General features: G+C 56.4%; 11 protein-coding genes across 17 annotated transcripts in view; 6 read left to right on the top strand and 5 right to left on the bottom strand.

The window, feature by feature from the left end:
- The window catches only part of LOC117644719 (DNA-binding protein HU homolog), a 2214-nt gene extending 883 nt beyond the window's left edge, over positions 1 to 1331 (bottom strand). Inside the window, exon 1 of the mRNA XM_034384333.1 lies at positions 1266 to 1331. Coding sequence (XP_034240224.1) covers positions 1266 to 1331 — 66 coding nt within the window. The remainder of the gene's footprint in view (positions 1 to 1265) is intronic.
- A 12630-nt stretch (positions 1332 to 13961) lies between these two features.
- Positions 13962 to 41809, top strand: LOC117644870 (alpha-protein kinase 1-like). Its single transcript, XM_034384536.1, is given in 7 exon segments — positions 13962 to 14011; positions 34291 to 34472; positions 34692 to 34827; positions 37362 to 37623; positions 38509 to 39244; positions 39313 to 39594; positions 39597 to 41809. Coding segments are annotated over 7 exon segments (2535 nt in total). The 5' UTR covers positions 13962 to 13986; the 3' UTR covers positions 40509 to 41809.
- Positions 41810 to 41893: 84 nt separating this feature from the next.
- LOC117644871 (histone H4 transcription factor) lies at positions 41894 to 45718 on the bottom strand. 2 transcript variants are annotated; one of them, XM_034384539.1, is made up of 11 exons: positions 45494 to 45718; positions 44757 to 45057; positions 44410 to 44620; positions 44182 to 44321; positions 43913 to 44108; positions 43676 to 43828; positions 43393 to 43591; positions 43188 to 43317; positions 42976 to 43103; positions 42639 to 42898; positions 41894 to 42545 (listed from the first exon to the last, which is right to left on the bottom strand). In XM_034384539.1, the coding sequence occupies exons 2-11, from the start codon at positions 45036 to 45038 to the stop codon at positions 42361 to 42363; spliced, it is 1884 nt and encodes a 627-aa protein (XP_034240430.1). In that variant the 5' UTR covers positions 45039 to 45057; positions 45494 to 45718; the 3' UTR covers positions 41894 to 42360. The 2 variants fall into 2 exon arrangements, with proteins under 2 accessions (XP_034240430.1, XP_034240429.1); XM_034384538.1 differs by lacking the exon at positions 45494 to 45718 and adding an exon at positions 45377 to 45464.
- Positions 45719 to 45949: 231 nt separating this feature from the next.
- On the top strand, positions 45950 to 49687 carry LOC117645383 (protein deltex). Its single transcript, XM_034385532.1, has 10 exons — positions 45950 to 46590; positions 46779 to 46933; positions 47004 to 47199; positions 47304 to 47519; positions 47608 to 47864; positions 47946 to 48054; positions 48143 to 48333; positions 48449 to 48591; positions 48684 to 48792; positions 48880 to 49687. Exons 1-10 carry the CDS (start codon positions 46251 to 46253, stop codon positions 49120 to 49122), a joined length of 1959 nt encoding a protein of 652 aa, XP_034241423.1. The 5' UTR covers positions 45950 to 46250; the 3' UTR covers positions 49123 to 49687.
- Positions 49688 to 49757: 70 nt separating this feature from the next.
- LOC117645386 (cytochrome c oxidase subunit 6A, mitochondrial-like) lies at positions 49758 to 50881 on the bottom strand. The gene is made up of 3 exons (XM_034385539.1): positions 50720 to 50881; positions 50110 to 50264; positions 49758 to 50035 (listed from the first exon to the last, which is right to left on the bottom strand). The coding sequence occupies exons 1-3, from the start codon at positions 50817 to 50819 to the stop codon at positions 49943 to 49945; spliced, it is 348 nt and encodes a 115-aa protein (XP_034241430.1). The 5' UTR covers positions 50820 to 50881; the 3' UTR covers positions 49758 to 49942.
- Positions 50882 to 51104: 223 nt separating this feature from the next.
- Positions 51105 to 53000, top strand: LOC117645385 (tryptophan--tRNA ligase, mitochondrial). The gene is made up of 7 exons (XM_034385538.1): positions 51105 to 51300; positions 51489 to 51647; positions 51734 to 51832; positions 51914 to 52077; positions 52155 to 52276; positions 52364 to 52634; positions 52714 to 53000. Exons 1-7 carry the CDS (start codon positions 51217 to 51219, stop codon positions 52940 to 52942), a joined length of 1128 nt encoding a protein of 375 aa, XP_034241429.1. The 5' UTR covers positions 51105 to 51216; the 3' UTR covers positions 52943 to 53000.
- LOC117645387 lies at positions 52913 to 60858 on the bottom strand. 2 transcript variants are annotated; one of them, XM_034385540.1, is made up of 3 exons: positions 60784 to 60858; positions 53139 to 53315; positions 52913 to 53053 (listed from the first exon to the last, which is right to left on the bottom strand). In XM_034385540.1, exons 1-3 carry the CDS (start codon positions 60833 to 60835, stop codon positions 52998 to 53000), a joined length of 285 nt encoding a protein of 94 aa, XP_034241431.1. In that variant the 5' UTR covers positions 60836 to 60858; the 3' UTR covers positions 52913 to 52997. The 2 variants fall into 2 exon arrangements, with proteins under 2 accessions (XP_034241431.1, XP_034241432.1); XM_034385541.1 differs by lacking the exon at positions 60784 to 60858 and adding an exon at positions 53458 to 53814.
- LOC117645384 (putative inorganic phosphate cotransporter) lies at positions 55327 to 83763 on the top strand. 4 transcript variants are annotated; one of them, XM_034385536.1, is made up of 10 exons: positions 55327 to 55418; positions 70165 to 70286; positions 79091 to 79287; positions 80341 to 80580; positions 80663 to 80750; positions 80845 to 81071; positions 81154 to 81303; positions 81393 to 81522; positions 81608 to 81849; positions 81946 to 83763. In XM_034385536.1, the coding sequence occupies exons 2-10, from the start codon at positions 70193 to 70195 to the stop codon at positions 82162 to 82164; spliced, it is 1587 nt and encodes a 528-aa protein (XP_034241427.1). In that variant the 5' UTR covers positions 55327 to 55418; positions 70165 to 70192; the 3' UTR covers positions 82165 to 83763. The 4 variants fall into 4 exon arrangements, with proteins under 4 accessions (XP_034241427.1, XP_034241426.1, XP_034241428.1 ...); XM_034385535.1 differs by lacking the exon at positions 55327 to 55418 and adding an exon at positions 55964 to 56311; XM_034385537.1 differs by lacking the exon at positions 55327 to 55418 and adding an exon at positions 69255 to 69516.
- A 1470-nt stretch (positions 83764 to 85233) lies between these two features.
- LOC117645382 (ubiquitin conjugation factor E4 A) lies at positions 85234 to 90357 on the top strand. Its single transcript, XM_034385531.1, has 14 exons — positions 85234 to 85326; positions 85500 to 86313; positions 86396 to 86529; positions 86613 to 86945; positions 87026 to 87318; positions 87392 to 87704; positions 87782 to 87961; positions 88052 to 88197; positions 88286 to 88435; positions 88544 to 88627; positions 88710 to 88869; positions 88981 to 89143; positions 89238 to 89442; positions 89533 to 90357. Exons 2-14 carry the CDS (start codon positions 85503 to 85505, stop codon positions 89723 to 89725), a joined length of 3165 nt encoding a protein of 1054 aa, XP_034241422.1. The 5' UTR covers positions 85234 to 85326; positions 85500 to 85502; the 3' UTR covers positions 89726 to 90357.
- A 5658-nt stretch (positions 90358 to 96015) lies between these two features.
- LOC117645159 lies at positions 96016 to 99411 on the top strand. 2 transcript variants are annotated; one of them, XM_034385141.1, is made up of 4 exons: positions 96016 to 96139; positions 98303 to 98417; positions 98495 to 98695; positions 98792 to 99411. In XM_034385141.1, exons 2-4 carry the CDS (start codon positions 98304 to 98306, stop codon positions 98897 to 98899), a joined length of 423 nt encoding a protein of 140 aa, XP_034241032.1. In that variant the 5' UTR covers positions 96016 to 96139; position 98303; the 3' UTR covers positions 98900 to 99411. The 2 variants fall into 2 exon arrangements, with proteins under 2 accessions (XP_034241032.1, XP_034241033.1); XM_034385142.1 differs by having other exon boundaries at positions 96130 to 96151.
- A 1846-nt stretch (positions 99412 to 101257) lies between these two features.
- On the bottom strand, positions 101258 to 103266 carry LOC117644720. The gene is made up of 3 exons (XM_034384334.1): positions 103030 to 103266; positions 101655 to 101796; positions 101258 to 101490 (listed from the first exon to the last, which is right to left on the bottom strand). The coding sequence occupies exons 1-3, from the start codon at positions 103264 to 103266 to the stop codon at positions 101258 to 101260; spliced, it is 612 nt and encodes a 203-aa protein (XP_034240225.1).
- Between the last annotated feature and the right edge of the window lie 20807 nt (positions 103267 to 124073).

Consider the following 124073-nt stretch of genomic DNA (forward strand, 5'->3'; position numbering starts at 1 on the left):
GGAGGGGCAGGCAGTGCCTCTCCCTCGCACCCAAAGGGCACGGCCCACGAGTGCGAGAGAGACGGAGCGACGACTGTGTGCAGCTCCCCCAGCCTTTCGTCGCCGCAGGCGTCTAGGCGTCGGGTTTGCGTGTGTCCTGCGAAAGGCCAGAGCGGCGCCGGTCGGCCGTCAGGGGGCAAGCAGGCCGGGCAGGCCGGGCATCGTGCTGTGAGAAGAAGGCTAGGCGGAGAAAGCAAGAAAAAAATATTCACCGAAAAATGGGTCTAGCTTTTGCGTGCAGTCCACTAGTTGACAACTGCCCGATTTAATAAACCGACCGGCCGTCGGATCGGGGTCCAGGGTCCCACCGCCCCCTGGCCGCCCCCTGGCTACGCCCCTGGCGGTGGGAGGACGAGAGCGGAGCGGACTGGAACACCTTGGAGGCGTCTGGAGCTCCAGCGCAGTGGCAGTGATGGCATAAATCCCCGCGGAAAGTGGTCCGATTTTCAAGAAGATAGCGTTCGTCGGATCAAATACCGACAGGTATGTTTTTTTCTGCTTTGCGTACGGCCGACCGGGCCGCGGAGGAAACCAGCCTGTATGACCTAGAGCATCGCACCGCCCGGCAGATGCAATTTATCACTTCGTGGAACGACACGTAAGTGGGAGCTCCGTGAGTAGTGGTCCATGCAGTATTGAAAACCACGGCCGTTTCCTCTCATCGAACTGGCTCGCGAGACAGTGACTTGTGTCGGGATCGAACCCGAGCCGGGACCTTGCGGAGACAGACTGCCTCAGGTACAGCACAATGTCTCCGACGACGTCGACCAAGCCGTGTTGTCCTCTCTCGACTTCCCCTCCCCTCCAGCCAATAAACTAGGCCTTGTTGTCTGTCGGGACGTGGAGCACTGGAAAACCGAGGCAAGGGGTGGAAAAAAAATGTTTGGAATCATAATGAAATGAACGACGAAGCAGATGCAGCAGGCGGTACCACAGTAGACGCGAGGCGCTGGGAGACGCACAGACTCACACACAGACACACACGCGAATACACATTCGCATGTTTACGCAATGGCACCCGGTTCAGCGGTAGAAGCAGCCGCACATTTCTGCAATTCGTTTCCGTCAATGCGTCTGTCTGCTTGGTTCGCGCCCCCGCCGCCCCCGATCGGAGGGAGACATCGGCTACACCGTAACTCGAGTGACCTTGAGCCACTCCTCGCTGCCTGGCCGGCCTGGCGGATGTGGGTGACTTGGTACTCGCGTCCCGTTCCGGACGGGCTTACCGAGAACCGATCTCCCAATTCCGGGAAAACAGCTGTGTCTGGGCTCGGGGAAGCGGGCGGCGGCATAGCAGAGCCCATCCAAACAGTGCTCTGTCTACCTCGCACCCCACCGGCACGCCCCATGGGTGCGAGAGAGAGAGAGAGAGAGAGAGAGAGACAGAGCCTTCAGGCGGCGGCCTGTTTGGCCAAACGCCGCTATGCTGTAAATGTTTGCATGAATTCACTGCGCACTTGTCTCCACACTGTCGGGTTTGCGGCGGCGGTTTGACGTCAACAAAATGCTTGTCCGCCACGTGGGTGCAGTAAAAGAAAACTTAACTCTATCCAATGCCTGTACCAAAACGCGTGCGTACGACTGACCGATCTGATTGCTCTCTCTCTCTCTTCTATCTCTCTCTCTGCTTCGGTGCGCGCACGTGCTCGCGATGGGAGATAATGACTCAGGGACCTTAATGCGCACGCAAATACCTTCGCATCCTTGCGTTAAAACGTGTGTGCGGTTGCGTCGAGAAATCGATCGATCGACGCACAGTAGGCCGGACGGCTAATTTATGGGCGGACGGTTCGAGGTCTCGAAGGGCGGTCCACTGGGGTCCTATTCGCAGACCGTGCGGCGCACAGTGGGCCAGAAGACCGGTGGGGGCGGCCAAAATTCCAGACGCGTTTTGAGCTCGAGTCGCTAAATGGGACTCGAACCGAACGTGTGACCCCACCAATGGATTCCTTGTTCGGAGAGCAATCCATTGGTGGGGCCACACGTTCGGTTCGAGTCCCATTTAGCGACTCTGGAGCTCAAAACGCGTCTAGAGTATTGGCCGCCTCCACCGTTCTTCTGGCCCACTGTGCGGTGTGCGCGTCGCGCGCGTCGCGGCTGCGTTCGAGACAGCGCCACCTGCCGGCACGGCCCGGCACGCCGGCGTGCTGCCGCTGCCGCACCACGGCCTCGCATGGCCTCGCCCACACTCGGCCCGCCCCGGCCCGCCCCGGCCCGCCCCGGCCCGCCCCGGCCGCGCAACGCCGTGAGAACATCCTCCTTTCTCCGGCCGCGTACGAATCGCCCGGCCCACCCCGGTAACGTAACGGTTGCCTAGCAACGCCAAGCAACGCCAGGCAACGCCTAGCAAGTTTGGGAGCAGTATTGCCGCAAAGTTGATCGAAACGGTCACAAATGCCTTTGAAAAATCGTGTTTTGGGCCGACTTTAAACAGCCACTGCGTCTGATCCGAGGCGGTATTTCGTCCTCCCTCAACGGGCAATTGGTCTTTGGACCTTCCTTTAGCATGCCTTTGTTACGGAGTGCGATTATCTGCCTTAGTTTGGGAGCAGTTTTGCCGCAAAGTTGATCAATGCACGATTTTTCAGACATTTGTGACCGTTTTGATCTACTTTGCGGCAATACTGCTCCCAAATTAAGGCAGATAATCGCACTCCGTAACAAAGGCATGCTAAAGAAAGGTCTAAAGACCAATTGCCCGTTAATGGAGGACAAAATACCGCCTCGGAACAGACGCAGTGGATGCCTAAAGTCGGCCCAAAACACGATTTTTCAAAGACATTTGTGACCGTTTTGATCAACTCAAGAGTTGTTCCCGCCAGTGCTCGGCGTGTGGGCCAGCTGGGGAACCGCCGTCACCCCAAGCGACCCCAGTTACCTCGCTGCGACCCCTCGAAATTTTTTCGCAACCCCATTTGGGGTCGCGACCCCAAGGTTGAGTGAGAACCGCTGGGCTAGCGCCTGTGAGACGGCAGGTAGGCAGTCCCGCAACGCACGTCAGTTCGACGGCACTGCCTACAGGCGCTCGGTCTGCCAGCGGTCGCGGTGAGTCATCGGACAGGCTTTCCCCGTCCACGGCGACGACGACCGCCCGCACCTGACGCACTGCAAGTCCGCTGGCCGGCCAGGCGCACAGTGGGCTAGAAGATCGGTGGAGGCGGCCAAAACTCTAGACTCGTTTTCAGCTCCAGAGTCGCTAAATGGGACTCGAACCGAACGTGTGACCCCACCAATGGATTGCTTTCCGAACGAGCAATCCATTGGTGGGGTCACACGTTCGGTTTGAGGCCTGTTTAACAACTCTGGAGCTCAAAACGCGTCTAGAGTTTTGGCCGCCTCCACCGGTCTTCTGGCCCACTGTAAGGCGGGCCGCTTGGCCTGGCGAGCGACCCACTTTGTCCCGTGGATTATGGCGAATGGAACGCTCAGGGCTTCCGGAGGTGCGGGCCCCGCCACGCCACGCCACGCACCATCATGCCTCTTCATGAGCGTGTTTTGCGAACGCGCGCCCAGCGTGAGTCACACAGTGCGTTGTCTCGCCGCTTGCGTAGCTGGCTTGCGTGTGTTCCGGGAGCACGTCGACCACGTCGTCGTCCTCGTCTCACTCATTGTACTGGTGCACCAGCGGTAATTACAGCCGCACAGGGAAAATCAGAGTGATTGAGTCTCTGTCTTTTTTTTTTTTCACGGTTTCCATCACGCGGCCTGCATCGTCACGAGAGGAATGCCCCCGAGCGCCTCTGCAGCAGACTGACTCCGAGAGTCGTCGCTCTGTCTCTCTCGCACTCGTGGGGCGTGCCGCACGCAAGCGAGAGAGACAGAGCTCTCGGAATCAGTCCACAGCCTCCCGACTGAGATGTTCTGTTCTCTCCGTTTTGAACCGTCTTCTTCTGGATTCGGGCGCGCGTTGTTGCGTTGCATGCTGCGCTGTCAAAACATAATGTTGTACGGCGAGCGAGTGCGGTAACAAGGCAACGAGGCTCGCTAGAACCGGAACATCTCATTCTCTATACTCGTAATCGAGCCATCGTCTTCTTTCTCCCTCTCCTTCTCCTCCTCCGCGCGCTCCGCCTCGAAAAGTCCCTCCGAGTCGTCGCACTGACGTGGGTGGGGTCTGTCGTATAAAGTTTCGACCGCGCCCCGGAGCCATGGGCTGCATGGGCTCGCGGAGAAAGCCCGCACACTGTATTCCCGTCGTGTGTGTCATTTTCGGGGAGGGGGTGGGGGGAAAGGGCGACCGGGAAAGGGTTATATGGCGAGCGGGTCAGGGCGTCAACCACTGAGGGGGCCAGGGCACGAGCGCGCCGCGGGTGGGGCTCAGTGCGAGTGTCGGAGTGTGTGTGAGTGTGTCACAAAGAAAAATGGAGCGGCGTGAAATTGTCTGGCACGCGTGTCAGTCTCTGTCTTGCGCGCGCCCTGCCGCGCTGCAACCAATTAGTTCCCCTTCTCTTAAACTTGTTCTCCCTCTCTAAGTTCTTCTTCTTCTTCTCCTTCCTCTGCTCCAACTTCCGCCCCCCCCCTTTTCTTCTGCAAGTTCACTCCGTTGTCGTGGTGTAGTTATGCGGAGCGTGTGTGCCCCACGGTGCGTACACTGCAAGGGACTGCAGTGTGGGGCCGCGGGGAGGCGGGATTTAGAGCGCGGGGCCGGCGGGGGCCCCTCTTGCTACTCAAACGGCCGAACCGCAGTACCGCACGATGCGGTGAAGCGCGGCAACAAAAGACAATGGGCCACTCTCCCCATCTCCCTCCCCTCCGTCTCCTCTCTCTCTCTTTCTCTCTCACTCCCTTTTTTCGTCTGGTCCTGCATGAAGTCCTCCCGGTAGGCCAAGCTGCAGCGGATTGCCCCATCGGCCAAACTGCCGCGCCGGTGGTTCAAATACCGCGGAAATGGCTTTTGGGCTTGCGGGCGGTAGGGGCTACTCTCCGGCCATGAAAGAAATTTACAGAAAAAAAGGTACCCCCTAAAAAAAAGGTACTATTTCTGGATTCGAGCCCAGGCCGTTGCTAAAGTACCGTCATATACCTAACACTCGAACCGACGGAGCTACGCCGTTCCCTCCGTTGTCATTTCCACATTCACAGCGTCCCGAAATATTTTTTCCCCAACGCGACAGTCGTAATTAAAGTTGCCAGGTGTGTGGTGTTGTGTGTGTGTGTGTGTGTGTGTGTGTGTGTGTGTGTGTGTGTGTGTGTGTGTGTGTGTGTGTGTGTGTGTTCACCGGGTCAAGTTGAGGCTGCGCGGTTCCGCCATAACGCAACACCGCCCACGCCGTGTGGGTGCCGCCACCGGACTGGACCGAGAGGAAGGGGGAGGAGGGGGAAGACCGGGGGGGGGGGCGAGAATCCAATCACGCCAAAGTTGTCCAGTGGGTGATGGTGTAGGACCCGGCGGCATGCAGGGTCATCGCGGAGTCGCTCACGGAGGTGGCTCGGCTCGCGGGTCGCGGGGCACGCGCTAAACCTGCTCGGGTCGGCGAGGCCCGGCCCGGCTGCCGCCCAACGCACGCCGCGGCACGCCGGCAGCCGTGTAGTGTCGAAAAGGAAATATTAATATTTGGTTGCCACACGGGAGGGGCATTGGTTCGCGGTGGCGCCTCTGCCGTGCACGCGGACCCGTCGTGGACCCGAGGCAGAAGCAGCAGCCCGAACATGCCGTGCGCTTTAATCACCCGAGCGGCCGAATTGAGACCTGACGTGGAAAATCAGACTTCTCGCCCACCAGCCTCTATTCACCTAGTTTCCTCTCCTGTGTTGTTGTTGTTGTTGTTGTCGTCGTCGTCGTTGAAGTTGTTGTACTGTTGTTTACATGAGTATTGGTAGTGCCGACAAATTTTACACAACGACAACGAAGGGACCCTGCTGTATAGCACGCACGAAACCATAATGAAATATGGGCTGTCGGTCCATAGGGAGAAAAAAAAATCTGTTAGCTTCGACGTTGTCCGCATACTTTGGTCGTCGCGTGTTCCGGAGGCGGCCGGTCCGCGCAGCTCCTCGCTAGAGATGTGTCTGGCCGGCCGGCCAACAGAAGTCGCCCGGTGTGTCCTCTCTCTGTCATGAAACCAGATATGGCGCCGCCTGGTATGACAAATTGGTGTGCCGTCCCGCTGCCGCTCCGCGGCGCTGGTCTTTCGCTTTCCTGTTGGTGAATGTGTCTGTCTGTCTGTCCGTCTGTCCGTGTGCGTGTGTGCCCGCCACTGCAATACCTGATTTGGTTATCTATCGATAAGGCCGCCCACGCAAGGACCTCGGCAGGACGGCAGGCCGACGGCTGGACAGTGAGGCAACGCGTCAGTCCGGCGGGCCCTCGGCCCATTGACCACCAGCGGCGGGACGCGGTCCGGGAGGTGGCCGACCGGCCGCCCTGGTCCACTGCGCTGTCTCTGTCTCTCTCGCACTCCGGCGGAGCTCGCAGTGAGTGCGAGAGAGACAGAGCACTCCGTTCGGACTGCAGCGCGGCGGCGGCATGGCGCCCCGATCTCGGTGATGAAGTGTCAATCAGCTTTGCACAACCACGTCATCGTCACTCACTCCAGCCGTGCATTTTGTTATTACTTGATTTGTTTTGTTTCTTTTTGCGCGGGAGGCAAGACGGACACTGTCTGAAAAGCGAAAACAACGAACGACAGGAGTGCCATCATGAACTTGAAATAAGTTCGAAGCCCTGTCTGTGCGTGCGCTCTCTCGCTGCCGTTTCTTTGAAGAGTGGGGGGACCCGGGTTCGAGACCCACAGCAGCTACCCGGTTTTCGCTTCGCCGTTTCGGTTTTTGCCGGCCGCTTCGAAGCGAAACGAGCGAAACCCACAAACATCTCGGCGACGCGGTGCTGCCACTGTCCGGGCCGGCGGTGCGGTGCGGTGCAGAGCGCTGTCGCGTGCCTCATCGGCTGCTCGTCCATCATCCTCTGTCTCCCGGGGACGCCGCCACGCCGCGCCGTTGCAGCGCGGCACAGCGGTCGTACTTTTATTACTGCACGGAAGTGGCGCATAATGCTCTTCACGGAAAACGAGATGTCAGCCCGCGGCGACGCGCACCGCACCGCGCAGCACCGTGCCACACGGCCCAAAGTGGGGAGCGCGCTGCCGCCCGGCCGTCTGTGACGCCGCCACGCCGCTCCCGTCTGCTCCGTGTCCGCCCGAGCGTCTCCTGGCCGCGTCGGCCCGCCCCGGTCTGCTACCCATATGGTTTTGTGTCCCACAAAGTGTGAAGAAGACGTTTCAACACGGGCCGGGCATCGGGCGGCCACCATCTCCCTCACGGTGGCCGTTTTTACCGTCGCGCTCCTGCAACCGCTGCTGCTGCCTCCACCACCGCCGCCGCCTCTGCTGCTGCCTCCACCACCGCCGCCGTGGATATGGCTGGCGGCGGCTATCGTCGTGTTCCTTTATCACCGGCCATCTCATCACGAGAGTCGAAAACTGACGAAAGACGCGCGCTCTTTTTTTACTGCCGTTCGGTTGCAGCGCCGGCGAATATTCATCAATTCCCCCGATCCGTGTCTGGCGGGGCCCGCCGCGGCCCGCTGCGGCCCGCTGACCCACTGCGGGGCACCCCGAAACGACGAGTCGGAGCGGCCGAGCCGGAGCGAATGCGGTGTATGACAAGGAGCGTGTTAGTTTTGTCGAACTAATGGTTGTTTCCGAGATGGCCTGGAGAGGGTTCATCGTGGAGAGGGTTCATCCTGGATAGGGTTCATCCTGTAGAGGGTTCATCCTGTAGAGGGTTCATCCTGTAGAGGGTTCATCCTGTAGAGGGTTCATCCTGGAGAGGGTTCATCCTGGAGAAGCTCCATACTGCAGAGGCTTTGTCCTGAATGTGACCTGGAGAAGCTTCGCCCCGGCGATGACCCGGAGAAGGGTTAGGTCGTCGAGACGGCGGCGGCGACGCGGAAGCGTGGGCCGTCTCGCCGCAAGCCTTTTCCAGCCGACTCCAGCGACTCCAGCTGCCGCCGGGACTGCCTCCGAGGCGGCCCTTTTCTCCAGTTTAACGGGAGCAGCCCGCCCCGCCTCGGACTTGGAGACTCTCGGACGCAGCGGCCCGCCCGACACCATAAATCAGCGACGGCCGTTACGCCGCGTGAGTGACGGACACGCAAATCGGCCGGTAGTGCACCTCCACTATTAATTGTCCCGATGCACAGTAATGAGCCGCGAATTCGAAAACACGACCGCCATCCATCTGTCCGCGATGACACCCCGGGAAACGAACGGCGCAACGGAATCAATCGGCCGGGCGGAGGTGGTCCGGTCAGTAGTATGGGACGTCCATTGTTACTGGTGAAATTTTGGGGTCCCCCATTTCGGCATAAAGTGCTGGTAACTGCTTTAAACCTAAATGGCCACCATCTTGGGTGGGCCTAGGCCAAGCCCAGCCTGTGACGACAGCCATTAAGTTTAGGTTAATGCTCTGAAGGAAATGTTAGCATGGCACACGCGAAATGGCGGATGTAACAATGGGGGTACCTTACTACGTTCTGCGAACAGACTGCACGGGTTTGGTGGTGACGATAAACAGTCAGTTTGCGGCAAGGAGGGGCAGCCTTGGCAAGGGCGGAGGTACTAACTTCTCTGATCCTGCTGCAGTACGCGCCAAACCGCCTGGAAGGGAGACATCATGATATTTCAGCATCTCATTCCTCGCCTCGTTTAATTAGGGGCTCAGCGGGGCTTCCGAAAAGTGTCGCTCTGTCTCACTCGCACTCGTGGCGTTCTCGCAGAAGTGCGAGAGAGACAGAGCGATGAAGAGTCGCTCCGCGTGACCCGCGGATGAACGGGCTGTTAAAGGCGGCAGTTACAGTCGGGTAATTTCAGTGACTTGTTTGAGCCCCTGGTCCCTGGTTTGAGCGGCGCAAAACCACACAGCAGAACGGTCGCGTTTTGTGCCGGCCGGCCAGTTTCGACACAGGCCCGCGCAGCAGAGCAACTAGTGCAGTGCTGGGTATCTCGGATGGAAAATCTGGCTCGCGTCCATCATGCCGTTTGGAATAGCCGTAAATACAACGAGGTCGCCGTCAAAAGATTATTTTGCGCCTGGAAAGCGACTAACGAAATTCGTGCCCAAAAGATCGATCCGCCGTACCGCCGCGAAGCGAAAGACTCGCCGACACACAGGCTAGCCGCTAGAGTGTCCCTACACCAGCAAACAGACCTGATGATGCACATGTCACGGAAATTACTTACACCGCCGCACAAGCCAGCCATTGTCCATTGTATGGTGCCCACCCGGCCACCCGGCCATTGCTCATCAGCGAGTGTCAACGGGAGATGGGCCGTTGTGGTCGCCGGGGCCGCTGGCTGCCGCTGGCTGGCGTTGGCTCGCTGCTGGTGTTAAGCGACGTCATTCTCGTCTACCGCGCGTTTCAAAACAGTGCGACCAACTTTGCAATTTTCGCCAGCCTAGGTTCGTCTGTGCTGATCTTTTCGTTGCCGCCGTGCGCTTGGCTTTCAGCGCCTCCTCCACTGTGTCGTCGCGAGGCGGCCGATAACGTGTTTTTCTCACTCTAAGGCTTTTAGGCTGAGGGTATGTCGCAGCGCGTCGCCCCGCGCTGTAAATCAAGCCTCAGTCTCCGCCTCCCAGGCGACAGCGATGTCGTACTTTCGTCGCCATGTGACTTACCATAAAATAGGAGGAAAACGTCTTCCGCCGCTGGGTGACGGATATATTAAATTTTATCCTTTATCCAACAGGAGTACAAAAAACTGCCAGTAGTCCCACCAAACAATGCTAATTTTTCAAAACTGCTGATCATCTTGATGATGATAAATCTGAGAAAAAATAGTTTGCACGTTTCTTTCGTAAGTGTCCGGCAGGATCACGCATCCAAATGAGTCGTCATCGTTCACTGAATGGACTCGCGCTTTATAATTATTCCCAGACAATGCCGTGCGATTGGCAATCAATAAACCGGATCCTCGGACCCCACACAAACACGCACGCCGGCGTTTCCCAAGCGCGCCGCTGTTCGCACACTTGTCAACCGTTGTCGAAATGACGTAGAATCTCAGCGACGGCCCATCGTTTACCTCAAGTTCCTAGTCGGACCTGTTCCCTTCCCCCTCCCCCAGCCTTTCCACACCCATTCTTGGCCCCGCTCCAGCCAATGGGCGTGCGCGCATCCAGGGATGAGAGTCGCGTGTTGCAAGTGGCGCGGGCCAATTTCACGGCCGAAATAATGTGTGTTTACCGCATTTGTCACAGAAATTCGCTGACGGTGTGTCGGCGTGGCGTGCCAGTCGTTTGGCTTCCACACCTCCGAGGCCGCGTCGGACACAATAGGCGGAACAATATCATTAGACACAAAAATAAAATAACCATTTCGACGAGGAAAAACTTGTAGGGTGGCGTCAGAATGCGTCAGCGGCGAAAAGGAGAAAAAGTCGGTAGTGATCTAATGAGGCCTAAATGCCTCTGCAGTGTGCCCTACCTCAGTCTCCCTAGCCACACGTTTAGCAGCACCGGTCAACCTAACCTGAAATCCCGCGTTCAAGTCCAAGTCAGTTCCATAATCTTTTGAGCATACATGTATGTCCATCTGCTACACTTTACCTTACCAACACAAATAAGATCCTGGGCACGTTTTTCACGTACAATCACAGAGACTTTTCCAAAAATGTGTTGTATCCTTGTACTTAATTCTTTTCTGGGGACAAGCAGCGTAAATTTTTTTGCGAATCGTCGTTTCCGAGGCTCCAGACCTCAAGGACCACCGTTTTGACAAACGACCTCTGCTCATGCAGTGGCGGGCTGGCGGGCTGCGGTCGGATGAGTCGGATGTCGGTCTGCAATGAGCCATCAGCGATCAGCGGCACTTTCTCCGCAAAATCGGCCCTCTCCCTCTCCCACTCGCCTTTTGTTCGTCATTGTCTCTCTCTCTACGTCGCGTCACCCGGGGAGGAGGAGGAGGAGGAGAAGAGAGAGAGGAAGGTTTGGCGGTGCTCTGGCTATGAGTGCGCTTCGAGTGAGATGAATGGGAGAGGCAGTCGGTCGCGATGATCTATCATCAGGCCGATGCAGCAGGAACCGGCAGGAACGCACAATGCAACCTTTCTTCCCCGTCTCCTCTCCCTTCTTCTTCTTCTTCTTCTTCTTCTTCTTCTTCTTCTTCTTCTTCTTCTTCTTCTTCTTCTTCTTCTTCTTCTTCTTCTTCTTCTTCTCCTTCTTCTTCTTGCTCCTCCTTCTGCTCTTCTTCTTTTGGAAACGCATTTAGGCTTGCGACCCAGCAGCAGGTCTCAATGTAATACGAGGATTATTATGTTCTCGGCTTGAGAGGGTTACTGGTTCTGCAGGTGCCCCCCGCACACGCGGTCGGGTCACCCTCTTTATTTTCGTTATATTTTTTTTGTTTTCTCGGCCCCCTTGTACGAAATTCGAATTTACTACTGCCTGGCTCACGCCGTTCCAAAGCTGCCGTCCCCTTTTTATCGTCTTTCCTCTTTGTCGGGTGTCGTCCCGGGACTCCAGCTCGGCCGCGTCCGAGGCGAGCGAGACTTTCCACGCAGCCTCGCGCGGAGTCCCGCGGAGGAGGAGGAGGCTCTCTGAGGGGCAGGGGAGGGGGGTTACGTCAGGATGCCGCGCGAAGACGCCGCACGAGGCGTGAAGGGCGGCGGGGAGGGGGGAGGGGGGCTTGTGACCTTTGCGGCGCCGGGGCCCCGGTTGGGCAGGACGGGCCCTGCACCGTACCGGCACGGGGGCGTGGCGGGGCGTGGTGAGGCGCGGCGGGGCGGGGCGGCATGCATTCATAGAGCATTCCGATCCGAACTCGCGACTCGTTGCAGCCCGGCCGTTTATTATATTTCACGGCGACAGCTTTTTATAGGACTCACTCATATTTCCGCGCCGCGGCGGTGAAAGCCGTGCGCTTGCGTTTCGGCCGCCGGCGGCGGGGATCGAACCCGGGCCTCGGCCGCCGCCGACACCTGCATGCCGCGGATGCCTTGCCGGTTACGAGAGAGGCGGGCGGGCCGCGGGGTCGGCTTACCGCCGCGCTTACCGCCGCGCTTAGCCGCCATTCCCTTTCCGTCACACCGTCGCACCGTCTCACCTAAACGCGGCGTAACCCGGGCGCTAAGCGTAACAGGGCGTCGGCCGGCGTCGCCGCGATGATCGGGAGGGCGGTGGAAAGGTCGCGCCACTGCGAGGAGATCGGCAGGGACCGGCGCTGCGATTCGGACCGCCGCTCGGACCGCCCCGGGCCGCAGGGCGCCAGGCGGCTTGCCAGGCGGCGCCAGGGCGGGAAGGCACCTGTTGTTGTCATTGTAGCGAATAAGGGTTATGAAGGCGGTGTCGCAAGTCCGTCCACCCGTCGGTCAGCGGGGCGGCAGCACACGTCGAGGTGGCTACACTGCACAGTTACAGTCGGCGGCGAAGTCCGGCAAAAGCGCTTTGCCGAGTCGAGGGCCCACTCTGGACGGACGCGATGAAAAAAAAACTTGCAAGCGCACGCCTGCAGCTCGGTTGGGTCAACACCTTTGTAGCGCTTCGGACCGGCCAAGCATGTGGACGCGTCTCCCGTTACAGTGCACAAGACAGCTTGGCGACCATCAAGTCACTGCACTGAGAAAAAAGTCTGGTTAAAAGTACCAGACCAATCCTAGTTAAATGAATACTAGTTACTCATACGAGAATCCTAGTAACTCTCACCAGATGATCAGTTGCAGTAACCAGATCGGGTGTTGTGACATTTACCAGGTGTCTGGTTAAATCCTGTAAATTTTACCGCTGTTCCACTGGCACCTACGAAAAACTCGGATATTCGTTCAATGAAAGTTCAGGGTGTCGAAGAATGCAACCGTGTTATTTTCGGGGTTTAAACCAAAGAACTGGGGTATTTCCCGAGCAGACGCGTGGACCTGGGGCCGCTCGGCCGCGCGCGCGGGCGAGGGGCGCAGGACGCTTCGTCAAAAGGCGGCGCCAGGGTGGAAGGCACTGTTGTTGTCATTGTAGCGAATAAGGTATGAAGGCGGTGTCGCAAGTCGTCCACCGTCGGTTCAGCGGGGCGGCAGCACACGTCGAGGTGGCTTCACTGCACAGTTACAGTCGGCGGCGAAGTCCGGCAAAAGCGCTCCGCGAGTCGAGGGCCCACTCTGGACGGACGCGATAAAAAAAACTTGCAAGCGCACGCCTCAGCTCGTGGTCAACACCTTTGTAGCGCTTCGACCGGCCAAGCATGTGGACGAGTCTCCCGTTACAGTGCACAAGACAGCTTGGCGACCATCAAGTCATGTTCTGCGTGCTTCCATGTGTTACAGCTCGGCAAGCATGCAGCGGTTGTGACACTGCAGAAAGCATGCACCTGTGTCCACCGAGCACGCACTCGCGACAAAGTGCGAAGTTCGAGACGCGCGGCGAAGTGGATTCCGGGTCCAAAAGCAAAACGACAGAAGTTCCCTTTTCTGGGTAGAAAAGGAAGAGGACTCCGGGCGTCCCAGTTATCGGGGGATTCCTCAATGCAACCGGCGGGCCGCGCGGGTGTGTCAGAGCGGTGAGCAGTGGAGTGGCATCGTGAATAGTGGTAAAGCAACACGCACACACACACATACACACAGGCTGACCAGCCGCGGCGCCGCCGGGTGGCAACTCTAGCAGAGGGGCCCGCGGGCTGCCGGGGGCAGAGTGGCCTGGCTAGCAGCATGCTGGCAGGCAGGCGGGATGATGTCAGCGGGGTCACCGGAGTGGTCCCGTCGCTGCAGGCCCCGCCGGCCCCGCCGGCCCTGCCCCCTCTCGGCTGCATCCCCGACAAGTGTGTCAGTGCGACCATCTCCCTCCCTCTCCAACGCCAGTCCGGCCCGGCGCGGCCCGGCGCCCGGTGGAGGGGGCGGCGCGTCTTCTCGCCGCCCCCACCCCGCCCCCACCCCGCCCCCGTGGCGGTGCCCCCAGCCCGGGCTGGGACAATGCGGCGACTTGGACCTCGCATTCACCACACAGCTCCCAGGGAGTGAACACTACGCCATGAGGAATACCATCTACTTTATCGGTGAGTCAGGATGCACTGTGTGTGTTGTGTGTGTGTGTGCGTCCGCCCGTGAGTCCTGCGCGACGGGGACGCTGCTTGCTCAGGGCCCTCTCGTGCGTGCAAGTCCCCACGCTCTGCGGCCACTCGCGCGTTAAAGTCACTCAGGACAACTCGCTCACTTTGGGAAAAGTTCGACTTTGTCGCTGGCGAGCTTATTTTCAAGAGTTTTCGAAAAATGGAGCTGACGGTGGACGGAGCGCCCTTACCGCGAAAGTAGAGTCAGTAAAGCGAGTCCCCTTCCCGCATTAGAAAGAGCGCTCCCCAAGGTCTCGCCTGGCCGCGCCGTCTCCGATCAAGGCGGCGACTCCGCTACCCTTTTCGCACATCGACCGTCATCTTCCAGTCTTCCCCCTCATTTCAAAAAATGACTGTCATGACGAGTCACTGGCCACCGTGCGTGCCCTTTCGGCCGCCCGTGACGCAACGCGACGCAACGCGACCGAAGCCACTTAAAACGAAACTAAAAATAATGCGACTTTATCTCCTGAGGACACAACGTTTACATAATAGGACTGAGCATCTCCTGCCTGCCCTTGTGTGTATGCCTGCATCTGTAAGTGTGTGACTGTGTGTGTGACTGTGTGTGTGACTGTGTGTGTGTGTGTGTGTGTGCGTGTGTGTGGATCGTGACACGGGTGCTTCGTCCTCCTTACGTGCTTCGCGGCGGTCGTCACCTGAAGCCACACGCCACCAGACGGGACCCCAAATGGATTACGCCTCAAGACCAAAGTGCAAGTCAAGTGCCGTGCGACCAACACCACCACCACAGTGCATCAAGCCAGTGCTACGTACCGCCGTGACAGTGACTAGTGCCGCATCTGGATTACGTGTGCGTGCGACATCGTGTGTGTGTGTGTGTGTGTGTGTGTGAGCATTGCATGTGTGTGTGCGCGCCCTCCCCGCGCCTTCCCCCGCGGAGTACTCGGCGAAGAAGACGCTCGCGGACACGATGATTGCCCCGCTGGAGTCCAGCGGCTGGAGGACGCCGAGGCGACGAACGGACGGACGAGCGGCGCTGCGGCGCTGCGGCGCGCTGACGAAACCGATCGGCTAGTTGGGGCTGCACTCTGCTGGACTCGCCGGACCCTCGGGATGCCTCCGGCGTGCCTCTGGCGTGCCGCGCGGCCAACACTCGACAGGCCCCTCCGAGTCCTTGCGGAGTTTAGGCGCCACTCTTTAGAAAAGAAAATCAGTTAAAATGAGAAAAAAATTTACTAAAATTTAAGGAACGTAAAGAAAAAGTCTTGGTTTTTAAAAGCGATTCCTTCTCTGTTAAATCCGAGCAAAAATAAGTTATACTTTGCCGAAATAATCGTTCAGGCCCGGGTGCGCCGAACCAAACAGCAAAAAATCCGGATCGAAAATCGCGACTGGGAAGCTGGTATTTGAACCCGGGACCTTTTGCTCGCGGCGCTATGGCTCTATTGGCATTGTGGATGGTCATGGCTGGTCGATTGCGGCGATACGATACGGGTCGCCTCGCCCCGACCGCCCCGACCGCCCCGACCGCCCCGTCCGCGGCGTCCCACGGTCTGATGGTGTGCCAGCAAGCACCCACAGCGCCACCGGCCAATTGAGACCTGCAAAACTACACTGCTCTTGTTATTTTCTGTCGTTTTTCTTGTTTTTTTTTTTTCGAAAAATTCCCTGCGATTTTGACGAAATTAGTAATACGGTGTTCGAAAAAAGTCAGGTTTTTTTCTGCGAGTGATAGTTCCCGACGAACCGAGGGCAACGGTGTAGAGGCAGTCTTTCTCGGAGAACGATCTGATTATTAATATTATTGTTGTTGTTGTTGTTGTTATATCACGGTTCGTCCCACTGAGCGGCGCCCGATTTTCTCTCTTTCTTCCTCCCTCGGGGATTACGCGAGAGGAACTGTCTCATCCCGGCCCACGCTCTCTCTGTCTCTGTCGGGGCCGTCGGGTGGCATATCGGAAAGCGCCGTGTCGTCATGTGGGGAGAGAGAGAGAGAGAGAGAGAGAGAGAGAGAGAGAGAGAGAGAGAGAGAGAGAGAGAGAGAGAGAGAGAGAGAGAGAGAGAGAGAGAGAGAGATCTGCGTGGGAGGGAGAGGGAGCGGCGAGCAGGCCGTTAAGACGTTTTTGGGGAAGCGCGTAAGCGGCGCCGCGCCGCGGTTTACGAAATTTTGGGCCGTCCTCTCCTTTTCCAACGAAACCCGCAAAGCGCAAAGCAAGGCTCAGCGCAGCGCGAAGCGTAAACCACTCCGATTCCCTTTTGGCCGCCCACAGTGTGGGATCGCGTTGCCGCCTTTGCCGACGGGGTGGTGCGGCTGAGCCAGGCTGCGGTCTGCGGCGGCGAGGCGTTACGCGTGTCCAGCCCCAGTATGGGCATTGCGATGCTTCCGCCACAGGAAATGGGATGAATCCGTCTCCCCGTTTTTCGAAACAAAAAGACTTTTTTAACGCTGTAACACTCAGTGGCAAGGCTATTTAGGCTTGGCGGTATTTCATCTCTCGAGATAATAACTATCATCAATAATTAAGCCGCTGCTTGATGGGTGCGAAGGAAATGAGCAAGAGTGAGAAAGAAAAAACTCGAAGCGAAGAGGCTTTTGGGGGACGAATGCGCGTATTTCGTGGTCCCTTGGCGTCCACAGTCCCCGCCGAGTGACGAGTCTCGCAACGAAACACACAATCGAACTGACCACGTTTTGTTGCGACAGGCGGCGACAAACCGCCGGAGCTCTCTGATTGGTCACGTCGCGTCGGCCCGTTCTTGACCCTATCCGAGCCCATCTTTACCTCATTGCAGTGTGCCTCGCCTCGCAGTGCCTCGCAGTGCCTCGCAGTGCAGGGCCCCAGGTTAACAGTGCGGCAATTTGCTCCGTCGTCCGATTTGTTCTCCGGCGATACGGCCTTAGTGGAGTGCGCGCTGCGGTCGGCGAGATGCTCCCGTTCAGAACCGCTAATCCTCCAATCGCCCCTTCCTCGGCCAGCTTGCCCTCTGCCACCGTCCTTCTCTATCCTTGTCCAGAGATCACCACATCAGCTACCATTCCCCCTCGCCCCACCTTCCCAGCTGTTATATTCTTCTCCAAACACTCCTCCTACTGCTGGCTATTTTCTCCAAACTTAACCACGCCCCAGACGATCCTCTCCAGGCAACCCTCCTTTTCCAGTGGCCGCCCATCCGTCTCTTTCCAGCAGCACCTAAACCCAGCCTGGAGATGATCCTCCAGTGTACTCACTCCAGCGGTCACTGCAACCTGATCATGTGCGCGGACGGACCGCGCTGCTGGGGCCGCGCCGGGCCGGCCACACCGTGTCAGTCATCATTACCCACCTTTCCCCTTCTTTGGCTGCACACACACACACACACACACACACACACACACACACACACACACACACACACACACACACACACACACGCAGCCGTTACGTGTCCGCGTCACGCACGTGCATCCTCATTACTTGTAAAGTGGCCGCGAGGATTAAACGGCTTTAAATTTCCAGGAAAGCGGCGCCGTCTAGCTAGCCGTTCTTAAAACAACCCATTTAGGTGTCACGAAAAACAAAATAGGGTTTTTTTTTACCCCGTTCTGTTCTCTGATTAGATTTGAATGTTTTTAAAATAGACCTTGATTTTTTTTTAGAAAATTGCAAGTATTTGAATTTTTTTTCTGCTTTTATTCCGGCTGCTGTTCCTCCTCGCGTCCGGGCGCAGTCTTGGCCAACGATTCGGTGTGGGGAACCAAGCAGTAGACCGACTCCGAGAGAGTCTTCGTTTGGTCGCTCCGTCCCGCTCGCGCCTGCACGGGACGCCTCGCGAGTGCGAGAGAGAGCGACGAAAACGACGACTCTCGGCATCAGCCCGCGGGGGAACCCTTCGCCCTGTGTGCTCCAGTTTGTGGGAACGGCCGCGGGGGTTCCCTGAGGTTCCCCGAGGTTCCCTCGGGACGAGGAACAAGCGGCAAGGCAGCGCGTATGTGCGGCGGGACGCAGGGAGACGCAGGGGGCGCACACGGGCGTGATGCAACCGGAGCGCACCTGCCCGGGGATGGACATCTTGTCATTCCTGCATTCCTCACTCGCGCTCCTCCACGGGAAAGTAGTTGTTTGTCGTTCAAATACTAAGTGCCGCGTCTCCCTTTCGGGTTGCTGTATAGCATGTTCCCAAACTTTTTTTTTTGCTTTCCTTGTGTTGTGCTAGAACTTTTTAGTCCTGCTCTGCTCAGTGTTTATGATCTGTGTGCCCCAAGGGTGACAAGTTCGCAGCTTTTTTTTTTAAGCGCCTGCAGAGTCTTGGGTAGGCCGCTCCGCCGAACCGGGGTGCTGCGGTGTTGCCTATCCCTTGTTTCGCAGGCGCTTGCCAGAAAAAAAAAATTTGTCGTGAAGACACTAGGCCTCTGTGTGAGAATTTCTTTGTCTATCTGTCTATCTGTATGTCTGTCTGTCTGTCTGTCTGTCTGTCTGTCCGTCTGTCTGTCTGTCTGTCTGTCTGTCTGTCTATCTGTCTGCCCGTCCGTCCGTCCGACTGGCTCACGACATGGTAACGAGAGGCCTGGGCGCGCTGGCGCACGCATCCCCGGCAGACGACGCGGGTAGTTGCTGACCGCGCGGTGCAGGCTCGTCGCGTGATTGACCAATTTGGAGCGATGCTCGTGTGGCGGCCAGCACGCCAAGCACGCCAAGTAGCCGCAGAATACATCCCAACCTATTTCCCAACAACACAAAATCACTCGATTGTCGTCTCAAAAGTCTTTCAACAGTTATTTTTTCTTTCCGTAAATTTCCCGCCTTTTTTCATCGGTTTGCGCTTTTACTGTGATTACTCCCCCCTCCCCCCGCGGGTGCCCTCCGGGCATGGCCAATAATACAGGGCGGCGGCGTCACGACCGCGGTTCGATGTTCGATAGTGAAAGTGCCCGTCGCGTAATAACTCCGCTGATAAAGCTATAAGCAGATGCCTCGTCGTCCCGAGCGACGTTTTAGTTTTCGGTCGCCGACCTCGTCTGCTGGCCTTTCTACTTCACGCTGAATTGAAGTGGCTGTGAATGTGTTGTGTGATTGTGGCTGGTAATGACGGTCTGCTGATACTAGTGATACCCCGCTGCTTAAGCGCACCTTCCCCCCCCCCCTCCCCCCTCTCCCCGTGACCGTCGTGTGGGTCAGTGGGCGAGTTCTCGCGTCTCATGGGAACGAGCCAATGCCTCTGTCTAGGGTTACTCAACCATTCATGTCTCTCTCTCTCTCTCACTCCCGCTACAACAGTGGGGCTCTAATTGAGCAGTGACTATGCGCGAGGCGTTTCGCGGAACGGAGCCGCCGGGAATTTCGATTTATCGAATTGGCAGTGGGCCGTGCCGCCGCGCTGCCCGGCGTCGCTGGCGTCGCTTTGCTTTGGACCAATAAGGAAGGGCTTCCCTCGGCAGCCCTTCGGCCCGGCTTGCCTGTCTTGCCTGTGCTCGCCCGGCCCGGCCCGCCTGTGGAAGGCGATGGCGGAAGTCCGGGGCACACGCAGCGATGTTCGATATCCACCTCGACAGGTGGTACGGAGGCATCGATTGTGTTTCGATTGTACAGTCGCGCGATGTAGCGCGGCGCGGCGGGGGCCCTGCCGTGCCCTGCCCTGCCCTGCCGGAGATGGTATCGACTCGCACCCAATAAAGTGGAGCACCGCGGGGGACTCCATCCGATTGGTTGACAATCACGCCCCGTTTGGCTTAACGCGCGGTTTCTCGGGACGGCTCGCCGAAACAGAAATACTTAGATTCTTACAAAAGGAGATTCCGCTTCTCGCTAAACAGTTGCACGTTTTCAAAAGAAACCACAAAGCATCGACCACCAAAAATATTCCTCTCGTTCGTTTCTTTTTGTTGCTTTTTTTTTGGAGGGGGGTCCCGCTATCGCGAATGTCTGGCGAGGGTGTAAATCTCAGCGCCCACACTCCTTTCCACCGTGAGTCTCGCCTCCGGTCGCACGATATCTTCCCTATCACCTGCAAGGCAACAGAATGGGTGCTCAGAGCGCACCACCTATAACCCTCTGTGGCTTTCTCCGTGCCCGTGTGAGTGAGTGTGTGTGTGTGTGTGTGCGCGCGTGCGAGGCGACGTTTTTCGCGCCCGCTTTTGTTCGGCGTTATGACCGAGGGTGCATTCGTGCATCACGCGATGCGGGATGCGCCGCCTCGAAGCGATATATCGAACGATGTATCGAAGAGAGAAAAAAAAGGCGCGACTCAAATTTGTTTTGGTTTCTCTCACCATCTCGTTTCGACGCGGTTATTCAATAGTTCCATCCGGGGGGAGGGGGAGGGGGAGGGGGGGGGTGTTCTACGAACATGATACTGCGATTCGGGACGGCAGATGGCCGTGCTGCGCGGTGCCGAGAAAGACACTACAAGGATCGCTCCGTAATTACGAACTCATATCTCTCTCTCCTCGTGAAAGGAAAGGTGTCTGTCTGGCCTTACCGCTGTCGGGTCGGGATGAGTCTTGCAGTCTTTCGCGGCAACCAGCCTGCCAACCCCGCCTGCCCCGCCAGGGCCGCTGCCACCTGATTCACATTCGGATCGGGATTGGGCAACGGCCGGGCCAATGGGAGAAGGGAAAACAAGTGCCGGCCTACTTATTGCAAGTGTGAATGTGAGTGTGTGATGAGCAAGGACTCTTCTCTCCCCTCCCCCCCCCCTCTCTCTCTCTCTCTCTGATCCGCGGCATCGCTAAGCCCGGCTGGAATCTGGGAATCCAAAGGCAGGGCATCCAATGCGCCAGTCAAAGGTTGAACCAAAGGTGAATCTCATTGATGCCTTTTTCTTTTTCCTGGACGGCTTAGCAAGTTGTGCCACTTTGACGCCCCAGCGCGCCACAGCACGCGCGCGCGGTCGAGTGCCAGTCTCACTCCCGGCGGGGGGTCGAGAGAGAGAGAGAGAGAGAGAGAGAGAGAGAGAGAGAGAGAGAGAGAGAGAGAGAGAGAGAGAGAGAGAGAGAGAAGATGCGGCCGTGCGTGGACGCGGCAGTGCCCGACATGGCTCAATGCGCCGTGCTGCGTGCGTTACGTGAACCGGGCCGTGGTGCCTAGAGCCTAGCCGCCTTGGGTCAGGTCAGGGAAACGGAGGACGAGCCGCCGGCGTGGCGACAGCCAAGCCCAGCCAAGCCCAGCCAAGCCTCGGCAGCGCTGATTAGTGGCTCGCTAACGAGGGCCGCCCCGCCCCGCCACGCCCCGCGAGCATCGCACGTCTCATTTGGCGGGGCATTAACTTCGGCATGCGCTTCACGGCGTGCATGGTGGTCTTTCCGCTTCATTTTGCGTACAGTGTAGAAGGCTACCTTAGTGCACCAAGTCCCTCACGCGAGCAGGTGGACCAGGTGACTTCTTGAAGTAATCTGTCCGACTGTCTGAAACTATTTTGTCCCGAAAGTGGACTCTTCTAGCCTTGCAAGCTGCGCTCTGTCGCTCTGTCTCTCTCGCACGCACTGCGCGGCGGGCGGCCCGGCCCGTCGTGCCGGCGGTGAAGACGACGACGGTGAAGACACCCTTCATTTCGTGTCGTTTCGTGCGGCGCGTGGCGGGCAGAGTCGCTCTGTCTCTCTCGCACCCGTACGCGACGCCGGGACGCCCCGCGAGTGCGAGAGAGACGGAAAGCGGAGCGGAATGAGCCTGCCTCGCGGCGGGGGAGTGTCGTGCCTCAATTATGTCAACCTAGCGGGCCCGCCCAGCTGGCGGCTGCTAATTCGAGTGGCTGCACTGTAAGTGCCTTGTTTTTTCCAGTGTAGGAGAGAGCGTTTAAGTGATTAGTTTGCACCTGAGCGCAAAAGCGCCGTGCGGGCAGACGCGGCACGACGCACCCACGCCGTTAAGCGGTTGTCATGTCAAAACGGCTTAAAAACTTTAATCGACGCCCTGTAAAAATATAAACCGACTTTTTACTCGAACAAATTCGTTTCATTTTTGAGGTCGCGTTGACTTTTCGGTTCTCCCTGGGAACTCCTTCCCCGCCGACAGAAGACCCCCTTTGCTTTCTCGGGGAGCGTTAGCCTCGTTTAACAATGCCGGAAAGCACTCTCTGTCTCTCTCTGTCTCTCTCTCTCTACCTGTCGGCGGCGCGATCTGTCAATGAATTGAAGACGTCGTTTGCGTTTGTACTTTACGGCTGGCCAAGGCGGAATGGCTGACTATCGTATTTCCCGCCGCGGACGTCCTCGCCCCGCCTGTCTGTCTGTCTGTCTGTCTGTCTGTCTGTCTGTCTGTCTGTCTGTCTGTCTGTCTGTCTGTCTGTCTGTCTGTCTGTCTGTCTGTCTGTCTGTCTGTCTGCCTGTCTGCCTGCCTGTCTGTCTGTCTGTCTGTCTGTCTGTCTGTCTGTCTGTCCGTCTGTCCGTCCGTTCGATAGGATCGCTTCCCGCCGAACTCGAGCCCCGCGTCTGCCTGAGAGGCGAGACGAGACGAGGCGGCTGCCAGGGCTGCCAAGGTGACGGGGAAGGGCGGCCGGCCGAGCAAACCTGGAAACTATTAATTTGTCATCCGCCGGTCTCAATGTCAGTGATCAATCACCACTCCAGCGACGTCTTCCAGGGAAACGGGGAAAGAAGGAGACAGAAAAAACAGAAAGGGAAACCGCCGAGGACGAGCGCGAAACAAATTCCACGGCATTTGGCGCGCCAGGGTCGCGAACTCCGCGTCCCTACGCAGGAAATCATTATTCGCAGAGGCCCGTCGTTGACTGCGAATAGCGCTGGTTTCCGAACACGTTGCTCTGTCCCTCTCGCACGCATGGGGCTTACCGGTATGGTGCGAGAGAGAGGGAGAGAGGGAGGGACACTGTTCGGAAGCGACCCGCGGGGCTCCCCGCCGAGACCAAGTGTAAACTACATGACCGTTGTGGCGGCGCAACATCGTCGGGGGTCCCGTAATGGCAGTTACGTGTGTGCGTGTGTTGATTGTGTGCGGCTGCTGCGTGTGTGCGTGTGTGTGTGTGTGTGCGAGTGTGTGTGTGCATTTCTCGGGGGAGAACGACCTTCCTATTGTGCCTTGTTTGTCTTGATCTCCGGATGATCTTCCTCCAGTGTGGTGTCTGGATGACCATTGTGGACGCCCCTTACCTAGAGGACAGAGGATGGGGGTGAGGACGACGACGGCGTCGCGGTCTAGGAGCGAGAGAGAGAGAGAGAGAGAGAGAGAGAGAGAGAGAGAGAGAGAGAGAGAGAGAGAGAGACGATCGAAAGAAGGCAAAAAGGGGAGAGAGGGAGAGAGAGGGGAGAGGCGTGTTTTCCGCGTGCGATAAATCAGGCGCCACTCTTCCAGGAGATTTCTTCGTAACCCGCACCGGAACAAAAGAATGGATAAGCGGCGGTCGCGGCGAGGCGAGGCGCCGCTTTCGGAACCGGGCCGAACCGGGCGGCCCGCGAGTGCGAGCGAGAGAGAGAGAGAGTGCGACGCTGTTTGCGGAACTCGCCGCTGAAAAGAGCAGAGGGCGCCCGGCTGGCGGCCCGCCCCGCCCCACCCCGCCCCACCCCGCCCCGCCCCGCCCCACCCCGCCCCCCGGGGGGCGAATCCCAATGACGATCTGAATCTGGTTATGCCGGCGATAAGCCCAGGCGGCAAGCCAGCCCGCCTCGGGACAGGAAAGAAAGAGCCAGGCTCACCTAGACGTTATGTGTCAGCCGAACCGAAGGCCAAAAATGTACGACGCTCCGACGGCGCGCTTTCGCGTCGGGCTGGGCACGCTTCCCCGGCATTACCATCGCAAGCAGCAGGCAGTTATTTTATCTGACCGTCGCCGTCCCGCAGTGAAACAGCGCGTCCACAAAAACGCGAGGACGGCGTCGACGGCCTGCCTCGCCGCTCCGTGCCGTTGGCCGCGGCGTTGCGACGTGTCCCTCTTGCGCTTTGAGGCTTTGAGGCTCCGAGGCCCATGTGCTAATTGCGCCGGCCAGACATTCTCTCACGAGAAACAGTTGCAAGTAGATGGCGGCGGGGCGAGGCCCACTAGGGCACGCCGGGCGGCCGCGCGGCGCGCACCATGGCCTGGCCGCCTGGCCGCGTGGCCGCGTCCGCGCGGCGGCGGCGCCAATGTCCCCGAAAATGCGGTGGTCCTCGGTGCACGGGGTCTTGGCGTGCTCCGCGGTGGCCGGCGCGCGCGCGCTTCCTCCTGGTGACGACGGCGACGTTGTGCAACGCGGCGGTGGCGTGCCGATGGCTGACACGCCGACACCCCGGCAGGCTGGCTGACGGGCAGCCCCGCGACGCCATGGTTGGGGGGCAGTAAACCCAGTTCACGCGGGGCTGTCGCCGCTGTCGCTGTCACCGCGGCCGTCGCCGAGGTCCGTCCCCGCCCCCTTCCACGGCCTCTCGATCGTCGGCGACCTCATCCTCACGGCAGCCTCCTCGCACCCACCCCCGTCCGCGTCCTCGGCCTTCCCGGTTCGGTAGCCGCGCTCGTGCTGCCCCTAGACCTGCGCCGCCACACCCGCGACGCGCCCGCCCCGCCCCGCCCGCCCCGCCCCGCCCCGCCCCACCCCGCCGCGGCGGCAGCGGTAGCGGCAGTGCTGCTGGTGCCGCGCTCCGTTCCCACGCTCTCGGACGGGGCAGGCGGCAGGCGGAGATACCGGCCGGGGACTGCGGGCTGACTCCGAGCGACGCCGCTCGTCGCGCTGTCTCTCTCGCGCCCGCGCGGACCGCGCCGCGAGTGCGAGAGAGGCGGAGCGACGAAGCGCGGTTCGGAATGGTCCTGTGCTGCTGGCGGTGCTGCTGCGCTGCTAGTCCCGCACACTGCATCAGTGACGTCACCGCCTTGCTCAATCTGGCGGAGGTTATGTTGCGATCGAAGACCCCGCGTGGCTGCGGCTTGGTGCGGCTTGGTGCGCCTTGCTCCGCGTGGAAGGGGGTCTCCTTAACCTTTCTCACAGGCTCCGTGGCTGCGCTATCCATACAGTGCCGTGCCGCGCCGTGCCGCCTACAAGTCGCGCTGCCCAATTTGCTAACCCCTTTTTGTTGTTTGTCTGCAGGTGAGTGCCGCCGCCGCTGCAGGCTGCGAGTCCGCGGCGTCCGCGCCGACGGCCGGGTCGGCGGACCGGTACCGTACACGCCAACACCGTCTCACAGCGGTCACATTTTTAAAAACTCATTTTTTTAAATTTTGATTTTTTTTAAAATTGGGTTTATGGTTACATTCTGACATCTCTATCCATTTCTATTTCATCCGCATTCATCCATTTCATCTATTTGATGAGGAAAAATAGGCAAGAGTGGGTAGTATTCGAACCCAGTACCTTGAGGTTACCAGGCGACGACAATACCGATGCGGCCACGCCGTCAAACGCCTTATGCCGCGGGTTTCCGGTCCAGAGTTACCTCTCCGTGCACGCACGCCACGCCCCGCCCGGGCCTCCACGTCGTGTCCCGTCGCGGCCCGTCACGTCGCGTCACCGCCCCCAACTACCGCCGAGGGTTTTTCCTCCTGATGCTCGTTTGCGCCCACTGCACTGCCACGGCGGCGTGGGCGTGCAATTGTCTCCGAAACTGGACCGCCGCGTTCCGTGGGTTGATTCCGGACGGCGTGCCGTCTCTCTCTCGCACCCTTGCAGGACCCGCCGCGAGCGCGAGAGAGACAGACAGGGTGACGAAAAGTTCGTAGCCAGCCCGGCGCCCCGTCAGCCAGCACTCGGACTGCTCCTTTCACGCTCTTTTTTCTCGCTAGTTTGCGTTGGCCGCGGCGACGCGGCGTCGTCGTGTGGCGGCCAGCGTCCCGGTGAAATCCTTTCAAGTGCGGCGCACGGCGGGCAGGAACAAACCACGTGGATAAACAGGGAAGGCGGCACAGGCGGCCCTTGCACTGCTCGGCGTGCTCGGCTTGTCGGAGGAATGCGACGGGAATTTTAAAGCGATGGACTTTACCGCCGGACGCGCGGGACGCTCTAATGTTCGTGTTCGTCGGGATGCAAAGGGAACGCGTGCAGGTGCGGTCCGTCGACGGGAGGCCGGCGTGGCGTCCGGGAGCTGCCCGCCTGCCTTTCGATGCGCAGCGGGACCCGGGACGTGCCCGCCCGGACTTACAACCGCAGACACGTGTTCAGAATGTCCTCAAATGCGGCCCGGATGAAGCGCACGATGGTATCCATAGACTACTTGCTCGTACAGCGATTGTTGGTGTGTTCGATCCGACTCCTCTCTGTCTCCTCCCTGCGGAGAGCACCGCGGGTGCGAGAGAGACAGAGCGACGGAAGGGAGCCGTAAACGGCGCTCGGCCGCATCGCGTTGTCTCCTCCGCCGCTCCCCCTCCACCCCGGGTGTTACATCCTCCGGGATGGCTGCGGCTTGGAGCCAAGAGACACAAGTGCTTCTTCTTAATTGTCTTTTCCTGCTCCTCTCGATTTAAATAACGTTGTTGTCGAGACGCGTCGCCCCCCGCGCACGCTGTACTGGTGGCGGTCCACAGTGGGCCAGAAGACCGGTGGAGGCGGCCAAAACAGTCGCGTTTTGAGCTCCAGAGTCGCCCCTAGAGTTTTGGCCGCCTCCGCCGGTCTTCTGGCCCACTGTGCGGTCATGCGCGCGTTTCCTGGCCGACCCATCTGCCTGTCAACGTGATGAACGGCGAGGTGGTCCTCGGGACCGGACCCGCAGACCTCGCGGACCTCGCGGACCTCGCGGAGCGGGTCGGAGCCAAATCCAGCGTTAGATTAGCGTTTGCCCAAGGTCTTGCGCACCTCTGCCCGCGGCCCGGCCCGGCGCGGCGCCCTTCCCTGACCCCTGCCGGCCTCCGCCATGCCTCCGCCTTGCGACATGGAATGGATACACATGTCGCATTCGACACATATCAATGAGGTGACGCAAACGTGGAGCCGGCCGGGTACGCGTGTACGCGTGTTCGCGTTGCGTGTGCCATTCGAACAAGGAGGCGCCGCTCAGTGAATCCCTCGGCCCGTTATGAGTCTCGGGCCGAGTCACCGAGCCGGGAACTGGGAATAAAAGTAGCGACTAGGTCGGACTTGAACCCGCGACCACAGCGCCAGGGTGCACGCCCTAGACCACGCGGCCACCGATCCTTGCTTATCGCGCCCATCTGCCCCAGGCCGTGCCACTGGGCCGCTTTTGCCGCGGAATCCGAACGAGACGCGCGCTTCAGCGCTTTAGTCCTTTAGCTGGCGCACTGTTTCCACACCCCGTGAATACACATGTGACCCATTTCACGTGCTGGAGCTGTGCGACCGGTCCCCCCTCCCCTCCCCTCCTTCTCGGATCGTCTTCCCCCTCCCCTCCCCTCCTCTCATCCTTTCCCCTTCATTCAAGCCGCTCACCTCGCGTCGACGCGCGCGCCGCCGACTGTCTCTGTCTCTCTCGCACTCGCAGACTCGCACGGCGCGATTCGTAGGTTCAACGCGTTAGCGGCGGCACTGGGTAATTGCAGTGTCGTTGGCCGTGCTGGCGCTGCTGGCGTCGAGGGGGTTCATCTTCCAAACAAGCGGGGCGGGGCGGGGCTGGGCGGGGCGGGGCGGGGCGGGGCGGGGCGGGGCGGGTGCCGATGATGCTCTCGGTGGCGCCCCCACGCGGCGGCCAATGGCGGCTCGCGCCCCGATTACAGGAGACCAACTAGATTGAGTAACGTTACGTTGAGGTCAAGTTGAGTACCGCGCCGCCGCCGGGCCCTCTTCTGTCCGTCCGTCCGTCCGTCCGTCTGCTAATAACAGGCCGAAAAAATAAAGGCATATAGGACGGCGTGCTTAGTCGAAGGTGGCTGCCGCTGCTGCCGCGCGAGTGGGCGCGACGCGGCGCGACGCGGCGCGACGCTTCAAAGAGAAGTAAGAGGCTTCTGCCCGCCGCCTTGAAGCACCGCGTCAGCGCCCTAGGCGTCGGGCCGCGTCGGCCCGCCTTGACGGGGACCTGTCAGGCCGGCCCGGCCCCCCGCCGGCCCCCGACTGTCCGTCACACTACGAGAACGCCGTTCAAGCGGTCTTAAATTTTCAATCATGTCTTCTCCTCGCGTTGCATAAACGAATCTATAAGCAAGTCTTTCGACTTGAACCAAAGAAAGTTTCCCTCAATGCACCTGTTGATAAATTTAACATGCTAAAGTCGACTGTCCGCGTTCTATTTTGGGGCCCGCGGTTCAAACACCGCCTCGGCGACAACCCTTTTTTTTCCAGCGTGCCGCCCGCTTTGGACCTTTAGGCGCGCGAGACGGCGAGACGCGAGCGATGCCCGGCGATGCCGCAAAGACGCGACGCCGAGGAGACTGGCGAGGCTGGCTGTCCAATGCCCTTGGCCAGCGATAGAGTAAGGGAGAGGCGGGCGGCCGCGGCCCGGGACCAGCCGTGCCACACTGCACGCAACATTCAGATTCGGATTGGAGGCGGCCAAGTGGAGCGAACCGAACCGCAATCGGAGCCCCGAAAGGCAACCGAAGGCAACCGGAGGGGCGCTAATGATGCGACAAACTGCCGGGACAAACCGCAGCCGAGCGAAGCCGAGCAGCTACTCTGGAAGCACGCGGCTCTTGCGTGTGGCGGGGCGTGGCGTGGCGTACGTGCAGCCGTGGACCCACCGTGTCGACACTGAAGATTCCTCGGCACGTATGAGCGCTTGTTTTTTTGTCCGCGTGTTTTATCACCCTGTTGTCGCGGACGCCGCGGACGTCCCTCGGTGTGTTCCTTTACCTTTCCTTCCCCGCCCCGGGCTTCCCCTTTGTTCGCCGCCTTTTCCTGCCCCCCCCCCCTCCCTGACCGCTGATAACGAGCGGCTGGACGCTCGGACGCTTGGCGGCGCTCGGCGAAGATCGCTCGCTGCAAAGGTCGAGCCACAAGAAGCGCCCCGCCGGAATGCGCCAAGGACGCGGCCACCACGATTGTCTTCCCCTCCCTCTCCTCCTCCTCCTCCTCCTCCTTTTGCCGATATTCGCCCCCGCCCCCTCCGTCCCGAAAATGCCGAGTGCAGCACACAGATGGCCGACTTGCTAATGCGTCCGCAGATGGCCGCTCTGTGACCCCTAATGAAGCGTGCAGCGATTATTGCATCGGCCTTTTTGTCCGGGGCGCGCGCACCCTGCATCGCACAGTGGGCCAGACGACCGGTGGAGGCGGCCAAAACTCTGGACGCGTTTTGAGCTCCAGAGTCGCTGAATGGGACTCGAACCGAGCGTGTGACCCCACCTATGGACTGCTCTTCGCACGAGGAATCCATTGGTGGGGTCACACGTTCGGTTCGAGGCCTGTTTAGCGACTCTGGAGCTCAAAACGCGTCTAGAGTTTCGGCCGCCTACGCCGGTCGTCTGGCCCACTGTGCATCGCGTGCATCGTGAGGCCCCTCGCCTTTCACAATCCGGTGGGGCTGGGCTCGGTCATCTCCGCGTCGCCGTGTGCGTTTTCTGTTCGTCCGTCCGTCCGTCCCTCCGTCCCTCCGTCTGTCTCACGACGGTCCGGGAAGCCAGACTCCGCCGTCGTGTTTCTCGAAAACAAAAAAAAACGACCAAGGGGGAAGAAAACGACACGCAAATTTGTCATCCGCGCACCTTGCTATTGTTCCGTGGAGCGCTACCTTTTATTTCCAGAAACAAAAACAACAAAATAGTCGAGCAGGCCGCGCTCGGCCGCGTTGGATAGAAAGTTCATTCATTTTCCATCCCTTTTTTATACACCTATTTTGGTCGCGGGGCGGAGCAGTAATCCGTGCGGCCTGGTTTTTCTTTTTCCTGCGGAGCGGCAAGCGGGCAGCGCGTACGCATAATCTGCGAATTCCCTCCGCCACCTGCAATTTTCCCCTCGCCTCGCTCGAGGCCCATTCCGAAGTAGTGCGCGCCCCGTCGCTCTTGCACTGGCACGCGGCGTCCTCCCACCAGTGCGAGAGAGACGCCAGCGCGCCGGAGTTGGGCCGCTGCTGTGTGCACTACCTCCCCGAAGGCCTGCTCATAATAACGCATCAGGCAGTAAGGCTCTGAGGCACACCGTAAGGATGCGCTGGGAATGCCGTTGTGCAACTCGCTTCAAACTGCGGGCCGCGGGTCGGGTCATCTCCGACACGGGGCGAAGCGGGGCGAAGCGACGCGAAGCGCATGCGCGGCCAGAGCGTCGTAAAACGCGACACGTCACAGACAGCAAAGCCCACTCCGAGGGGTCGCTCCGACGCCGTCCGACCCTGTCGCACTCGTGGGGCGTCCCGTAGGGGTGCGACAGAGACGGAGCGACGGGCCGAGCCTTCGGACCGCGCAGCACAGCGCAGCACAGCGCGGCATGCGAACAACCCCATCCCGTCACGGCAGAGTAATGCCCACCCGATCGCTTGTACCTCAAACAGTGCGCAGCGAGTAGGCGGCGGTGGCTTGGCTCGCGGGAAAGGCGGGAAAATGTTTGGAGTGCGGGGTGCGCTACGGCGTATACCGCCAGAGAAAAATTCAAAACATATGAAACAATTTTACTTATTTAAAAATTACTTTAGTCACATTGTTTCTAAACTCTTTTTCCTCTGTACTGAATAACATGATGTGTGCTCTGGAAGGCGGCAGGGGGTGGTCGTTCTCATGCGACCGGTGTGCGGTGGCCGAGGCGGCGGCAGCGCGTTCGAGTCCGTTCGAGGACGCGCTGGTAACGAGCGGCTGACCTCCAAGTGGCGGTAGTAGTCGTATGGAAGGCGGTATGGCACCGATCGAAGATGAGTCCCGCGTGCCCGTCGTGCTTCCTAGTGTCCGTCTGTCTGTCCGTCCGTCCGTCCGTCCGGCGGTAACCTTTCTCAACGACGGCCTGGGTGTCGAGCGCGCGGCCATATACAGGGTGGCCACACGTAACGGGCTCCACAGTAATGCACGAGTCCCGGGCAGACCGCCCTGCCTACCTCCCAGGCGGCGTGAGTAGTAAGGTGCCCCCACGGTCACGCGACGCCATTCCGGGGTCCCCCATGGTGGCCTGGGATGGCGGCGAGTGGCAATGGGGGCACCTTACTACTGCCACAGTGCAGTAGACCAGAAGTCGCACTCAGGTGGACACGAACCTGCACACGCGGTCGATTTAGCTGAAAAAAAAAGTAAAATGAAAGGACGCAGGTGACGGACTTGGTGACTGTACCTGCACGTCGTGCCGTTTGGTACGCGGTGACCCTCGCTGGATGATGAGGGCACTGCCGACAGCGAGGTGGCGCCGAGGCGGTAGAAAGGGTAGTTGCATGACACTCTCCGTCTCTCTCTAATAAGGCTCGTTGTAATTGGCCGAGCGACCTTCTCGTCGTGTCATCGGCGTGCTGCCATTGGCCAACGCGACAACAAGAAGAGTCCGCTGCCGGCGCGCGGCGTACATACGTCTCGAAGAAGAAGCCGCACGGGTCGCAGCACGGTCCGAACCGTCGGTCTGTCTCACTTGGAGCGAGAGAGACAGCGTACTAGGCCGACGACTGGTTGGCCTGCCCGATCGCGCACGCGTCTTTCAAAACTAGGGCCCCATTTGACACGCACGCCACGGTCGCCCAGTTCGGCGGCGAGGAGATGGGTCGTGTGGGCGTGGACGCGCCGGACGTGTCCGCGACGTGCCCGGGACGGACCACGCCGCCGGCGGAACGCCCCAAAAACGGGAAGGCCGCGCGGTCGCTTCCTCCACCATTAGCCGACACGGTGTCGGCGGCGTGGGCGCGGGCACGCCGGCCGCCGCCGGTAATGTGCGAAGTCCCCCACAAACCACTAAAAACTTACTCAACCGAGCTCCACCGCGAGAAAGAAAAAAAGGTAATTGAAGAGACTGCATTCGTACTTCAATGGCATTGCTTTAAAAAGCTGGGACTTGTTTAATTTTTTTTCGCTGGCTAGGAACATCTCGCGAAGGATATTGCAGCGTTTCCAGTATAACTATAGTACAGTACAACTATAACTGCATTTAAAAAATAAACAAACTGTTGAAGTTTGTCGGTGGTTGTCGCAAGCTGCCCTGTCGCGCCACTGAACTGGAGCAAGTCCACCACACTGCGCTGGTGGCGTGTGAGTCGGCGGGGACGCGGGTCGCTGTGGGTCGCGCTCTCGGACGCCGCTCTCTGGAGCCGCATCGCTCACCTTGGCATTTCGGAGCGGAGCGCCTCTGCAGTCCCATGCGGCATCCCGGGGAACCCCACAGGCAGGGAACCGCAGGGAACCCCAGGGAACCTACAGGAGGGACCGTAAAAAGGACCAGCGTTGAAAAATTTAAAAATTTGGAGTGGTGAAGCGCCTGCGAAGCGCGGTTAGGCAAGCCCGCCGAACTCGGCAGTCTCGCAGTGTTGCCTACCCTGCCTTCTGCGGGCGTCCCAGCTCCCCATTACCATTAAGGGCTAGACCACACGCCGGTTCACCAAAGTGCGTGATAGGGTTCCCCAGTGTCACTGTCGACCGCCAGGATCCCTCCCCCCCTTTAGATCCCTCCCCCCCTTTAGATCCGCCCGCCCCGCCGCGGTGCCTGCCACGCAACGCGACCACAAGGGCCGAGGAGAGGGCCGAGGGGGGCCCAAGGGCTTAATGGTCGGCGGGAGCTCAAAGTGCCCTCTCACGCCAGTTGACTAGTGGACAGCGCGTCGCGGCGCGTCGCCGAGTCAAGCGGCGTCCAGTCCGTCAGCAGCAAAGGACAGCGCGGCGGCAACAGCGGTGTCGGATTGGAGACGCCCCGCTGGCGAAACCGGCCGCTGCGCCAAATCCAAAAAATTATCTTCTTTTTTTTGCTGATTATTTTTTAAGGTCAGCTTTTTTGGAGCGCGCTTTTTGACTGCGTTGTTATGAGCGCCGGGCGCTGGATCAAGACCGAGTCCTGTTGTTGTTGTTGTTCCCTACGGTTCCCTAGGGACCCCGCCGGGCGGCATATCCTTGTCCGAATATGGGAAAGCTGTTGTTGTTGTTGCTTTTGAGCGCAATCCGCATGCAGTGTGGCCGCGGTGCGTGCGGCGTGGTGGTACCGCTGTGCCGCCAAGGCCCAAGGCCGTGGAGCGCCGAAGCTGGCTGCTTTTGGTGAGAAAGGTCGGGAAATGCCAGGCCGGTCGAGCCAGCCGAGCCAGCCAGGCGACCAATTAGGTTTGAAGGATGCCGCTGGGATAATCTGGCGTGGGTGCAAGGTGCACTGCCAACACAACGCCGCGTTTGCGAGTGCTTTCGCGTTAAAGGGCCCGAACACATTCCCTCCCCTTTAAAAAAAATAGTAATTTTTCAAACTGCTCACGTGAAGTGTCGAAATAAGAGTGTGTCTAATATTGTAAAATTTGATATGCCATTTTTTGATCGAACGATTCCCCCGAAAAACGACGTTGGTGGACGCGAGCCCCTCTCTCGGATGTGACCGCCGTGCATCGCATCGCCTGACCTTTTTATGGGCTTATTACATCACGGCCTGGCCTGGCGGCATGGCGGCGCGGCGGCGCGGTTTGGCGCGCCGATTCGGATCGCAAATATCGCCAATGTTCCACTCGGAGGGCTGGCAGCCCTGCACAGCCCTGTGCTGCTGTGGGGGGCGGCCCGCGGACTGTTCTCCGTCTCTCTCGCGTCCCTGGAGGGCCGCGAGGGTGCGAGAGAGACAGAGTCCGTGGAATCGGCCCGGCGGAGGCCTGGAGTCCCAGAGGGCGCGCGGCTCGCGCGGCGCATCGTGAGTTTCTCTGTCTGTGTCGTGCACGAGCGGCAGATGCTGTGGTGCCCACTTTCCCAATGGCGGGCCGATTCTATGAGAATGTTGTTGCTCCGCTCCTGGCCCGCCCGGCCCGCCCGCAAAAACTATCTGACATTCTAATGGGCGCATCGGAGCCAACACATTTCCCACAGCGCGGCCGGGGCACTCCATGGCTTGCATCAATCGGGGGAGCGGCCCAGGCCAGCCCCGGCCGCTCGCGCGCGCAGAGACCGCCAGATCTGCGTGCAAAACTGTCTCGCCGCTTACAAACAATCGTTTCCCCACCACTGCGCTTTTTTGCTTCGCGGCCGGCCGCAGTTACCCCCCCCCCCCCCCCCCCCTCTCTCCGGCTCATTAGGGCAGTGGGACAGGTTCGGCGCGTCTCCACTCCTCCAACGGGCCTAAATGTCACGGAACTGGCCCAGCGCGTGCCCACGAGTGTGTGTTTGTGTGTGTGTGTGCGCGCGCGGCGTGCGTGTGTTTGTGTGCGTGCGTGCAGCAATACTGGCCCAACCAGGGCGGTCTAGGCTGCTTGCAGCAGCTTAGGTTGTTAATATGGGTGGTTAGCGTCGCGACTGAGCACGTGAGCCGTCATCCGTTCATTCATTCATTCATTCATTCATTCATTCATTCATCATTCATTCATTCATTAACATTTTCATTTTTAACCTTATTCAATTTTTGTTGTCAGGCGTTGCGCTGGCCGTGGCCCTGATGGGGGTCGCAGCACAGAAGCGGCCACCAAACTACAACCCGGCGAAGATGCCCGACACAGACTTCGACTGCAGCGACAAGATCATCGGCGGTTACTACGGCGACGCGGAGACCGAGTGCCAGATGTTCCACGTGTGCGTCAAAGTGCCCGGCATCGGGGTAAGACCACCACCACCACCTCTCGAGTGGCATTTTTTTTAAAAAGATGCTAATCTCCTGTTACTGTTTCTGCCCCTAAACGGGCGAAATTGGCACTCTCTCTGATGTTTTGGGCCACTGCAATTCGTTTCTTGAATCTAATCGAAGCATCCCAGATTCGAATCGATTCAATCTCGAACGATCCGTTCATTTAACCCGCCGGCTGCTCGACCCCCACAGGTACAGGACTTCCGGTTCCTCTGCCCGAACGACACGGCGTTCGACCAGGAGAACCAGGTCTGCGACGACTGGTACAACATCGACTGTGAGTCCTCATCCCTTTACCTCGGAGACAACTTCGATTTGTTCCGGATCGGTGAGTGGCCCGGAGTTCTGCTGCCGCCCGCACGGCGCTCGCGTCGCCGGGGTCGCCTTCCCGCCGAAAAGCGGCCTTTCCCGTTTCCCTTTTCAAATTTGCGCGCGAAAAGGCGCCGTTCGGTGGGGGCGGCCCTGGCCGGCACGAACGCGGCGCGGGTCAACCGCTCTTCACTTTTGTTCCATCTTTCGAGCAAATCCGTCCTTCCTTCACTTTTCATCCGATGATCATGTCACTTTAGTCCCCCTCCCCGCTACACCCACCACTGGAGGAGGCCTGTCTCACCCTCTGTTGCCCCTTCCACTCACAAAAGGCTTCCCCGCCCGAGAGCGAATCACATGGCACGGTTGCACTCTAAAGCAGAGACAGTGTAGGGCGTTGCACTGTACGTATTTCACGGGGAAGACTGTGTTTCTCTTCTGAGATTGTCAGATTGTGTATGACCTTGTTAGACGGAGCCATCTCTTATCTCTTTATTTATTTTTGATTTTTGAGAAGTATTGTGTCAGGAAGATCCTGCAACCTGGACGGAGACGTAGTGCATAGGTCTGAAATGAACATGATTACTGAATCGGTGAACGGATTTCGGAGCACGATGGACGGATGGAGTGATGGGAAGGCGAGTCTTTCGAATCGGCCAAGACGGTTGGACAAGACATTTCTTTCCAGACGTGCGCCAATTTGAAATGTTTGCTTTTGACGAGCGGAGGCGGCAGAACGAAAGCGCCCTCCACGTACACTGTCGGGAACATTTACTTTTCTGAGTGGTATTTAATTCTCACCTAAATTTTAAATTCATAAAAAAATTAAAATTAAATAATAATTAACATCTTTGACATTTTAACGAGACGCCTTGTGAGAAAACGCTAGTACGTCCCACTGTCGATCGGTGACGTGGCTCACGCGCAGAGCGCGCAGATGTGGGCGGAAGACGTATTGTTTGGAAATGAATAGTAGCCACCTTCCCGGCAGTGTCAACATTCGTTTGTGTGCTTGGTGAGGGCGCTGTGGGTACACTGTCATTTTTTTCTGACTTCGGCTCGAATTGGATCATCAATCGTGCCTTGGTGAGAATAAATGCATGCGTAGCCCCCGGTTTCCGCGATTTTTCAAAGGTTTGAATTTTTGAATTGTGTTGTACCTGCATTGTCCTGAACGCATGACAAGGACAATCCGTTCACAGACTAACGGACAGTGGTGCGACTGAAAAAAATATAGTTTGTGTGCTTTTTGTGTGTAGTGGTAGAACGGATAGTGACAGACAGAGGGGAAAAAGAGAAAAATGTGTTGTGGTGGCACTTCTGTAGCTTTGTGCATGATTTCCGTATCGTTATGTTTTCACCTGATCGGTTCCCGCCATTTTACTCTGTACATAGAATTGGGTTTGGCGATGCGGGAGGTACACTGTAAACTTGAGCGCGCGGTCACGGGTGCATGCTTTGCCCGTTGCATTTCCATTTGTTTTATTTTGTTGAATATTTGTATCGACCCGAACCTGCATTCTGCATTTACCTGTCGAAGCGCTTCGCCCAATTCGTTCCCGCGGCCGAACTCGCCTTCACGCCTCGCGGGCACACTGCAGGGGTTGAGCCACGAACACTCTTTACGTTTTGACGTCTGTCTGTCTGTCTGTCCGTCCGTTCGCCTCTCCCGAGTCGCGTGGGCGTGGGACCCTCTCACCGCGTTAGCATGACCCGCGGCCAGCCGGCGCAGCCAGCGCAGCCAGCCCCACATGCAGCGCGCCTGCACGCCCGCACCGCACCGCTCCAAGGGCAGGACCGTCATAAGCCAGAACCGACGCCCCTTTCTTTGCGAAAAAATGCAAAAAAAAAAAAAAAACGAACGCAGTTTTTCTTTTTGTTTTCAGAACTCGAGGCATTTAACCATTAAAATTAGTAACTTAAAAAAATACAATCTTACAAAATGTTATTTTTTCTCCTAAATTTGTGTTATTAAGTGTGGTTTTTTTTGCTGAAAATTGACGAACTTTTAGTCTTTTTGGAAAAGCTCGTCATTGAAAACGACGAGGCGCCGCGGTAAGGCGGATAATGTTCTCACGGCTATTCGCAATGACTCGAAGCGACTCACACTTGCGCCATGCTGCGCCATGCTCCGCCGTGCCGCGCCTTGCCGCATTGTGTAGCATTACGCCGGTGTGACATTACGCAGCACGCTGTGAGGTCTTGGAGGAAATCAAGTGTCAGTTAATTCAACAATTGAATTGACGGCGAGGCGCATGTACCGCGTACTCCATTCGCTTTTTGTTGGTTTTCCTTTTTTTTCGGGCCAAGGTCCTTGACGAAATCCTTGGACCGCTGGTGTTTGAACCAGGGACCTTCATTTTCCCTCCAACACATTTCTCATACAACTTGGTCGTGGTGGTGGGCGCTTTTGTTTCCAACGCGTTGCCGCGGTGGTGTGGTTGAGGGACTCGGCGGCGGGGGTCCGCGGCTTCGGCGGCGTCCTGGTGGACACCGTTGGGCCGCGCCGCCCGCGAGACGCCTTGGAGCCGAGTGACGCGCGGGTGTCCACAGGTGCAGGCCAGGTGTCGTCGCCGAGGAACGCCGGGTCGCGGCCGTCGCCCACCCCCATCGCGCTGGGCCCGTCCACCACCAGGCCCGCCGTGCAGCAGGCCAGCCAGGGCCCGCAGGCCGTGCCCCAGGGCCTGCCGCCCGCGCCGCGCACCAAGCCCATCGCCTCCAACCACGCCGGCGAGGAGGACGACGACTTCTTCCTGCAGCGCGCCGACACCGGTGACCGCCGTCTGCACCACGGCACCAGCCGCGACCTCTTCAAGTAAGTCATCCCTACGGGCAGCCTGGGCCCCAGGCCCTGGCGAGCTCCCCGCACTTTTGGAACAAGCACGACATCACGTCGACGGCGTTCTTTTCGAATGGAGGGAGCGCTTCCGGCGGATGCATGCGGCCACGCAGACAGACTCGACGCTCTCCCTCGCACTCGCCGCCAATCGCATTGTAGTGCCGCCGCGTTGCCTCAGCGTCGTGGCCTCCGCGACGACGCGGGCGTGGGCCAGCCAGCCAGCGGCTGTCTCTCTCGCACTCGCGGGCCGTTCCGCGCGTTCCGCAGGGGTGCGAGTCAGCCTAGTCAGCCCACTGCAAGCGGCGGCAGTCGAGCAAACGGATGAGGATATCATTCGTAGATTGGGCGGCGTTCGAAGCGAAGCGAGTCCTTTCCCCGTGGCGCAAGGCGAAGGCAGCCTGCGCTGTGCGGCCTGCGCGGCCGGCCTGACTCATTCTCAGAGTCGGCGGGGACGCCGGGCCGGGCCGTCTGACTGCGCCTCGCGCCTCGCGCCTCGCGCCGCCTTGCCGGCAGTGCGGTGTTGCTTTCCACGCTTGTTGTAACAGACTCATTGTCCGCGGTGCTCGGGGCCGCGCCGTGCCGCGCCGTGCCGCGCCGTGCCGCGGGTCGCATGGGACCTTGCGGCAACCACTTTGGGTGGGCGTAACGCCGTAACGCCGTAACGCCGAGCCCTAAAGTAGGGCGACGACCAGCTCGTCTACCAGTGCAGGGCCAAATTAATGTCCTGGAGAAAAACGCCCTGTCTCTCTCGCACCCGCACGGGCCGCCCCACGAGTGCGAGAGAGACAGGGCGACGGAACCAGGGAGGAGAGGCGACAGCGTCCCGTTCGAACTCGAAAGTAACCCTTGTTTGTGGCGCAGGGGCTCGCAGAGCGGCAACTTCTTCAACAGCAAGAACGGTGGCAAGGACGACGACGACGACTACGAGCCCGACACCAGGCCCAACGCCTTCCGCCACAGCCAGAAGGCCAAGAACCCCGGGCCGCTGCCACCCTTCGTGCAGCAGTACCAGCAGCAGCACCTGCAGCAGCAGCGACCCGTCAACCAGGTGCAGCCTCAGCAGCGGCCTGCCAACAACAACAACCAGCAGCAGCAGCCGGCTCAGCAACAACCCCGTCCTAACAACAACAACAACTTCCAGCAGCAGCCCCAGCAGCAGCGCAACAACAATGTCCAGCAGACGACGCAGCCGCCCCAGCGGACCTTCCCCACCACTCAGCAGCCCCGTCAGACCTTCCCCACCACACTGCCGCCGCGACAGAACTTCCAGCAGCAGCAGAACTTCCAGCAGCAGCAACAACAACAGAACTTCCAGCAGCAGGACGCCTTCGCCCAGAACAACCAGCAGCGCAAGAAGAAGGTGACCGTCCGGAGGAAGCTGGTCCAGAAGGGCGACCAGGACCAGGAGCAGAACTTCCAGCAGAAGCAGCAGTTCCAGCAGCAGCAGCCCCAGTTCCAGCAGCAGCCGAGGCGCTTCGAGGAGGACGAGGAGTACTTCAGGACGTACACGCTGGACCAGCACAGCAACGTGGACAGCCCCAACCAGGCGTTCGGGCAGCGCGGCAACTTCCCCGCCATCCGCACCACCATCGCGCCGGTAAGTAGGACTTCCTCTCCTTGCCCCGTGTCTTGAGCTGTCGCTGCTACATGTCGCTCTGCCCGCAGATCACCCACGGACCCACCGCGGCCTCCCAGACGCAGGGCTTCACGACGTTCACGTCGGGCGCGCCGACGACGGCGTACACCGCGGCCGCCACCACCACGACCGTCGTGGACGCGGCGCGCAACCACAACTACCAGACCAAGGCGCGCTACAACACGATCCAGCGGTCGCGCGGCGAGCTGCCCACCACCGCCACCGAGTACTTCACCTCGCCGTCGACGCCCGCGCCCACCACCACCACCCAGCAGAAGCAGTACTCGCTGTTCTACGCCAAGCAGCAGCAGCAGCACAACAGCAGCAGCAGACGACCTTCCCGACCACCCCGCAGCCCTTCCAGCAGCGAGGATCCTCCCCGGCCGCCACCACCACCACGGCCAACAACAACAACCGCTTCAACTACAACACCTACAAGCTCAACAACAACGGCGAGACCACGGCTGACGACTACGAGCACCCCGAGGAGCAGGAGTTCCTGAAGACGGCGCACTCCAACAACTACCGCGCCAGCGACTTCAACTCGTTCAACCGTGCCACCACGTACAACAAGGACAACGGCAACAGCGCGTACAACACCAAGGCCTCGACCAGCTCGGCCGCCGCCAACCAGACCACCGCGGCCACCAAGCCCAGCTCCGCCTTCCCCGTGTACTTCCCCACCAGCCCTCGGCCCGCGCCCTTCAGCCCCCCGCAGACCACCCCGCAGCCCCAGCGACAGGCCACGTCCTCGGCAGGCACCGCCGGCACCACCCAGCAGCAGACCAGCGCCGCCTACAACAACAACAATAACAACAACTTCTACAGCCCGCAGAACGCCCCCAGGCCGTTCTCGCCGTCGCCCGCACCCCAGAGCTACTCGCCGACCAGCGCGCCCAGCACGGTGGCGGCCTTCAACAACCAGTTCAACAGCAACAGCAGGCCGTCGTCGCCCAGCAGAGCATCCGCCGCCGCCGTCACCACGGCCGCGCCGCCGCCGCCCAAGAAGTACACCGCCAAGGTGGTGCAGAACCAGCAGGCCAGCCCCACCGCCGCCGCGCCGCTCAAGTCCACGGCCGCCGCCGTGGCGCCCAAGAACGACTACGACTACGCGTACTACGACGACAGCGACGCGGGGGCATACGAGTACGGCCTCGACCCCATCAGCGACTCGCACTTCGCCAAGACGCGCACGGACAGCGTCAAGATCAAGAAGGACCAGTGAAGCAAGTGCAAGGCCATATTATTGGGTAGGACAAAAAAGAAGCAAGAACTGAGGACGTGCCTCCAGGACGCTGAGGACGAGGACGGCGTCATGACGTCATGACCGCGATAGACGCGCTAACGTCGACGCCGCCACGGCACGCGTCAGTCTGAGTGGGCTGTGTGTTAAAGTTTGTTGTTATTGTGTTTTGAAAGATAACGAAAATGTCACAAAAAAGAGTCGGCTGGGCCGGATGAGTAGGGAAAAATTAGCTTGGGTTCCGACATCAAAATTATGAACCGCCCTGGCATAGGTGTATCACAAACAATATTTTGCGAGAAACAAAAATAGTGTTGATCCCAAGCAGTGTGAGTGCTGTTGCACAGAGTCACTGGTGGCAAAGTAGGCATCCCTCCGCCGAAAACAATTTGACACAATTTGATGTGATTTACTTTGTACAGAACATTATTCTGCCTTCTGCCCTTCAAATTGTGTCATAGTATTTTCAAATTTTGGCTGGAAGAGCAATCTTTTTCTGCATGAGTCCTTGGTGGCTGCAATTACAAAATGTACCTTTGTACGAAAGGCAATGCCTTCCAACATCTTCGTTTATGACCGTGTTTGCGAACTAGTTTGCAGCTCAATGTGTTCCTTATTTAATTTTTTATGTACGATTTTCTTGTAATCCACTTGGATATTCTCTTTTAATGTGTGTGAGTGTGTGTGTTTGTGTGTGTATATGTGTGTGTGAGTGAGAATGATGGGTTGAGGATGTCTGCCATATTGGTTGTAACCCAAAATGTTGAAATTCGAAACAGTGCAAAATGAATGCTGTAAAAAACCAGCAAATGAGCTTTGGAATTTTTTGAAGTGCGCCATCAAATTATGCATGCAGTCTAGCGAAGGAAAAGTTACCAAACAAACGACAACCGATGTGAGATCTGAAGTCATAACTTCCTGTTCAAATAAGGGCATTAGTACACAGACTAATAATGTAAGCGCATGTAAGCTGAGGCAGAATCGACATGTTTTTAAAACAGTGTTTCTTACAGGCTGCAAACAGCTAGTGGACAGAAGACAGGACAAAAATTAATTATACTTGCCTTGTGACATAGAAGAGTCATTGAGGGCATCATGAAAGTTCAGCTTTGTACAGGACTTCGACATCTTTAGACTGAGATAGTATCTACATTAAAAACTGCATCAGAAAGTTACCAGAAATAAAATGTAGTGATAAAAAAAGGAAACATAGTGTTGCCAACATTGTAAATACTTAATATTACCTGGAGACTGTTAATAAATCTCTCTTTTATAAAAATTGACCACACTTAATCATTCAGTCTAAAACCAAGCTTCCCTCACATACAGTATATCCTTTTGTTGGAAAATCTTTTAAGAAACAAAAGTGCATGAGTAACTTAAGATTTATTTAAAGTCAGAAAAAACTAAAAACAACAAGAATAAAATGAAAATTAAATCACAAAGTTGACATGTAAAATCAATGTCTGTACGAAGACTGTCTGGAAATAAAACAATTGCTCACTCAAATGTTCCAAGTGAAATGGATGCTAAGAAAGAAAAGAAAAAAAGGATGGGCAAAAATGTAAGAGACAATGATATAAGGAAAAAGTGAATACTACACATTCTCAAAGCTAAAAAAAAATAAAAGGAACATAGTTTTTACTAAACATACATGGATTTTTAAACTAAAAGAAAAACCAAAATATACCTTTTAATTTATAAGGTATCCTACCCTACTGTAATTCACTCTAGATAGGCAAAAAGAGGATGAAGAAGAGTTTATCACATGTTTGAATTTGTAGTTTGTCAGGAGGCACAAAGATTTTTTTATACTACTCCTAATATTAGTTACTTATAAAAAGAAACCATCAGTAACAATTTGAGCATTCTCGAGTTCATCTCCATCACTAAGTTCTTCTGCTTCTAAAGTTTTTGAACTAATGACATTTCCATCGCAATCCACTTCATCAATAGAAATATAAACTGTCTTGTGTTTAGTTGGGCTGTCAAAGTCCAGACTGGGCATGTTCAAAGGAACTGAAACAACAGAATTAGTTCGAATTATCAAGGAAACCATAGCGCTGAGACTGAAACCCAGCAGTTTTTCCAAACCAAGAGACAGAAAGTTACCTCTACAAGGGGAATCCCCACTGTCAGTACAGATGGCATCAGGATCATCTGGATCCTCATTGTCATCATTGACATTGACAATGAAATTTGCAGCAACATCCTTTGTAGTACCAGATGCTTTAGATATGTTGAACTTACAGTCCTGATCTAGGACAGATGTTGGCTCTCCTTCTCTTCTATTTATGTCTTCGACAACATCAAGACTTTCATAGCGCACGGTTTGAAGGCGAAATAGACCATCTTCATGATTTTTGTAAAACCTGGAAATTCAGAAGATTGTGCTTTAAGAACGCTAGTGTGAGACAATTTTTCACACCAACCAAGAAAAGAAGAATACCTAAATCGAGTGTGACCAGAAGGCCAACGAAAATTGTGTTTCTTCATTAAATGTCTTGTGAGATATGCACCACGAGCAAACCTCATATCACACATGTGACAGCAATACACAGCACGCGACTCATGTTTCTGTAAATTTAAGGGCACATAATAACTAAATTAAATATTAAACTATAAATATAGGCATATAAACCTACAACAACACTATATTACCTTACGGTAGTGCCAATTTAGAATACTAAGTGTCCGGCAAGAAAAGCTACAATCCTCCTCATCACAAACAAAATTGTCTGCTCCTGAGTGTGTAGCCATATGTCTCCTTACATTGTACTGAGTTTTAGCTCTAGAAACGCAACAAAAATTAAGGTTTGTGCAAATTGTTTTGACAAAGTCACAAATAAATTTTGAAGATACTTGCCTATAATCACAATATTCACATGCGAAAGGTTTCTCATCTATGTGCCTATGACGTATATGGTTACTAAGAGAGTGTGGGGTGGGGCATGTCATATCACAGAACTGACATTTATAGTGATTCACATGATGGCGCATATGGTCTCTTAATATTCTCTCTGATGGGTAAGCACGTGAGCAATGAGTGCACTGGTAAGTTAAATCTGTAAATTCAAACAAATGTGATTTTTTTTAAATTTCATATTAACACAAAATAAGTCAGTTTTAATCAAGAAATACAATCTTACTTTCTTCTGCTGCCTGTCTTTTAATGTGATCTATGAGCCTCATTCGACTGGAGTAAAGGGCCCCGCAAGTTGGACAAGCAGCTTGTCTCTCTTTTGAATGCCCTCTCAAATGTTCCTGCATTCGCTTCCTAGATGGCATTTCAGACCTGCAACCTATTCATGAAAAAGAATACAGAGTGAGCCACTATAAAGAACACAAGACATTAATACCCTACGGTATTTGCCTAAAAATATTACCTTTCCACAAACACTTGAACTTTTTGATATTTTTATCCCCGCGGCCATAGTGGGGTATTTCCTGAGAGTGCATGGCCACATGGGCATAGAATATATTAGGGTTATTAGAAGTTAGGGGACATTCATTCCATAGACATTGCAAAGGTTCAGGTAAATCGGGAACAAGATTGACACCTGCAGCATCGTTAGTGCATTCCTGCAAGTTAGAAAGAAAATTTATTAGGAGTCAATCTGAAGGGTAAGTTAAAACTACATCAACTAGAACATACTGGGAGTTTCCAAGAACGGCATATAAGAGCTCCGATGTATTTAACTTTGGTGTGGTATGAGTGGAAATTGACATGGCGCGTCACCTCATCACCATTGGGAGTCTCAAACTCACAACGTTCCCAAAGACATGTGTAGACCTCTGGAATCAGAATTGGGCATTGCTCTCTTAAGATCAAACAAAAAAGATTATGTGTGAGAATCATGATAATGTCAATAAAGAGCCAGACCTTCATCATCATCTTCATTACGCTTTATTCCTAACTGAGGTATGTGGGATGAAACATGATTGACAAACGCTTCTGCCTCTGATGTCACATAGCTACAATTCTTCCACCCACAGTCAAGTTGGAGGACTTCAGCTTTTATGGTCAGAGGTTTCTTAAATGCCATGTCTGACATCTCGTCACTAGCCACTGAAGTGTCCCCTTCAGCATCGTCCTGCAGTACACGAGAACAGATAACTAACATTGATACTGGTTTAATGATGACACTAGGATAAGAATTAACCAATTCTAATATGATATAATAGTTAAAACACCAAATTATGGAGATGAAACACAATCATTCTACTTACATAAACCTTTTTAGGACGACCATGTTTGGGCTGGTCTTGAGACACTTCGCTGAGTTCAGAGAGCTCCTCTTCTCGAAATGGATTTCTTTTGCGTTTCTTTTCAGGTTGACTGTAATTTGATACTTCCTCATCAGCCGAGTAAGTGACAGTATCTTGAAGTGGATCGGAGAGAGGGTCTGTGTCATCTAGGGCAAGATCTTCATTATCTGAATGATGAGCCTCCAGCCAAGAAGTGCAGCGTTGTCTGGCCTGGTTGACATCATACCGCCTTTCTCCTTTCATGATATTCAAACTGTAATACCTGAAAACAGAAAATCAGAATGAAATAAGGACTTTTCTTATCATAAATAGGACATCCTAGTCCAAACATAGGTTAGATGAAGAGAGCAGTCTTCAGTTTTCAAAATAGATGCACTAGAGCTGATTTCTTTTTCAAAGGAATTGGAGGTGTGACACTGAGGTCAGTATGTCCAATAAATTCAAAAGGTATATTGATATCACTTTTAGATCAAAAAACTTTGTTCAGAAGAAAAAGAAATGTCCCATCATATCTCTTTAGTAGTGGTAAAAATATGTAAACAAATAAATTTTGAAAGGAAACACTCTAAATTTCACACAACCATTGAGGAAGATACAGGGATGGCATCATCGTAATTATTTCCCCAACTGAAAGCTGTCACACACAATGTTTTGTGTATAATTTTATAAAAATTTGACACACAAAATTCTGAGGTTACCTCAACAAAACAGTTCAGACAAGCAGCCTAGATATCATTCAGCTTTGTCATAAAGTAAAAAACTGTTTCAAAGGATATCTCAAGGTCTAGTCATTTTGAATAAGATCGAAAAACTAGCCAGATAACCATGACAACCGAGTTAAAAAATCATTGCTTAAATGATAAAATGACAGTGTTCAAAAGTTCCTTGTCCAAATCCCGCTCGCCAATCAGATGGCGTTGACAAGAAAAAACAAAAGAAGGTGCCATTGCCAACAAGCCTGAACAAAACTTAGATCTACAGCAAGTCGATGCATTGATTTCGAACGTAAATCGATATGTGTATTTATTTTAAAACATTACTATGTAAGTTTTAATTTAGTTTTGGGCATAAATGATCCAAATGGTTGTATTATATCCTTGAGCACTGCCAGAAAATTTCCAATGTCCTGGGGTTGGCTGCAGGAACCTGCCACTTGTTGGAAACTCACTTGTTTTTGTTTGTTTTGTGTGATTGTTTGGATCTGCTCTCCGGTCCCAAATTCCGTGGTTTAACCCCTTCGCTCCCCGTCTGACGTTTCCCGGCCGTCTTTTTATTGATCGGGTAGCCCCGGCGCCATGATTTCGCCCCACGAAAGCTGCGCCGCAGTGACCTGAGGCCCGCACTGCACCTGCACTGTAGGCCGAGTTCCGGGTCTGGAGCTGGAGGCTGGAGGGCTGGAAGAGCAAGAGGCCGCCCCGTCCCCGTCCCGATGATGTGAGACAAGACGGTGGAGTGATGTCCGCTTCTCCGGCCGGTGGGGCCGGGGCAACCCTCGGCCTCGGCGCAGGACCCGGTGGCGGTCCTGGAGGGCACGGTGGTCCCGGAGGCTCCAGTGGACCGAGCGGAGGCCCGGGCCACCCTGGCCCCAGCCAACCCCATGCAGTGCATGCCGTGGGGGTCTGGGAGTGGGAGAACAGGCAGGGGCGCTGGCGGCCCTACAGCCCCGAGGTGTCCCAGCTCCTGGAGAGGGCCCACGCCAAGAGGCTGACCAGAGTGATTCTCAGCGATGCTGATCCGCTCCTGGAGAGGTACTACGTTAACCTCAGGACAAAGACCCAGTGCAGCGATGACCTAGGTGAGCAGCTGGCATCCACCAATGAATTTCCTTTATGAATAAATGAGACTGCTTTGATGATGGAGAGGTGCAGCAATTGCATTGATGATGCACATTGGTGTATGGGTACTTTCCCTGGAAGTGACCTTTGGCCTTTGGTCGATGACCCCTTTATTGCATGATTACTGACACCTGTTTTTATTTTGCAGCTGTCAGTACGTCTCACAGTGTCAGACGGCAATGTTACCCTGTGGATTCACCAGCTGGTAAAGGTGCCAAATGGGAGTGGGCAGGAGACTCAATTGGAGAATGGCATACATATGATATGGACATTCAGTGTCTCATTGAAGAAGCTTGGGCCAAAGTAAGTAGCATTGAAAGAAGTCTCATGCCTTATCAGTGAAGCAATAACTAATTTAAATTATGTTTCCTAGGGAGAAAAGACTATAGATGTCAGTAAGTCACACCATCTAGGATTCCCATATATTATCAATTTTTGCAACCTCACTCAAGTACGCAACAACACTGGCTACGTTAGAAGTATCAGAAGAGTCCAGCAGGCCCCTTACCCGTTGTTGAAAGTCCTACCACAGGATCTTGTCACAAGTCCAAGCCCTCCTCCGTTTCAAAGTGAGAAAACAAACTGTACATAAATCTGTTCATGAATACTCTACTAATTAGAACCTGAAACAAAGTAATAATTTTTTTAATGTGATTGTTACTACTTGAATCAGACACTAGGAGAACCAATCAGCCACGTCAGTTAACACCCACTGGGTCGATTGCAAGTAATGGCAGTGGAGGAAGCTCATGGAGTGGTACCAGTTGTGGTGGAAAAAAACAGCCCACAGCACTAGCAAATGGTAATGCCAAGAAGACAAGTAAAAAGGTTAAGAACCCCAGTGAAGGAGCTGGAAACATAGCACGCACAATATTAAGTAACATATTTGGTAAGTTTTGGGGCAGCATTTAATCATGATTGACTTGAATCGATTTGTCATCTGAACCTTACTGATTTGAACTATTTTTGGTTTCCAGGAAATAAAGGAGGGGTCCATAACGGTACCTCTGGTGCCTTAACGATAAGCCCCGCCTACCGAGCACCCACCGTCCAGAAGCACCCACCCTCTTATCGGCCGAGCAGCAGTGCTAGTTGTATGTTGAGGCCAGACCGGCCCGATTCAGTCCTGGATGCCGATTCCAGCAGTACTAAAAGTGGACGTCGACCGTCTGTCGATACCGTGTCCACCTATCTGAGTCAAGAATCAAAGGACAGTGAACTGAGAGCGTCAAGGGTGAGGGATTTCATATGCCAATCAAGTTAATCTTGGTTACGTGTTGTGTGCATTCTGTAACACACTTGTCACATTTTCCAGAACACTGTGTCTGACTTACTGGATTGTGGTGGCAGTAGCTGTGATGAGGTGTTTGACTCAGCTCCTCCTCAGAGACCTCCACATCATCGCGCCAAAGGGGTCATTGTTGGTAAGAGAATACTTCATGTCAGTTGTGAAAATGAAATGATATTGAGAGTAAAGTGTAGAGAAATTAAAAGCGACATCTTACTTAACAGGAGTTGATGCTGCAAGCGAAGTAATTTCCCAGTATGTACAAGTTGTTGATAATCCTTGCTGGGGGTCCACATGCCCTATTTGTCTCTGTGATCTTCAAGATGATATGACAGTGGCATTGTCCCGTTGCTCACACATGCTCCACCTAAATTGCCTGAATAGCATGTTAACTGGATTACCATGTGCAGATAAGGTTGGTTCAATGAATCTTCAAACCCCTTGCTCTTGCTAAGTTTTTTTTTTTTTTTCCTATTTTGGGTGTGTGTGTGCAATTTTAAGTGAAATATTTTTCATTTTGCTTTTTATAGTGGCTTTACATCCAATGTCCCGTGTGTAAAACAATCTATGGTGAGAAACGTGGTAATCAGCCACCCGGTTCAATGGATTGGACTATTCTTCATTACTCCTTGCCTGGCCACCCTGGAACAAGGACTTTCCAAATAACATACAAGTAAGTTGACCATATAGTTATCCGTATCATTACCTCCTAATACTTACTAGGAATATCCTCTTTAATGCCTCACCCCGTTTTAATTTTTTTAGCATAGCATCTGGGATTCAAGGAATGGAGCATCCTAACCCTGGACGACCATATTATGCTGTTGGCTTCCCTCGAGTTTGTTACATTCCTGACACAGAAAAGGGGAGGAAGGTAAGAGAGTCTCATTAATTTTCCGGCTCCTGAAGCCATTATTTCTTGTTGTGTGGAGTAAGAACAATTTTGATTTGATTTTGTCAGGTTCTGAAACTGCTGCGAATGGCTTTTGAGCGCCGCCTGGTTTTTACAGTGGGACGATCAGTTACCACAGGGAGGGAGGATGTTGTAACATGGAATGAGATTCATCATAAAACAGAACCTGGTATCAGTCACAGTGGACACGGATACCCTGACCCTGAATACCTGGATCACTGTCTGGAAGAACTTGCTGCTCATGGTGTTACAGACCCAGAAGATTCAAATTTGTACCAAGAGTTACACTGATATTTTAACTGTAAGCTTTGAGTTGTCTCCTTTTTTATCTTCTGTTCTCATCTTCAAGACTTTATGGTGAAGGTATTTCTCCTGTGCCATTTTTTACCCTAAATACTCTGTTTTAAATGATATTATATTTTCATCAAGTTTTAATTGATGTTACAAAGTTGTCCTAATTATTATACCTTGAAAATACTTGTTACTGCAATAACCTTTTTGTTAAATAGATTATATAATATTTTTATAAGTTTTACAAATTATAAAATTTTTATGTATCTTATACCCCACTTTGTAAGTGAGTTTATGTTATTCTAGTAAAAGATTTACCTTGAATTTTTGAACCAAATCCTTCTTAAATGAATTAGTTGAAGAAGGTGAAGTAAGTTTGTCAAGACTGATAAGTGCCCCAGTCTCATTGGGCTTGCCAATCATTGATGCTGTGGATTTTGTCTGATTTACCAGAATTGAATGTGCCAAACTCCTAACTGAATTGGTGATTCTTGTTCCTGAAGAAAATGTGTTATAGAAGCCGCTTGTCTATCAATGTTATGTAAATTAAAATTTGATTCCCTTAGATCAACTTAATTTTTGCAAACATCCAGCACCCCTATACACGCATAGAGATTGCAGAATAACCCAAAAAGTTGAGTTTACAGTTTTATTATGGTTTTGCTGTACAAACATACGGAGTTAAGATTTTCTGACATAATTTATACAGTTCAGGGACTTGGAATATCTCACATGACAACATGAGAAAACAATGCTTTAACATTAAACAGAATTGAGGAAACCTCAGTTATTAGGTACACTACTAAAACCAATCAGGTATCTAGTGGTGGGGCTCAACTTCATAGCCATCAGGAAGAGGGTTGGTCTCCGGGTTGTGGAAGAAAGATCTCTTGCCGTCACCGAAGGGGAAGTTCTGAAAAAAATAAAAAAATGTAGAAACATGCAACAGTTCAGAAACTTGACTCTGAGAAAACATCCTGGACATACCTTCTTGCGGATGCGCATGTGCTCATAGGGGACGAATTCCGGAGGAGGCTCGTGGTGCGCAGACTCGTTCTTGAATGTGATGAAGCTAGCAATGGCTACGCCAGGAAGGACCAGGAAGTAGCTAATGTTCGCCCACATCTTGGCATGGGCTTCAGCTGCAAATACGGAAAGAACCAATTATGACAGGGGAAAAAGCGACAAGAAGACCCAAGAGAAGTGGGCCTGTCCTTGAAGACAAGAACAGAAAAAAAGGACCTTCTTTCAAATTTTGGCCATAAAGTGCAATTCAACTACCCTCATGTCCGAAAACATGGTGAGAGACACAAGAATAGGGTGCCATTTTTCCATGAAGTTAATGTTTAACCTCCAAAAGTGAGTACATGTTGAGGCACTTATGGAAACATGATTAGCACTCAAGGTCATGCAGTGAGAAAACAAAAAAAAATGGCAAACAATTTCAACACTGACCTATACCATAACAAAGGAGGAAATCAAAATACTGAACAAAAATCGAGCTTGAGGTCAAAGTGGACGATCGCTACATAACCTACGGAACGCCACTTAGGAATCGGAATAAGTCAGTGGGCAAGGAGGGTGTCTTCCGACTTACCATGTTTTCCAGCAGTGGCAGAAGCGCCTCCGCCTCCGGTGGACATAAGACGTGCCCCAGAGGCCACGGGGGACACAATCTTTTTCGCCAAAGTAGCCATTTCGCTGTTCGGGCGCAGACGACTGAACACTTGAGATTTTTCGACGCTAGAGCTGCCAAAAAACGGCTGCGCACGTACCAGCTGACCTACAGTGCTGCCACCACGAAAAAAGAAAATTTTCCGCGGAAGAGACCGTTTAAGCCATGAAATACGAAATAACAGCATTGGAAAACATTGAAAAAATGTTACGGACAGTATGAAATGTTCTTACTTTGATCAGATCTCGCAGAAATTTTCCTCCAAAAATAACATAAAAACTTAACGGCAACGACATATGAAAAATTTGTGCCCCAAATATCAACAAACAGAAGACGGTGTGAACATGGCTGCTCCCATCGTCTGCTAAGAGTATATTGGTTATTTTTATGTTTAAAATACTTTTTTATGTAGCGGAATCATGCGGGTGTCACGGGTGCCTTTAAACAATTTTATTGTAAGATCTATGGGGAGTGCAAGATATGGCACTGCCAAGGCTGAGAAGGTAATATTATTCATCTAAGCCACAGTACTCGTTGGTTAGTTCCTTATTCTTAAGGGACTCAAAATAATAATTTTTTCATCGGCTTGAATGAAACCATTCACATTATGACGGTGATGCAAAGCAGAATAGTTCAGGAAGATAACTGCTCAATTCTCACATTAACCAAACTTTTCTTTTAATAATTTCAGAGTGGTCCAGCGAGACGAATTGTGTCAGGGATTCAACCAACAGGATCCCTCCACTTAGGTAATTATTTAGGAGCAATCAAGAAATGGGTGGAACTTCAAAATTCTGGTGAGGAAGCATTCTACAGCATAGCAGATCTACATGCTATCACCGTTCCTCAGGTAACTTTACTCGTGAAGGGGAAATTGACCAGACAGTGGTGGCCGTTCTTTTGCATAATTGACTAACGATCTTTCATTTTCTTTAGGATCCTAAAACTTTGCAGCAAGGTATTTTAGAAATGACTGCAAGCCTTTTAGCATGTGGTGTGGATCCAAAGAAGTGTGTGTTGTTTCAGCAATCCAAAGTAAGAACATTGCTGGGTATCGCCACTGTATTAGCAAACCATTTTCATGAAATATATGTTCATACCTTGATTTCATTCCAGGTTGTATATCACACCCAGCTTTGTTGGGTCCTGGCTAGCCTTACGACTATGGCAAAATTGGGTCAACAGGCTCAGTTAAGAGAAAAACGTAATGTTTTACAAGAACTGTCAACTGCTCTGTACCTTTATCCAGTTTTACAAGCTGCTGACATTCTACTTTACAAGTAATTTATACTTTGGATATGGGCAGTACTTGTGAAGCAACAAGAGATTAATACCCTGCTCTTTTTTCCTTTTGCAGGGCCACTCTTGTTCCAGTAGGGGAAGACCAGATTTCTCACCTTAATTTGGCTTCATTCTTGGCCAGAACATTTAATAAACGCTTTGGGAATACTTTCCCAATTCCACAAGCATTAATCAATGGTTGGTGTTTCAATTTCGTTTCAGATTTATGTACAGTATGTAGAATTTTTTATTTGATTAAAATCAAAATGTTATCAATATTTACAGAAGATTCAAGTCGCCGTCTGAAGAGTTTACGCAATCCTCTCAATAAAATGTCCAAATCAGATCAAGATCCAAGGAGCCGTATTAATTTATATGACTCAGCTGATGAAATATTAACTAAATGCAAAAAAGCTGTGACGGATTGTGTATCTGCTGTGGCATATGATCCAGATAACCGACCAGGCATTTCTAATTTACTTGTTATTCATTCCTCTCTCACTGGAAAATCTATAGATGCTATTTGTCAAGAGGCTGCTGGGAAGGAATCTGGAGAGTAAGTGCACTACAAAACTCACGAAGACTAAAGATATTTCTCTTATTTTGGCAAACTGACAACTTTTATTGTTTTGCAGGTATAAAATGACTATGGCAAATGAGATAATAGAAGTCCTTTGTCCTATCAGAGAGAAGTATCTCAATCTTATGAAGGAACCAGCATACCTTGAGCAGGTGTTACAGGCTGGGGCACAAAGAGCTGAAATTCATGCTCAGGAAACTTGGCAAGATGTTACAAAGAGAATTGGTATTGGACATTGTTACACAAGTGAAAAGAATTTAGCCTCCCAACGTCATAATTTATAACTAGCAATCAAAATCACCAGGTGAGGTTCATATGAAATATACATTTAACTGGAGATCAGAACGGAAGTTTCTCTTCATTGGCACATTCATCCAGTATGACAATGACGAAATCTGTAAATCACCACAATAAATCAAGTATTGCTTGTGATTTCTGTTTTTTTTTAAATCGAGAGCAATGTCGGCCATTTCAAATTACCAGTTCCTTTGAGACAGTTGTAGTACTCCATCATGCACCTGTTGGAAAAGGTCTTCTGAACTCCTTGGTCCTCTCCACAGACAGGGTCGTAGTTTCTGCCACACACCATGTTGCACTTGTTGGCCGTGGGCGCATCCCCGGACGCCGCGGACCAGAGCAGCGTCAGTGTCGCTGCAACTGAAGGCAAAGGGAGGAAGCCATTGAGAAACGGAATGAATTATTCCAACAACAGGAACGGGGCAGCTGCGTGGCATTCCCTGCGTCAAATGGGGCCACGCCGCTCCCCCCTGACAGACAGGCAACCCCCGAAGAACCTGACCCAGGAGGGGCACGGAGGGTTTCATGCTGCCGTGATGCCGTGCCGGACCGGCGGTCGGAGACCCTCAGCCTGCACTCGGCACTGCGTCGCCCTGCACTGCACTCGGAGACTCGGACCAGGGCCGGACTCGGAGGACAAGGACTCGCACCGGTAATCAACCAACGAACGCGCAGGCCTGCCTTGCGGAGCCTCGGAGCCGTGCGCCACACGGGCGGCACGGATTTGGACCGTTTCCGCCTCCGCGGCAAATCGCGAGCTGCGCCGCAGAACGGTCGCCATGGTTTTTCGAGTGCCATTCTGAACCGCGAATCGAATTCGTCTTCCATCGCAGTCGATGACTCGAGTGCCATGCCGACAATGTACCGGTTCCGGAATGTCCCTTCCCTTGCCAGGTGCGCGGCTTGCGCGGCCACTGCGCAGTCCGCGGCCACGCGACCACGCGGCGACCACGCGGCCCGACCGGAACGAACGACTGCAGTCGCGATATTGGCGCGGCTGCACTGTAAAACACAAAGCGCCGCCTTGCGCCGAGCGCGGCGAAAACAAACACGGTTCGTCGCGCTGCGCCATTTGACCGTCGTCGGTTTCGAACAGATTGATTTGGTCGCTCTGTCTCTATCGCGCTCGTGACTCGTGCCGGAAGTGTGAGAGAGACAGTGGAAGCGCTGACTCTCCTGAAGCGCCGTGGAGGCGGGCCAGCGCGCCGCTGCGGCGCCCGACTGGCTGCCTGCCGCGGCCACCGCAGGCTGAAGAAGCTGAAGAAGGCGGTGAGGGCGACAGGCCGGCGCCCTTGAACCCGCGCCGCGCTGGCTCGCCCTGCCTAGCCCTGCCCGTCGGCAAAGTCCCTTGACTGTTCAAGGACACCACCTTCGCGCTTCGCGTGGCTGCCGTGGCTGCCGTGGCGTCATGCGTGGGAAGGGACGCGGTGCACTCCAAGAAGGGCGGCGTGCAGGCGCGCGCCGAGAATAGCGACGCGCTTTGCTTTGCCTGCTTTTCGCCTCGTCGGCATGAGTGGCTAATCACTAATCCCGGCCTCAGCCTCCCAGTCTGGCGGGATAAGGACAAAGAAGGTGGTTTATCTCGCCCTGCGTTCGCGCCTTTGCGTGCCGTGGTGAAACGGCGGAATTTTTCGGGGGGTCTGTCTGAATGACGCGTGGACTGACGCACCCGCACCCCCGTCAACGGGAAATAGGGTTGGAAATGTTTCTTGAAAAATCGCTGTCAAGACGAAGGACAGGGGGCGTTTTTACTGATGGTTCATCTCCTTCAACGCAGAACAGCCAACCCTTAAAATATGAAATTTGCTCCTAACCCCTTGACAGTCACTCTGTTCACCAGCTGTCTGGTTCAGAGCAGCGATTTTGTCGCTCTCTGTCTCTCTCGCACCGCGGTTCGTGCCGCAGAGGTGCGAGAGAGACAGAGCCTTTTAATTAGAGCAGCGCGGAGTGCAGCCGCGAGCCCGGCCTGGCGCCCCGCCGCCCCGCGGGCCCCGCCCACGTCAAACGAGACGTCAAACGCGTTGCACGGCGCGTTGCAACAGCCGCGGCAGCGACTCGCGATTCGGGGGAAAGGGAGGGGGAAATAGCACGCCAAGCACGCCGATGAACGAAGAGAAGAGACCCAGGACCTGCGGCGGAGAAAGAGAGAGAGGGGGAAGTAGGGCTTTGCACAACGTCACGCATTTTCGCGAGGATCGCGACGACGGGTACGCGCCCCAGCCGGGTTGGCCGGCCCCCGCCGGATTGGCCCCCGCCGGTGGATCGGCGTGCTCTGCACGTGGTGTTGTGTATTGTGTGCTGGTGGGCGTGGTGGTGCGGCCGGCCTGGTGGGGGAGGCGGTTCTAGATTCACTCGTCTTGAGCCCCACGGCAGTCTGCCCATTCAGTTTCTAGTGGGACGCGCGCCATCCGCCACCCGGTGCCCGACCGACAGTGCGTCGGCCTGTGCCAGCTCCAGCCCGGGGTGAGTCCACCCACCACAGCCCCACGCGGCGCCAGAGGGAATTCCCAAGCCTGCGCGTGCAGGTCGGCGGAAAAGCAGCAGCGGCGTGTGTGCACTTCATGGCATTCGGCGTTGTCCAGCCTCACTGGAAGTCTCTTAGGATCGGGTCAGGTTGACGACCGCCTCGCTAGGGCCGCGCAGTGGTCGGGCCAGCGCGGGGGCCTCGACGGGGTGCTCGGCGCGGACAGCGGTCGGGCCACGGGCCGCGTGTTCGCGTGTTTCGGGTTCGGGGGCGGCAAGGCGGGCAAGGGAAGGGGAAGGGCGGCAAGCCTCGGGCAAGGGAGGCTCGGCGAGGTGGAGGTACGAAGAGGTGGGGGAGGGGGCCAGGCAAGGGGCTACCGGCGCGCGAAGTGGTTGTGCTGCCAGCTTGGGCTTGCCGCCTGCCGGTGGAGTGGCGGGGTACGGGGGGTGCGGGGCGGGGCTAGGACAGCCGGCGGGGCGGGGCGGGGCGGGGCGGGCGGTAGGGCACCAGAGCAGTGGCGCGGCAGGCGTGCATGGCCTGCCCGGCGTGTCGTGGTGTGGCCTGTCGGGCCTGTCGGCGTGCCAGAGCACCGCCAGAGTGCCAGGCCGGTCCGGTGTGGTCGTTCGTCAGTCAGTCAGTCTCTTTCCTTCACTCCACTTGGCCGCTCCGACAACGTCCGACAAGGAGACAAGGACCCACGCGCGTGCTCTCGCTCTCTCCCTCGCCGCCAGGAGGGTTGCCGTCGTTCGACGTCGACAGCTCTTCCGCGACAACCCTCGCGCTCGCACGGACCGCCTCCGGCTATGCCCCCCAGCGCGGAGTGAACCTCGGCCTTGCTCGCCTCCTCGACGTCGAGGACGCGCCCCGGGACTCGCCGCCCTTCGCCAGCCAAGTGAGTGCAGCACTGCAACGCAAGCAGAGCAAGCAGAGCAAGCAGCGATGTCGTAATCCGGTGTAGCGCGTGCGGCCCACCGCGTGCGGCGCACGGCCGTGGGGCTCCGTTGGGGTGGGTCATGGCGGCAGCGGCAGGGCCTCGGCGAGGTGGGTGGCGCTGCTCGCCAGCGAGTGGCTTCGTCCTTCAGGCTGGGGGTGGCGTGGTGGCCCTGGCGGCCTCGCGTCCAGCACGACCGTGAATCAGAGCGCTGCCCGCCGCCCTGCCCGCCCTCGTCGGCGTTGGCGTGAATGGCCAGCACGGCGAGCGGCAGCAAGTTGTTGCCGTCGGCTTTTCGGCCCACGTTGCACGCGTCGCACGCGTTGCCGCCTTGCCTTGCCGCCGACGTTGAATGGCACGTCGTGGAGGTGTAGCGACCGCCTGGCCGCCGTGCCGCCCCCGCACGGCGCCGCGCCCACCGGGCCGGCCGCTCGGCCCGGCCGCACCGCATGGATCAGCTGGGAGCCCCGCCGGCCCCGCCGGCCGGCCCCCACTACCCCCTGTTCCGCGACCGTGTACCTGTCCGGGTCGTGGTGAACCTCGTCGGCCTTCACCACCGCCGCGGCGCCGCGGCCATGGCCCTCGAGTCCCGGACGCTCTACTCGCCCTTGAACGGCCCCAGCAGCCCCAGCCACGCCACGCGGCAGCGGCGTAGACGGTAGACACTGGGTCAACAGGGCCTCGACCTCCTCCAGAGTGCCAATCTCCAGCACGGACCAATCTGCCAATCCGCCCCGACCGGTTTCACTAACTTTTCATTGTCTGGCATCACACGTGTCGGGTCACGCGTGCGCGGGTGGACACTGTAGTCGATCCACGTGGACTCTTGTAAAGGGAGCCAAGGGGTACGGGTACGGCGCCGCCCCTTCCCCGCCTGCCGAGTGGCGGTGGTGGGGGTGGGTTGGGGCTGCCAGGGGGTTTCCTCACCTTCAAGGCTCTTTACGGCCCCCTGGAGGAAACCTGCACGTTAGCGAGGGGGTGGGGGACCTCGTGGTGGACGGGATGGGGCAGTGGAGGTCACTCGCGGAGCGGAGGGCAAATGTAAATTTCCTCCCCTATCGTAAATCAGCGCCGTAAAATCCCCGCGCCGGCCAGTCCCTGGCCAGTCAGCCGGAGCGCTGCACAGTGGCGCTGCTGACCGCCGCGCGGAAAAAGTGGCTTATCACCGCGGCAGTGCAGGCGAAGCGAGAAACAAGGACGAAAATAGTTTTCCCTCTCCGCTGCCTCCGCTGCCCCGTGCGGCCTCTCCTTGCACTCTCACTGCGGATTCCTTGCGCAGGCCGGAGGGTACCGGTGCCCCTGCCGGCCCGGGCCCCGCCCCGCCCCCCTTCCCCCCGGCGTCGTTTTCTGGCGCACACCTCGGTGCGCCATTGCCGACAGTGTACCTATTGATATCCTGGCAGACAGGCCGACAATACCAGTGTCAAAGGAGCCAGGGCAGGCACGGCGCGGCACGGCAGTGGCACGGCGCACCTTTCCGCGCTCGCGCTCCGAGCAACGGACTACGGACGGAGCCCGAAAAGGCGAGCACAGGCAGCGAAACAGGGAAAGGGGGACGCAGGGAGGCGCGGACGGACGGGGAGAGAGAGAGAGAGAGAGAGAGAGAGAGAGAAGAGAGAGAGGAGAGAGAGAGAGAGAGAGAGAGAGAGAGAGAGAGAGAGAGAGAGAGCGCGTTTGCCAATCCAAAGCGGCTCGCTGTTGACACGGCTTGCAGAGCGAATCGCGGCGGATCGCGAGCACGGCGAGCACGGCCGAAGCATTTAGCGCACGCAAGGTGGTTTTCGAGTCGTCTCTCCCTTCCCGTGCCAAGGTCCACTACTTACAGATCTTTTTGCAAACATTCAATGAATGGAACGGGTGTTGCCAAATTTATGCGGATCGCAATCGCATCCCTGAGCCATTCGGCCATCCGCGCAGAGCGGGTTTTCGAAGGCGATGGCCTCAAGCGATAGCAGACCATATTTATAACCGCCCTGCGATCTGATTTGGAAAAAGCGTAAGGAACCTGCTACCTGCCGTGGCCTATCTTGGCCCAGGTGTGCTTTGCTGGCAAGGGGAGGGCCCAGGCCCAGGGCCGCGAGGGATTTCAAAAATAATGGTCTGTGAGAATTTGAAAAATTAAAAAACAACACCTACAAAGACACTCCCAGGTTCAGGCCTTTTGAACAGTTGCGCATTTGTTCGGGTGGGTACGGCACACAGTACTCTACTCCATGTGGGCGCCAAGCGCGCTGCGGAGACACACGACGCCCGTGTCATTTGCACCGTGGCATGTCCATTGTGTCGTTCAAAGGTAAAAATAGCCAGACGCATCGGCAGACAAGCAGACAAGCAGGAAACGTGTACGGAGCGCCACTCGCCCAGCAGTAGTAACAACAATTGTAGGCGAGTTTCTAAAGACAACCGCCGATTGGTTGCGCGCGTCGAACTTGCCACCCATGGGATTCAATGTTCAATTTTTATAACAGCCTGAATTCCATATTTTTGTGCATGCCATGCATTAAAGTTACCGTCGACTGGCGAAGAGTTTCAATTATTCCTAATTTTTTTTTGCAGTGTTTTCAATTGTAAAGCTTTAGCGCGAAAGCCTCGTACAGTGATTCCCCGCCATCACGTCGAGGCCTCCTTTCCGGTTGCGTCTTTTCAATTCCGCCCCTCCAGCGCACCGCTCCCGCGCGCCGCCACTCTCGCTCCGTCTCTCTCGCACTCTCGCGGCGCCCCGTCGGGGTGCGAGGGAGAGGCGCGCTGCGAAATGAGGCTGCCGGGGCGCGCTAAAAGCAACCCCCTGCGTGACCGAAATGCCTACCGCGGTGAGTTCGGGGCGCGGCGGGGGCGGCGGCGGCGCCTCACTTCCGGGCCGCACCCCCACCCCTCCCACCCCGCCCCACCGCGACGTGCCGGCCGGGGCAGGCAGGGCAGGCAGGGCGGGCAGCAAGGCGGCGGTGGCGGCGGAATCGCCTTGACCCATTCATCTATTTGTCGCGTGTGAGCCCGCAGGTGGCCTCTGGAAGGCCGGCCTAGGCCCGGCCGCGGCCAGGCGAGGCTAGGCGAGCGGAGCGGGGTCGAGGGTGGACGCGGCATGTGTCATCTTGACGTTAAGTGGCCTTCCCTGCCCTGCCGCGCCTTCGCCGTTGGAGCGAAAGCGCTGCGCTGGCTTCGGCTGCCTTTGGCGGCAGGAACCTTCCGGAGCGAACTGACCGCCACCGGTATGGCCGGACGGGAGGGGGGGGGGACACGTAAGGGCAGAACCGTAATAACAGAACATTAGAAAAGGAGCCGGCCGGAAAGCTGACACAGAACGAGGCTGACACGCTGACACGCGGGGACGCTCGCGGAAGCTGGTAGAGAAAGCCAGCCGGCAGGACGTTTTGTGTACCCGACTTTTGAACGAAAACTTGAAAAGACGATTGCGCAAGGCGCGCAACGCGTGCCCGCCTGCAGACGACTGAACACTGCGTCTCTCTCGCACTCGTGGGGCGTCCCCTTAGAGTGCGAGAGAGACAGAGCAACGAAGCCGCTCGCTCGGCGAGCAACAACACACTCGGGCGCGGCGAGTGTGCGTGCGTTCATTGTCGACTCAACAGCCTTCAAAGTCTCCATTTTCCAGTCGCCTTTCTCTCCTCTGCCGCTCTGCCACCCGTTTTACGATTTCCGTACGCGTTGCTTGCTTTGCTGCCTGTCCGTTGCCGTGCTGCGTGCCAACAGCGTGCGATTCAAAGGGCAGGGCTGCCACACGCGTGGGCCCGCTGCGCACCGGTGTCGATAGGGTTGCCAACCTCATCCTGCCTGTCAGGCAATATCCGGGCTTTGCTATCGAGAAGCTGCCTGTCTGGCAGGCTGCAGTTGGCAACCCTATCAGCACTAGAGTGTCTAGGGATTTTTGCGGCATTGCCACAGTGCGCGCGAAGCGACAGCGGCAACCCAACCTAACTTTAGTCGTCCCGTTCCCGCGCCTTAGTGGTGACCCGCGCCCCTTCCCCGCCAGACGGAACACATGCACCGTTTAAAAGTGACGCGACGCCGTGAACGTCCTGTCCCGTCCCGTCCGGCCCCGCGTCGTCAGCGCGTCTAGGCGGCCCAAGAGCCCGGCAGCCCGCTGTCTGCCGCTCTGCCGCGGCGTCGGACTGTGTCGCTGTGTCGGCCGGGCAAAGAGTTCGGTTTCACAGAGCGCGCCCAACCTAAAAGAAGAAAACCAAAGTCCGGGTTCTCGTTTGAACTCCTCCAGACTCCAACACAACTTTTTGTTTCTGTTCGATACGTTACACTGCTAGCATGCGCTGGCATGTGCGCTGGCATGACGGGACAGGAACAGCGCTGTTACAGTGTTACAGCGGTTCGATCGGTGTCGGTATCGCACTATCGCACCCCCTCCAGCCGCGAAGTGGCCCAATACAGAGCCCAGCGGTCCCGAGCGGTCGCCGTGGCCGCCTCACCTGTTACACCACAGTGCGTGTCAATGTGTGTGTGCTGCTCCAGTAGCGCCATGCCAAACGACGGACAGGGAGAGGATGGGCAGGGAACCTGTTGACTTGCATCCCCCCCCCCCCGCAAGGTCGGTGCCCTCCTAACCGAGTCTAGCCCCCTCTGCCCCCTCTACTCTCTCTTACTCCCACACGGCAGGGCGGGCGAGCGGCGACAGCCACCTCGCACGTGTAGTTTCGAAATGGGGCAGGGCCGGTCGGGTCGGGCCCTTCGGTTACCTTCGGCTACCTTCGCGTTCGTGCTCCGCTTTCCCCCTCCCCCTTCTCTCTCTTTTTCCATTTTTTATTTATTTTTTCTTGCAGTGGAACGGCCGAAAGAAATCAACGGTCGTCCACAGCGACTTGCCTGGTGCAGTTTTATCGCAAGAACGCGGGCCGGGTTACCCTATGCCGAACACAGCCAAAAATTATAGGCAAATCTATTTCATTCTCATTCATCTGAAAAATGGATGGAGCGGAAAGAAACTTCAGCTGCAGTAGACTTCGTTTTGGACAGTTAAATGTGAAGGTGACTGGTTCTCAACCTTAGGGTCGCGACCCCAAGTGGGGTCGCGAAAAAATTTTAAGGGGTCGCGGCGAGGTAGCTGGGGTCGTGTTTTTGGCCGATTTTAAGCAGCCACTGCGTCTGATCCGAGGCGGGCATTTTGCTCCCTCAACCGGCAATTGGTCTTTGAACCTTCCTTTAGCATGCCTTTGTTACGGAGTGTGATTATCAGTCTTAGTTTGGGAGCAGTATTGTCTCAAAGTTTACCAAAACGGTCAGAAATGTCTTTGAAAAATCGTGTTTTGGGCCTATTTTAAGCAGCCACTGCGTCTGACCCGAGGCGGTATTTCGTCCTCCTTCAACGGGCAATTGGTCTTTGGACCTTCTTTTAGCATGCCTTTGTTACGGAGTGTGATTATCAGTCTTAGTTTGGGAGCAGTATTGTCTCAAAGTTTACCAAAACGGTCAGAAATGTCTTTGAAAAATCGTGTTTTGGGCCTATTTTAAGCAGCCACTGCGTCTGACCCGAGGCGGTATTTCGTCCTCCTTCAACGGGCAATTGGTCTTTGGACCTTCTTTTAGCATGCCTTTGTTACGGAGTGTGATTATCAGTCTTAGTTTGGGAGCAGTATTGTCTCAAAGTTGGCCGAAACGCTCAGAAATGTCTTTGAAAACTCGTTGTGCCTGTTTTGGTCAACTTTGAGACAATACTGCTCCCAAACTAAGACTGATAATCGCATTCCGTAACAGAGGCATGCTAAAGGAAGGTCCAAAGAACAATTGCCAGTTGAGGGAGCAAAATGCCCGCCTCGGATCAGACGCAGTGGCTGCTTAAAATCGACCCAAAACATGATTTTTTAAAGACATTTCTGAGCGTTTTGGCCAACTTTGAGACAATACTGCTCCCAAACTAAGACTGATAATCGCACTCCGTAACAGAGGCATGCTAAAGGAAGGTCCAAAGACCAATTGCCCGTTGAGGGAGCAAAATGCCCGCCTCGGATCAGACGCAGTGGCTGCTTAAAATCGACCCAAAACATGATTTTTTAAAGACATTTCTGAGCGTTTTGGCCAACTTTGAGACAATACTGCTCCCAAACTAAGACTGATAATCGCACTCCGTAACAGAGGCATGCTAAAGGAAGGTCCAAAGACCAATTGCCCGTTGAGGGAGCAAAATGCCCGCCTCGGATCAGACGCAGTGGCATGCTAAAGGAGGGGTCCCGTGGGGTTTAAACTTTTCCTGGGGGTCGCGGAAATTTTTGGCTACAAATTTGGGGTCGCGAGCCGAGAAAGGTTGAGAACCGCTGCTCTATCCTTATGTTTTGGCTCGTCATCCCGTATACATACAGATCAAACCCTTGCCATCGCAGACCAACTCTTTTAGCCAAAAGTTTGAGGCCGCGCGGAAAGATTCTTTTTCTTGGCTCGACTTAGGTGCGCCTTGCCACGTGCTGATTGCACACGGTGGCAAGTGTGTCACACCGTGCCGGCTGACTTTGTAGCTGTCGTACCATCTCCCTCGGTCTTTTGGCTGATTCCGAGCAGTGCCGTCTCTCTCGCACTCGTTGGGCGTTCCGTAGGCGTTCGAGGGAGACGTCAGCCTACTGGCACCACGCCCCTGAGGACTCCATCAATGTTGCTTCTCCTCATGTTTGCATCCAGGCATCCCTCCGCGTCAAATGGCGCCCCGCTCTCCTCGCCCTTGCATTGGCGAACGTAATTTGACACTTTGCCGTGCCAATTTGGCTTGAATGTGTTCGGCCAGCTGAGGCAATGTTAGGCTGGGTTCGGTCGGTGGCAGGTTCTGGTGGCCGAACTGTTCGCTCACGCGATGGGCTCGTTTCGCCTCAATTTGCGTCCAAATGCTATAGTTCCCTCGGTAAAAGTCGTCGACACTGCAAGATGCTCGTTTCGTTTGCAGTGTTGGTACCTGTCAGGTCAGCCGGCCTGCACATCCGTCGGCGGCACATCCGCTACGTGTCCACTCCGTGTTCCGCGTCACCGTTTGAATTATTTCTGGCCCTACACTGGCTCACCCCGTGTCCGCAGCCTGGCGCAGCCTTGGGGAAGGCCGTGCCTGATTGGCTGCACTGCATGTCTGGCCGCGCCGGTCAATTTAAAATTTATCGATTTTTATTTCTTTTCGGCTCTGTAGCCTTTGTCGAGCAGGTTCTGCGCGCCAAGTCCGAGGGTTGTTTCGAATCCGAAGACATAGAAGACACGGTGATGGTGTGCGAGTTGAGGAACGACCCCTAATTAAGGTGTCGTACTTGTTGCAAAAGGCGGCGGGCTGCGGAGCCAAAATGAATTGCGTCATTGGCGGCCAAGCTGCTCTCTTCCCCACTGCCCACTCATTGATTTCTGGCAGTCAGTTTTGAAAACATCTAAAATCCAACCTTGCAGCTAGTGAAAGCTAATTTTGATGGTTAAATTGTCCAATGAGTTCCAGAAGGAGAAGGACTTCGCTAACTTTGTTCAAACTTTTTCGGGCGGGAAGGCACGGCATTTTCAAAACGAGACGGGCGCGGCTGAAAGTTGCCAGGGGTAGCCCCCAGCCGCTTTGGCAGCCTCTGGCTGGTTTGGCAGTCCCGGTTTGCACTTTGAGTAAGGCCCGATGTGGCCGATGTGGCGGACGAGCGGACACCAGGCGGGCCAGGCCTGTGCTAGTCTGTGCCTGCTGCTATTCGTCGACGCCAGCGGGTTCCGACGGGTTCCGCTTGTTCCGCCAAGCGTGCCAACTCCAGATAAAGCCTACCTGAGCCGTTTTCCAGAATTGTTTTCGTGGATGGTGCCGTCGCCCTGAGGGAATCAGGCGGCGTCATCCCTTTTCAAAGAAATGGGGAAACAACGCACCTGTCGCGCACCGCAGCGTTCGTTCACCTCTCGCACCGCCGGCTTCCTCTATCTCTCTTTCCTTGTTTCGAGGTTATGAATGGGCCCGAATCGGCGGGCCACGGACGGGCCACCAGCAGGGGAGGGTGCGGGGCAGGTAAAACATCCTCGCCGTTCGATCAAAGCAGTCTGCCTGCGCGAGTTCCTCTCAAACTCGCTCGCAGAAACCGCAGCAAGCTGTCGTGTGTCTAGTTGGAATCTCGGGACTGCCCCTGGAGGCCAGGCAACCTATCCGGCATGTTGCCACTGCCGGTGCACTTTTCGAAGGCCATCGTCGCTTTTGTCTCTCTCTTTTGAAACTGGGGCGCCCATCTCCATCTAGAATGCAGTTGGAACGTGCGAGGAGATTTCTCAATCGGGAGCCGTTTCACATTCTGTCTTTATCGTCTGGGCCAGTCTTTACATTTAAGCGATTATGAGTAGGGGCAGAAGTGTCGAAACTCTTTTTCCGAGCTGTCGGTTCGGACTAAACTAAAATAGGAATAAATGCCGTGATTATTAGACGTTTGTTTAACCACGATACGCCTTGATGGCAGCGGGTGTGTCACCTTATCAGCACGCGGCATCTGTGGCCCTGGTGGTCTTCGAGCCATCGGGGCATTCTCGATTACATCGATCCTGACCACGCCGAATATCGGCCGACGCGGCAGCCATATGGTCATCATATATGGGCACATGTATCTCTCTGCTGGGGAGGCAGTTACATCCCGATTCGATCAGCGCGGCAATCTGCCTTGTGTGCAATAAGGACTATTTGATAAAATTAATGACACGCGACGACCACGTTCGGAAAAAGCGACTCAAACCATAGAGAGGAAGAACGGCTTATATTGCAATACCACAAAAATATCGATATTTTTTGTGGTATTTTTTGAAGTAACTGGCTTTTAAAAATATAACTGTTTTTTTGGTTACGCACTTTTTTTTAAGTTTGTAAGATAACGAGTTGTTTTTTTTTTTTTAAGACTTTTGTTTGTTCAAATGGATGACTTGATTTTCTGTCTTACACAACGACTTGCTGCACGGCGGTGCGGCCGATGCCTACATTCTTGCATTCTTGCGGTGTGGTCGCGGGCACTCCGCGGGCAGTCCGCGGGCACCAAGGCGGGCACTGCGACTCCGGCTAAACGTGGGAAAGATTGTTTGGTCGCGCTGCCGTCGGTAATAAGGCCGTGCCGGGCCGTGCGGTGCGCACGCACGTGCTCGCGTATTCACCGGCACGTCCCATTCGCACGACACGCCACCTGTCTCTCTCGCACCCTTGTGGGTCGCTCCGCGGGTGCGAGGGAGACGGAGCGAGGCCCGCGGCAGCGGCCCGCCGCTTTTGTGTCCGAGAGGCGCCACCCGCGGACTGCGGGGACTGCGCGGCCGAGACAGACTAAGTGGGCCCAGTTTCGGGCGCGCCCACCTCGCCGTGCCGTGGGCGTCGCCACGGGTCGCGGCCGCCGAACAGGAGTCCTCATGAAGCTGGCCGAAGTGACGCCGGGTCGCCAGCACGGTTGCGTAGTCATTGAATAGTCCTATATTAGTCGGTGTCCCAAAAGGATGTGCGGAGTCATCACCCCGTTACTCGATCTGCTACCGCGGTCGCGGCGCTGCAAGTGACGCAAGAAGCCGGCTTTGTTTTGAATGCAGGTTAATAACCCGCGCGCTATGAATGCGCCGCGCGGCCTCTAACTCTGTCTGCGCCTGCACGCCAGAGAGACCGAGAGTGCCGAGAGAGAGAGAGAGAAGAGAGAGAGAGAGAGAGAGAGAGAGAGAGAGAGAGAGAGAGAGAGAGATGAAGGGAAGGTGAAACGGAAAGTTGTTTATTGTCGGAGAATGGCGAGACGGCGATATACGCACGCGGCTCACTCGTTGCTTCTGTTTGCTTACGACTTCGAGGATCCCGCAGAGACTCGTAGACATCATAGGACCGGACTCTTGCCTTTCGCAAGTCGATCACCGATCGCACACAGCGAGGCGCAGAGTCTGCCAAAACGTTTGCAGCGTTTGCCGCGCAGCCGGCCCCATTCGACTGAGCCTTGCCGCGCCGTGACGGGCCGTGACGCGTCGCTCGGTCGTAAACAGTGCCGGGCGGTAACAGGTCGGTACCGGGCGCCGCCACGCCACGCTACGCCACGCCACCTCGGCGACATCGTGTTACGCTCGATCCAATACTACGGTTGTTAGGCAGCTATCTATAGCGGTGTGACCACGCGGCCGCGCGACGCTATGCGCTTCTTTTCTTACAGCGTCAGGACGAACGCGAACGCCGAGTTGTTATTTTTTTTTGCAGCGCGGGTCACGCGACTGCTCATACACACCTTCTAGAACTATTGACGACCCGGGGTGCTGGAAAAATACTCCAGATGGTCCGGACGCCTATCCGTGTTTTCCTGGTGATTTTCCTGGACGCCGCAATGCGGACGCCGCGGAGTAATCTTCTTCTTCGCGCGACTCGTCTTTTCGGTGTGGAGCGAGAGAGACGGGACGCGACCGGTTGGGATCAGCCGCTGCGGCCCGCTTGTCATTGTACATCGCAAAAATGAGTCCCAAGGTGAAAAGCGTAAACGGAATGGATGGCCTGATAATGATGATGATGATGATTTGAGAGCGCAGCGCCAAGGCCACGGTCGCGGGCCGCCCCGCCCCGCCAACTTGAGCTCATTGACAACACAATGGGCGGACGACGCGCTTCACATACCCTGGTCTACCGCCCCAGTCCGTGCGTGCACCCAAACAGCTGGTTAGGTTAGGGTAGGTTAGCAAAGGCGGTGGAGGCGACAAAGAAGAGTGTGAAAATGGAATCTATGGGTTGTTTTAGCAAAACGTTGCAGTGAAAAAAAAACCTTCAAAAAATCATTCTATTAATATTTAAAAAATATCCCCCATTCTTGTCTCGTTCTGGTGCTTCTTGCACAGGTAAAAACTGAAGCTAAATTGACTTCCAGCAGAACGCCGACAGTGCCCCTGTACGGTATTCGCCATTAATGCACACTCGGCAGCGTGCCAGACGCACGCAGCTAGCCGGTCCAATGACTCGGAGACTCTGACATTGAAAACGCCAACGGCGAGGCGAGACGGCCAGTTATGCAACCAGTCTGTTTGCGATGCTCGCAGTTTTATTAATTGGGGCGTTATCGGCGTTTCCTGGGGCATTGTTCGGGGCGCGGCCAGGTGCCGGTGATAAGTATGTCGTCCTTATAATAATCGGGCGAAAGTCGGCTATCTCCATTGCACTGTGCGTTGGCAGTTCGCACCGGGGTGCTCTTTTCCTGTCTGCCAGCCTTCGCTTCCGCGAACTGGTGGACTTTATATAGACTGGATCATCATCTCAAGGGCTCTCAGTTGTTTTCTGCATTCCGACGCCCTGCGTACGCACTGGGTACTGAAGGTTTTTCTTACTCTGTCGAAAAGAATAGTCGGTATCACTTGGCATCAATTTTCTTTCCTAACTTGACTATGCCCGCTCCTTTTGCCAGGAAAATGATTTAGTTTCTTATCCCTCTGGTGCATTCCGGACGCGCTTATATGAACCCCCACGGCTCCAGTTGGATCCAGTCTCTGCTTGTTTCTTGTTTACGTCGGCGCGCTGGGCTGCTGGGCTTCCAGACAGTTGGTCTCGCCTAGTTGTTGTTGCCCTACGCCTCGCCAGACCGGACCGGACCTGCCTGGCTCCCTGCCTGGCTCCCTGCCTCTCGCCCTGGGCTGTGACGTCACCGTGACGTCACCTGCCGGCTGGAGGGCGCGGAGCGCGCGGAGTACCCTCCCCTGGACACGTAGGCCAGTCTGTTTTTGTCCACTCACGCACTCCGTCTCTCTCGCGCTCTTACAGGACGCCCCATGAGTGCGAGAGAGACGTGCCGGGGCCTATGACACTGGCTGCGTGGTTCCGCTCCGACCGTGGCCAAGTGAGGCTAGCGCGGCCCAGGCGGCGTGACACCAACAGGGCGATCAGTGCCATCAGCGTGGCCGGCGTGGCCGTTCAGGGCGGACCCAGGCACCATTCCAATCAGTCCACCAACAAAAACAACCACAAAACTCTCCCACGCGCCATGGAACCCGGCAGGCGTCGCGGCGTCGCCAAGGCGATATTCAGTGACTTCTCAAGCGGAAGTAAGAAGGGAATTGAGTTCCAAAGCGGTGGAAGAGGGAAAGAAGTCGGATTCTGGGGTTCTTCTCCGCGGCGTCTACTCCGGTGGCTCTCGTGCGGTTTCGGTTTCCGGATGGAAGGGTTTGGCCCGTTTTCACGGCCGCGGGTCGCCACGTCCCGTTAAGCCAACGGTACAGTGTAGGCAACACTCTTGCCATTTCGGGAAGAAGCCTGTCCACGCGGCTTGTGAAGTGAGGCTGTTTCGCGATGCGCCTTCTTCTTCCCTTCTCCCTCTGCCGGTGCCCGCCACCCCGCGGCAGCACGCGGCAGGCAGGGGTAGTCCAAGGACGACAGGATGGGGCTGCAGGAGGGGAGGGCGGGGTTGTTTATAGTGGAGGCTCGCCGGCCGCGGATCAAGGAGTATGATGAATTCAGCAGTGTCGAAATCCAGTCCCCGTTGAACTCGCAGCTGCAGCTGACCCCACATCACTCACTACCTGGTGGCGCATCCTCGCGCCTGCCGGACGCATCCAAGACGATTCCGGACTGCCAAAACGGCCGGACCGGTTTCCGGCGAGGTGGATGATCGGTGCGGTGAGCGGGAGTCGAACCTCCGTCACCTGTTGCGTGGAACGAACGCGGGCGATGCCGTGGGGGCGGCTTGTCCGCGCCCTCCGCGCCCCGCCACGCGGCCAAGGCGGCCAAGGCGCAGCAGATACATCAGCTGATCACTTTCTCTGGGTCTGTGCGTGGCGGCGTGGCGTGGCGGCGTGGCGTGGCGGCTTGCCCCGCGCTGCCGCTGGCTGCCACTCACGCTGCCGGCACGGCCGGCACGGCCGGCACGGCCTGCCCGCCCCACCTCCGCCACCGCCGGCCCGGCTCGGCGCGGCCCGGCCCCGCCCGGCCCGGCTGCGCTCGGCGGTAGCCCGCTCCGCTCGGCGCGGAGGTGACGAGTCTGCCTCCCAGACCACACCGTGGCAGTCGTGGTCGAATCGTCACGTTGTCTGCCCTGCACCGCCCTGCACCGCCCTGCACCCAGGCCGACCAACCCGTCGCCAGCAAACCGGTCTTTCCGCGAATGGACTGCGCCCGGCGGATGCGTCGTCTGCTGGATCGACGGTGTCAACGAGTGTCAACCGTGTCAGCGCCTCCGGTGTCCGCTGTCGCCGAGTCAAGCAGTGCCGCAGGGGTGCCAACCCCGCCCCGCCGATTCCACTAGCGTGCTTCCGAGGTAGCGTGCTCTTACATCGCCGCCTTAAAGTGCTACAAGTTGGCGACACTGCGATTGCGGAACGGTGAAGCGCGTACTGTACCGCGAAGCTGAGGACATGCTTTCGGAGAGCCGGAGAGGAAACGGGCTTGACGCGGTCGTCCCGCGGAAGGAGTATGTACCACCAGTGACCGCCAGTGACCACTCGCATCCGGAGTTAATGCCCTTTTGACTGGTGTCGCTGGTGTCACTGTAATGTCACTGGCCGGCGCCGCGCTGCCTCATGCCAAGACGCTGTCGCGGAGCGGCGCGTTGTGTGCGTTCCAGTGAGACATTGAAACTGCCGTCAAGTTATCGACCCTCCTCGTCCGATTCAGTGACTCGTGTCGTTACGAGATGTCCTTTGGAATGTCTGGGGTTCAGGAAGTGGACCATGGTTTTGACAGGATCATAATTTTGCGTGCTGGCTTTGGTTTCCCGCGCTTTTGTTAGTGTCGTACACTGCGCTTGCATTGGCAGGACTGCACAATGAAAGCGTGTTTTGGCGCGAAACCTTGCTAGTCGAACCTAACCTTAAGAAAACCATGTCGAGTCGACTAGTCGCAAGACTGTCTTTCAACATATCCTCCCTGACTGCCTTTCTGACTCGTTGTGGGTTGTCTGTTGCAGCCGGAACCAAAGCCTGCCCGCCGCCACCATGGTGACGCCCGCCGAGACGGTGGTCAGCAGCACCGCCAAGGAGCTGGAGGCGAAGCAGCAGCCGCAGGAGAAGGACGTCCCGGCGCCGCGAGGTGAGTGCAGGACTCGGCGGACGAGGACGCGGGTTCGAATACCCGCCTTAATCTGGCATTCTCTTTCGTTTTTTTCCCCGCGCCGTGAGCACATTCGTGCCAATCGAGCCGTGAAGCAAACTTTTCGTGCAGTTTGCATTTTTAGAGCCCCCGCCCAGACTAGATAAGCACACCAAGCAAAGTCGAGACTAGTCCCTCAAAGTCGAAACGGAGTCGTATTTTTCGAAACGAAGTGAACGACGCGCACGCGCCGTTCCGACGTTACTGTACCGAGCGCCGTCTCCCTGTCATGTCCAGACCACGTGCGTGCGGCTGTCAGGCCGGCATCCTTTCCACAGCCTTTGTTGCCTTTCTCGTTTTCATTAATTGATATCAATTAAGAAGCCGCGAGCAGGAAGAAGCCCGCCCCATTATGCAAAGCGATTTCGCGGCCTGGCGTTCGTGCACGTAACGACGTAACGACACATCGAAAAGCTGTCCGTCACCGAGAGTCACCGAGTCACCGCCATGGGCTGGGCGAGGTGGTCTTATTGTGTCGCTGTGACCTTTCTGGTCATCGGGAGCGCGGCCGGGGGAGCAGAGCAGAGCACACTCTCAAAGAAGGAGCCTCTCGAAGCGCACAAAGATTGGCGCGTTTCTCTTGCTCCATGCATCACTTTTATTTGCGTGTGTCGAAAACGAATGGCTGCCCGTGCGGTGTTCCTCCCGGGCCGCCAGGCCAGCCAGGCCGGCCAGGCCGGCCAGGAGGACTGGATTGTTTTTTTCCAGCGCGGACTTTTCCGCGATCGGAGAGAGAATTGGCGACAGTGGCGTCCGGAATGGGGCTAAAGGAGGAAGTCCCTGCGACAGGGAAGGCCAGAGAGAGTTCGACTGGAGCCCCCTCCCCTTGTGGGGCGTCTGGGGTGATTTTCCGCGAGGTGGGGCACGCCCCGGCCCACCCCAGCCCTGCCCATCCACACGCCTTTTTACTGGTATTTGGCCGAGCCGGGCAAAGCCTGGCAAAGGCTGGCAAAGCCGAACCCTGGAGGGCGGCTTCCACGGCAGCACACGTCCCGGCAGGACTTCCTACTTCGAAAAATTGGAATCTCACTTGCACCTGGCCAAATTTTTGCGCGGATTATTTTTAAAAATAAGAAAAACAAGAAAGGCATCATTTTTTTTCCGTGTGGTCTCCAGAAATAAGATACAGTCGGCCAATCAACCGATGAGCGGTCATTTACCCGAAAGATTAAAACGAAATCCCTCTCGCGCAGTGAATGGAGGGCCGTCCTGGCGGTCTTGACACTGATTTGCGATGCGATACGGCCGCATTGTGTCGGCCGGCGCCTTTTCGACCAAGGACCTCCCTCCAAATTATCTTGTTTTGCTGACGGATCGGCGCTGGCCGCATCCGATCCTGTTTCAGCAGCACGCGGTGCACGCGTGCCCCGGCGTGCCCTCCAAAACGATATTCAGCACGGCTTTGACCTCCCCGCCGTGTGCATGTGTGCGTGCGTCTGTGTGTACAAAGACCGGTTACTCGAGACTGCTCCCTGAGTACTGGACCTCACCACCTTCAAGCAGGCAGGCAGGGCCCCAAGGCCTGTCGTGCCAATAACGTGCAGTATTGGCAGAAACACGACGGCGGCAGGGTCAATGGGCGTCTCAGGCATGTTCGGCTTGTTTAGCGAGGAGCTGCTGTTTATTTTTGGCCGTAGTAGGGAAGTGCCAAAATGGCTTTGTTGTAGAAAGGATTGCGGCGGTCATTAAATGTGTCTGTGTGTGTGTGAGCTCCGGGTTGTGTGGGTGCGGCTGCCTGCCCTAAGATGATGATGGTCATCCAGGACCCCGCCCAAACGAAGCCCAAACAACGGAGAGCCTCCAGGATCTGGCGGGGCTTGGCGCCTTGCTTGGCGCACGCGATCGGAGATGTCTTCCTGATTGAAGCATGACGTCTGGAGTGGCGTTCGATGGACACCTGCCGCCGCTTCTGGAGACTTGGTCCATCGATGCCCACGTCACAGCGCGTTTTGCTGATTCGACTATGCATCCGTAGTCCGCTCCGCACTGGTTCACAGATCCAGCCGCGCTCATTGGACGTCGTGTAGTCGGATCATCCAAACTGCAGACAATGCGCACCTAGGCGGGACGAGTGCGCACCGCGGTCCTCGCCGCCCCGCCTCGAAATGAGGTCGAAGCTGATTGGCGCATCCGTTGGTCACAGCCATGGACTGGGCCATGGACTGGGCCATGGACTGGGTTAGCGGGCCGGGAGTCCGAAACCTTTGGCCCTCCCGCACGGCCTGCACGCCCTGCAAGGGCCTTTAGTCAGCTTCCTGTCCAGGATGCAACAACAACTATATACCATTCGCCGAGTCTGCTGGGTCTGTTACAAGTTGATTGTTGTATGAGGGGACCTGCAGTGGGCAAAACACATTTTTAGTGGAATTTTTTGTCGCGTTTTTTTATTATTTTGTTATTGTTTTTATTTTGGGAAATTCCATGCACGTGCGGCGTGCAAATTGAAAGCTGAAAGGCTCGCTCCGCTGGACTGCCGGCCGGGCTGACATAATGAGATGACGACGTGCAGATAGTGCCGCGCGGCAGCGCCACGGCAGCGCCACGCCACTCCGAAATTTGACGCTCCACTGTCGCGCGTCTCACCTCCGAAGCGACACGCGCGCCGCCGAAATAAATAAGCAATTCAAACTGCAAACAAAAAGAAGCGAACGATAAAAAGCGAAAATGAATGGTGAGAGGGCAGCGTTGTGATTCGGGGAGTGGCGAGGTGGGGCGAGGCCCACCCGAGCGAGGGATCGGCGGATTCAATGAAGCGAGGACAACGACTGGCACTGCCACACCACAAAATGGAGTATTGATTTGCGCACGTGAAAATTGAAAAACAAAAGTATAATCAATATGAAGAATTGGGAGAATCGCTCGAACTGTCTCCGGCAGTTGGTCGCGTGAAACTACCACTATTTCCCCGCTGACAGGCGATAGTGTGCATGACCGCCTTTTCAATCAATCCATGTCACTGCGTCGAAAGTGTGGCCGCGTCAGCCAAGCCCGGCCAAGCCCGGCCAAGCCAGGAAGCACGCTGCATGCCTGCAGCCAGCGCGCCCCGCCCCGCCCCGCCCCGCCCCGCCCGCCTTTTGCAATGTCGAGTCAATGTCACGAGTGCGTTCCATTCAGGGCCTTTGCCCGGTGTTTACCGAAGGGGTCGTTTATTTATTACGTAACGATTGATGTAACTGGTATTTTCCTCCCCGCTTCGTACATTACCCTACTGGAGTTGACCTGGCTGGTCGTAAAATTGATAAAGCCCCCCCCCCTCCCTCGCTCTGGGGCGTTTTGTAATTACCAAGGGGAAATAACTCCAGCCACACTGAAATTCATCAAACAAGTAAAATTCACTGAAATTTATTCAAATTCATCAAAATTCTACTGAAATTCATCAAAATTCAACTGAAATTTATCGAAATTCGACTAAAATTAATCGAAAGTCAACTGAAAGTCATCGAAATTTGACCGAAATTCATTGGATTTGTACACTGAAATTGACAGTGATTTCACCTTTGTAATTGCGCCCCTGGACCCTCGGCCGCCCTCGGCCTTGTTGACCTGGTTGGGCCGTTGACTCCCGGCAGACGAATCTCCCCGAGGCCCTACAGGGCGTGGAGCTCGGCGTGGAGCTCGGCGTGGACGGCCCCTTGGCAGGAAGTCGCCCGGTCCTCGCTTGTTTGTGTCCGCGGCCTGACCAGGGCCTGACGGACGACAGGGCGCGGACTGGACGGACAGGACACGCGGACCGTCCTGCCTGCGTGGGTGACGCGGTGACGCGGTGACGCGACGAAGGACAAGGCCTGTCACCGCTTGCCCGTGCTTGCCCATTCGGACTCCAATTTTCGCTCGGCTTGGAAGTCGCGCGCCAATGCGTGCCGACCAACTCTGCAGTCTGATTGCGGCAGTCTCTCTCGCGCCTTTTTACTCCGTGAGTGGGAGAGAGACGGGGCGACGCTGGTCGTTCTGGTGGGTCAGTATGGCCGCCGCTGCGGCCGGGCCAGCCCAGGCGGCTCGGGTTATTCGCACCGAAGCTCGGCCGACTCTCGGTCGGGTTCAAGGTGAACGCGATGCGCTCGTGGCGCTGTCTCTCTCGCACCCCTGTGCAGGCCTGCAGCACAGTGCAGCACGCCCCGTGGAGGGAACCCGCAGCACGCCGTCCTTCGTGCTGATGCAAGTCTGCGGAGTGGTGACCGCTCCCGGCACTCGTAACCCAGACAAAGCAAGTGCACGCACTAGAAGAACCTCGGTGCGGTCTAGCGCAGTCTAGCGTAGTCTAGCGCACCGCCGTGACGGCCCGGCTAAGAATACCGACCGCCCCGATGGCAGTTCGCGCTCTCGCTGTGCTCCGCTGTTCTTCGATGGGCGCTTCTAAATTTGGCAGTGTGACCCTTCAGTACGCCAGCACGGCACGCCAGCACGGCACGCCAGTCCGGCACGCCGTGACGCGGCATCGGCGGGGCGTCGAGTTAATGAAGGAATGCATAAACGATTGGCCGACCGAGGCTCCCCGTTCTGGAAGGGACTGTACACTGTGGCGGCCCGGCATGGCCCGGCATGGCCCGGCATGGCATGGCGGCAACAGTCTCCGCTGGTGGCGCAATCACAGGGGCAAAATCACATCGTGCACTGCCAAAATTTCTTTTAAAAAATAAATATTAGGTGTGTTTAATCAAAATTTCCTCCTGGCGTACAAGAATTGTTCTTTTTTAAAAAATTTAATAATAAAACACCGTAAAACGGAATCGAAATTTCCTTCTGGTGTAACCGGATTATTATTTTTTTAAAATTTAATAGTTGGTGTGCTGAACACCGTATAAAACGGAATCAAAATTTCCTTCTGGTGCACCGGATACGGAGAAGCGGGAAGGCGGACTCCTCTCTGCGTGGACTTCCCTCCTCCGCGAGTCGCTTGGCTGAGAGCGGCGACCAAGGCAAAAAGGTTATTCCACATTTCGCGCATTGCTGCGCGGTGCGCGCGCGGTGCGGACGGATGGCCGTAGGGCCGAGCCAAAAGTTATGAAATGGAATGGGATGGCGCGAGTGCGCCGTGAACGCGCCGCAAGCGTGACTCAACGTGTTGCGCGGGCTGGGAAAGGAAGGGGGATTTCAATTTAGGATCGGGAAATGAATGCATGCACTTACGCAGAGTGTTTTTTTTTCTTGAACGTGCTTATGCTTATTCCGCGTTCACCCCATTTTCAGCGTTGGCTACGTTTTGTTTTGGTACCTAATACATGGACCCTCCCCCTCCGCCTGGCCCGGCCGGGCCGATGTACCCTGCAGTACCTGTCGCGCGGCGCGTCACACGGCGCCCGTTGTAAAAATAGAAAAGCGCGCGGGTCAGGCCATGCGCCCCTTGTGGTGCACACTGTTTCGACACTGTTAGAAATCAATGAAGCCTGCACCTTTCAGTCCTGACAGCGTCTCGCCACCCGGCCGGCGGCACTCCTATCGAAAACTTTGGCCCACATTCAATTGAAGGCTCCTGTATTCACTTTCTCTTCGGAGGGCGGCGTCAAGGTAGACACCAAGGCATACCACCATCATCATCGCTGTAGTGGCTAGGTCCTTCCAGAGTATTGGGGCATTTCGTAGCCTCTCTGGCCGGCAGGGAACTCTACCCTGCGAGCAGAGCCTTGTAAACCTGCCGCTCGTCAGAGGAAATTACGAAATTACGCCCCCCTGCTGTCGCAGAAATTAGCTCTCCTGATTGAGAAGAATTGGCCGGCGCGTGGCGCGCGTGGCTCGCAGTGTACAGTCGCCCACAGTGGCGCGCGCGCGTTCGACTTTGGCTATTGGCACACTTGTGTGCACTTGGCTGTGCCTGTTGATTACTGCTCGACAAGGCAAAGGCAGTGCCCGGCAGTGCCCGGCTGTCTGGCAGGGCGGCGGAAGGACTGGAGGTCGTCGGGGGGACTCCTCGGGGGGACCCCTCGAGGGTAACCTGGTATACGCTAAACGAAAAACCGTATACGGTAAACGAAAAGCCGTACACGGTAAACGAAAAACCGTGTCCCTTTTGTCCTGTCCAAGGGTCACTTCACTTGCACACGTGGTGCCTACACTCAACATCTACATTTGAAAACAAGGACGACTAATCGATTAAATTACGTACCAAGTTTGGAGGACTTGGTGTAAAATAAATAGAGCCCTTCTTTTCATAGAAACTTACTAGCCTCATTTTTAGGTTCAATTTTTTTAAAATGTTTTTTTGAGGTTATTTTTTTTTTTGCTGTGTTGGTATGGTTCGGTTTTGCGCGGCTTGTCTGGGCGGGGGCGGGGCTGGGCGCATGCGGGATCGGCGCGAGGTGCCGACGCTTCGTTTGGCCGATTGCCCTGGCCGATGTCCGCCGCCAATTCTTTTTTTAATTATGGCGTTCGCCACTTTGGTCTGATTTAGTGCCCGCGACCAAATGGAGAGTAATCGTCTGGCTACTGCAGAGCGTAACTTCGTCGACAATTTTCGACATAGATTCAAAACAACTTTCCTTGACCCTGCGACTTTTCTCTCTTTTATGAAATAATGTAACATTTTGCTACTATAAGTTGAGTTTCCTAGATCTCATCCATTGAATGTTGGCACGGCCCGTCGCGTGCCATTGTGTCGGTGCGTTACCCAACACGCGGGGTTGAGGCGGGTCTAGGCTGCAGGACGGACGCAGGACTGAGGCAGGGCCAGAGAGTGCGTTGGGGTAGGTCACTCCCAGTGGAGGGGCCCAAACAGATTAAGCCCCAAGGCCGAGGGTCGGCGAGGGCCGAAAACCGGCTGCTGGCGCCCTGGGCCCTGCCTGGGCCCTGGGCCACGGCCCGGCCCTTTCGGGGCCCGTCCCTCAAGGGCTAGCCGGGGCCCGTCCCGAAGGGCCGAACTTGGATTGGCCCCAGGTAAGGCAGCAACGCTAGCCGGGCTGCCTCCAAACAACGCTCCGTCTCTCTCGCTCTCGAGTGGCGCTCCCTAGGGGTGCGAGAGAGACAGCTGCGAGACAGGCTGCGGGCCCTGCGGGCAGCGCCGGGCAGCGCGACGTGTTGGGTGACCGCACGTGAGCTTGTGTTTACCGGCTGCTGCGGCTGGCTACCTCGAATACAGCACGGCTCGGCCGCGGCTCGGCCGGCACGGGGACCTTGACATTGCCCGCGAGGCGCCGACGCGGCCCGACACTCCGAGCGTGGGATTATTGCACGGGTCACGCGCTGTCTCTCTCGCACTCGCGGAGCGTGTAATGTGGCTGTAGTTTTCCGTGATAGCGTTTCATTTTTCAAAACCGTCACAAAATAAAACAACTAAAAATTCAGCTTGTTACATTTTATTTTTGAAGGGCCTTCCCCCTGCGATGGACCTGCTGCCAGTCGTCCGTCAACCCCCTCCCCCCTTTCCCCAGCACCCCACGAGTGCGAGAGAGACACCACGGGCACCACGGGGGTGCAGGGCTCGGGCCAACGCACGCGGGCATTACGTAATTGGCGAATGTGGCAGCCCTGCTGACGCGCTGACGCGCTGCCGCTCTGACGTCGCCGTCGTGGAGGTGGAGGCCTCGCGGGAGGCTTCGGGGAAGGCCTCGCTTCGGGGATGGCTCGGCGGCAGGGCGGCAGGGCAGGGCAGGGGCGCACCCACGGGTGGGTGTATTTGCGGAACCGCCCGGCGCGCAGCCATGGCGCAGCCACCGCGTGCACTCCGAGCAACTGATGGCTTCGATTCACTTGACTGGGCACGGTACTATCGGACGGAGAGGGGGCGGGGGCAGGCGGGGGCAGGCGGGGGCAGCACCTCCAAGACTCTTACTTGTTGGCGGCAGGGGGCCAAGTGCAGGGCCGGCGGCGGGAAAGAGCGCGGCCAGCTGGTGCACTGTATTGGGGCCGACGAAACGCAGCTTTTCCTCCGTCAGGGTGCGACCGGGACGGACCCGCAACCCCGGCGGCTGGCCTTGACGCCATGGCAACGGTTCCCGTCTCCAGGTTCAAGCCCGGAAAGTTTAATATCCTCCCGATTTTTACTCATTTTGGGCAGATGGGTCATTTGTCAATGTTTGGCGCCTTTTTTCGCCCGGCGCGGACCGCGCACAGCATCCGCATCAGCCCCTGCAGCGCGAATCCGCGACTCCGCGGTGGAGTGCCTTGACATTCGCGTCGTCTGTCTCTGTCGCGGAGCTTCTCGGCCCGGCGGCGCGACGCGTGCGGTGCCGTTTGGTCGCTCTCTCTCTCTCTCTCTCTCTCTCTCTCTCTCTCTCTCTCTCTCTCTCTCTCTCTCTCTCTCTCTCTCTCTCTCTCTCTCTCTCTCTCTCTAACCCAGTGCGTCAGGCGTGCAGCTTTCCCGAGGCTTTCCGGTTCCAAATTTCGATTTGAATTTGGCGCCGGTTCGTTTCGGCCGCGGCCTTCGGGTGCCTTCGGGCGGCCGGTGGGGTGCACCCCGATTCGATTGTTGCCCGAACCGCAATCCGAATCCGAATCTCAGGGCGAGTCCGCGAGTGCCCGATCGTCATGGATGGCCTCTCTGTACGCGCTCGACCGCGTGCCGCCGTGGGGTTGGTGGCCGCCGCGACCGCAGCCCCCCGCGGGGCCCCGCGACCCCCGAGCCCCGGGCGGGGCGCCGCCGCGGCCGCCGCCGGACCCGGACGCGCCGTCCACCTCCTCGGCGGCGTTCTCCATCCAGCAGCGCGTCGGCAGTGCGTTGGCCGCCAGCCCCTTGCCGTCGACGCGGACGTCCGCGGTGCCGCCCCGCCCCGCCAGGGTAGTGACAGGGACTGACAGGGACTGTTCTGTTGCAGGATGCCTGGGCTCCAGACACTGCATGACGCTGCTGCTGTTTCTGGGCATGGCCAACGCCTACGTCATGAGGACCAACATGTCGGTGGCCATCGTCGCCATGGTGAACCACACGGCCCTGCCGCAGGTGCACGAGGCCATGGACGTGGAGGACTGCGGCGGCGCCGTCGGCTCCATCAAGCCCAGGAGGAACGACACTGTAAGTGCGGAGCGGTGCGGAGCGGTGCTGAGTGCTGCGGGTTGGACGAGAGCCCCTGCCGGGTAGGCAGACGCGACGCAGGCGTGCGCTGAACCGAGCCGGCTGCCTACCTCGCAGGCGTTCGCGCGCCGCGTCGCTCTGTTTCCGTCGCACTCACGGGGCGTGCCTTCGCGGTGCGAGAGAGACAGAGCGACGATTGTTCGGCTGTTGTCCGAGCCACTCGCGCTACAGGTAGCTTAGGCGGGCCCCGTCGGCAGCGCGCGGCATTCTCAGCCCCCCCGGCTCTCTGTGTGTGTGTGTGTGTGTGTGTGTGCGTGTGTCGCGGGTGCACGATAAGGGGAAGTAGACGCACTGGGCGTGCTGGGCGTGCTGCAGCGAGGCGACAACATCCTGCTTGGCTCGCCTCGCCTCCAGTGCCCCGGACAGGCTGGACAAGCTGGACAAGCTGGACAGGTGCGACAAAGGCGTCCCTTGGTGCCCGGTCGCTCCGTCTCTCTCGCGCACGCACGGCGAGACGGCGCGACGGCGCGACGGCGCGCGTGCTTTGGCGAGCGTCTGCCACGCACGTGTGCACGCGGCGCGCACGCGTAGCGCCAAGCCAAGGTGAGCCAGCCCAGCCAGCCCGAGCCCAGCCGGCACGGAATGTCCAGTGTCCCTTCTCCGGCGCGGCACGCGGCACTCCAGTGTGGGCACGCGGAAGGCGGAACCGCGAACCTTGCCGCGAACCGCGTACTGGAGTCGAGTTCGATTCCAGCTTGCGCCGAGCCGAGCTGCCATGCCGTCATCCCAAGGGCTGCGGCCTCTTCGCCTCTCGATTTGGCGGGGCCCGGCGGCACCGCGTGGAGGTCAGGGACTTCCCCGTGCCGTGTGCCGTCGATCACCGGGTCTTTCGTTTCTTTTGCCTGTCTTCTGTCTCGGGCTGCTCGATAGCGAAGCCACTTACTCACTTACACCTTGTATGGACCGGCCGGGCCGGCGGAGGTCTGATCCTTTCCTTCCTCGCTCACTTTTTGCTGACTTTTTGCTGACTTTTTGGTGGTGTCTGCATTGCAGGACGGCGACGGCGAGTTCGTGTGGAACACGTACACGCAGAGCTACATCCTCAGCTCCTTCTTCTACGGCTACGTGCTCACCCAGATCCCCTTCGGCGTGCTGGCCAAGCGCTACGGCGCCAAGTACTTCCTGGGCGTCGGCATGCTCATCAACTCCGTGTTCGGCCTGCTGGTGCCCGTGGCGGCCTACGCCGGCGTCGGGCCCCTCATCGTGGTCCGCTTCATCCAGGGCCTCGGCGAGGTGCGGAGACGTCGCTTCCACTACTCTCCACATGTTTTTTTCCGATTGAGAAATAATAATCGAAATTCCTCGCGAATTTCAGGGACCGATTGTACCCTGCACTCACGCCCTACTGGCCAAATGGGTCCCCCCGAATGAAAGAAGCAGAATGGGAGCGTTTGTCTACGCTGGTAAGTCACTGTTGGCTGGAAGCTGGCACCCCGACCCCACCGTCTGTGTCCTTCATGAGAGCAAGAATTAATTTTCCTTGTTTCCTTTCTGTAGGTGCCCAATTCGGTACTGTGGTCTCCATGCCTCTGAGCGGGCTTTTGGCTGCTTATGGCTTTGCCGGCGGTTGGCCATCCATTTTCTACGTGTTTGGAGTAGTGGGCTCAGTATGGTCTCTTGTGTTCCTGTTCTACGGTCACGAAGATCCGGAATCTCATCCAACCATCGACCCTGCGGAGAGGAAGTACATTGTAAATTCGCTGTGGGGACCCGCTGGAGTGTCGGTGAGAAAACAATCCTTCAAGTTGGTAGCTTGTTAATGTATTTATTTATCATCAAATATTGAACCTAATTTTTTGCTTTCAGTCTCCACCTATTCCATGGATATCCATTCTCAAGTCTCTTCCTTTCTGGGCCATTCTGATGGCTCACATTGGTCAGAACTACGGGTATGAGACTCTGATGACGGAACTGCCTACATTCATGAAGCAAGTTCTGCATTTCGACATTAAACAGGTGTGATTTTGAATACCTCCTGCAAGATGTTTTAGTTTCTGGGTTTTCAGTGTTTTTAAATTTTTTATTGTTATTGTTATTTTTTACAGAATGGCACAGCATCTGCACTCCCATACTTGGCCATGTGGATCTTCTCCATGTTGCTGAGTGTTCTCACAGACTGGATGATCTCCACCCGCCTGTCCCACACAACAGCCAGGCGCATTGTTAATTCCTTGGGTGAGCTGAGTTGAAGCTTAAAGGACTTTTTTTGACTGATTTTACTATAACTTAACATTTTAATCGTTTTTGCACATTTTTTCAGGTCAATATGGCCCCGCCATAGCCCTTGTGATAGCATCCTATACCGGCTGCAACCCTTTGCTCACTGTTGCCATTCTCACCCTTGGGATGGGTCTGAATGGTGGTATCTATTCAGGCTTTAAAGTGAACCATCTGGATATTTCACCTCGATTTGCCGGAATCTTAATGAGCTTCACAAACTGCACTGCAAATCTTGCTGGACTGCTTGCACCCGTCACTGCCGGCTACATAATTCATGGAAGGGTATGGTTTCCAATGGCGAATGAGTCAATTCTTTGATGACTACTTATCTCTCTATTGAGAGAAAGAAATTACAAATTATGTTTATTTTGATTTCAGCCTACTCAAGCTGCGTGGCGGGAAGTCTTCTTCATCTCTGCCGGAGTGTACATATTCTGTGCCACTTTCTACCTCATATTTTCCTCCGGTGAAAGACAATCATGGGATGACCCCAGCACAGATTCTCCTCGCCCTCAAGACCCTGAAGCTAATGGGCACAGCAAGAAAATGAATGGTGTTGAGAACAATGGTGCAGCCATTGAGGAAAGCCAGCATTGAATTGATGAACTGCCGGACCAGCACGAGTTCGTGTTTTGTGGGTTGTGTTTGCAGCATTGCCATGAAGGTGGCGACGCTTATTAATTTCTAGTGGGAGGTGTCCCATTGTGTGATGAGAGCTACAAACTTGAGACCAGCCTCACGTGATTCGATACCTGCTTCCAACTGCTATGCCATGAAGCTGAAAACCTTCAAGCATTTTTTTGCGAGTTTTGTTGAGCTATAGTTTGTGCAGATGTTCTGGTCGCCATAGAAAGCTTATTTATTTTCTTATTTTAAGGATTGGAAATGCATGGTGGATGTGACTATTCAGCATTTGATTAGATCAAGATAGCTGTACATAATTCATGCCTACTGTTAACTGTAAGGCTCCACACCAGTATTTAAAATTTGTTTCTAGAAAGAGTACGTGCATTTAAATATCATCTTTTCATTGTCTGTTATGTAATGAAACAAGAGGCAAAGTTGGTTTGTGATATAGAAAATTCCCTATGTTCTGGTGAGAATGTGTCCGATGATCACCACCTTCCTTATTTGAAGAGGTGCATCTTGACTTTCCTGTGGAGTTTGGATGACAAAATCAGAGGAAGGTTTGATTGTCGTTTATTTACTGCTAAACTGTAGATCCGTTTCAGAAATCTTAGACTTGGATTGGTACTACAATAAGACAGTACACTTAGGCGAATTTTTATTTTATTCCCATGTAGGTATCTTTAATTTTATCCCCTATCGTTGCCTTTGGCAGTAAATGGTCTATTTTTATTTTGAACCTGAATTTTCAGACAATTTTTCTGCCATTGTAGATAGTTTAGTTAAGATTTTAGCTGTGATACTCATCAGATTAAAAATTTGACTCTCATATGTGTGAATGATGACTCCTTTTTGTTGCCAGAGTGGAATGCCAGAAACATGTTGTTAATCCAAACGGTCTGCCATATGTTGACTGGTGGAATTAAATGCAAATTCACATACCATGTTTTGCAAGTGTTAAAAAGTGATAAGTTTTAAAGTATTTATTTCAACATATTTTTATGGTCATCATATGTATGATGCAGATGCGGGTTTGTTTAAGCAATGAGTGCTGAGCTTCCCCCATAAAATGAATGTTGTTTTTCCCAGTTGGGTTTGAGTTCTTTTTATCTTGAATTTCTAGAGGAATCCTATTGAATTTTTAATGTTTAAAACAAGCAAAGCAGGAAACAAGATATTTAAAAATACTACCTCATTTTAGATTATTTTCTCTGTCAGTAATTAATGGCTGACTGGAATGCTTGCAGATGAATTATATTAGTTTCTCTTGTGATAGTTTTAAATATAGACAGTGACATGGACATAAACAGTCAAATATCCCTCTTGAAAAGATTTGCTGTTGTAATAGGGACATGGAAGAACTCTTATCAGGTGCTTTCCAGCTATGACTTGTAGCTCCTTGTTTTCCTTTCTGTCAAACAAAATTTGCGCTGTGTGATGGGGATTTTAGTTGTGTTTTTATCTTTTGTTATCCATCAGCTTCCAAGGTGTACATCATGCACGTGTGAATTTGGTTTGCATTGAACAGTTTTCTTTTCCTGGACCTCTGTGAATAAATATTCAGCAGTATACAGTTGTTTTCAATTTTGGTTGTGAAGCGTTTGGAGAACTGATTTTATTCATTTAGAACTTAATGATTATAGGAAATGAAAGTACACTCTATAGATCACACAGTAGTCTGTTGCAAAAATTTAAGAAGATAGGAAGGCAAAGCACATCTCAATTTAGGAAATGAACTATATCTGTAAAGATTCATTTCAAGATTGGAAAAGAACAAACTTTCTCAAACACTACCAATGCAGTTAATTGTTATCTCTCTGGACAGTTTAACTCGATTTTTTAGATCCATCAGGAGGACATGTAGTGAATCCTTCTCTTGACAAAGATGCTCCTACAAAACAAAAAAATTAATTGTTCCTAACAAATTTTTGTTACTTTGAATTTAAGCAGTGAAGAAAACTATCTATGTTCCACCTTAGTTTCTTTTTAGTGTAAGATTATCAGAAACACAGATAGAACCTTGTGATCATGTACATTTATGTGTATATTCTGTTTCCACACTGTTAAGTTGTGTCCTACTTTGTACCCAAGTGTTTGTAACATCCATGTTACTTTGTAAAGTTAACCAGTATATGGGTTACAGATTGTTTAATGAAGTGCTAACTGATGCTGTAGAAAAACTGTAGAAAGTTGACGCAGCATTAAACTTTATGAGACCTTGTTACCAATAGTCAACTATATTTTGGGCTATGCCTTGTGTTGTATATAAATGTTGTTATGAAATAATGGTCTTATGATAAGTTGATCATGAAGTACAAGGAACACTATTCAACACCCAATCCAGTACCAAAATTGATGGGAAATGTGCTTTTTATAGTATTAAATTTGTAAGGATAATTTTGTCACCTTGACTGCTGTATTATTTTTTCTATACTTGTAAAATTATGAGATTAGCACACTTTTCAACATTCCATACCAAGATTTTAGTCATGGAAATGCAACAGTGTGCACTCATGAGTCCTTTTGGACATTGAGATGTATTGAGAAAACTTTTTTACTCGTTTTCTTTTGCTTCATGTGGAGCTGTAACCAACATCACTTAGACAGATTTTCAATGCTTTTGTTACCCAAGAGCAACTTTTTTTAAATAAATATTTTTATAATACACTTTTTGCAAGAGAATATATTTTTTTTCGCCTGTTCCTTTATGCCCTCAAACGTATTCAAAACTATTGAAGGCCTGGCCTTTCGCACGAAAACGCCTAGAGGGGAGGCAACCCATCAGGCAGCTTGGACAGATTCGGCTAGATTCGGCCGCGCAAGGTATCGTACCGCCTAACTGCCCTCATTTCACCAGTTCTATTTCTCTGGTCGTTGCAGGTTACGATTTGCAACGAATCGGAGCAGCTGAGGTCACTCTGTACTGAGGGCCCTCTGTCCATGTCAGTTTCGTCTTTCAAAAGTCGTTGGTTTCACCGCCGTCCCTCCCTCTCCGTCGTGGTGATCTAGGACGCCGTGGAATCAATGAGTTGTGGCCTGGTTGTGGCAGTGGCAGCGCCAGCAAGCTCCGTCTGCTTGTCTGCTTGCTCGAGCAAAACAGATGACAGAAACATTTCTCTTAAATTTGTCGTGGTAATATTTTAATTTCACTTAGTTGTGACAAGCACTTTGATGACTGTATTGCATCTGCCACTCGTTGACAGCTGGCATTGAAAACGTTGGATGTAAATGGTGCTGTGGAGTAAGTAGGCTCCCTATCCCTAACCCTTCCATTCGAAGCTGACTTGGTATATTTTCACTGCCAGGATATGTCAGATAATCTAGCAAACAACCCATTTTTTGGGCTGTTTGATTCTGCAAACGACGCAAACAAATTTTCCCAGCAAAATGACTCAAATGAAGATTCTTCTGCAAAGGAAAATTCCATATCAGACGATTATGAAGAAGAAAAAGAGACTACTTCTGAGTTAAATCTGCCAGATGACATAAACAATTTGATTCAAGATATTTTTCATATAACTGCATCCAAGAATGCTACTTCTAAACCTCTGGTCTATGTCGAAGACACAGCGGCTACTCTTGAAACTCCAGGCATCCTCGACATGAACTCTCTAGAACAAGCACTTTTCGAGCGACTGCTGTTGGAAGAACCAGGGAATTTTGTAGTGGCTCCTACATCCCTTGGCAATGCTGCAATCCACCATCATGTCATCGAAAAGGAAGTTCTTACCTATTTATATGATTGTCACAAACAATTGATAAATTTGCAAAGATTTAAGAAATACAAAGCTCTTGTGACCATGGATGAGCTTGTCATCCGAAATTTTGTGACAGCATTGATTAGTCCAGAGATTTATGGAAATCAACAGCTACACATTCAATTCATTAACATTTTCAATAACGATGATCATCTTCAAAGGCCGCTGGTATCTCTTGTCAATGCTATTGTTAACGTGACAGTTCAAGATTCAGGTACTGAGGGTGCCATTGCTGTATTATCAAAAGCGTTTTATCCTGTTCTGGATGAAATCAAAGAGCGCTTTGAGAACAGCACTCTTATGACTATGAATCGCAACCTCATGAACCTGGTTGGGGTGTTTTCATCCATCCCAGCTTTGGGTAAGATATTGAATCTTCACTTTCCAAGCCTGTCTGCTCTTGGCATTTCTTCTTTTGCTCATACAAATTTGCTATTTTTTAGCTGAAATTCTTGTGCATCATAGCACACCTGAAGCAAAAGAGGATGGAGCTGCGTATGGAGATACCTTATTTGGTGCTATTTTGTCAACATCCTGTTTGCCTAGATCAGGAATAAGATATAAGCCAGCTGAACAGGTAAATGTCATTTCAATTCTTATCAGACTGTCAAGGACAAGTTAACTTGCTATTCACAACTTGATTTTCTATTTTTGGTGTAGTTTCAGTTTGACCGCAGTATGGAGGACAGCTTTTGGATAGGGCTCAAAGCCAATTCTGATTTTATGCACAATGTATTCTTCAACCTTTTCAAAAATGACAAAAAAACAAAAGATATGATGCTTTCATGGATTGGATGCTGTCTTCATGCAAATGCGTCTAGAGGAAAGTTATCAAATACACATGAAATGGAAATGTCTGTACTTGCTGCACTGACTTCTGTGTCTGATGGATTTATGATGAACTTATGTGGAGTGTTAATACGTCTATGCAAACCATTCATTAACAAGAATGAAAAACTTATGAAAATTGATCCAACATACTGTGCTGTTGAGGTAATAAATTGTTCAGTATGATCACCTCTTCACTGACCAATTTTATGATATTTAATAATGTCTTTTCAATGCTTGTTTAGGATCAAAGGGAAGGAGTTCATTTGAAGGGAATGTCCAAGGAAACTTGTTTGATCACTTTGAGTTCTGATAGTGGTATTTCTGAAAGGCCCACTGCCCGTTCCTACAATTTCCTCTCTGATATTTTCTTCATGACACACAAGGCATTAGACCTAGGTTTTCGGGTTGTGTTTGACAAGTGGATGCAAATTAATCAAGAACTATCAAGGATTCAGCAACAGCTGGAAACAACCCAAGCAAGACTACCTGAAACAGCTCAAACACTCAGACAAATGCTAGAATCTAAAATGCAGAGGTAATTTAAAAAAATAGATAAAATTGGTTTTCTTATTATTAATTTTTAATCCTCTTTCCTCTATTTTTTAAAGGTCTTTGGCTATGCGGTGCACTCTTCTAGAAGAGAATAACTTACGTCTTTTGGCCGAAGTATGTGTAGCAACCTCAGAGTGGCTCATCCAGGTTGCCATTCAGCCTCCTTTTACTGGAGAACCTGAGACCTATGCTCCAATCAATTCCAGGGAACTATTCTTTCCATTACCAGAATATGTGCCGCCTACTTTAAGTTGCGTGCCAGAGATGTTATTTGAAAATCTTGCCTGTTATATGAGCATGGTCCGACGATTTGCTCCTATTTTCCTCGATGACAGAGGCACAAGCTTTCTGGAGCCTCTTCTGAGTCAGGTAAATATTTTAATGTTTGCCTAAAAAATTCTGCGCGTTTGAAGATTGGAGTATTTACAACAACAAGATGCTTACAGGTGCTAGTGTTTATGGGTAACAAAACACGCATGCGTAATCCTCACCTACGAGCACGTCTTGCGGAGTGTATGGAGTCTCTTTTACCTCACCAAGAACGAGATGAGCAGATCCCTGGGCGCTTCCTACCTCCCAGTGTACACAAAGAACAACTCTTCAAGCTTCATCCTCATCGCGCTCAAGTATGTCCTTTTCTTAATCATTCTCCAGTCAATGTGCAATTGGTAGGAAATTAAGTAACCAATTATATTTTGTTGTTTTCTTTAAACCAGATTGTTAGAAGTTTATTGGATGTATTTGTTGGTATTGAAGTGACTGGAGAAAGTGTTGCTTTTGAACAGAAGTTTAACTATCGTCGACCTATGTATATTGCTATGGATTATTTATGGGGTATGGAAGAACAGAGAGCAGTTTTCAAGTGAGTTACTGTTTTTTTGTCCTTTTGTATGTCTACAATTTTATTATATACACACTGCTCTAAGACTTTTTTCCCTGTTTTCTCATAGAGAGTTGGCCAGGGAGGCTCAAGAAAATATCAATGCTGTGACTCCTCCATTGTTTTTACGTTTCATCAACCTTCTGCTCAATGATGCAGTTTTTCTCTTAGATGAGGCTCTTGCCAACATGGCACTGTTGAGGACTATGCACACTGCAAGGTATTATTCATCCATGTTTGAGCTTACTTTGAATCTTTGGTTTCAAAATCAAGTAACAATTGGGTCGGTCTTAACTCAAAAAAATAAATCATTTTTAATTCGGTGCAGGGATAATGGAGAGTGGGATAATCTTCCTCGAGCGGAGAGACAACAGAACGAGGGCCAACTCATGCATATTGGAATGCTAGCCAGGTTAGTACAAAGTACCTTGATCCTTTTTTGTAAAAATTGGCAGTTACTTCTCCACTGTTATCCTGTACTCTCTCTCTTTCAGGTTTGATAATATCCTTGGTAAAGAAACTATTCACACCCTACAGTACATCACAACAGAGGTGACATCAATCTTCTGTGATCCGTCTCTGGTCAACAGAATAGCTGCTATGCTTAACTACTTTCTGACCCACCTTGTAGGACCTGAGAAAAAAAAATTCAAGGTACCTATAAATTCACTGCATACAAAGAAGGGAAATCTTCTTTGATTTCACTGCATTTGTTTTTATCCTTAAATATTTTTATAAACATAATCATCATTCTAAATTTTTTAGGTGAAAGATCGGCAGGAATATGAATTTAAGCCGGCAGACTTGGTGATGGACATTTGTAGAATCTATGTCAATCTTGGCAAGTGCGATGAGTTTTGTTTAGCTGTTTCTCAAGATGGACGCTCATATAGCCCCAGTTTGTTTCAGCAAGCAGAACATGTACTAGGTATGTTGTCTTTATTGTCTCCCATTCAAAGTTTTGGAAGGTTCATTTGTAAATCATTTTTTGGTCTTAATGGTGGTATCTTGTGACCTTTCAGTACGAATTGGTGGAGGCATGCTGATAACCGACTTCATGCAAGTTGCATCAAGAGTGGCTGAGCGTGCTCTTGAGCAAACTGCTGAAGAGGAAGCCTTGGCTGAAGCACCTGAAGAGTTTTATGACCCAATCTTATCGACATTAATGGTAGACCCTGTTATACTGCCCTCATCAAAAACCACTTGTGACCGGTCAACCATAGCCAGGTATTTTTCTTCAAAATATTATTATTGTCTCAGAAGGTAATTCTGAAGTATTTGCCTGCCCCTAACAAAATTTCATTTTTGTTTTCTTAGTCATTTGCTTAATGATCAGACTGATCCTTTCACCAAGGCTCCGCTTACCATGGACCAAGTCATTCCGGATGTAGAACTCAAAGAGCGAATTGAAGCTTGGAAAACTGAAAGGCGAAGTCAAAGAGCAAGTGCCTCCACCAGTCAGGAACGCACAACAGTACCGACAGAAGAACGAGAGGGCACAAATCATTAGGAAAACAACTTTTCCCCAGGATATCTGAGGAGGTGCATTATGTACAGCATTGAATGTTTTTAGATTGAATGTTGTTAGATTGAATGACAGTGAGTTGTTTTCACTCACCACTTGGTTTGTTCCCTTATCAGTGATATTTATCCTGTAGTGACTTGATGTTGGTTTTCTCCTCTTTGCTAAATTTTTAATTAGTATTATTGACTTACTTGAATCCTAATGGAGAAATCCTACATTCCATTGACTTCTCACCAAGTCAACTGCAGGAAGTGGAATGCATACATTTTGTAAAAAAAGTCTTTATCTACTATTTCTTCACAAGTACCTTGCATATTTGTTAAATGAAAAATCATTGCCTGAATGTCTTTTTTCCTCTAATCAGATCCTTTTAATTGTTATTAATCTGCTATTTCTTCTTTTCTGAAACTTAAGTTTGTGCCATTTAAGGCTTGATGACTTTGAAGGTACAAAGTCCTCTCTAAAATTACTGTAGATTTACGTAGAATCTATTGTATTTCTTTTGTGATAATGGATTCAAATGCTATCTTTAAATTGCATATCTGTGATTATATCCATAATTATTCTATCCTTGAATGTGTATACAGCACAATAAAAATTACGATACATCAAGCACAGCCTGTTGGTGTTCATTTCGCCTCATTCCAGCCATCAACTTTTCCTCGTTCATTTTGTCTCCATGCATACACACACGTCTCCTGAAACACTTTCTAGGCCTCGACGCTGCTGTTCGGCGGGTTGAGAGGTGAGACCACCTGGACGGGTCATGGAGCGTGCAGACGCAGAAGTGGGGAAAATCCAGCGACTTGCCTTGCCTTCATTAAGGAGCAGGCGTGGGTACCAGGACTACCAGGATCCAGCCCCCTCCTCCGCGACCGCGTGTCCCCGTCCCCACCCCACCTGCCCCCCTGGTGCCACCTCTGGTCCCGCCCCTCCTCTCCCGGCCCGCACCCCATGCTAGTCCAGACAGACAGTCAGTGCCACGGCGGACGGTTCCCCGGGCAGGACAACTTGCACGCCTCGTCTCCAAGGTAGGCATGGCCACGGTCTCGAGTCCGAGTCCGTCGACGGAAAGCGTCTTGACAGTCTGCTCAAAGTGAGAGCCTCTCTCCCCGTAGATGACAACCCGCGTCGCGGTGGTGTTGGTGTCGTGGCTGCTGGTGCTGGCGTCGGCCGGGCCGCACCACAAGCACCGCCTGCGGGACCGCTACCTCGAGAAGCACGTCGTGTACTACACGTCCAACGGCGAGCAGGGCGACTCGTACGGCGCCTTCTCGGGCCCGCCCTTGTCGTACCAGCCGTGCCCGGGCTGCGGGGGGAGGCGGCGGAGGCGCGTCCTTCGCGCAGTCCTCGGCGCAGTCCTCCGCGTCCAGCCAGTCCCAGGGGGGAGGCTTCGGCGGCGCGCAGTCCCAGGCCCAGTCCGCGGCCAACAGTGGCGCCTCGGCCGGCCTGGGCCTGGGCGGCTCGCAGTCGCACAGCCAGTCGCAGGTAAGCAACAAACCAACCAAACGAGGCATTCCGAAAAGGGACTGAGTGTTTTGAAACGGCGCCGAGCAAGGTTGCAGTGCGGCCGACCGGAGCGCCTGCGCGGTAGGCAGCGCTGATGCACGTCTGCGGCGGCACTGCCTACCCTCGCAGGGGCTCGCCTGGCCGCGCAGCGCAGAGGGTTTTCGAAAGCGAACCAGCGAGAACACTCGCGATTTAGACTTGGCACTTTCCCGGCGACTGTGTTTTTCCGCCCGCCGCTCCACGCATTCGGAATGAACGCGGCCGAGTGGCCGCTTCGAAAACCGGAGCAGCGACTCGTTTCCAGCTCCGCGGCTCCGCATCGCAACCTTGACAACATCGCCCATCCGCGTTCGTCCAGGACGCCCGCCTAATAGTGTGCCAAATTATCGAGCTGCTCGCCCCGGGACCGTTCATAAGCTTAATGAGGTTCTGTTTGCAAAAAGAAAATCGATAAAATAAAAAGTTGCCTCTTTGTCCTGACGCTTTGCTTGACGTGTTCCAGGCGTCGTCGTCGTCGCAAGCTGCCGCCCCGGCCGCGCCCGTGGTCCACGAGCCGGTGTACGAGGCCCCGCCGCCCCCGGAGTACATCGCCGTGCCCCAGGTGGGAGACGGCAGTGCCGAAAACAAGAAGGCGAAGAAGGCGTCGATCTAAACGCCGCTAAACGCTGTTGCTGTTGTTGTTCTGACGCGCTTCTGGATCCGTTCCGGGCCGCGGTTGACGCGCACGCCTTCGGGTCGTGCCGATGGAGTCGTTGAAACGCGTCCGCCTCTCCGTAATGCACGGTCTGCCGCCGTCAGGCGCGAAACATTTTCCCGTCCGCGGTTGTCGCCTCGGGATGTGTGGAGTTTAGAGGCGCTGGGCTCTGCGCCGGACGGGTTTCCCTGTTTCCCAGGACTCGCTTTTGGCTGGCGCTGTCCAAGGACTCCAAGGGCGTGGAGGCTGGAGGGGAATGCACTCGCAGCGTCCTTTGGACGTTGCCTCATCCCGGCCACCAGGCTAGCCTGCTGCAATGGCGCGGCGCGGACCAGAGCCAGGCCTCGGCAGAGTAGCGATACAGGAGCAGAACCCAGCATCAGCTCATTTTAAATAATTTAAATGTAAATTTTTAATGTTTGTTTAAGCCCCAGCCCGTGGTCGTCCCCGCCGTGTCCCACAGTCAGTCCCAGAGCAGCGCGCAGTCGCAGTCCCAGTCGCAGGGCGGTGGCTGGGGCCAGCCCCTGGTGTCGGGCCCCTCCGGCGGCGGCTCTAGCTACGCCAACGCCAACTCCCACGCGGCCGCGGGGGCCGGCGCCGTCAACGTGAACGTCAACGCCCCTGCCGTCGGCGGCGTGGTCAACGACGCCCTCAACGTGAGTGTGGTTTTCGCCGGGCCCCGGCGCCCAGCCGACTGGTCCACCAAGTGGGCCACTTCTCTTCTTTTCGCAATTTGAATATCCGATCGGCTGAAAGGGGCCGGGCGAGATGGCTCGCGCCAAGTCAGTGTCTGATGGGAGAAACCCGCGCGCGCCCGTCGCCAGAATTTTAATTATCCTAGCGGAGCGGCGTTTCGGAGAGATTCGCAGAGAAACGTTTCCGAACACGAAGAACGCCGTCGCGTTGTTTTCCAGTGGAGTGACCCAGCTGGGGACGGCGCCTGCGAAGTCACGGGTAGGCAACCCTGCGGCACAGCGGCGCGCCGCTCGAGAGGCCGTTGCCTACCTCGCAGGCGGGACGCCCTCCGCCACCACACTCGCCGAACTGAGCGGCCTTGCCGCCGGCGGCGCGCTGGGCACGCTAGTGTAGGAACAGGATGACGGGCAACAACAGTAAACAAAAGAGGCGTTTTTTTTCTGCAGTCAGTCAGCCGCAGCCCCGGTGCGGCATACACTCATCATAGTGCGGGTGCCGATTGCGAAACGAAATAATGCAACCGCCTTGGGCGGCTCGCTGGCCTCTCTGCCTCACTGCGGGACGGCTGTAAACGGCCGGGCTCCGTCGCCGCCTCCCCGTCCTCAGCACGGTGGTCCTAAAGTTTTTGTGTTGTTTAGAACCCGCGGAGAGGTGGCAATCGCACTGTTTGGGATGCAAGTCCTTCTCGAGTGAGAAGGACTACCACACCAATGGAAAACGAAACACGTGCTCCGAATCTTCGGCCACGTCCAGAACCGTTTACGGCGAGGCCCCCAGCTCTACCGAGCTTCGGTCCGAGGGGCTGCCCCGGCCCTGGCCTGGTACAACCGGAGTGTGTGTGTGTGTGTGTGTGGGGGGGGGGGGATGTGGTAGCATGTACGTGCGCAAGGTGAGAGAAAGGAAGGCGTCCTTTACTATTCATTGGATGGGCTGGGCAATAATTCATCAAAGTGCTAATTCAAATTAATGCAATGGCTGAAAGAAAATCCTCCCTCTTCGGCCAGCGTCCGCCGCCTGCACTCGAGCCGTCATGGTAATATTGACACTGAGACATTGCGGCCCGGTTTCCGAACAGCGTCGCTCTGTCTCTCTCGCACTCACGGCGCGTGCCGTAGGGGTGCGAGAGAGACAGAGCGACGAGGCTGGACGAGGCCCTTCTGCTTGTAGTTGCGCCACGCGGACCGCACCGGGCTGCGCGGCTGCGAGTCCACTGGGAAAGGGGCCAGTCATTACCCCGGCGCCGCGTCCGAATGCGCACGCTGCTCCGTCTCTCTCGCACTCGCGGGGCGTGCCTTCGGGGTGCGAGAGAGACGGGGCGACGCGCGGCGGCTGCCTAGGACGCGCTGAGGCCCGGCGGAGAGGTGCGAGGTGAGCGAATGGCAGTACCAAGGCTGCGGCCGCGCGGCTGCGTCCGAGAGGAGGGGATGGCGAGGCACTGGACCGCGTTGCCCGTTCGGCGTTCGGCACTGGGACACACTGTTTACAGTGCCGCGGAAAAGGGCCCCGCTTCGGCGACGATTTTTTCCGATTTCTTAAACACCCGTCATAACCCTAGCGCCTCCCGCATGTCCTCCGGCGTGCTGGCTGCCGGCCTCGCCGGGATAATTCTCGCTGTGGGAAACTTGGCCGCGCGACACCGCGGGGGCGTGGGGGCCCTGGGGGCTTAGCGCGTTAGCTGCGGGCCCCGCCGACGCCAACAACACCGCCAGCGTGACGTCACTCACGAGCCCCTTGTCCTGCTGCAGATCCCCGTGTCCGTGCTGGGCGCCGTCAACACGTTCCTCAACAACAAGGCCGCCGCGCGGCAGGCAGGTAAGCAGTCACTTTTGGGGGTTCCCCGCTGCGGTCTCTCTCGCACCCGCAGGCGACGCCGCACGCGCGCGAGAGAGACAGAGCGGCAGTCCGTCAGCGGAGGCGGTTGCCGTGAGCCGCGTGCATTGAGGTCTCTCCACGCGGCGAAGCCGGATTTGGCCGTCGACGCGACCCGGCGCGAGTACTTATGCCTTTTTTCTGTTTCCCCGCAGCGCTAGTGTCCGCCCCCGTGGTGGAGACCAAGTACAAGACCAAGACGTGGACCGAGTCCAACGCGGGGTCGTCCTCGCAGGCGGGGGCCGGCGCGCAGGGCTGCGGCTGGTGCGGCGGCGCCAACGCCAACGCGGGGGCCAGCGCGTACGCCGGGACGCGCACCCGCACCAAGACGCGCTTCCGCCAGCGCGTTAGGCAGCCCATCGTGCGCGGCCCGGAGTTCTACAACGACATCTTCAACGTGAGTGCCTTCATCCGCAAACTCGCCGAGGGAAGTCTGCGCGCATATTGATGTGGTGGTTGTGTGGAAATGAATTGGTTGTTCTCTGTCCGCAGATCCCCGTCGCAGCCCTGACCTCCGTAGGACAGCTGGTTGGAAACGCCGCCAACGGTAAGCCGCCCGCCGTCTCACCGAAGCACTGTTTAAAAGGCTCGATTCACAAAAGCAACTCTCTTTCCTTCCCGCTTCCCCAGGACTCGGCAACGTGAACGTGAACGTGGCGGGGGCGGCCTCCAAGTCGTCGTCGGCCTCCAGCGCGGGCTCCAACGCCGGGGGCGGCGGTGGCGGCTCCGCCTCCAGCAGCGCCCAGTCCCAGGCCTCCGCCAGTGCCAGCGTCAACTCCGGCTTCGGCGGCGCCCGCGCGCAGGCCCAGTCGCAGGCCCAGTCGTCGGCGTCCTCCGCGGCCGGCAAGTAGACGCCGTGGCGGTAGGCAGCCCATTCGACGCCAGCCCCGCACCGCCACTCTTGGCGAGGAGTGTACGTTTGGCACCGCCACTACCTCCCGCCCTTTCGTTCGACTACTGCCCCGAAACTGCGGATTTTGAAGCATTGGATACCTTCTGTGATATATTCGTAGCAACTCCGTCCGGGACTAGCGTGTACTTTACCTGCCCTGATTTAGGTTCGTGAGTGTTGTTCGGATTTCCCAGATGTTCAATATTTTTGTTGTATTCGAGTGTACCGTCCTGGCGATGAATCGATATACTGTGATACTTTGATTTGTGTGTTTTGTACTACTATTCGGTAAAATATAATTATGCTAAGTGAACCGTGGTGTTTTATTTTCCGCTAATCCCAGCCCCCTTGTAGGGTAATCGCATTTGGGTGGCGTCGCATCGCGGAACAACCAACTCCTCACACGACACGAAAGGAGATCCAAGGTTACCTGCGACCCGGCATGCCCCGGCATGCGTCAGGTACGTCGTCGCGTAGGTACCTCTGAGCGGGCCGGGCCCGGCGCAACCGCCGGCGCCGGTACTCCCCCTCCACGCCGACGGGGACGTTCCAGGCGGGAGGCAGCGGCCCGGCCCGAAGGTGCCCCCCGACGGCCCCGACGGCCCCGACGGCCCGGCCAGTACCTGTGCGACCGCGGCGCGCCTCGCACCGTTCGCTTGCAGCCCCAGCCCGGCCCAGTGCGTGTGTGTGTGTGTGTGTCAGGCACTTCGATCCAGCGCGGGAAATCGGCGTGAGACAGGTGAGAGTCCGGGTGCGTGTTGATGTTTGCACGGGCGAAACGAAGCGGAGCAAAACGCGCTCCGTTCGGCGCGGCCCGATTTTTCGACCGGCACTGACCACCGCCGGGCGGCACTGCGCGCAGGGCGGCGGCGGGCGCGTTCCAAATGTCAACAAACGCCCCGGGCGAGGGCATTCCCCCCGCGTTGCGGTGCGGCCGGTGCGGCGCGCGCCGAGGCTGTCTAATGAGACAGAGACAGAGGGACACACTGGCACAGCCTCGGCCTGCGACACAGACGAAGACGGACAAAGGGCGCTAAGAGGAGCCGCCAGGAAGCGCGCTGGCATGCAACGCGCGTGCGCGGGCGGCTGCCAAAAAACACCGGCTGAGAAAGTCTAAACCAAACCGAACTCTGTCTCTCTCGCGCTCGTAGGGCGTTGCCTGCAGGTGCGAGAGAGACAGAGCGACGAAAAATCTGTTTGCCTTGCAGCGCACCGTCGGTACTACGTACACGAATAAACGTGACGGCACGATTTTAGAAAAATAAAAACAAAACAAGGAAACCGGTTTGCTTCCTTCCGGCCGCGCTGCTGCGCGCTGCCTGCTCAGGCCGTGCTCCTTGATCACCACACTGCACGCCGCCACGCCGACTGCACTTAGCGGGGCGTTACTGAGACCGAGGAAAACAAAATAACCGGCTTTTGTGGCGTTTCGACGCACATTCCCGCGACGCTTACCGTGATTGCTGCTGAGTCGCTTCGGATCAAAAAGCAGGCTGACAGTGGGGAAGCCAAAGTCACCCCCTGACGAAACCGGAGTCCTGGGCCCCTGGAGGACGGCGCGCGTCAACGTCCCAGACAGTTGCAATTAATTCTTGATACCGAGCGGGTTACCTGCGCGGCCCCCGTTCGACTTTATACCTGGCGGCGTTGGGACGGGTCCTAAAGCAAAGGCAGGGACGCTCTGCGTTGTTACCCTGCTGAAAATGTCCACGCGAGCCGCGAGTCGAAGTAAGACGAAGCTGGCTCTGAAACGGATTGAGCTCCACCAGTCGGCCAAGGCTTTGCTTCCCTGAGGTGGGGGGCCGTTGGAGCGCCCATTCAATGTGAGGCCCACTCTTCCAGCGGCGTCCGGAAAATCACGTCCCGCGACTCCCACACTTTGTCAAGCCAAATTGCGACTCTTTCCGATACGACCGCTTTTCGTTCGTGTCGGATTCGGTCTGGCAGCAAAGCGCCGCCTGCAAGGAACTGTATCGCCCGTTAATGCTCCCCGGGTAACCTTGAAAGTAAGGCACGTGCACTGGCGACTGCCTTCGAGAAAAAGCCGCCCAAGCTCGCCTTAGGCGCGCTTTGTCGAGAGAGGCAGGACTGTCCGAACGAGCGCCGCCTGGCAGGCAAACGTGGCACAGCCAGGCACAGCCTGGCCTAGCAGGCATCGGTGAGGCAACGTGAGCAACGGCGACGCACGTCGGTGACGTCACCTCTCTTCGATGTTGAATCGGGCAGTGCGTCGGCCCGAAACCTGTCGCGCCGTGCTCCAGAAAAACCCAAAGCCGCGGAGAGACTGCCCGGAAGTGGAGGTGGCGGCTGACTGCACTCACTCTCCTCACGGGGAGAGTGGCAAGCAACACGCTTCCAACCACTTCACTTTTAAGTCCTTTTGTTTGCCGCCTGCGGGAGAGTGTACAGTGTACACTCGCGGCGTCGTTTTGCATAGTGCCGCCGGTAAACACCGCTTCAACGCCTGCCGAGGAACAATCGTTGCTCTCTAGTTTTTTCATTACAGTATTTTCCTGCTGCGGGCAACGTTGCAACGCGTTGATACTAGAAGCGTCCACGGAGCGTGGCCAGCGCCACGCTCGCTCGGCGCGCGTGGAGATGGAGTAAAGATCTTTCGGTTTGATGCGGCATCGGCTGCACCTGCACTGTGCACTGCGTGTGTGACTGCGTGTGTGTGTGAGCCGGCAGCCGCTTTCTCAAGCCAACAGTGTGTGTGCGTGCCTGTCACCCAGCGCCGCCCGACCGTGCCCGTTTCGCACTCCGACTCGCCATCCAGGGAATTCCAGTGTGACGTGCAGCGAGGCACAGCCAGGCTGCACGACAACGCCCCATGCCCGGCGCGGGTTACTCTAGTGTAGGCGCAAAGTGCCTGCGTGCGTTCATCCTCCCCGATTGATTGCAGAATGTTGGCGATCCGAGTGGCGATGGTGGCGCTCCTGGTGGCCTGCGCCGGCCTGGCGCACGCCGAGGAGTCCCTGCAGGACATCGACAACAACGAGGTCCTGCCCGAGAACGACGTAAGTGTACATCTACGTGACCAAAAAAGCGGGCGCGGTTCCGGGATTTGAACCCATGATTCTTTCCACTGAACCAGGTGGTGATGGCTCGCGTTGACGAGGTGCCCGCCACGACCGTCGTGCCGCCGGGGTCCAGCGGCATCCCGGAGACCACGCCGATGCCGACGGCCGACCCCGCGGAGGGCAGCACCACGCCGAAGGAGACCGCCCCGCCGTCCACCGCCGCGCCCCCCAAGCAGCCCAGCAGCCTCGGCGACTTCCTCACGGAGATCATCCAGGTGAGGCCGGCGTCGAACCTAACCTAACCTAACCAGAATGGACATGGAAGTTGTCGACGTTGAGTAAGGTGCTGAACGCGGTTGACTCTGTTGCAGTTCCCCATCGCCGTGCTCCGCTCCGTGGGCAGCCTGCTCCGAGACACCTTCTCCAGCGACCGGCGCACGACCGCCACCACCACGACGGCCGCTCCGATCGACGCCTAGGATGACGTCGTGCTCGGCGTGCCGCGTGCGTCAGAGGGCGTCCACAGCATTCAACACTCCGAGTGCAAAGTCGGATCGTGCTCTGACAGCGGCAGTGTAGCGGTTGCTCGCGTTTTGTAAACCGTTATGTAAAGGCCGCATGCATCGCCTTCACGTTACCCAGTATTACGTACTGATTCTTTTAAGAAGCTAATTCTCGCTTGCTCCAGCTGTTGGAGTTTAGCGCTCGCCGCCGAGCCTTGTGAGTTATGTTAATGCATGCGCGCTCGGCGGCTGAGCTGGTTCGACTTGGAACCGCCGAGCTCGAAAATTCCGTCCGCTTCAAAAGTACTTAAAAAAAGCGAGACTGTGCGAAGTCTTGCACAATGACAAGACGAAGCCGAGAGGACCCGTCGTGGAAATCCACTTACGTGCTGTGATAACTTTGCGACGACTAGCGCCGCCGTTTGTAAGATAATGTATTACCGTAAAGGTGAGCTATTTTGTCTTCAATAAAGAAATCTGATAGTCAACTTGTTTTTTTCTTTTCATTCTACCCAAATGCACATTCTCATAGTCAAAAACCATTGGGCACCGAGCATCTATTTCTTAGACCCGTAGTAACGTTTCATATGAATTTCAGACAAATCGGAGGTGGTTTAACCATTTTTGGCGAAAAAAGGGCAAGGCTTATACAAAAAAGGAACAGATCTCTTTCAAGTATTTATTCCAAAACAATTTATACACAGTCTTTTCCGTTCACAACCTATAATAATAGTTATAATAATAATCTTAATAGTTTTCTCTTTGGGTACAAAAAAAATAAAAATGACAAAAAAACCAAAAAAAAAACCGCAAGAGCAATAAAAGACGAGGGAAGTCCACTCTCGACGCGATATCACAAAGTTTCTGACATGTTTCCTAGGCGACGACCACGCTCTTGGCCTGCTCCTCCTCCTCCTCATCCTCCTCCTGGACGGCTTCCTGTATGGTCATGGTGCAGCTCGGCCTGCGCATGGTCTGCCGCAGGATGGAGGGCGGCATGGCCCCGGGGGGCGGCAAGGCCGTGGGGGGCGGCGGCGCCGGCGGCAGCGTCTCCGGCGGCGAGGGCTCCTGCGTCGTGCGGTTCAGCAGGTAGTCCAGGTCCTGCGTTATCCGGTTGAGCACGCTGTCGTCCTGGTCCGTCCTGGTGACGGTGATGGTGGGCACGGGCGCGGGCGCGGGCGGCGCCGGCGGCAGTAGGGGCGGCATGGCGGCCGCGGGCAGGGGCTCGGCGACGGCCATGACGAAGCTGGTGGTGGAGTAGCACGTGGCGTTGCACGCCGCGTTGTCGGGCAGCACCACCGCGTTGCCGGGCTGCGGCGCCATCTCCAGGTTGCAGCGCATCACGGCGGGGATGCCGCCGGCCGCCACCTCCTCTCCTGGAAAACAATCAGCTTCCTGAATTGTTGTTTTGAACATTGCTTGGGTTGCCTGCAGTGAGACGCACTGACCTATGAGCTCGACGCAGACGCGCGTCGCCACGCCCTGCATGCCCTGCAGGCCCTGCAGGCCCTGGTCCTGGAGGAAGGGCTGGTGGTAGGGCCCCCACACCGCGCCGACGGGGTCCACGAGGTGCAGCCCGGAGCCGCCAGGCCCCAGGACGCCGGGCGCGGGCTGCAGGATGTGGTCCGGGGCCTGCTGGATGACGTGCAGGCTGCTGTCCCGGATGAGGTCCAGCGGCGCGCCGCCCTCGCTCTCCGCGTTCGCGTCCTGCTTGGTGAAGACTGGAACGGACGGGGTGTCGGATTGGAGTCGCGCTCGGTTGTCGGCAACGAAACCACCACACTTCTACTCACACGTGAGCGAGCCGTCGTTGTCGCCCGGGTCGTCCTTGCGGCCCAGGGCCTTGGCCTCGGCGGCCGGGCTGGGCGCCTCGGGCTTGACGGCGTAGCACACGAGGATGAGGAAGCCGAGCAGGCCCGCCGACGAGCCGAAGGCGATGTGCGCGTAGCGCGCCGTGTCCGGGGCCAGGGCCGCGTCCACGTTCACGTACACGATGCTGGAGGCCTGCATGGCGGCGGTCGCCACGAACAGCAGCGTGGCGCGCCGCACCAGGCCAGACCTGTCGGCACGGCAGAGCTCAGGCCACAGCGACAACGGGAACAGCGAGCTCCCCGTCACACAGTGGATTTGCCAGAAGACCGGCCAAAAGTCTAGACGCGTTTTGAGCTCTAGAGTAGCTAAATGGGACACGAAACGGACGTGTGACCCCACCAATGGACTGCTCTTCGAACGAGGAATCCATTGGTGGGGTCACACGTTCGGTTCGAGTCCTGTTTGGCGACTCTGGAGCTCAAAACGCGTGAGGACTTTTGGCCGCCTCCACCAGTGCGTCACTCACCTGCTGGCCAGCCCCGCGGCCTCCGCGTCGGCGAGCTTGTTGGCGCGCAGCGAGGACAGGCGGCGCAGCACGGTGCAGCACAGCAGCACGAACAGCACGCAGAGCAGCGCGGCCGACGCCGCGAACATGAAGAAGAAGGGCGACCCCGTCTCCAGCCACCAGTGGCGCACCGGCCACTCCGCCGACATGTAGGCCAGGTGCGAGCACAGCACGGCCAGCAGCGGCGCGCCTGCACCACGTCACAACGTTTATTTTCATTTTCATTTATTTTCGCGGGTTACTTTACTTTTCTAAATTTGCCTAGTTGACAGTGTGACACGGCGTGACACGGCGTGACACGGCGTGACACGGCGTGACACGGCGTGACTGGGTTGGCGTGGGCTTGGGGTTTACCGGTGGTGACGCCGACCACGGCGTAGTTGAGGTTGCCGATGCGCATCAGCTCGGTGTGGATGAGGAGCAGCTTGCTGATGTGCGAAGACAGCCCTATCAGGAGCAGCGCCTCCAGCGTCGTGGCGAGGGCGGCGTAGCAGGACTGCAACAAGCAACAACATCACGTGAGTCACGTGACTGCCATGCAAATGGGCCTGTGTGAGTGCGTGTTCGTGTCGGTGTGTGTCAGTACACTGCCGAGAACCGCGAGTCGCCGACAATTGTCGAGTGCACACACTATCTCTTTGTCAGGCTCCGCCACACGTACAGAATGGCGCACACACACACTCATTCTCGCGCACGCACGCACACACACAGCCGTACATCAACACGGCCCGGCAACGAGGACGGGGAGACGGGGCACAGCAGGGCACATAAGCCGGCGACCTCCAGCTCTATTACTCAACTAAAATGGGTAAAGGGGGAAGGGGAGCGGGAAGGGCTGCCGGGCCGCCGGGCCGCACTGGCCACAGGGCTAATCATCAGAGTGGGCGGCGGCGCGGTCCGTCCCGGCCCGTCCCGGCGAGACAACCGCCGATCCCTCTTGCGCCCTTTTCCCTCCCCCTCCCCCACCCCTTCCTTCTGCTGACCTAGGCGCATCGTCTTGATGAGGGAGCCCGGCAGCAGGGGCAGCAGGGGCAGCAGCCTGCGGGCTGATTCCGAACGGCGCGCCGTCTCTCTCTCTCTCTCTCTCTCTCTCTCTCCTCCTCCTTGAACTCGCGAGGCGCCCGGAGAGCTCGAGAGGAGAGAGAGAGAGAGAGAGACGGCGCGGCATCAGACGCCAGCCTGCGGGGAACAGCGCCGTAAACCGCGGGCAAGAAGTTGCCAAATCTCGGAGGGAGTCGGACTCTGGCTCTGGCGGCGCTGGGCCGCTGGCTCGGCCGTTCTGGCCGCTGCCTGTTGTTGAGCGGCGGCGGCGGCGCGCGGCGCGGAGTCGAGACGGTTCCCGCGGGGGACAGGCCAGCACCGTTTACCGTCTTGGCGAATACGACTCGCCGAGTGGTGAGTGGTCGCCGGGGAGGATCGCGGATCGGGAGGGGTGGCGAGCGCCGCCTCGGTCTCGGCCTCGCTCTCGGCTCAACCCATCTGGAAAGTCGAAACTCCCTCCCTCCGCGAGGCTGCCCAGGTAAGGCGTGCTCAGCGGATTGACCAACGGCGCCTGGGGGCCAAGCAGAGCCAAGCAGAGCCAAGCAGGGTGAGGGGGCCAACTGTGCCTCGCTGCAGCGGTAGGGAATCGGGAGGCGAGACGCGCTGCCGAACCAGACTTCTTCACTTCTCTCTTTCCGCGAGAAAGTCGGTTTGCTCTAACAATCTAGCGGGGCGATGACGGGCTTACCGGCGACGGCGGGCGGTGCACGGCGTGCAGGAACACGGCCATGGCGGCCACGGTGGCGGCGCAGCACTGCAGCTTGAGGAACAGCGCGCGCGGCCGCAGGCGACAGCGCAGCAGCAGCAGCACCAGGGTGAGGAGGGACAGCGCCAGGCAGCAGCCGCACCCCGCCGCCACCACCACGGGCGGCGACGTGTCCACCGCGGCCGGCGCCTGCGACGCCCCAAGAACCAAATGAAGCATTAAGTCCGGTGCTCATCGTTTGTCCAACCTGTCCAAATTTCACTTGCCCGTGAATCGGCTGAAAATTTTGTCCGACCCACTTACACCGCCACGCGGTCAGGCTGCAGCTAGAGAACAATTCGGCGGCGCTCAATTGATCTAAACACCGGCGGCTCACTCTCTATGTCAATCAAGACTGGATGCAGGACAATCCAAAGACATTTTAACACAAAATGTAATTCAGAGTAACAGAAGTAAAATGAACACTATAAAGAAAATTTCAGCGAAAGAGGGCACCCCGGCGAACCGGCCCTCTTCCCCGCTGGCTTGGTGGACCAGTGGTTCCCCCATCTCATCACAGGAGCAACCTCAGAGTTAAACCGCAGTGGCCCCGTCATTGGTCACGTCATCTGTGATGTGGAGGAGTCCTCTCATAGTAGGCCAGGCTGCCACCTTTCCCAGTAGTCGGGTTTCGTTCCCGGCCCCCTTCCCACTCAGGGGCCATGCTACTGGTACTCAGGAGTCTGCGTCACCCTGCCCAGCAGCGGAACCACTGGGCTATGAGAGGCACACTGCACGCCGCCCGATTTTGTATACTTGAACCGCCTTCTTGCGATGCAAGCTTGGTCAAAATATTGTTTGAGGTGCTGGGTATCGAACCCCGGACCCCGCAGTCGGGACCCGACGCCTCTGCGCTCTCGGCCACCACGGCCCATGGATGACGTTGTGCGAAGGGGAGCATTTGAAGCCGCTGGTCCGAACCGTATAGTCAGACAAAAAGAGCGGGAAGCTAGTATTCGATCGCTCGATCCGAGTTTAGGATTCAGAGATCTCAACACCTTCGGCCACCGAGGCTCGCCGGGTGAGCCGAGTGGCGCAACGGGTCCAAACCGCACCAGGAAAGCCACTCCTAAAATGTTAAGAATTGCTGGGAGTCGAACCCTAGCCCCTGCGCGTGTGCCTCTAACAGCCGAACAGCGGCGGCTGAGCGCGCAGAGGCGTTGATCCGCAACTTCAGGGGCTGGGGTTCGACTCCCTGCAATCCTTTACATTTTAGGAGTGGCTTTCCCGGTGCGGTTTGGACCCGTTGCGCCACTCGGCTCACCGCGGCTCACCCGGTGAACCGCGGTGGCCGAAGGTGTTGAGATCTCTGAATCCTAAACTCGGATCGAGCGATCGAATACTAGCTTCCCGCTCTTTTTGTCTGACTATACGGTTCGGACTAGCGGCTTCAAATGCTCCCCTTCGCACACCGTCATCCATGGGCCGTGGTGGCCGAGAGCGCAGAGGCGTCGGGTCCCGACTGCGGGGTCCGGGGTTCGAAACCCAGCACCTCAAACAATATTTTGACCAAGCTTGCATCGCAAGAAGGCGGTTCAAGTATACAAAATCGGGCGGCGTGCAGTGTGCCTCTCATAGCCCAGTGGTTCCGCTGCTGGGCAGGGTGACGCAGACTCCTGAGTACCAGTAGCATGGCCCCTGAGTGGGAAGGGGGCCGGGAACGAAACCCGACTACTGGGAAAGGTGGCAGCCTGGCCTACTATGAGAGGACTCCTCCACATCACAGATGACGTGACCAATGACGGGGCCACTGCGGTTTAACTCTGAGGTTGCTCCTGTGATGAGATGGGGGAACCACTGGTCCACCAAGCCAGCGGGGAAGAGGGCCGGTTCGCCGGGGTGCCCTCTTTCGCTGAAATTTTCTTTATAGTGTTCATTTTACTTCTGTTACTCTGAATCTCGTTCGTGCCCACCTTGGCCGTCTGCGCGACTAGCAGCAGCGCGATGGTCCCCGGCTTGGAGCAGGTGCACCTCGTGAAGTTGGAGCGGGCGTGCGTCGGCCCCTGCGCCGCGCCCTGCGCCGCGTGCGGCGGCGGCGTCCCCGAGTGCGTCCCCGACAGCGGGCCGGGCTGCGGCGGCGTCTCCCGGTGCAGCACGCACGCCGACATGTCCCACGCGCCCGTGTAGCTGGCGCCCACCTCGGACGTCAGCCCGCACACCTCCACCCAGCCCGCACGGCCGGCCGCCACGTCGACGCCGAGGTCCTGGCCCTCGCCGGCGTCCGCGTCGTCCAGCGCGCGCAGCCAGGCCTCGGCCAGGAAGCCCTCCGGGGTGACGACGTCGCCGGTGGCGGAGCCCACCCACACCGACACCACCCTGGAGTGGATCTCCATCTCCAGCTCCTCCTCGTTCCTGCAAAAGCAACACTCGTCAGTGAAACCCCAACGGAATCAAACCCAGTCGGTTTTTGCTGTCCACGAAAAAGACGTACTCCTGCTTGATGACGAGACGCTCGGGCAGCAGCTTGGACAGGTTGCGGTAGGCCAGCACGGCGAGGCCCAGGGCGCCCTGCGACGCCTGCGACGCCTGCGACGCATCGGCCTGGCTCTGGTTGCTCTCGGCCGCGTCCACGCGCACCACCACGTCCACGAAGTCCTCCGTCCAGTCCGACCACCTGCACACCGAGGATAACCATTAAAAGATCGCCTCCGGATGAATGAACTGACCAGAAAATGGTCTGAAATGATTTATGAATTGCGGCGGTTCTTGGGGGAAACGCAGGCGCACTGAGTTTGGAACTCCGGTTCAACAAAGCGCCGCGGTGGCCGCGGGGCCAAAGTGGAGTGGCAGGAGAGGGAAGACTTGTCCAGGGTCCCTGCCGGGCCGAGCCCCGCCACGCCGCGGCCCTCTTAGGCCCTCTTCGCGGACCGCTTCCCCGCCGCCGCGCCCCTCGCACAAAATTCAAACTTGCCGCCGGAAAATTTTGGCGCCTTTACCACAGCTGGTGTGGGAGCTAACCTACCGGCTCCGGGAGGGTAGGCCACCCATTCGACTGCGACGGGGAATGTCTCGGAGAGGCACACTTCTCCCTTACTTTCGGCTAATCGAAAACAAAGCGGTGGTTGCCGCTTGGAAAGCCAAGGTATCCCGGGGTGTAGTTGGCAATAACTTTGCGTGCGAGGCTGTCTGGCTGCAAGCGGCTCGGCTTCCAGCGCACAATGTGCCCCGCTGCTGAAGCGGTTAATTCCAAAGGGCGGTTCCCCTCCCTCGCACCCCTATGGGGCGCCCCACGGGAGCGAGAGAGACCGCGCGAAGAAAGCGCTGTTGGCATGAGCCTTGCAGTGTGGGACAAAGCCCAAAGACCGCGACGGATTTCGAGAAGAGTGTGCCGACAAAGTTCCGCAGGCGCTGCCCCCCTGCCAGCGTGCCAGCCCCTGCCCGAGCGCTCACCGCACTGCAAAACGCGGCGGCGGCGGGCGCGGCGGTTGCGGCCCGGCAGGGCAGGCAGGGCGATGTCTCGAACAAAGGGCGAGCAAGCAAGAGCAAGCAGTCAGGAGTCTGACGAGCCCTGAATGCCGCGGGGCACGGCGTGGGCGCGGCGTGGGCGCGGGGGTGCAGCAGAGGTGGGGTGGGGTGGGGTGAGGCAGCCGGGGCGAAGACAACGATCCGCAAAACGCGCCCCGCCGTCTCCGACATCCACCCCGTGCCGTGCCGAGCGATCCGAAGCATCGTATCGTCGCTGTCTCTGTCGCACTCACCCGTCCGGGTGCGAAAGAGAGAGAGAGACGCTTCGGAACGCACCCGGCGCGGCGAAACTCTGGGCGTTTTCTTGCGGAAAACAAGAACGCAATACCAATCCAAGTTGGCCGTGCCGTTCGGCCGTTCGGCGACTTGCCTGGAGGCGGGCGCGGGGAAGTGGACCTTGACGTCGCGGTGCTGCTGGCCGGGCGTGCCGGGCGGCCCGGGCGCCGGCTCCGCGTCGCCGGGCACCACGCTGGCCACGCTCACGGCCATGGCGGGCAGGCTGAGGCGGTCCGACGACCCCAGGGCCACCTGCGGGGACGCGGCCCACAGCAGCGACACGGAGCGCGCCAGGCGCTGCATCTCCACCACGTGCTGCGGAACACACAGACACAGTCAAATTCAGTTCAAACGTGTCCGAGGTTCACAGAGCACCTCCAGGCCCTCGTGCCGTCCCCGGTCGTCCTACCTGCTCCGAGTTGAGCGCGCTCGGCCGTCGCAGCAACAGGTCGAGCCCTTCGAGGGACAGCTTGCGGATCTGGTCGGCCTCGGACGTGGCGGCCGTGGACGCCTTGGGCGACGGCGGCGCGGCGGCGTCGGTGACGGTGTTGGGCGCGTCGGCGGCGAGCACGGGCCAGGGCGCGGTGGAGGCGGTGGCGGCCGGCCTGGGCAGCACGGCGAGGTGCTGCGCGGCGCCGCGGAGCAGGCTGAGCAGCGCGCCGCCCTCGCCGGGCAGCTGCAGCCCCGACGTGCCCCTGACCAGCGACAGCGCGTTGGACAGCACGGCGGCCGCGCTCGCGTTGGACAGCCCCAGCGTCACGGCCTCCATGCGCTCGCGCACCGCGGCCAGCTGGCGGGACTCGCAGGCGGAGAAGTCCGCGGCGCCCCAGTGCGGCCGGCCCACGTCCACCAGGCGGCAGACCCGCACCGCGGCGCGCCCCGTGTAGTGCGGCGGGCAGGGCAGCCTGGCCTCCGCCCCCGCCGCCGTGTCCGGCCACCACAGCCCCTGCGCCTCGCCCGCCGCGCACAGCGGCACGCCCTGGGCCACGCCGTTGGCGCTGTTCTCGCTGTCCGCCACCGGCTCCATCAGCTGGCCCTCGCCGATGACGTGCACGTCGGAGCAGGCCGTGCGGGACAGCGTGCGGCCGCGGACCTGCGGGGCAGAGTCGAAGTGAGCACCACAAGGTCGACGTCGAGGGGGTTGGCGACGTCGAGGACGTACCTGGCAGCAGTAGGTGGCGGTGCGCTTGACGGCGTACAGCCGCAGCAGCGACCCCGCGGGCACCAGGTCCTCCCACACCTCCTTGCCGGGGCTGAGCGGCAGCAGCGCGCGGTTCCGCGTCCACGTGAAGCCCAGCGACTCGCCGACGCCCCGGCCGCGGGATGGCGATGGGCCACCGCCGCCGCCGTCCCCCAGGGCGCCGACGTCTTCTGCGGCGTCCCCCAGGGCCAGGCACGTCACCGTCAAGTTGTCGCCCTGCCGGCAGGCCGGGACAGACGTCCAAACGTCCAAAGTTTAGAGTTGGAAACCACGACGGGGCCGCAAGGCGCGCGGAGGGGCGCAACATCGCGGACGGACAGACGGACGGACACACAGACAAAAGGAGGGGGGCTAACCGGGCGAGTGTAATGGAAATGCAAGCGGGCAGTGCACTGCGCGGTGCGGTGCGCTCCGCTTTGCGCGCAGTGCCGCTGCCTTTGTCAGGGACCTGCCCTACCCCACTCGCCGGAAATAGAGAAAGAATTTTAATCTCATTCCGGGGCCGGCGGCTGGCGCACCTGCAGCAGCAACAGGACGCTCCGTCCACAGCGCGGACACAGCGCTCCATAGGCAGACATGGCGTAAAACCGTCGGCAAACCCCTACACCAGTAGCGGAAACCTCAGGGCTGAAACCCTAAACGCGTAGAGTCGCTAAATGGGACTCGAACCGAACGTGTGGCCCCACCAATGGATTGCTCTCCGAACGAGGAATCCATTGGTGGGGTCACATGCTCGGTTCGAGTCCTGTTTGGCGACTCTGGAGCTGAAAACGAACTCACTCTGCGCAGCGTGCTGGCCATGGGCGCGACGAGGACGACGGGCGCCCTCCGCACCCGGAGCTGCAAGGACACGCAGCCGCGCGTCTCCCACTCCGAGGCCTTGCAAGTGTAGCGGCCGGCGTGCAGCGCCACGGCGGAGCGCACCTGCAGCTGCGACTGGAAGCGGCCGTCGCCCAGCGGCTCGGTCCGCGTCCACAGCCACCTGCGAAGGAGAACGCGAATCTCTCACTCAACTCACACCCACAGGGCACGGAGGGCACACAGGGCACGTCCCACGAGTGCGAGAGAGAAGGCCACCCACTTGCTGGCTCGGGTGTCGTTGGCGTCGTTGACGGCCAGGGCCATGCCGTCCTTGACCCAGTGGAACTTGATGTTCGGCGAGCCGAAGGCCAGGCACGTCAGCGTGAAGGGCTCGCCCTCCGCCACCACCTCCTGGGCCACGGCCTGGGCCACGGCCTGGGCCACGGCCTGGGACGCGTTGCGCGCCGCGCCCTTGTTGTTGTTGCTGTTGTTGTTGGTCGAGGACTCGTTCGAGGCGGGCGGCTGGATCACCGGCATCAAATGCACGGCCTAAAAAAATCAGCAAAATTTAATTTAGCACGAAAGTGACGGACATCCCGAAGTACCACACTGAGCAGGGGTACGAACCGACAGCGGCGACGACGACAGAGCCACCAGCCGGAGCAGCGGGTCGACGCGCAGGGTGACTTGCTGGTGCTGGAGGTTGACGTCCAGCCACTTGGCGCCCTGGTGGGCCCCGAGGCCGCCCTGGTGGCCGCCCTGGCCGCCCTGGCCTGCCTGGCCCGCCTGGTGGGACCGCGAGAGAACCTCCCGGTACCGGGCCTCGTCCGCGCGCGGCCCCACCCACTGGAAACTCAACTCCCCGATGGCCGTGCTGTGAACAGAAACATTTTTCGAGTCCGCCGGAAACGAACAGTGGCGCTACTGTTCTGTTCCGCGCAGTGCCCGGCAGTGTCGGTCCCCGGACGCCGGCTCGCGTCCGCATTGCACTGACTGACAGAAGGCCAGCCATTTTTCGGAACACCGATTTTCCACAAAATCGCCACCAATACAATTTCAGAAAATTCGGCCAATCCGAGGATGTCTGGCAGTGTGCTGCGAACTAACAGCGTTCCAAATACTTAGCAACCACTTTGCCTTACCCAGTACTGAGAAGTCGAAAGTGTTCCATCCGGGAGCTGCTGGCGTTACGAAGGTACTTCTGAGCCTGTAACCAACAGTAATGCATGTACGCCCGAGTGAGGGTGGAGGTGGGGGTGGGGGCGGGGGTGGCGTTCGCGGCCAAACTGCCCAGCGCAACGTTTCGGCGTGAGTTTACGGTTTCCGCACCGTTTCGCTGGTCAGGGGAGAGGGGATTTGCGAGTTCTCATATTCTGCAACATTTCTCCCGGCCTCTTCAAGACGTGCCCTCAGCGTTACGAGAGGAAACACGGAGGCGATGCGATGGCAGTGTCGAGGAGGGAGATAAGAACCCCAAGGCGGGGTGGGGCGGGGTGGGGTGGGGTGGGCGTGCCAACCAAAGGATAAACTGATAATTTAATTTCCAGAGTGAGATTGGTCGGCCCGAGATTTGCTCCCGATCGGCCTAGTTAAACGTGCCGGTGGCGATCGGCTATCCGCCGCGGCGTGGCGTGGCCAACTTGCTAAAGCAAAAAACTCCGCGCCATGCTGGCGAACGAGGCGCCAGAAACGAGAAACAATCGAGAAAAGCAGACGAAATTTTGAGTTTCACGGCTGCCAGTCAATCCGGCGGACGGGCGGGCGGTGCTCGAACTGAAAACAGCCACTTCTTTCGAGTGACCGTCACGGTGTTTAGGGAGAGAAAGAGAGATGGAGCGAGAGCGAGGTTCGCGCTCCGCCGCGCCGCGCCACGCCACAGCGCGCTGCTGGGGTGACTTTCGGCTCTCATTCCCATTTCGAGTGTCTCGTCTGTTTTCATTCCAGTTTGCCGAGTGCGCCTGTAATGTTGGCGGCACTGCACCGGCCAACTACACTGCTACACTGTCGGGAGGGAGGGAGGCAGGGGGTCCTCTGTTAACACCACAGTGTCGCGACGGTCGCGACTCGCGACGACGGACCGCGGGCAACAGTTTGCGCTGCGAAACAAACTAAACGGAAGTCTTTGGAGGGGCACTTGCGAGGGTACTCGCAGCCAGCGCACCCAGCGCAGCCACTCAAGAGGGAAGAAAGCTCCAAAGTGCACAGTGGCGCGGCGGGGCGCCTTAGCCGGGATGCACGGGAAACACTCGGAACGACTCGGAATCAGCGGAGCGGAGCATTCGACAAATAGGCTGCGGTGGGCAGCCCTTCCGACACTACTGTACTGCACAGTGGACTAGCCAGCAGACCGGTGGAGGCGGCCGAAACTCTAGACGCGTTTTGAGCTCCAGAGTCGCTAAATAGGTCCCGAACCGAACGTGTGACCCCACCCATGGATTACTCTCCGAACGAGGAATCCATTGGTGGGGTCACACGTCCGGTTCGAGTCCCATTTAGCGACTCTGGAGCTCAAAACGCGTCTAGAGTTTTGGCCGCCTCCACCGGTCCTCTGGCTAGTCCACTGTGGGGCGTTGCGGTGGGTGTTGACGGACTCACCTGTCGCTCCAGCTGGTGCCTGCTCAGCCCGCCGGCGCTGGAGTTGCCCGCCAGACGCACGGTGATGGTGTAGCGGACCCGCTCCGCGCCTGGAACAAGCCTCGCTGTAGGGAAGAGTGGCAGAACGAAAGAACCGGAGAGGACCAGATTCCTTTCCGTTATTTATCTTTCAAAGCCGCCCTCGCCGTCTCCGAGGCTGCACCAGCGCCCGGAATCGGAGCGCCCCTCTCTCCCTCTCTCTCGCTCTCATTACGGGGCCTGGGCGAGCGGCCGTTTCCGCCCTCGATGTGGTTTGGTGGGCGTGGGAAACAACTGGGCCGGCCCCGGCAAGGGCCCCGGCAAGGGCCCCGGCAAGGGTCCCGGCAAGGGCCCCGGCAAGGGTCCCGGCAAGGGCCCCGGCAAGGGCCCCGGCAAGGGCCCCGGCCTCGGCCCCGGCCTCCGGCCTGCAGGCTGAGCGCCCCGTCTCTCTCGCACCCGTGGGGCTTCCCGTAGGGGTGCGAGAGAGGCGCCCCGTCCGGCCTGCTGGCGGCCTGACAAGACACAGGGCGCTGTAAAAGGGGCTCCTTGAAGAGGGCGGGCGGGGCCGGGAGAGGCTCCTGAAATCTGCGGCCAAAGCCCCACGGCGGCACGCAACACGCAGCGCGCGGCCTTCGGAGCTCACGGCACCGTCGATCACGGAGAAGGGCCGAGTCCACGACCGGCGAGGAAAACAACCTCATTATGCAAAAACAGCAACCTCGTTTACACTACAAATTAAAAGAAAAAAATTACAAGTTGAAACCAAAGTTAAGGCGCGCAAAAACACAAATTTTGAACACGAAATGTGGCGTGGAGGCTCGCACTGCACGCGCCTCGGGCCTGCATCGCATACCTGCATGCAACCGTAACGAACCTGTTGGTCGTCATGGGGACCGCGGAGGTGAAGCAGACAGGGAGGGAAAGCCAAACCCAGGCCGTGCCATTTCCTGGAAGTGATTCTTTTTTGTCCCCGCGCTCCGGCCTTGTTAAAGCCGGGCGCGCCACACTGCCGCACCCCGTAGCGTAGCCGGAACGGCCATTTTTACGTCTGTAGACATTTGCGTCCGGGATTATAGCGGGGCGAGGCCAGGGGGGGGGGGGCGCAGGGGCGAAAGCGGTCGACTTGCCCCGCGCGTTATGCCGTCATGAACTACGAGCATATTCTTCAACTCGGAGAGAAACAAAAGGAAGAAACGGTGATGTGAAATATACCGGCACGCTGGGGGGCGGCCGCCCCGCCTCGCCCCGCCTCGCCCCGCCTCGCCGCTCCAACGCCAGTGGTGATCTCCTGAGAACACTCCAGGGCAAGAAGTGAGCCCCGCCCCACCCCACTGCACGTGCGGATCGCTTTCATGGACTCGAAAAGTTTCTAGTATCGCACATCAGCTTTGTCGGCATCAGCTATTCAACACACACACACACACACACACACACACACACACACACACACACACACACACACACACACACACACACACACACACCTAGCGGCAAATATGAAACTTACGAGGAAGTATGTCGCGCATGAAACTCCGTGCTGCCCCATTTTTTTTTTACGCCGTTTCTCTTTTCTCTGGTAAAAGAAAGGGGAGCCGCTGGGAAATAAAACTATCACGGCGAGACTGTGTGTCGTTTCGGGCGAGTTGGTTGCGAGGGAGGTGTGTGCGTTTTGAAGAAGCGTCGCCATGTGCATGGCCGTGGCGGTGGAGGTGCTTTGGTGGCGGCTGGCGACCAACGCTGACAACTTAAGTGTGTCTCTTAAATGGCGAGCTTCAGGGACGTTGTGTGTGGAAAAATTTGCTTTCCGAAGCTTTGATACGCGTCTGACCGGATATGTGGAGAGACGAACACCTCGAGTTGGATTTCGGTGTCGTGGAGTCGCTCCTCCTCTTGGAGGGGCCGACAGTGGGCCAGAAGACCGGTGGGGGCGGCCAAAACTCTAGACGCGTTTTGGGCTCCAGAGCCGCTAATGGGGTTCGAACCGACCGTGTGACCGTGCTCTCCGAACGAGGAATCCATTGGTGGGGTCACACGTTCGGTTCGAGTCCTGTTTAGCGACTCTGGAGCCCAAAACGCGTCTGGAGTTTTGACCGCCTCCACCGGTCTTCTGGCCCACTGTGTGGCCGCGGCGCCGCCGGGGCCCGGCGAGGCCCCACATTCCGCGAATCACAACTGCGCCGCCGAGAGCCGTTTCACGCAGTGCTTTACCTCAACAAGACTTTGCTCAAAAGAATTTCTGCCAAGGAACAAAGAAGGGCAGTCGGGGCGGGGCGGGGCGGGGCGGGGCGGGGCGGGGTGCGGCGGTCCCGAAGGAAATCAAGGCACCTCTCATTTGTGGTAATTGCCCCGTACCGGGACGTTTCGCGGCAAGCCGTTTGAGGATGGAAAAAGAAGGCGAGGACGGAAGAAAAAAAAAGGAGGGGATAAGAGGGAAGAAAAGGAAAAAGAAAAACAAAGTTCACCACAAAGCAGATCGCTTCACATCCGCATGCAGCAGGCTCAGTGAGCCTGGCTTAGGAGATGCGTGCAGGCAAACTAAATACCAAATCAATACTAAAAATAACAAAAATAAAAAAATACATCTATAGAACGAACAATTGGACGTGGGCCTCACCTTTTGTCCCCGCGGCATGGCAGTCGGTGCAGGCTCCTCCCTCCGGACAGTCTGCAACAAAGGCCGGGGTCAGCTTTCAGCCAATGGCGAGCCGCGTTCAACGCCGCAACCGTTTTGACCCGCAGAGATATGAAAAAAAAGCTGGGGGATTCCCTAAAAATGGATCGAGTAAAAAGCGTGATCAGGGACGTTAAGAGCAAGGATTGACTGCCTGAATTTCAGAAATATTTTCGTAGTAACGCAAAAATTTTAATATTTACAGTATTTTTTTAAGTATTTACAGTTGTTTTTGCAATATTTAGAGTTTTTTTTTACAATGTCTACAGTGTGCTCTACGGCGTTGACGGCTTACCTGCGTTGTCCACCGGCACCTCAGCCTCGCAGTGCTGCCCCGTGAAGCCCGGACGGCACAGGCAGCGCGCCTCGGGTCCCCAGCCAGTGTGTCTGACAGAGAAAACAAACCAACAACTTTGTCAAACACACGAAAATCCCCGCAAGTGTTCGGGAACGATCCACTCGGCGAGGAAACGCCGAGCGTCAATACACCGTAGTCGATCTCGCCGCGTCGCCGCGCGCGACCGAGAGAGCAAATTTGTCTTTTAAATCGTTGGGACAACGGCTGCTGTAATAGGGGGGTTTGACGAAGCGGGGGCGGAAGACAGAGAGGGGGAGGGACGAAGGGAGACAGCTGGTGCGGAGAGGCTGGCCGAGGCCGGCCAAACGTGTACACGATGACAGTTCCACCATCATTCTTGCATTTCCAAGAAACTTCCTTGTTGGTCATTGCGCGGGGGTTGGCGGCGTGGCAGCGCCCCCCACCCCTTCCCACTCCACTGTATTATTTCTCCGTCTTCTCTGTCGCACTCCGCCCTTCGGTAGGGCACAATAAAGTCCCGTTTCCGAACGAAGCCCGAAAGTAAAGACTCTGATGTTTGCCCCCACCCCTCCCTCCTTCGCGGCAGTAAATTTTAATCCCCGTGGCCCCTTAGCGCCTGCAGAGCGATTCCGAGCGTCGCTCCGTCTCTCTCGCACTCACGGGGCGCGCGAAGGTGCGAGAGAGACGGAGCGACGGTAGGCAACCCGCCACACTCAAGGGGTCGGCGGGCCGGCCTATCTTAGCGAAGCAAGGCGCTCTCGTCTCTCGAGATGAAAAAAAATAAAAAGGAAAAATGCTCTGCTTGCGCCTCCCTGTCGATCGAAGAAAAAGCAAGGCGCGATAACAACAGTTCACATGAGAAGAGAGGCGGCGAGGAAAAGTGAGAGGAAATTTCGTCCGGAAAAAGCCTCCGACGCCTACCGCGTTTTCAATAATAAATTTGCTCCAAGTTTGATGCAATTAACTAGTGGTTCCAGGCCATAGGCGCGCCACGGGCAGATGGTGAAATGGCTTCCAATGAGCAACGACCAATCAGCGGGGCGGGGCATGGAGTCAAGAGGGAGGCCACCGGGGCCACAGATGTGGCCGGTGTCTGGTGATCACTGGTGATTCCGAACACCCCAGAGAGTAGAGAGAGAGAGAGAGAAGACAGAGAGAGAGAGAGAGAGAAGAGAGAGAGAGAAAAGAGAGAGAAGAGAGAGAAGAGAGAGAGAGAGAGATCGAGAGAGAGAAAGAGAAGCAAGCGTTGATTACCGCTCAGTCGATGGCATTAATGCACCCGGCGAAAAGGGGAGAGAGAGAGAGAGGAGAGAGAGAGAGAGAGAGAGGAGAGAGGAGAGGAGAGAGAGGAGGCCGATAGAGAGGAAGAAAAAAGAGAGAGAAAGAGAGAGAGAGAGAGAGAAAAAGAGAGAGAGAGAGAGAGAGAGAGAGAGAGAGAGAGAGAGAGAGAGAGAGAGAGAAGAGCGGGGTTTATACAGTCGCTTTCCATCGACGGGCGGCACGCAGCCAGTCGATTAGGCCACGGAGACATGAAAGAGATTCCCCATGCGCACAGCGCGCACTGCGTGGCCGGTTAGGTGAGGTTAGGTTCGGTTCGCGGCTCTCGCCGAAATGCGCTTGTTCCCCGTCTTTGTAGCCCAGCGGCCCCGACGCAATTTTGTTTCGCTATGCACTTGGAATTAAAAAAGCGGCCGTCGCATTTCGTTTCCCTTCCTCAGTTTGCCCTTGTCCGCGCCCACCCCACCCCCCCCCCACCCCCAGGGTTTACAGGGTCGGCCGGACTTAATTGGTTTCGCCTCGTTAAAGTTTACCCGGACTTTGTTCAGATCTTCCACTTAATCACACAGAGAGTACTGACACGGAAAAATTGTGTTTTTCTTATTTAAAGAAAAATCAAGTTTTCCTTTCTTGTTTTTTTTTTTGAAAGGACCGCGGCGTGAATACGGGTTCCAGTGGACCGGACCAGCGCGTCGCAAAAACACAGCGCCGCACAGCGCGCGCCTCTACGCGGCAGATAGCGGCGTGCTTTCCGTTCGCCTGGACACATTGCGGTTCTGATTGCGCGCCAAACGTACCGAATCGCAATATGCTTCATGTACCGACAGCGCCGGCCGAAAGTGCCGCGCGCTCCCCCACCCCATTTCTTTTCCAGACTCGAGTGAAACTGTTTTTGCAACAATAAGTGATGCTTCGCTTTACCACCGCACCAGCTAATTTCTCCGTCGTGCCGCCCCTCGGTTTTCACTAGACTGTACATTCCCAGGAAGATAGTGCCCCGGCGGGTGAGGCTCTGATTGCGAAGGCCAATGGCTTGATTGCCGAAGGGCGCGGACGAGACTGGTCATTTTTCAGCTCGTTCGTCTGCCCTTTGTAGCGGAAGCGTGTTGACTGAGGCTTGATGAACAGCCAGTCAGTCAGCCAGTCTCTTTTCAAACGCCAGACGGCCGCGTCAGCAAGCGCGCCCAGCACCGTTGAAAAAAAATATCTTAAAATCCTTCCCTCTTTTTTGAAATAAATTTTTTTTAAAGTCTTGCTTCGCTTTGGCATCGCGCAGCGCACGGCCCTCCCGCCCCGGTCAACCGCAATAACACGGCGTCGCATTGGGACGGGCGCACACGCATTCACATTGACATTGGCCGGCTAGTTTTTGCCTCGCGCCGTGTTTGAGAGTGTGTTTGCACTGCGCGGAGGGGGAGACTGTACTGCAGAATGGCCAAGTACGTATTCGTTACGCACTCGTGTTTGTGTTTTGTGTGTGTGTGTGTGTGTGTGTGTGTGTGTGTGTGTGTGTGTGGAGTGGGAGAACGGTCAATCAATGGTCCATTATGTGACTATCAGCGGTGGGCGGACATGGACACAACGACACACAGCAGTACTAGCAGCTGGGATATCACGGGGCGGCTGTGGGGTGGGGGTGACTTGGGCCAGGGGAGGGGAAACGGGCAGAGGTCGAAGTCGGGGGCACACCGCAGCGGGGCCCCAGGCCGGTCGGGCTATGCGGAAAGGAACCAATAGGGGTGCCGATGGAGACACGACGGGCCGATTCCTTGCAGTGGTTAGTCTGCCTCTCTCGCACCCACGCGTGGGCCGGTTCTTCTCTTTCTAACAGTGGTGAAGGCCGAGGCCCGTTGCGAGCCTCGTTATTGAATCGCATTTTTGCTCGCGTGGTCCGCGCGGCGGGGGTAGGCGACGCGGCGTGGTCGGCGCGGCCGGCCGGCATCATAACCGTCATTGGCATCGTGTGCGCGGAGTGGCGGTTCGCGCCGCCAGCACTCTGTCTCTCTCGCGCGCCGAGCGCGCCGCCGCGTTCACAGCCTATTTGCGGCAGAACGAGGACCCGAGTTATGACCGGGTCGCTTTCGTCGCGCCGTCTCTCTCGCACTCGCGCGGCGCCCCGCAGGCCCGCGGGGTGTGCGAGAGAGACAGCACCCCTTCGGCAGCGCCCCGCCCCGCCCCGCCCCGCCCCGCCCCGCCCCGCCCCGCCCCGCCCCGCCGCGGCGCGCCGGGCTGGGCGTGATGGGTAACAGCCTGCACAGCGGGCCAGCGAGACCACACAGTGGCCGCTGCACTTTCCTGCTTTCACTTTTTAACTTGATGAAATTACGTCCAATTGGGGTCGCTTCGACACTGTAACTGGGTGCTCCGCCTCGCCGGGGCCGACTCGGCCAACTCGGCGGAAAGAAGCGAAAGCACATCCGCGGCTTCTGCGCCGCGATGACTCGCAAACTTCTCATGGAAGGCGCGGCGCCGTTTAATTACGACATTCCGATAGTGTAGGGGGGCCACTCGGGCGGGGCAGCGGCGGCTGCAGTTGGCAACCCTACCGAGCGTCGTCAGCCAGTCGCTCGTGAAAAGGGCCGAACGATCGGACCTGCCTCGAACTACCTGCTGCCGAACATACCGCGGGGGAAGTCTGGCGGAAAGAGCTCACGGGGTTGTGCACGCCGCCACGGCCCACAGTGGGCCAGAAGGCCGGTGGAGGCGGCCGAAACTCTCGACGCGTTTTCAGCTCCAGAGTCGCTAAATGGGACTCGAACCGGACGTGTGACCCCACCAATGGATTGCTCTCAGAACGAGGAATCCATTGGTGGGTCACGCGTTCGGTTCGAGTCCTGTTTCGCGACTCTGGAGCTCAAAACGCGACGAGACTTTTGGCCGCCTCCACCGGTCTTCTGGCCCACTGTGCTCCGCCTGGCCGGCCGGTCCCTGCCCCGGCGGCCCCGCCACGGCCCCGCCACGGCCCCGCCAAGGGCAAGGGGAGGGGGACCAAGGGAGACCGCCGCCGTGCCTCCACGTCCGAAGCCCGAAGCCGGGCCGCACTTGAAAACACTTTCCCTGGGGTCGCCAAAGTGTCGGGACGGGGCCGTCGCACGTCGCAGGAATTTGCGCTGCGCCCCGCCCCGCCCCGCCCCGCCCCGCCCCGCCCCGCCCCGCCCCGCCCCGCCCCGCACCGCCCCGGCGGCGTGAGGATTTCGACCCGCTCGGGCCACGTACGCACATCGGCCCGCCGGCCGAGGTGCTCCGGTAAAACAAGTTTCCCAATAAAACGGCGGGAATGCGGAGAAGCGTTCAAAAAGCCTAGCTCTTGGAAACGAACAGAAAAGGGCGTTTCAAGTTCAAGCAGCTCCCGGTGGCGATACCCCGTGTTGCGCAGTGGCGGGGTATCGCCGCGCCGGCACAGCGCAAGTCTGTTGGCGTCGTCGTCTGGCCGGGCGCCTGCGGAGTCCAGGGTAGGCCAGCCCGCCACCCGCGGCGGTACGGCGGGCGGGTCTACCCTGGACTCCGCAGGGGCTACGATCCTTCCACGTTTGAATGTCCCCTTTTGCAGCAGTGTATCCAACCAGCCGGGCCAGAGAAAAGTGGCCACCCGGATCCAATTACAGGTGCCGGCGACAGTGTAGCAGCAGCAGTCAAACCCTTCCGGCCTTTAGGCCTGGCATCGAGATTTACTGGCCTTCCCTGGCCGACCCAGTGCCAGCCGACGTCGCGCCGGACGCAGGGAAGCGACAGCCAGGCAGCCAGCACCGCCAGCACCGGCCGGCAGGGCTTTTCTTCTCTAGGTGGGCGGGATGAAGAGGTAGAAGCTGTGAGTGTGCGCGTGTGTGTGTGTGTGTGCGTCTCGGCAAACGAAGAGACACCGTCCCCCGCGTCCGTCTCCGCGTCGAAGGAGTGGGCGCACGGTGCGGCGGCTAAGGGATGGACAAGAAATGGGCGATTTATACGCTGGGCGAGGCGGCCCCGGCCCCAGCAGGCTCACTCTCCGAGAGAGAGAGAGAGAGAGAGACGAGAGAGAGAGAGAGAGGGGGGAGAGAGAGAGGGGAGAGAGAGAGGGGGAGAGAGAAGAGAGAGAGGGAGGAGAGAGAGAGAAGAGAGAGAGAGGAGAGAGGAGAAGAGAGAGAGAGAGAGGGGAGAGAGAGAGAGGGGAGAGAAAAGAGAGAGAGAGAGAGAGAGAGAGAGAGGCCAGAAGGGCCGTGCCTCCGACGCAAGACCGGCCCAGGCCTCGGCAAGCCAAGCCAGCGCGCCGGTCGGCCGGGTCGCCGTCTGGCCGCCGGGCGTGGTGGGTCTCGTTTCTTATTTACAACTCGCAGTACGGCGGACACGTCCTGGACTCCGTTGCCCCATTGTTGCTGCGAATGCTGCGCCCTGGGCCCAGCCGTCCGTCTCGAGCCTAGTGCGCCCCCCCCCCCGCCCCGCCCCGCCCCGCCCCGCCCCGCCTCGCGAGCCCTCCAGCAGAGAGGCATTCAATCAGCCGGGCCGCGGGGGAGATCGGAATCCTTCACATCGGAGCAGTGGCTCTCCAACACCTGGCCGGCGACTCGGCGCCAAACGGCGCGCCGAATTGGATTCGAGGACGCCTCCTCGGCCACCGCGCTCCGCCACTTTGACGCTCCCGGACGAGACACAATGGAAAATACTGGTGTCGGGGCTTTCTAGTGTGCACGCCCCCGCGCCGCGCCGAGGCGTATTATGTCGGAAAAATGGGCGGGTTGCTTTAAGCGCCCCGCAGGCTGGCGAGTCGGGGCGCACCCTTTTGTGCGAAGCCCCAAGCCCCGCCGCCGGGGGGACGCCCGCCCCGCCCCGCCCCGCCCCGCCCCGCCTCGGCTCACGCTGTGCGACAAGCTCGGGCGGGGCGGGCGCTGCAGTAAGCCTTAAGGAGGTTAGGCCACGAGCTTAATTTGTCAAAGGCCTTCGCTCTTCTTCTGGTCCTTCCAGTCCTTCCAGTGCACCGAGAGCGCAACGAACCGTCGGCTGCCCGCTTCGGGTTTACTCGAGCCACGCCACCCAGCAAGTGGCCAACACTGTCTGCTGCACTGTTTAAAAAAATCGTCGAAAATCCTAAAAACAATTGCTGGAAAAACGTTCCTGTAATTTTCGGAAAAGTCCACGATCTCCAAGGTTTCTGTTATGTTTCAAGCAGGTAAAGTAAAAAAAAATAATTTTGGAAAGCATTTGGAAACCTTCAAAGGACCTTCTGGACGCCCTTTCCAGGACCTTCCAATTCATTTTTAACACTGTCGTGCGAACTTCTTTTCCCGCAAAGCCCCCGGCGGGTGCCAAACACAAAACTAGATTATCCGTGGGGATGTGACGGCCGATTTAAGGACTTAGTGGTCCCACTGTGCGGCGATGACGCCATTTGCAAACGCCCTTGAATCCGACCGACTCCGGGAGAGGCGAAGGTTGGAGGGGGCAACTCCCAGGGCAACCAGGGGCAAGTGGTGTGCACACCAACCATTAAAAAAATAAAACGGACTTAAATTATTTTTAATGTATGGTTTTTAATTTTATTTACGTTGACCCTGGGGTCTAGAAGGTGGTACGTCTCTAAGAAAGTGAAACGAGTTCTAGTCAAAGTGACTGGCAATTTTTTTTACAGTGTGACGCTGTAAGTGGTGCCGTGAGTCAGCCACGCGCGTCTGGCGCGAGCAGAGAGCGCCCCAGACGCCTGGCGAACCCTGGCGCACGCCGCCGCCTCTAACCTGATTCAAACCGGCGGCCTCAACTGCTCGGCTTACAGTTTGTTGACGGCTGAGTTATGGTTGCTTCCGCCCGTTCCTATGCATGCCGGAGTATCCTAATCCGCACCGCGCCGGCAGCCTCCAGGCAGCCGTGGCCGTGCCCGCGCCGCACAGTGGGCCAGAAGACCGGTGGCGGCGGCCAAAACTCCAGGCGCGTTTTGAGCTCCAGAGTCGACAATCAGGGCTCGGACCGAACGTGTGACCCCACCAATGGACTCCTCGTTCGGAGAGCAATCCATTGGTGGGGTCACACGTGCGTTTCGAGTCGCACGAAGCGACTCTGCAGCCAGAAAATTTTGACCGCCTCTACCGGTCTTCCGGCCCACTGTGGCGAGGCTGGCAGCACTCTTTCGGCCCCCAACCCCCCGCAACACGTTGGGGGTGTGTACAGTGTACAAGGATCTGCCCCGAATAATACGAATTAAGCCAAACTGCATCACAGCCGCGTCGCAGCGGGAGCTGGCACTTTAAAGCGGCAGCCTTTGAAGCCCTGTCTGTCTGTCTGTCTGTCTGTCTGTCTGTCTGTCTGTCTGTCTGGTCCGGTGCTGTCTGTCGTCGGACGGCCCGGGGGCTGTCGTGTCGCGCCCCGCCGCCCCGCCGCCCCGCCGCCCCGCCGGCCTTGGAACTTTAGAGGTCCTCGAAACAGCTTGGCCCTCAATGTAATTTTCCACACCCACGGGCAGTGACTGGGGACTGAGGGACTGGGTCGGCATCGGCGGCATTCTGCGCGGAGGGCATTAGCATGCGACACGTGAAGGACTGTCGGCGAGCCGTCTCCGGGCGCCTCAGACGCGTGTTTTAATAGCGCGCCACCGTGGGGGAGGGGGGGGGGCAACTGCTTCCGGGAAGCATTTCCGCGTGCGGAGCGTGCCGCTTGCTCCCCGGGGAGCCCCTGCGCCACACCAGAAACTTGAACACACCGCGAGCCGGGCCGTGAAGGCGGGCCGGAGGGCTCGGGTATTAAAGTCTATGCTAATCCATCAGCTAATCTGTGGGATACACAGCCACGAGTTGATGTTTAGTTCAGCAACTCCCCGCCAGGGCCAGGGCCTGGGCCTGGGCCATAGGGCCCTTGCAGAGGCCCTGACACTGCCTTCGCCGGCCAGGCCGCCGCCCTGCCGGGCCTGCCGGGCCGCCGGGGCCGAATTCAAATATTTGGCGAGGCAAGGTGAGGGTCGCCGTCGGCGAGGGGCGCGTCCAAGGGCGGCCAGAACCGGGTTTCTGAACCGGGTTTCCGTGCCGCATTGTAGCACGAGAACCCTTAAGCGGCCGGCGAGCAGCTTTTAACTGCTCACAGGGGGGCTGGCGGGACCCAAAAGGCCCCCGGATGATGAAATTTCAAACTTCTTCTACCCGGCGTTCGCTCAGCCTGTGCCTGAGTGCCTGGGGCTTGCCTGGGGCTTGCCGGGGGCGCGGCAGGTAATCCAAGCTCGAACGAACACGCGCTTTCAGACTTTGAGACGCTGGAAGCTCATTACAGCGCAACGAGCGAGGCAACGAGCCTTTCATCACGAGCGGCAACACGTCCGTTTCGGATTTTAAAAGTTGGATCCGCAAATCCACCGCGGGGGCTCCCGGCAGGGCACTGCAAATCTGAGGCGTCGAAGCGCAGGCACAGTGTCGCTTAAAGACCGCCGCCCCGCCCTGCCCTGCCCCGCCCCAGAGGTGCCGAAGGGCACACGGGTCACCCAAGAGGGCCCCGCCGGCCCCGCCAAGGGCCAGGGGGTTGTTTTTGGCTGCGTCGAGCATTCCCGAGGGTGGGGCGCCTGAAAGGCCGTCCCGCCCTGGAGGCCCTAGAGGCCCTGGAGGCCCTGGAGGCCCTGGAGGCCCTGGAGGCCCTACGCCCCACAGGTCAGACGAGCCGGACGATTAAAGCACTAAGGAGAAGCCCTGAAGCCGTCGCCTGCCTTGCCGGGCCAGGCTGGAGCCAGGCTGGAGCTACGCTGGAAGGGCGAGGCAGGCGTGGAGGTCAAAGGCGGGACTCCCTGACGTCCCCCCCCCCCCGCCTCGCACACGGCCCGTCACACCCATTATGCCGAGAATCGAGTTAAAACTGGAAGGGAGGAGTGGTTCCTATGGCGTTCCTGGTCGCACCGTGAAGGTGTGACAAAGATGAGTCGAAAAGACGGATCAAAGTTTTCGAGGTGACAGAAGCAAGGGAATCAAAGTCAGCGCAGCGTTTGCTCACGTGACACATTAAGCGAATTATCATCGTTCCAAGTAAACTACCCGATTTCAAGACATTTTTTTTGTCTGAGTGTTTCGATGGTCATTCCCACCCGGACTGCGTGGCTGTCCCCCCCCCGGTGCCTCCCCTCGGTCCGTTCAATCTCTATCGGACGTGGCTACCCATGCGGACGGAGAGAGAGAGAAGTAGACAACTCGTGCGAGAGACATTTAGCAAACGCGCGCCTTCCACCAAGTTTCTTTCTTTCGGCGCGGGGAGCGCGAGAGAAGAGACAGGCGGTGACTGCGTGACTTTTCCCATTGACGCTTCTGTTATTTCCAAATAAGGAAAGGAACCCGGTCAAATGGGGATCCCGGCACCCCGCCCGTTTCCCTAACCCCGAACCAGGGGACTTCCCCCCCCCGCTGGGAGGGCCCCGTGGACCCATTTTCCTC

The sequence above is a fragment of the Thrips palmi genome, unplaced genomic scaffold, assembly GCF_012932325.1.
Source record: "Thrips palmi isolate BJ-2018 unplaced genomic scaffold, TpBJ-2018v1 HiC_scaffold_18, whole genome shotgun sequence".
Classification (NCBI taxonomy): Eukaryota; Metazoa; Arthropoda; class Insecta; order Thysanoptera; family Thripidae; genus Thrips; species Thrips palmi.

Coding starts and splice junctions, on each gene's coding strand:
- LOC117645382 (XM_034385531.1), top strand. CDS start 85,503: ATGTCAGATAATCTAGCAAACAACCCATTTTTTGGGCTGTTTGATTCT. Junction 86,314..86,395: donor TTCATCCATCCCAGCTTTGG/GTAAGATATTGA, acceptor GCTATTTTTTAG/CTGAAATTCTTGTGCATCAT. Junction 87,962..88,051: donor TTCATCCTCATCGCGCTCAA/GTATGTCCTTTT, acceptor TCTTTAAACCAG/ATTGTTAGAAGTTTATTGGA.
- LOC117645383 (XM_034385532.1), top strand. CDS start 46,251: ATGTCCGCTTCTCCGGCCGGTGGGGCCGGGGCAACCCTCGGCCTCGGC. Junction 46,934..47,003: donor TTGAAGAAGCTTGGGCCAAA/GTAAGTAGCATT, acceptor TATGTTTCCTAG/GGAGAAAAGACTATAGATGT. Junction 48,055..48,142: donor CGCCAAAGGGGTCATTGTTG/GTAAGAGAATAC, acceptor CTTACTTAACAG/GAGTTGATGCTGCAAGCGAA.
- LOC117645387 (XM_034385540.1), bottom strand. CDS start 60,835: ATGGCGCTACTGGAGCAGCACACACACATTGACACGCACTGTGGTGTA. Junction 53,316..60,783: donor CACGCACTGTGGTGTAACAG/GTGAGGCGGCCA, acceptor CTTTGCCTTCAG/TTGCAGCGACACTGACGCTG. Junction 53,054..53,138: donor CAACTGTCTCAAAGGAACTG/GTAATTTGAAAT, acceptor GGTGATTTACAG/ATTTCGTCATTGTCATACTG.
- LOC117645386 (XM_034385539.1), bottom strand. CDS start 50,819: ATGGCTACTTTGGCGAAAAAGATTGTGTCCCCCGTGGCCTCTGGGGCA. Junction 50,265..50,719: donor TGCCACTGCTGGAAAACATG/GTAAGTCGGAAG, acceptor CCGTATTTGCAG/CTGAAGCCCATGCCAAGATG. Junction 50,036..50,109: donor ACATGCGCATCCGCAAGAAG/GTATGTCCAGGA, acceptor TATTTTTTTCAG/AACTTCCCCTTCGGTGACGG.
- LOC117645384 (XM_034385533.1), top strand. CDS start 69,614: ATGCTTTCGGAGAGCCGGAGAGGAAACGGGCTTGACGCGGTCGTCCCG. Junction 69,670..70,164: donor GCGGTCGTCCCGCGGAAGGA/GTATGTACCACC, acceptor TGTCTGTTGCAG/CCGGAACCAAAGCCTGCCCG. Junction 70,287..79,090: donor GGACGTCCCGGCGCCGCGAG/GTGAGTGCAGGA, acceptor GTTCTGTTGCAG/GATGCCTGGGCTCCAGACAC.
- LOC117644720 (XM_034384334.1), bottom strand. CDS start 103,266: ATGCTTCATTTGGTTCTTGGGGCGTCGCAGGCGCCGGCCGCGGTGGAC. Junction 101,797..103,029: donor TGCACCGCCCGCCGTCGCCG/GTAAGCCCGTCA, acceptor TGCTTGTTGCAG/TCCTGCTACGCCGCCCTCGC. Junction 101,491..101,654: donor CGTGGTCGGCGTCACCACCG/GTAAACCCCAAG, acceptor GACGTGGTGCAG/GCGCGCCGCTGCTGGCCGTG.
- LOC117645159 (XM_034385141.1), top strand. CDS start 98,304: ATGTTGGCGATCCGAGTGGCGATGGTGGCGCTCCTGGTGGCCTGCGCC. Junction 98,418..98,494: donor AGGTCCTGCCCGAGAACGAC/GTAAGTGTACAT, acceptor CCACTGAACCAG/GTGGTGATGGCTCGCGTTGA. Junction 98,696..98,791: donor TCCTCACGGAGATCATCCAG/GTGAGGCCGGCG, acceptor ACTCTGTTGCAG/TTCCCCATCGCCGTGCTCCG.
- LOC117644871 (XM_034384538.1), bottom strand. CDS start 45,405: ATGATGCCATCCCTGTATCTTCCTCAATG. Junction 44,109..44,181: donor GCCGTTCTTGGAAACTCCCA/GTATGTTCTAGT, acceptor TCTAACTTGCAG/GAATGCACTAACGATGCTGC. Junction 43,592..43,675: donor AAGACAGGCAGCAGAAGAAA/GTAAGATTGTAT, acceptor TTGAATTTACAG/ATTTAACTTACCAGTGCACT.
- LOC117645385 (XM_034385538.1), top strand. CDS start 51,217: ATGCGGGTGTCACGGGTGCCTTTAAACAATTTTATTGTAAGATCTATG. Junction 51,301..51,488: donor GCACTGCCAAGGCTGAGAAG/GTAATATTATTC, acceptor TAATAATTTCAG/AGTGGTCCAGCGAGACGAAT. Junction 52,277..52,363: donor TCCACAAGCATTAATCAATG/GTTGGTGTTTCA, acceptor CAATATTTACAG/AAGATTCAAGTCGCCGTCTG.